The sequence below is a fragment of the Tympanuchus pallidicinctus genome, unplaced genomic scaffold (assembly GCF_026119805.1).
Source record: "Tympanuchus pallidicinctus isolate F22 unplaced genomic scaffold, pur_lepc_1.0 scaffold13, whole genome shotgun sequence".
NCBI lineage: Eukaryota > Metazoa > Chordata > Aves > Galliformes > Phasianidae > Tympanuchus > Tympanuchus pallidicinctus.
Window position 1 is genome coordinate 15,151,677 of NW_026294648.1, and position 129,354 is coordinate 15,281,030.

General features: G+C 46.9%; 1 protein-coding gene across 1 annotated transcript; it reads left to right on the plus strand.

The window, feature by feature from the left end:
• The first annotated feature begins 4,167 nt into the window (after nucleotides 1–4,167).
• Nucleotides 4,168–118,174, plus strand: GPC3 (glypican 3). The gene is made up of 8 exons (XM_052673373.1): nucleotides 4,168–4,398; nucleotides 10,857–11,018; nucleotides 50,465–51,159; nucleotides 67,936–68,069; nucleotides 69,711–69,836; nucleotides 77,132–77,252; nucleotides 94,139–94,295; nucleotides 117,015–118,174. Exons 1-8 carry the CDS (start codon nucleotides 4,233–4,235, stop codon nucleotides 117,182–117,184), a joined length of 1,731 nt encoding a protein of 576 aa, XP_052529333.1. The 5' UTR covers nucleotides 4,168–4,232; the 3' UTR covers nucleotides 117,185–118,174.
• The last annotated feature ends 11,180 nt before the right edge of the window (nucleotides 118,175–129,354 follow it).

Sequence of the window (129,354 nt, forward strand, 5' to 3'; positions counted from 1 at the left end):
GTGATTTGGGGTATTTCAGCTTAAGCAGCGGGAGTGGGAATTGGCCTTGTCCCATTGCCAAAGCCTTTTTGTGAGGGATGAACCAGAGCATCTCCAGAATTGTGGGAAGTCAGCAAGCGATGCAGCATCTCTGCAGTGTTAAACGACCATGGATCCCCTGCAAGATGCAAGGGTGTCTCTTGCATGTTCCATTTGGGCTGTCAGCCGCGTGGGTGTGAGGGTGACCCCAGCTCTGCAATTGCCATTGCTCTTCAGTGCACTCGACAGATGGATCTCCCTACAAAGCAGAGACAAACCATGACCCTCACTTTGCTAATGGAGGTGTGTGGGAGCACGGGGAGGAAGGAGATCCACCAAACTCAGCAGGATGTGCACTGCTGCCTTGGGAGAAAGTGCTATGAGAGAAGGGGGACACAGGGAGGGAAATCCGTTTGGCTCTGACTTCGTATTACTTAAATTATTCACTTTCCCCTGAAACAGCCCATTGAATAATACGTTTATTTCTAAATGCTTGCACTTAGTCTGAGGTTAAAATGAAGCCCTGAAGTGCTGTGTATGCTGGGTTTCCTCTGGAGATGCACGCTGGGCCACTCCAGGTGCCAGTGAGGCTGGTTTAACATCCCCAAAGCACCACAACAACCACGCAGGGCTCACTTTTTGGTTTCTCCAAGCCCCCCAGAGTTGTTTGCCAACAGCTTCATTCCTTCTTCATTAAAGTGGCGTTTTGACTCATTGCTTTAATCCCTGAGTTTACATGAAAGTTTGATGTGCCCTACGCCAGAGCTGCGCAACAGAAGAGCAGTGATGATCTCTTCATTTCCCATTGAAGGGGAAATTTTCCCCACACACGGGGAGATTTTTGCACTTGAGAGCTTCTCTCAGAGACACCCATGGCCCAGGTGTGAGTCTGAGCCTTCTGGGAAGGGCTGGGGGGGTGTTGGGGGTTGGGAGAAACTCAGCAGAAGCTTTGGCAGAGCCTCATTACCACGCAGCTGGGGACAGCCTCTGCATGAGCCTGGCAGAGCTGTGCCTCTAATATATCTCTTCACAGACTTTTTGCATGTAATATAGAGCATTAAAATAATTTAATAAAGCATAAATCAGGTTTTACTGCGGTGCCTCAGCGTAGGAAAAAAAAAAAAAAGAAAAAAAAAAAGCATTCCTGGAAAGGCACCTGCATACATCCTCCTTTGGAGTGGGAGCCTCCTTTGGAGTGGGAGCAATTTATAGATCCAATATCACTTCTGTTGCTTCTGCTGTAAATCCCACTTGGAAGCATGTATGCTCTCCATGTTGTGCAATGGGACTTGTTGTATGGTGTCATGCAGTGGTACAACAGGACTGCTTGCTGCTCTGCCTATTGCCTCAGCCAGTGAACCCATGCTAAGGAAGCGTAGCTTGAAAGCTCTGGGCTGGGAATTATCAGCAGTGCCTTATTTCCATAGGGGAACATTCTGGGCTGAGCCCTTCCGTGCCATTCCCAATAGCCCAATCTCCAGCTGACCAATCTTTGGGAGCTGATAAGTGAAGATACTTGGCCCCTTGCACAGCCTGTGTCGTATCCACATAAAGAGGTGTTTTGGGGAAGGTCTGGCTATGGACAGGATTTTGTCCCCTGAAATACTCTGTGATTTCACAGTGTTTTTGTCCAACAGTGGGAGAAAATTTTTAACTCTTTGTATATAGGAAACACCTCCAGGTCTGAGTGCAGTGACACTTCTGAGTGCCTATGAATGGAACTGGTATACACCACAAAAGAGTTCCAGCTCCGAAGAATCTCATTTTTGGGCAGGCAAAGTGATCAGTCGCTGTGATGTACAGCTCTACTGGCATCCGTGTTGCCTTTAAGTGGTGCATCTTTCTGAAGGCTGCTTCTGTGTAGTTGGCTCCCAGTGAGCCCACAGAGCTGCTGCTTTTTGGGGTGAGGAAAAGGCTGATGCTTTATGGATCTATCAGCATAGACCTGTATGATGTGAGGGATACAATACCCTGCTGAGGAGGGAGGGATGTTTGCTGCCTGGCAGTCCATCATCTCTCCTAGTGCCCCATGACAAATGCAGTTTTCTTTATCCCATCAGCCAACATGTGAGCGTTGATACCTCAAAGAGCTTCTTTGACGTACCAACCCTTCTCCTCCCCCATGAATGGCTGTGGAGCCCTGACCTCGCAGCTCTGCAGGGCACAGAATGAGATGCCAAGAACCACCTGGGCAGGCTGAGCCACCCATGCCTGCAGCCCTCATTTCCAGAAGGGCAGGTGGCACCTCTAGCACTGCAGCCGGGCCAGGGAGAGTGCAGGAAGCACGTCGATACCCAGTGAGTGTCTGCTGGGGAGTGCAGATCCTCTCCTACGTCTCTCCTTGGCGTTTTAATTGATTCAGTGTTTTCCCAGCGGAGCGCTTCGTACGGGCGTTTGATAAAATCAGCTGCAGATGATGCTGCTGCTCATTACTTCCAGGCTCAAGGCAGGTGGATGATTAAGTGACATTTTTACTGTGTGAGCAGTTGTAACAAGGGAAATTATCCTCCTGGATGCGAGACAACGACTTGGCTCCTGCTGCACCTGCTGGCAGCGAACCCACCCGGTGACTTTGCTCTGCTCTTGGAGCAAAGCGCATTGCTCAGCTCCAGGGCAAACCCTTGGGGTTGGAAGGACGGATCTCACGGGTGTGCAGGGAGCTCTGGGCTCTCTCTGGTCTCTTGCAGTGCTTTGGACTCAGGAGTGCAAAACACGATGGCATTTTGGGGTTATGGATGGGGCGAGCTTCACTCCCCATCTTCATGCAGCCGCATGCTTGGGTGAACTGCTCCAAGGACTGCCACTAATGGCAGAGGGAGAACTGGGGGCAATGAGTGAAAATCTCTTACTCCGCATTAGTTCAAATTTGAAATTTGCTGCCTTTGGTTTTGGGTATGAGCCAACCGGTGGCTGCCAGAAGAGGCTGCCACAGCTTTCTGCTGTGCTTCCATGGCTTCAGCTCCCTTCTGCCATAACTCCTTGTTGATAAGAAAACATTATTTTTGCAGGGAAATGTTGTCAAGATAATGATGTGCCCCTCTGTGAAGCCAGATCCAGGAAAGAACAGTAATGCTGCTCTCTAATTTGGCTCAAAATCTTCAAGTGCTCCACAGTCTGAACAGATCCCTGAATGCTGCCTGCTTGGCACTGCACATAATTCTCTGTGCTAATGGCATGCCTGACGATATCTGTGTGCTACCTGGAGCAGCAAAAGCAGCCGTGCTGCAATGAAATATACACAGCAGCTTTGGAGATGAATGCAAGATACGCTCAAGTGCTTTTTAGACAACTGTTAGTTGGACCATAAACATAATATAGATTGCAACAGTGTGGAGATAGGAGGCCTTCAAATGCTGGCCTCTGTGTTTTGCATTTCAGTCTCATTGATTCCTCAAGCAACACAGTACCAGAAACCCCAACTGTTGCAGAAACATTGCAAATCCATCAGGAAGCTGCAAACTGGTGCAGCAACTCACAGAGCCACACAGCTCGCGTGGCTGTGTGTCATTTAAGGAACACAGAACGATGTGTGCAGCAGCAGGATGGGTCACAGCGTGCTCCGCTCTGCTGGGGTGGGGCAGCGGGGAGCACAGCGGCATTTTTGGGTTCCTCCAAGTTCCTGTAGATCGAGACGTTTTGCTGATGGGAACACTGCCAGCCGTGCTGCTGAGGCACATCCAACCCGCACCAAACAGCACAGCGTGCTGTCAGACAGCCCTTAAAGCACCGACGCACGCCGCGCATCGCAGCTCCTTCGCCCCATCGCCATACGGCACTCGAACGAGGCGCTCCTTCCAACAAGCGCACAGCAAATCTCGGCGTTTTTCATCCCTCTGCAAAAACTCCGAGAGAAACAGAGCCCCCAGCGAGTTATCGCTGCTCGTCTGAGCCGTTTTTTACACCGGGAACCGTACAGAGGTTTGTTTTTTCGTCCCCTCCTGGTCGCTCCGCACCGCAGCAGCACCGGCTGCACACCGGGCCGTGCCGCGCAGGTGGGAGCTCCGTGCGAAGAGCCAATGGGCTCCGGGGCGGTGCCGCGCGCGGGGGAAGTTTTGCCGGTACCGGGGCGGGAGCCAATCAGCGCGGGGCGCGGTTCGGAGGGGACCAATGGGAGCGCGGCGGGGCCGCTCCCGGTACTCGGGGCCGGGCTCCGGTCCGCGCTGCCCCGCTGCCGGGCGGCGGCGCGTAGGGCAGCGCCTGGGCGCCCCGGGAGGATGTCGGGGAGCGGCGGAGCGTCGCTGCTGTTGGCGCTGTCTCTGTTGCTCCTGGCGGCCCCGGGGTTCGCCCAACCGGCGGGGGAGGCCGCCTGCCGCCCGGTCAGAACCGCTTTCCAGGTGCTGCAACCCGGAGCCAAGTGGGTGCCCGAGAACCCCGTGCCAGGTGAGGCCGCCTGGTGTTTTTGCGACTGCCGCGCGGTGGGCGGGTGGGAGACCGGGTAACGCCGTCGGGTTTCGGCTCCCGACGTGCGCTGTGGCACCGCACTCGTGGTTCGGCCGCTCTGCAGCGAGAAGTTCGGGGGCGGCCGAGGGAGCGTTGCAGTCCCGTCGAAGGGAGCGGCTCTGCTCCTGTATAAAGGCATAGGAGGGAGAACGGACCTCCCTGCCTTCAACGGGTTTTTTTCAGCTTTTTGGGGACTGAGAAGCGCCGCTTCCCCAGGTGTGCGGAGATGGGAGGGCTGGGGGAGCTCCGCGCGCAGCTGCCCGGTGCCGTGGTGTTGCGGTGCTGCCCTGCCCGGCTTGGAGCGAAGCGAAAGTGGGGGGAGAAGAGAGCAGAGGCAGACAGACGGGCGCGGAGCTGCGGGAAGGAGCTGCTCCCAGAGCCCCGAGAGATGCTCCGTGAGCGGTGCCGCACCGCCGGCACACGGAGAGGTTCCGCTGCAGCGCACGAGGACGAGAGAAATAGGGGGACGGGGTGGCATTGAGCCCGCTGTGTTTGCGAGCGCCCATCCGTAATGCTTGTGGCTGCAAAGATGCTGCCAGAGCTGAGAAATGAGAGCTTTCCTTCGCCCATTCCTGTCCTTACAGCCCCTTCTTACGGCTCCGGTCTCTTTCCCCGGTGCTCCGAAATCGGCATCCCTCGATCCCTGGTAGCAGGGAGAGAGGAGCGCTGGGAACAGCTCGGGGCGAGGTGTTTGCATGGAGAGCTGCGGGGAGGGGAGGGAGCTGCCCTTATCACCATTAAAACGCTGCGTTCTGCTGTCTGTAATCAAATATTTTCCCCTGCTGCTGTGGAATGTTTGCTTTGATCCCCGGGTAATCTCAGAGCTCGTTTTTATGGGCAGTGTGCGGGGTGGGGTCCGGCTTCTGGAATGCTGTGGTTCTCTCTGGGAGCCCTCGCTGCCGGTCAGGGTTTTGGGGAGCAAGGAGTCCCTCTCCATCTTCACATCCCATGGGTCGTGCCTGCTTCCAGAGTGCTGCCAGCTTGTTGCAGTGATAAACTTTCCCTATATCAAAGTGAAAGCAGGTTTTACGTTTGCTGAAGTACATAAACTTGATCATAATTAAAGCAATGACTACTCACTGATACCTTGGGTCTGGCCCATCTTGCACGAGTCTGTGCAGTAATTACACTTCAGAGCACTCGCTTCTCCTGCAAGCAGCTGCATCAATCTCAGTAATGGGGGAACATCACTCAAGCACTATTTCCAGGCTTCTGTTTATTGCTTTATTCCTTTCATACATCTGTCAATTAAAAAAGAAGTTTTGGAGTTGCCAGTCACAAATCAGCGTGGAATCAGTTCTGAGATCCTTTGCCCACAGATCACTGAGGGCTTATGCAGCGTATTTAAAATGTGGGTTTGGTTTAGTTTTCTGACACAGAAGGAAAATCATGACTTCGAGAAGCCCTGATTTGCATCGTGAGCAGCTGAGGTGGGAGCAGAGGAAATGTTGCAGAGTTGCAGTGCACGCAGGAGAAATGCCACTGGGATGTGTTATAGGATCAGCGTGTGGGTGGGGGGGGGACACTGGCACAGCACTCTCATAGGGCAGCCCGGTCTTGCTAGCTCAATGCTTCTAATTAAAATAATAAAATATAATTTAAACAACAACAACCAACAAAAAAACCTGAGCACCTCTGATAAATGCAAAGGAAGCGTCGTGCTGTTTTGTGACTGGTGCCAATGCAGTGGGAATAATTCCAGCTGAAGGCAGCAAGCTCTGCTCTGGCTCTGCAGCTGCTGGCCTGTGTTCTGCAGCTCAGGGCTGTGCTCTCCTCTTGGCCATTTGCATTGCTCTGTATTCTGGGTGATGCTCTGGCTGTGGAGCTGTTGCCCGTGGGCTCCCTCAGCCCGTGGCTGGGTAACTTTCCATGCATGCTGTGTGTCCCTGCTCCAAAGCTGATGTTTTTTGGTGTGCCTCCCCACGCTCTCCTAGCTTTGGGGTCTGGGCTGGTGATTGCTCTGCATGGGATAACTGGGGCTGCCACCAGGAACATGTCTTAGCAGAAATGCCTGTGGGTGTTTCCTCCTCCCAGTTCAGTTCCCTGCTTTTTGGCCAGTTTCTTTGAAGGAAGCAAGTATAGATCTCCCCTGTGAAAATAGAGGTGATAAGCCTTTTGCTTCTGTACTGGGATTTGATGCTGTACCACAGGCTGACCCAAAGAGTTGGGCTCTCTTCTCTTTTTCCTCTTACTAATTCTGGAAGCTGCTGTGTGCCAGGGCCCAGCTTAAGGAGCGCTGATCCCAATGTTTCCCTTTAGGTGCAGGGCTCCCGTTGTGCCCCCACATTTCATTCCACTCCTCCTGATTGGGCTGATGGTCCCCTCCCCATGCAGCCTTCCAGTTCAGCTTTAACATCTTAGCTTACCAGATAATTGAGTTTTCTGTTCTTAATTATTTCAGGCCTGCAAGTTGCTCTCTTGATAGTTAAGAGCAGAGGCAGAACCCTAAAAATTTAGTAACCTCCTCAGGCAGTGCTTTTATAGTGAGATCATTATTATTTTATTTTTTTTTCCAAGGGTTAATTTTAACAACATCCTGAATAGAATGTCTTTGGGATGACTGTAGGGCTTGTGCATATGACTGTAACAAATGTGTATGCTACCCGTGAATTAATTCCATATTGCTGATGGTGATGTGCTTGATGCATTTTCCTTCCAGGGGGAGGAAGCTCTCACATGGCATCACCTCTTTATTCTCTCCACAACCTCTCATTTTAAAAGAAGTGATGCTGTGGAGTGCTTACGTTGGTGTGGAGCTCATCTGGCCATCCACAAGGCTTCAGGAAGAACCCATTTCACAGGGCTTCTGAAAGATGGAGCAGAACAATTAAGCAGAAATAAATATCTCCCTGCTGTACCCACACTGTTCCAACTGCGATCACCTATCGAATGGGGTTGGCTTATAATTTGTCTCTCTTTAATTGGGTTCTGAGCAGTCACATCTCTTTTTCTCCCCAATGCTGGGCATTAAAAACAGGTGACAGGTGCTTGATTGGTCATGTCAATTAAAAGCAGAAGGCAGCAATGTTCCTATGGGCGTGTATTGGAGCAGCCCTGATGCTCCCAGCACAGAGCGTGGCGTTCACCAGGGGCTGGCTCTTATTTTGGCAGTACTGGGAGGAATGTTAACTTCATGCAAGCTGTTGGATCTGGCAGGGAAGCACACGGCTTGGCTCTACCTGGTGGCAGGGCTGGAGCTGACTGAGGGCACTGAAAATCCACTTGGACTCCTTCAGCATCCTTAAGACACAGCTGCCTGCAGATCATCACTGGGCTTTTTTTTTTCTTCTTCTTCTTCTTTTTTTTTTTTTTTTTTGACATTTAATCTGCTGAAATGATTTCCACTGCTGCTGTGCTAACCACCTATCTGCGGGAATAATTGTACATCAAAGTCAAATGTAATGCTTTAAATTCACCCCGGTACAAATCTCCTGTGTTGGAAGGAGGAGGAAGAGTCAGGGTACTCCTGAAATTGATTCTGTCAGCCAAGAGTGCTTCTGGAATCAACAGAGCATTTACACTGCTGCTCCCCAAGATGGCATAAATGGCCCAGGTCTGGCATGGGGCACAGGGGATAAAACCTGTTGGAGTAATGTGTGGGGTCTTTTCTTTCCAAAAATGAAATTGTAATGATCTATAGCAAATGGAAGAGGTCATTTGCAAGGGCTGACAGTGGTAATAGGAGGTGTAATGGCTTGAAACTTTAAGAAAAAGGGGTGTGTGTAGGTTGGGAGATAAAAGCAATCTTATCGGCAAGGGCCATTAAGCGGAGGAATGGGCTCCGCTGTGGTGCAGCACAGCCATCATGGAGGTGTTTGGGTTGGATGCAGCACTGGAGGGGTGGGCTGCAAGGCAGGGACAGGATTTGGTGGCTTGGGGGCCCGTGGGCACTGTGCCATAGGGTTTGTGCAGACTGCATTCCAGCAGGCTGTCCCTCATGGCTGATAGGAACCCGTCCTGCCTGCCCTGACCTGCTGTGCTCACTGAGATGCTTCTGCTCACTGGTGTCAGTTGCCCGTCTCTGTAAAGAACGTTTTAAGCTGTCAAAGTTAATTCCCAGGGTCTCTCCTCCTCCTCCACAATTGCCCTGCTGCTGCGTGTCTGTCTTTTTACTTACTTCACGAAAATAAAAATCCATTTAAGGGGTGAAATTGGCTTAATTGCTAACAAGAAGGATGGGAGGTGAGCAGTGACCTTGGTGCTTCCCATCCCCGGCTCTCGCTTGCACAGATCTCTTAATTGCCAACTCTCTGATTTCCTATATTGGTATTTCCATTAATCATAGGAAGCTTTTTCTTTTAATTTGAAGCGTGTCCTAATATAATAAATGTAGGAGGAAATAAGCCTTGTATTAACTAGAAATTCATGGCTGTATTGTAGTGTTAAAGGGACCACGCGAAGTCTTTTTGCGGTGTAAATGGACTCAAATACCTCTTTAACTCACTGTTCTATAACCACTTCTTCATTAAGGCAGTAACTTGCTGCAAAGAGATTTGATGACTTCTTATTTGTCCAACGTGGGAAATGCCTATCACCCCCCAACTACTGAGCTTCACTCTTTGGCTGCCAGCGGGGCTGGCTCTTTCCTAAAGCTCTACCATGAAATCTGTGCTGTGTGCCCCGTTCTGCAGAAGAGGAAACAGGCTGTGGTCAGGATGGTGTTGTGCCTCCCAGTGTGGGTCCAGAGCCTCTCTGTCCCTTTACCACACATTGCTTTGCTGCAGTATTGGTGTAAGCTCCTCTCTGTGTTGCAGACAAAAGGTGTTGCAGCTTTTTCTCCTCCTCCCCAAAAGGCTGTCCTATGGGGAAGGATGGGGTTCTGCTGCCAGCCCTGACAGCTGCTGCTTCTCTTGACACCGTGCATGACTCTTCTTCAGCAGGTACACGATTGAACTGACATTAATATTAATCCTCTTCTTCTGAAGTACACCGGAAAAGTGACTTTTGACACTTTCTACTAATTAGTCACAGAATGTGGTAAAAGACTTAAGGAAGGAGAAAGACGCCTGGAAGGATGCATAATCCTCCTGGAGCAAAGATGAAAATTACCCAACTTGCTCAGTTCCTTTTATTAAAGCAAAACAATCTTCAGGAAGGGGAGGACAGTGAGAGCTGAGGGGCTCTGAGGGCACACAACCCTACCTGGGCTGTCTGTCACATAGGACAGATGCCTAATGCTGTTTCTGGGGGGCTCTGTCATGCCTGGAGTGCTGTGATTGGGATGGCAGTGGCTGAGATGTGAAAGCATCCTGCTGCCTTCTGGCCCCAGGTAGCTGTGTCTTGGTGGTGTTTGCATGGAGATGTTGCTTACTATCGGAGTTTCTAATAGTTGCATTGAATTGGTTTTGCATGCTGAGGGCTTTTATTTTTCTCTGATATGAGCTTGTTATCCTATTTGTGTCTGCTACTGAAAATTGATTGAGAATGGAGCTTCTTATTACTGCTGCTTCCAGCTCATTGACTTGGCTCCTTCTGTTGTCTGAACAACAAGTGATTCTCTTTCCTCTGGATTGTATTGATGATGTTTTCTAAAATATAAACAGACATTGCCTCCCACCTCCAGGCTTTTGAGAATGCCAAACCATGCAAGGTGCATCGCTGCCCAGTGCTTTGAGTGCAGCCCGGAGTGCTGGACCAAGCCATGTTCCCTCTGCTGCTGTGTCCTGGTTTTGTTCAGTGCTGGTGTTCCCATGATTGCACACTGGCCTTTGGCAGCATTCAGTGTGCTGTAGGGGCTGTCCCTGTGCAGTGGGATAGGTGTGAGTGAAGCAGTGAGCCATGGCTTTGCCTTTTTGTATGGAGAAAGGATTGGATGGGGAAATGGCTGAGGGGGCTCAGGAGGTGTGTATGGCTTAGAAGTTTGCATTTAAAAAACCCAACGAAACAAGTGATGCTTTTGGTTCCCTATTGTTACTGCTGTTGCTGTGAATGCAAAAGGATGGAGGTTACAGACAAGTAACAGTTATCTTAAGCTAGTTGTAAGTCTAGGCAAATGATGAGCACAGCCCATGTGTTGCTCTATTCATTGTAAAGCCACAGCTTCAAGCCCTGGCTCCTTCATCCACGTACCCCTCCATTTCTGCCCCTCCTTGACGCTCTCTCAGCACTCAGGAGGCAGCAGGGCACTGCTCTGTGTCACTCAGCCCCATGCTCCCAGGGATGCAGTGCACGGAGCTGCAGCAATCACTGTGTTGGCATGTGAGGACAGCAAGCTCTCAGAGCTATTGCTCAGCAGTCCTTATCACTCTTCTCCTTTGACTAAGCTGCTTGCTCAGGACAAATTCCAGAAACACCATCAAACAATAACTGCAGCAATTAAAATGCATACAGTTGGTTTCCTCTCTGCTTGCAGCAATCCCACCTCCTAATATGAGTTCCCTGCCCTTGTCTGCCTGCAGGGTTGGACTTGCAGGTATGCATCCCCAAGGGCTCCACGTGCTGCTCGAGGAGGATGGAAGAGAAGTATCAGGTGGCGGCCCGGCAGAACATGGAGCAGCTCCTGCAGTCTGCCAGCATGGAGCTGAAGTTCCTCGTCATCCAGAACGCTGCTGTCTTCCAAGGTGAGCACTGGGATGGTCTGGGTGATGTATTGTATTGTCTTTGAAGCAGAACTGACCTCTGATAGATATGTTCTATTCTAGGCACTTTCTAGTTTGCAATACTGAGATCTGCAGTAATTATTTAAGGGCCTTTGTGCAAGCAAAACTTATTCTATTTGTGATTAATGTGCAGTGAAATGTTTGCTTGCTTGTTGAGTGCTCTCCTATGTGGGTTCCATCCTTCTACATTAACAGCATTTTTGCTTGTGTTTAAACAAAAAAAAACGTAATGAGCAACGAAGCATTTCCTTCTTCACAATACTTTTGTATAGTAATCAGACTTTTTTGTTCATGTATCACAAACAGCACGATCCAAAGCCTTCTGAAGTCCATGGGGTCATGGCAAAGCAAGGAGGAGTGGCACTCTCTGTTATACAGGTCACAGTGCTGCTTCTTGAGAGGGCTGACTCTTTTGCTGAGTTTTATTATTATTTTTACAGTGATTTCCATCCTGGCCATGGTAGCCCCTTCCCTGTGCAGGAACTGTTCTGAAAAGCCTCAGTTGGCTGCATTGCTATTCTTCTCGGTGGAGGTGGGAAAGAGCAGAATTCCTGCTAAAAGAAGGGTTGAGACTAATGACGATATATTTTACAATCCCATTGTAGAAGAGGAATTTCTAAGTGGAAGAATTTCTAAGTGGAACCCGTGTACTTGCTTCAATTACATCATATCAAGTGTGTTGTACTTGGAAGGGGCAATTCATTGGACTTAAAATTGTGCGCTTCTCTTAGCTTCAAATTTAAATGCTTGAAGTTTGCTGAATGCTTTTTTCTGTTTTTTTTTGGGAAAAGTGGGTGTTTTGCTGCTTGTTTGTGTTCTGACAGCTGTGCCAGAGCTTCAGGAATGGTGTGACCTCAAGAGGTGGCAGTTGGATGCTGAGCTTCTTGGTGTTGCTCATGGTATGGGGCAGGTCTCTGCTGTGGGCTGCAGGATCTGAGGCTGTGAGAACAGTGGGGCTCAGAGCAGTGCCAGCCCTCAGCAGGGAGAGTTCTCTCAGCTTCCCTGCGGGGATCCTCCTTCTCTGGGGATGAGTAATTGCACCGCTGTCTGGAGCGGGGTGATGTGTTGGTATGGAAACGTATCCCAACCGCTCCTATTAAACACAAACATAAAACCTGTCAGAGTTCATTTAAATATTTTTAGCCCGGCATCCAAGGGGACCGCTGGTCTGACAAGCAAAATCTCACCCAGATGTTATTATTTTGCACTAAATTTAATTTCTTCTTGCTGAAGCCAGAGCTACATCTCCGCTGATAAAGATCAAGGGAAATTGCCTGGCATTTACTGAAGACCTCATCCAGGCCTATCTGTTACAGTGTTCACTTAGCAAAGATTATTAGATTATTAGTTTTAGACCCTTGGGCTTTCTCGTTATTGCAGTTAGAAGGAAAGATCCCAACAAAGAACCCTTTCCTTCACAAAATGTAAATGGTACGATTAGTGCCTGGCTTCATCTTAGAGGCACTTCTTTGAATTATGAAGATGATTTAAGTAATGATTTAATCCTTCGGAAACTTGCTGAGTTTGACGGTGTTACAATTGATTGTAGCTGCCTCCACTGCAGTTAAATCTCACTCCAGATGTCTCTGCAGGCAGTTTCTCTTCGCTACTGTGCAGTGTAGCCATGCTGTTAGCTGCCCATGGCTCAGGTTCTCAGCCCGTGGCAACTCCAGCTGAGCTCCTCCAGTCCCAAACTTGCTCTCATGTCTTCCTGACAGCAATGTTTAATGTTGCTCTGGGCTTCTCATCCCAACTAAGTAGAGAATCAAGGCAACTCACTTGCAAGTAGCAAGAGCCATTCCCATTGTGTCATTACTCCCAATTCATTTTCTTGACTTTAGATCCTGGCTTTTTCTTGGGTCCACTTCCACCTCTGCTTTTTTTTTTATTAAAATGACAAAAAAGCCTTCAACAAGCACCACTAATTTTCTAACTATTCAATCTGTATCTGTGACTATTATGGCTTTGAGTAAGGAATACACCATGAGCTTTGTTCTTGCTCTCTTCCTCCCCACGCATACTCAGCAGCTCTGCCCACAAATGGGGAGCAGTGGGCTGTGTGCATCTGTTGTCAGGTTCAGGAGTAAGAACCTGGGAAGGTTCACTTGTTGTCAGTATGCAGGATGAGAAATTGTTATGCTGTGGGTAGCAAAGTGAAAGCTATAGCAGCTGTTCAGTGTAACTTTTATGATGCGTTCCTTCTGGTTCTTCCTCCATGGAGAAAAGTACTCCTTTAAAGAAGGTAAAGAGTGTGGCACTGTTGAGCACAGAAGGACCTCCCAGGGAAAAGGACGTCTGCACCTACAGCAGTGTGTAGGACTGATGGTGATGTCCCCATCCAGCAAGTGTGACAGCTCCCTTAGGAACCCAGTGGGAACTTGCAGGAGATACAGATATTGCAGGGGCTTTTGGGATGCTTGTCTTTGAGCAGTTCCTAGGAAGGCTGCGCAAGTCAATGTGGCCAAACCTGCTGGCATCTCTATGGTTGTCTCTTATTCATGGATTCTCAGTTGTCCTGACAGAGCAGTGGTGCGAGGAGGACTTCAGCTCCTCTCCCTTCTCGTTCTGCAGGAGGAGAAAGGCAGAGCTGTAATTCTTGGTCCTACCAGACAGCTCTGCAGGCTGTAAATCCTCCGTTAGGCATAAATGCAGCCATTCTGGTTATTTATAGTTATTTACGCTATCCATTCATATCTGTCAGGAGCGAAGGCGGTTTTGACGTTGCAAGCTTCTATCAGGTTATCTTTAATCAGTTTAGAGGCACCTAAGCCACAAATATATCAAATAGCCAATCCTAATGTCGGAGTCCTCGAACGCATGACTGAATTATTTATTTTGTTATGATGAAAATGTCTGGGCTTTATTGAGTTTTCTTTGAAGAACTTGATTCTGCTTGAAGTCTGGAAGATAAAAGATCAGCGATTGTCTCTCCAAGTTTCTTATTCTGAATCCTTCAAGGCTTTTCATTTTTCACGAGCTGCTGTTACTACTTTACAGTCAAGGTGAGGGAACTGAGGTTTCTTTTCTTCTCTTAAAGAGGTATAAGTATATAAGAAAACCTCTTTATCTTTACTAATTATGCCTTGTGTGTGTAAATCCAGAATGTGTGCAGCATCGATTAGGCGAGAAGAGACTGGCTGTGTGGTGGAAGGTATTGCATGGTGATTGTGAAGAAGGGTCCTCTGCTAGCAGTGCTGCTGAGCAGGGCTCTTGTATCACATAGAATAGAACAATAGAATTGTTAAGATTGGAAAAGACTGCTAAGATCACCAGCCCCAACCCATCCCCATGTCCCTCAGTGCCACGTCCCCACAGCTCTGGAGCACCTCTATGGATGGTGACTCCTGGGCAGCTGTGCCAGTGCAGCAGCACTCTTTCTGAGAAGAATTTTTTCCTAATATCCAACCTGAACCTACCCTGAATAGTTTAATGTGTATTTTAAACCTGTTAAATCTAACAGTCTTTGAGGTGTTGGCTGTAGGAGGAGCATTGAATGGGCTTTTAGCATCATGCTAAATAGGGAGGGACGGCTAAGGGAACAAGCCTCTATCCTGAAACATTACCAACTTCTGATGTATAAGCAGCAGGGGGGTGTTGGGAGCTGGGAAGTCCTGGAGCTGAACCAGCCATGCACAGGGAGGGTCTGCAATGGGGACAGAACGGTGCAAGCATGCTGCAGTCATGGTGTGTGCATGGGATCTGACGTCCTACTGAGAAGAAGCATGTAGATGTGATGCTTGGGGACATGGATTAGTGGGCAATATTGGTGGTAGGTGAATGGTTGATTCTGTGATTTTGTGAAGTAGGTTTGTGCCATTGGCTGGGCCTTGTGTGCTGCTTCTCTAGTGCAGAAGAAAAGAGATTATGGTAAATGGAATCAATGTAAAAAGATTGTCAGTAGTAGCCCCATGTGACATGTGTGGTGGGTCAGCTCAGTGGCTTGAGGTGTGCTGTGTAATGCTGACTCTTGCTTGTGGGCCTGTAAAATGCTCCTCTGATGTTCCAGAGGGGAATGGATTCATTTTTGGGAAAGCATATTAAAATTATAATTGGACTTTACAAGTGAATAAGCATCACAAACAGATCTCTGTACCATCTAATAATTCCTATTTAGTTCTTTGTTCACTGAGACCCCAGTGCATCCCTCTTTGCATCTCTGCAGTAACGTTTCTTCTCTTTGGAAACTTCATGCTTTATTGTGCTTTTTTTTTTTTTTTAAAAAAAGATAATTATGTTCATTACTGTGTATTTAAAATAGCAATTGTCTGGCTGAGTCGTCTCAGGCCAGTTTTCTGCTGTTGGCAATAGTTCCTATGATTCCTGCCAGATGCTTTGGAAGCCCAAAGTTTGTAGTGGCAAATGATGATGATATGTTTCCCAGGCTGATACCAGAGTTATAAACTAATAATTACAGGTAGGTAGGAAGAGCTGCATAATGGGAAATCTCCAGTTGTCAGTATTGGTCTATGGAGGTAATGTTTCCTTTCAGATAACCAGAACTTACTGTTCATAAATCACAGTTAATCTGTTTACTATGGTAGTGCATGAGGCTGGGAGTCTGAAGTGTGCCATAATGCTTAGCTTTAGGAGCACAGTGGTAATAGGAACAGCCATTTCAAACGATTTGAAATTGGGGGATCAGCAAAATGCAGAAGTTGTGGAGGCTCTGGGCATTAGAAATGACTGCTGAGGATTGATGAGTTTCTTTAACAAATTGTAAAATCCATCATGCAGGAGTTAGGGCATGAAACTGCCCTCCTGAGCCACATAAACCATGGATTTGGAAGTACTGTGTGATAGTGCACGCTGCTGGGAAGGGAGGTTTGAAAAGCTGATTGGTGTTGCTTTTGTTTCTCCCTCCAGCTGCCTGGATTTCAGATGCCAGCATGGCACCAGTGCGTGGCTTGCAAAGGTCTGGGTGTGATGGGTGAGGGTTGCTCCCACAAGCAGCCGATGGTGCTGAGAGGGAGCAGCCCAGGGGGGACCTGGGTGGTGATGTGTGGTGTGGCACTTCCCATGTCCTGTCTCTCTTTAGTTCCCCTGCAATTTAATACTGCTGATGCCCTCACCCTCGGTGGTGAAATGAAGCCTGGAGCTTAATGGGGGGTTTTTCACAGTTGCCTAAATGCTGCTTTAGCAGATTTTAAACACGATATTGGGTGTATGGGCTGGGGGGGGGGTGTCACCAATTTGGGGGATGTGGGGGCATTCCTGCTATATGTGAGCCTTTCTTCTGCTATGGGACACCGTCCCCTGCTAGCTCTATGCCTGCTTTCCTGTGGTGCCCTGCCTGCAGAAGAGATGTGGCCCTCTTGCAAAGCATGAAACGCACAGAGTTTGGGGTGTCTGCTTCTGCAGGTCTGTTAATTACACTCAGAGCTGGGAGTCTCCATCTCCAGATAGTTCAAGTGTTAGCATTCTCTGAGAGCCTCCTAATGATACGGAGTAGTCAAATTACAACTTCCCTTTGTCACTCCACACAGAAATGGGCACACCAGTATCTTCCATCTCTTGGTCTGTAAGGATAAATAGAGGCATTCTCATTGCACTAAGTACTCAGAATGCAAACGAACCAGTTTGCAAGCTCTGGGGAGGGAAGGGAGGAAGAAGCCTGCACCCAACAGTGAAGACAGGGACCTGTCTGTAAAGAAAGCCTTTTGCTAGATTGTCATCTGCTTTGCTTCCAAAGGAGCAGTAATAGACAATGATAAGGCAGCCAATGGTGCATTTCATCTGGTGGCAATGAGCTCATGCCGAGCCAATTAAACCATCGATATGCCGTGGCTTCACATTCCCTCCAGTGACGTTGGCCACCTCAGGTGTGTTACTCATGTTGACTTCACCACTGATGTGAAATCAATGTTAGTGATCTTTCATTTTACAGCAGAAGTTTGTTAATCTGTGTTTTGGGTTTTGTTTTTTTTTAAAGACAATACATTGCTCACATAGTGAGGGCAGATGAGAGCTTTCTATGTGAGTGGCCCGTAGAAGTCTGTAAGTTCTGAACTTGCTTGAGGCGCTGAGAATCCAGTTTTGAAGGTTTGGGCTTTATCTTTCAGAAGGTCTTAAATGACAGGAATGTGTTAGTCAGGTCTTTCACTGCTCAGTAGCTTAGCATTGACTTTATTCCTTTGGTACAGAAGAGGCACACGTCTCTGTACTCTTCCCAGTATCAAAGGGCAGCAAAGGGATGTGTATGTCACTCAAAGGATGCTTTGCTCCTTACAAACAAAGCAGATACCTCTCATTCGAGGAGCAGGGAGACACCTGAGGGCTTGCACCGAGTTCAGACCAGTGTGTCTGTGTCTGATGCTAGCTGGAGAACCCGTAACCCTGGGTTATCAGCTGTAGCTGATGCTGGTCTGAAGGGTCTTGGGAACTTACAGGCTCATACAGCATGGGTAAGTGTTTATGTAGAGCTTGAGATACAAGCCTGAGCATTGTGATTGCCTGATGTGTGGCCAACCAAGCTGTGTTCAAAACATCTCTTCCTCTTAGAATTAAATCTCAGCTGCAGCTCTGCGGGTACTGGAAGATGTGTGCTGAGTTGTGTGGGGTCATCTCTGTGTGCAGCAGGGCAGAGGCTGTGTCCTGTTTCCCTCTGTGCTGAGTTTTGATGCTGATGGAAGAAATCTGCAGCCCCATTTTCACAGAATCGCCACATGCTCAGAATGTTTTTAGCTCTATTTCATGCTGTAGACCAGATGGATGGCTAGCATGGAGAAATGAGTTTTTCCTCCTTTCCCTTTCTTGTTTTTACTCTTCTCTCAATGTAGCACCTGGAAGTTGTGCTGGTGCTGCACACGGGGACAGCTGACAACTGGCCCATGGAAGTAAGTGCATCCCCACGAAGTGATGCATTGAAATAGCAGTGCATCTTCTCTGCTGGATGAAATGTCGGGAGTGCTGCATATTTAATTTAATACTTAGAAAAACAATCTGAATTGGGCAACAAATGATGTGAATTTGCACTTGGAAAAACAAGTCACGTAAGTCTGCTGGTTAGAAAGTGAGGTTTAAGAAACCCAGCCTCTGAGACAAGGCAAAACAAACAGCAGTGCAGATCAATGGTAAAAGAATTCTGCTGCTGATCAGTTCTTCCCAAATTTGTCATCTTCACGTCAGAAAATCTGTGACGGAGTGTCATAAAGAAGCAATTTTAAAAGCTGGAGAGATCAGTAAGGCTGCATCTAGGATTACAGTTCATGGCTTTGGAATTCACTTTTTGAAGAAAATTGATGAGTAACAGATTGTAGTGGTGCAGCATATTTGTATTGGTCGAATTCCTGTTATGATTGCAGTGAAAAACGATGTTCATTTCGTAGGGAAAGGAAATTAAATAGGCCTAGTAATCCATGTGAGGAGATGAGCTTTCACATTCTTTCCTCTTCCTTTAGTGTAAGCCTATCAGATCGACACGTTCTCTTGAATCTACCTCATAAAAAAATGAAATCAAATTGCTACTGAATTTCCAAGGAATTATATCAAAATGACACGTGTATTTTACTGCTTTTTAATTATGAAATTATTTCAGTCTGCTTCAGCCTCCCATGCAAGTGGAGACAGTCTAGCAAGTGTTCTTAAATATTGGCTCATAAATTCCAAATACTTCTTTAAATGGAAGAAAATAGCATCCCACGGCAGGGTAATAATTACCACTTGTGCCATTAAAATCTTTACTAGCTAATTTTGATGCTCAGCTTCTGTCTGGATGAGAGTTTTAGGAGTGTTATTTATGCCACTGCTTGTCAGGGGAGTGCTTGGTCCCTGATGTCAGACTGCACAGCTGGGCTCGACCTCCTTGTGGAACCTTTGGGAGTTGCTGGGTACTTAGCAAGAACTAGATGGAGGTCTTTGAGATGGGCTGAGATCTTCTGCTCATGGTGTGAAGCATTGCATCTGCATTGTAGAAGAGGGCTGGGATATACAGCTTGCCTTGTCATTAGGCTGTTAGTTTAGATAATGGCCTGGAAATGATATCAATAGCCCTGTATGTTGTGTTCTGCTGCCAGCAAGGAGCAGGCGGTGCATTTGACATTTCACAAAGATTCATTTTTTATGGGATGTGGTTCAGAATCTACTTATTGAACTAATAGACAGTATAAGATTATTTTGACTAGGTTGCATGGGCTTTCACCTCGAAGGTGTAAAGCATGCTGAATTACTAGTACTAAATGCAAGCAAACACTTCACATCAAATGAGAAGGCAGTCTTTGAACTGGCAAGAGGTTGAAAACCACCTATTTCTCTGCCTTGTGATGTTTAGCTGTGACATAAGCGTGAAAAATAATTAGACTCACTGGTAAGTAAATATTCGAAAATGAACCACGTCTTGTTACAGAGCCAATGGAAGGTCACCTCTTCGGATCCCATTGATCCTCTTGGCTTTGGCTCAGTCAACAGCAAGATCACAGAACTGCTCTCAAGGAGACATTTCTAAATGTTATTGAGGTTGAAAAGCCCATGAAGGCTGTGAGCAACCCAGGCAATTTGTGCCACATCCATTTGATTTCTTCTGTCCTGAGCATTAGAATACAGCCTTTAATTATAAGGCTGTATGTGTTTTCTCACAAGCTTTCTTCCTTGTGTAAGGGCATGGAACAAATGCTGCCCCTTAATGAGCCACTTCCTTTCTCCTCATTGCTTCAGGTCTTTTTCTTAAAGTATTTTGAGTTTTTCCCTTTAATTTTGTGGTGTTTCATGATGTACAGCACTAAGTGTATGTTTGTTCCACAGATGGAAAACTTGAAATTCTCAAAAAAAAACACCAAAAAACAAACAAACACATTTTTGACCTTTTTTGACTGCACTCACCACAGTGTAGCATTACGTATTCAAGATGTAGTCATGACTTGGGGTGCAGCTTCCTTCTCTACTGCTGGCTCTGTGCAGTTCACACCTTACAGCTCCCGGAGCTGTCAAGGCTTTGGAGAAGATTTGTCCAACTTCCAAGCACTTGAGCTATGCTTCTTTGTAAGTTAGCAAAAAGGAGCAGCAATGCACCAAAATCCAGGCACTCTTTTAAAATGCAGATTTCAAGGCTGGAAGCAACAACAACATATTTCAACTCTGACTGCTCCCCACTCCCCTCCAAACACAAGTGAGTTGGGTCTGGCTTCATCTCCACAGATACAGCAAAAACCCAACCCAGTCGCATCCCCAAAACTGTGACAGAAGAGTTCATGTTTGTGGGCTCTCACATAATGCTGTCAGAACTCAAGTTCCGTTTCTAAGCTTGGGAAATACTTCAGCTAATTAAAGAAAAGGTCAGCAGGATTTTGTACTGCCTTGTTCTCAGAAGCAGCTGAACCATTTAGGCTGAAATGAAAATTTGCCCTAAGGCAGACCAGAAGCATGCAAAGTTGCAATCCAGATGGTCGGAGCTTGGAAAAAAGAAATAGGTAAGCAGGAATAGGATTTAAAGATCAGAAGCTTTAGGCAACTGTAATATGCAGGGCTATCAGCTCTGCCTGCAGTCAGTGCTAATGCTTTCTGCAAGAGACATATAGATGAAGCTGTTGTAGAGTGATACTGCATTCAGAGGTTTGGAGGAGACTCAAAAGCTGCATCTCCAAGTGACTTTACAGAATGTTGGGTGGCTTTTTATCCTCTGCACATATAGCCTTAGGAACGTTGCTTCCTGACAGCTAGATCTGTGGGAGCAGAACTGCTCTGTCCATTCAGACCTTTTCAGGTGCCTGTGTAGCTGTAAGACACAAACAGATTATAGGATGAATAATAGATGACCATAACAAATCTTGCTAATCAACAACTCTTTAATAAGTCTTAATTTAGAATTATTTGTTGCTGCATCCACAATGCCAATTTCTGTTCTGGTCCTGTAACTTGCTGTGCCTTTCTGTTTATGTTAGCAACAGTGCCAGTGAGTGTGAGCATATTAAAATGTGCAGATTTTCTTGCATGGAAGGCATTTTGATACCAGTGTTTGAAGTCTATGGAGACTAATCCAGCAAGCTAACTTAGTTGAGAGATGTCATTCATGCAAGGACTTGAATCTAAGCTCTATGAGTGTACCAAAAATATTCCATGTTACTTAGTGTGCTCGAGAGAAATGGAATAAGAAAAGAAGGAAAATGGATGCTTTCTTTTTATTTATTTATTTAACAAGAGCTGAGCCCATGTCAGGTCTCAGGGGCAGCAGAGGATGCTGCAGTAGCCCAGGTCAAGCCCAGCATCACCGTCTTGTCAATGAAGTGTTGCTCAAATCTGCAGTAACACAGCTGCTCGTGGTTCAGTGGGTGATAGTGGAAGATCTGCTGGAGGGATGGATCAAAGATTCATAGAAGTTGTACCAAACTGTGCTTTTGAGATACCCATGGTTGGAATGGGGAGAATGAGGTTGCTGCATTAGTGCCAGGTCTCAGCATACAACCGGCTGTTAACTACACCAAGTGATGAAAGCGGGCAGTGACCTGAGCCCCTTGATCTGAAGTGCTGTAAAACTGCATTGGAAGTGGCAGCAATGCTTCCTGAGGCCAATGGCTGTTGTTCCTGAGCCTTTCTCCAAGGGCTGTCCTGGCAAGGCAGAGATATATCTCCTTTTCCCTGCACATAAGTGTTTTTGTAGAGGTCTGAAAGTGCACATAACTCACTGTGATGTATTGGAAGGCTCCAAGTGCAGGGTTTGTGCCTGTGCTGGAGCTGAGGCTGCAGTAAAGCAGCAGCAGCTAAAGTGAAGGATAAAGGGACAGCAGCAGGACCCTATGTGTTATCCCTGAAGGTGCCTTGTGCCTTGTTATGGGCAATGTGCAGAAAGGAAGGTCCCAAAGGGTCCCTCAGTTGGACAGGTAGTAGTGAAGGACAGCACCGGACTAAAACTTTGGGCTGCCCCACTGCATGCATCAGTATGTAAAGAAAGGATTTGAGACTGGGGACTGAGGGTCTAATCTTGCTTCCCTGCTGACCTCCAAGCTGCATGCCCTTTTTTTCCCCATAGAGCTGTTCAGCCAGCTCCCAAGGCAGGAGGACTGGGTTCCCTGCTCTCTGTGCTTTTAAATATTCCCTTTATGACCCACTGGTGCCAGCCCCACGGCTGCCTCCTGCTCTCTGTGCAGCACCCGGCTTCCCCCTCCCAGGGCGAGATGGCTGAAGAGGTCATGCAGCATTAATAGGGAAGCAGATCTCTGATTTTGTTCCTGCTTATGTACTCTGACATCTCTGACGTTTTGTGAAGTGTGAAACGTTCTGGAGAAAACAACTTGGCTTTTACTGAAAAATTAATTACCTTGGCACTTTCCCCCTTAGCAGTGGGCTTTTGTCAGAGGACAAAGGCACTAATGATGGGGGAACAGATGAGATAGTAAAAGGACAACAGGAACATTAAAGAGAGAAAATCTGCATTAAGATAAAAAGAGCTAATTAAGCGTTGATTATCAGGGAGCAATGTAAATTCTTCAGAAAGCATTACCTTCTGTGCACTTACTCTATAGAGCCAATTTATATACCTGAGTTTATCTGCTTCATAAATTAGTCTTTCCTGTAATTACAGCTAACGGACTATGACTTGCTATCCTCTTCAGTAGTATTCTCCTCTTCTTAATGCTCAGATGAACCCGGTACAGCAGCGCACGCAGGAGTTATAAGGAGAAGGAAAGCGGATGGGCTTTGTGCTTTTCTTAAAAGCTTTTGGAGCTCTCATTTAGCAAAAAGGAGAAGGGGAGGTAAAATACCACAGAGCTGTATTCCTGGCTCTTTCTGACCTTGTAAACGGTGGTTTTCTTTCTGCCCTCTCAGAGGAAGAGCTCATCAAGGAGCTTTGGTTCAATGATAAGGAGATGCTGTTGTAGGTTCTTTGTGAAGTTAGGGGCAGTTGTCCACCTGGATGATGGCGGTGTAGCATTGTGTTACAAATACACACAGCCAGAGCATCATGATGAGCTCATGAGAGCTGTGGTTTCGGTGTTCCGGCACAAAAAAAGATAGGAAGGAAGAACTGGAAATAAGAAATAAGTAGCTTTTCCCGTGTTTCTGGTGGCCCTTCAGACATAATAAAGCATGAGAGACATAGCAGATAGTGGAGCATAAGCACAGATAGTAGTGCGTATGTAGTCAGCCACTGTATTCAGATTTCTGCCTTTTCTTCAGTCTTCAAGAAGAAATGGAACAATAACATGGGCTGTCATTGTGGAGAAAGAGAGTGCTTATTGTAACTTGAAGCTTGCTTGGCCGTTAGTATTGTATTAATGTTCCCCTGCTTTTAATGATACGAAGAATACAGGATGCACTTAAAAGAATGCATGTCATTAAAATGGTATCTGACAACAGTTCTTTCACTGCCTGTGATGCGTTTGATTGTTAATATAGATATAATGTAAATGATCAGAAGATTAAAAACTCCCTTTCTGTCTTTCTCATGTCTTCATCTGCCTGTTAAACAGATTATATGGGAAAGCGAGTGATCCGTTTCTTAGTACGGTGCTGTGTCACCCACATACTTTGAGAAGCTTAATAGCGTAAAATGAAGTGTTCATGGTTTGTTTATTTTCCTACTAACAATGACATTTTAGGCTGAACCGTAGTTGCTCCTTTGCAATGCAGTTGCGTTCTCCTTACTGCTTAAATGTGTTTCCTATACATTACTGTTTTGTAGAGCAGCGTGTCAGGATTTTAATAAAGGTTTTGAACCTCTGTGGCAGAGGGATGATTGCTCTATGGGGCTGAATTTTCCTTTACATGAAATAGTGGTTGACTTTGCAAAACAATGTAGTTGCAGTACTTGAAGGGAGCTGACAAGAAGGAGGGGGACCAACCTTTTTACACGTTCTGATAGTGATAGGACAAGAGGGAATGGCTTTAAGCTCAAAGAGGAGACACTTAGGTTAGATGTTAAGAAGAAATTTTTTACTTGGAGGGCGGTGAGGCCCTGCACTGCTGCCCAGAGAGCTGTGTGTGCCCCTTCATCCCTGGAAGTCTTAAAGGCTGGGTTGGATGGGGCCCTGGGCAGCCTGAGCTGGTGCTCCGTTCTGCTGTGTCTTCCTGTGTGCCATCTAACTTCACAAATTCATATGTAATTAGCAGGCCTCTATTAATAACGTTATTTAAAACCCAAGGTTAATGAATGATTACGATAAGGGTTATGTGATATGATTGCAAGAGCTAAATAATGAAGATTTTAGAAAGCAGTTAGCATGTGTTTGACATGCTGCCTGGGGAGGAGGCAAGGATCTTGTTTTAATCACTTAATAGCACTTTAATAAGCAAGGCAGCGCGGTAGATGGGGGGGGGGGGGATGTTAGGAAGTGCAAGATGAGCGGTGAGTAGCACGGTGTGGTGAATAGCAAGCAGTAGTTAGGAGGCTTCCTAGCACATAAAATGTCAGCATTTTCAAGTTTGAAAAATCTGACTTGAAAGGCAGCCCCCTGTTTCTCCCAGTCCTGGATTTGCCCTTCTTGTTACAGTATTTTTGCATGCAGTTCCCTGAAGCGTAGCCCTTTTCTTTCAGGAAAGAAATGCCATCTATTCTTGCAACGCAGAGTCTTGGGCAGATATAATTGGTCGCTGTAAGGCCGGATGCCAACACTTCCTTTTGCTTTCATTTCGGTTGCCTCTTTGAGGAAAAACTGCAGAGATGTCCCTGGGTGCATGGGGCAGCTTTTGGGTTTTCTGTTTCCATTTTAATTAGGATCACATCCAAACGGAGCAAAGCGTTTGCCGTTCACTCTCTGCAGGCATTAACAATTCCCATTCTCAGGCAGGAATCTTCCTCTGAGAGCTGACACTGTGTGCTGGCCCAGATAAATGGTCATGGAGAGAGCTCTCTCTCCTTTAACACTCATCAAGTATAGGGTCTATGGGACCCAGCACAGTGTTGCCCAAGTCGGTGCGGATGGTGAGAGGTAAAGGCTGATTGTCAGCTATAGGGCTGCACTGATGGCTTTCTGCAGTGGTAGAAAGTCTTGGTGTCTTTGCAAGTCCTATTTTAAATGTTTTACTTTTCCTCCCCTTGCAAAATGAGTTGAGCAGTTGTTTCTGTATTGGCAGCTGGCTTGTAAGTCAGCCACTCGGTTGCCAGACCAGGAGGACATGGAAATGCCTTATAAGCACTTTAATGTTTTGTGATCGTTTTAATTCACCAATATTTAGAGCCTCTTTGCATTGGTGCAAAGCAAAATAAAACACGGTCTCTGACAGGTGCCAAGACAGGCTCAGGAGGAATTGCTTCAGTCAGGGTCTTGAGTTGAGAGAAAGGTCTTGAGTTTCTTCCTTTTTTTCTTTTCTTTTCAAAAAACGCTTCTGGGTGTTAATTTCACTGTTTAAGGTCAGATGATATTGACTGAAATCATGCAACTAATTCTATCAACAAGAAAAGTTATTTACATAACAGATGGAATTTAATTTGGGCACTGCTTCTCCTGCATCTCTCCCTGGTTTGGTATTTGGCTTGCACTTGAAAAAATACACTGATGTCCATGTTAAGGCTGAGTTTATTATGCTTACCTTGCTGGTGAGGTGCTAAGCCAGGGATGTCCCTTATGGCAACTTACTTTTTATTGGTGTTTTTATGGGCCCTGCTGTAGCTGCCATTCATTTTGCTTGGCTTTGGGACTGGTCTTCCAGTTGCAGCGTTTCTTTGGTTAGTGAAAGGAGGCAGCCCCTTTTCCCCATGTGTGAGGGATGAAACTGCTTTCTGTATACCTCCCTCTCTGCCAGAATCCTACCCTGACTCAGTTTTGATGTCTTTGTAAATATTTTCAGTGTGTAACATGGCAGCAGTGGCACTGTGTAAAGAAGCCGGGGAAAAAAATCAATTCCTGGGAGTTCTGTAGAGCTAGACAGAAAAATGCCTTGTAGCTAAAAACAGATGTTTCAGCAAAAACCAAAATGTCACAGCCTCTATTTTTCATTTAAAAAAAAAAACACAGGCTGTCGTCTTCCATCCTTCCGATGGTGTCTGCAGAGCTGCCCTTGGCTGGGCTGGATATACTTGTATGGCTGGGGCATCCAGCAGGGCAGTTGCATGGGGGCTGAGCTCTGTGTACACTGCCTTGCTCTGTTGGATGAATGTAGTGGGAGTGATTTGGGATCTGCTCAGTCTGGGGAACGAGTGGCACAGAAACATGTTCCCTTTTGTTGTTGCTTCCTTTGAGGGCCAAAGCACGTGGCACTTGGGTGTTACCCTGAATGAGCGGAAGAGGGGCAAAAAGGCAGTGGGGATTTACAATGAGAAATCTGTCTTGCTGTCTATGATTATTATTTCAATTTTCTACAATGGAAAATGAGATTGTTGCTTTTATGCTGGACAAATTTCTGGACTCTTGGGAAAGCTTGGAAAGTCTGGCTGGCACCCCTGCATTATTGCTCCAACATGAGCATCCCTCTGTTCTTTAACACCGCTGTCTCTGCTGGAAAAATCTGTGTCCCTTTTACAACCAGTTAAGTTTTAAGTGAAGAATCTAATGAGTTCTGATATTTTTCAAAAAGCTCTGTGTTGTGGTAGGACAAGGATTAGAGAATCACTGCTCTGTTTTTTGCAGGCTGGTGTAATGGCATTTCCTCACCTGTTTGGATTTCCAGGTAGATAAGATGGCAAATGGAATGAAACCAACTTTCTGCTCCTGAGAGCTGGGCTGGGATTTCTATCTCACTGGAGACTGTTGTCTGTGGTGTTGCCTTTCTGCTGGAGCCCCCTAAGTATTTAATAGGTGCGTTGACTTCTGAGATTGCAAGTGCTTTGCCGGAAACCCATTTTGTATGCTGATATCCCCTGAGGGAAAGCAATGCTCGGGTTTTAAAAAGACTGGATTCTGTTTCACCCACCTTATATTATTATTACAAATCGTATTATCTTAATTAAACAGGGATCCACGTAATAAAGAATCCGTTGTGTTGGCAAAAATCAAAGATGTGCAGGAATTGTGATCGTGTTACCATAATTGCCTCAGTGGTAGCATTAATGCTTTTTCACTTCAGTCGCTCCTTGTTGATTGAACAACCTTTTCCGTAGGCTATAAATCTCTCTGGCTCTGCTAATAAAGAACTAAATAGCCTAATAATGTTTCCAAATGTAGCACTGCTTCACTGTTTTAGGAGAAGGCAATTTCTCATCCAAACCAAAGTCCTAACTATGAAGTGTGATCGTATTGTGTCTACACTGCTCGACTACTTCTGCAGGAGATAGGGTCAGAAATCTAAAACACAATATAGCAATGGAAAAATGGTGTTGGTTCATCTAAAGCAGGAGGCCAGGAGTCCCAGTTAACTGTGTTTGGAGATGCTGCTCTTTCTGCTGAGCCCCCACTGCAAACAAGGAGGTGCTTCAGCATGCATGTGGCAGCTCTTATATGGAATGAGGGTTTCAAACAAGTGAAGCACAGCTTTGCATCCTCTGCTTGCACATGTGCTGCAGGCAGAGTGCCTGGTGGGGATGCTGGCCAACTAAGGAAGGTGGGTTTGTAATGTCAGGTGTTCCAATTGGTGGATAGAAACATTTTATGTATTATTTATTTTGTAGCTAGAATCAAAGATCCTGTGATTGTTTTGTTTTTCTTGCAATTGTGGCCCAAGTAAAACCCCCCAAGGTGCTCGACGCTTCAGGAAGGGGCTGAGAAGTGTTTAGTGACGTGTAATTATTTGTCAGGTAATTAAATGACAGCTTCTTGGAATCAGAGAAATGAGGCACTGACACACACAGCTACTGGTACCATCTACTTTTGGATCCCACTGACACAGCCCAGCAATACTGAATGCAACTGTCAGCTCCTTCTCTTTTAAATGGTGTTGTCTACTGGGGCACGTTTGTCCCATGGCATCGCTTCTTCTGCAGAGTCAGCGAGCCATCTCTGGTGATGAAGTCACTTTGCGGTCGGAGAGTCTAGATGACCATAAATTACTGTGAGTTGCTGAATTGAGAATGCAGTGACCCTACAGCATAACCCTCCTGTAGGAAACACCCTGATCTCGTAGCTCCGTGAAAAATGCCTCTTCCTAAACTTCTTCATTCTGCAGCCTTCTTTGCAGGAAGGGGGACTGTGCAAGCCTACAAGGATCAGTGTCATGATGGGGCAGAGATCCTGGGAACACAAAAACTCCTATAATGCAGGGACTTCAGTAAGCAGAGTTCTTCTCATACTGTTTTTCATATAACGTTAGAGGAAAGTGGCGGGGGGGGGGGGGGGGGGGGGGAAGCCAGGAGTTTGGGAGGGAGGGAAGGTTTGGGGACATAAAAAGGAGAGCTGAAGCAGCAACGCGTTGTGATTTGTGCTGCTCGACAGCACGGTGTGGTTCCCCCACAGCAAGCAGTGCTGCAGCCTGTTAGCACTGCTCTTCTCTCCTTAGAGATCGGCCCCAGCTGCACTCCATGAACTCGGGTTAATCTGCTGGGCTCCCAGCTTGTTAATGGACTGTGAAGCCCGGCTCCTGAAATCCTTCAGAAGTCTGCGTGTGACCTTTGGTGGCTTTTTCTTTCTGCCTCTGGGATGTAGCAGCTTTCTGCCGGCTGGAGGAGGGCTGATGGTTTTGCAGGGAGCCTTTCTGAGGGTTTGCAGGCTGCGCAATGCTGTGCTACTGAGATTCTGAATGAGGCCAGCAGGTTCAGAGGGCTTAGAGGGATTTTAAGTGCTTTGTGTTGCAAAGGCAAAGTGCTGGGAATGGGCTTCGCCCCCCAGCACAGAGCACTGGGAAAGTGGGAGTGCTGCCCACCATGCCAGCCTTCCTTTGGAGGGTCTGGGGAAGTTACTAGGATGCAACAGACAATAAACAAATGGGGCTTAACCTAGGAGACAGTGATAAGCTTCCACAAGCTTGTATGTACTTGAAGATCCTTATTTTGCCTGCAATCCACTTACATTTTAGCCTTGCTGTCAATGTATATACTTTCTGATAAATGCCTTCTTTCGATGTGAAGCAGCTTGGCAACGTGTGCCTTTTTGATTAGCTAAAGTAAAGATTTGCTTTGACACGTCATTTCTTTTGTTCCGAAGCGTCCTGACAATTCATATCTGTGGCAGCCAAACAAGCAGATTTATGTACCAAGCTATTGTTCATTCCTCAAGTGTCACTGCCAAATGAGCTCGAATCCAAGCGTTTGATTCCTCCCCACTCTGCATGATGGGAGGTCCACTTTGCAATAATGAAAACAGTTTTCTTGCAAAATTCAATTAAACAAAATATCAACCATAAATCAGAATGGAGCTCTCATGGAGTTCCCATATGTGCCTATTGCTGCAGTGATAACAGTGGGGAAAAAACGTTAATTTAGTTAATTCCTCAAACTATTGTCTTTGTCCCTTGAATTTTTTTTTTGTCCTGTCCGTATCCTTCTAGGCTCATTTTGTTTTTGAGATGTAATTCAGAGGGGCATCAGTGCCTCTTGTCTGTGTCCAATCCATTTGGGCAATGCAGCCATGCGTTAGCAGGTGCTCTCCCTCAAGTCCTGAAAACCTTCTCTGCTAGAAACAACAGTTTTAAAACAAAAACATCATTAAATTTTTCTTCAGAAATTTAAAAGGCTGCCAGTGAAGCTTTTAGCATGGAAATACTTTTTCCTATGTTAGGATAAGATGATATGAATGGCTAACGAGGAAAGGTAGGTTAAAATAATCCAGATACGTCTTGGAAAATCTATTTCAATTATGTTCAGTGTGCTTTTAGTGGAGACTATAAATTCTAAAGAATTAAGGGAGCCATAAAGATAAGTGTTACAGGAGAGTATGCCTCACATTTCACCTTCAGAAATTAAAATATTCGCTGTGAATTCAGATGTTATAAGGGTCACTGCATTGCTTGTGGTCATTAATAGCAGGAGGTGACTGTTGGGAGAACTACGGGAAACCATTTCCCATAACATGGAAATTAAATGTGCAATTTACTGAAGATTCCCTTCCTATGAAATGGTGTGTTGACACCAGATTGTGTGCTGAAGGGAACTTTGCTTTATATTTCAAGTTTGCACGCGGATGGGCCATCTACACTTCATCTGCCTTGCGTGAAGCAGTGATTACACCAGCATAGTGAGGTCATTTCATATTATTTTAGTTTTTTGTCCAGTGTAGCTGGGCAGAGAGGAAGACAAATAAATAACCAAGGTGTTAACGTGGGGATGTGAGAGTACGTGGTCGGTCACTGGGGAGCACTGTGCCATGCTGTGTGTGTGTGTGTGCATTTCTAGGGCTGTATGCGTCCCTGTTAGATGCTGTCTGCTGCTGTTTAGGTAAAATTGGTGTGACAAGCAGCAGTTCATTCAGACAACTAGTTGCACTGCGTTCCAAGCCACTCCCAGACTTTCATATAACAACACTTCCCACCAGAAAGACAGTAAAACCAATGAGGCACAGCACGCCCTGCCTCCTCCTTATGTTCGTGAGGAGATGTTGCTGTAATGTAATACACTGCATAATATTTCTGATGGTGAGAGCTAGGGCTGCAGCTGGTTTGGCTGAGCTTTGGGATGCTCCCTTTAGCGCTCCTGCTATTTGCTTGTTGACAGATATCTGTGGGCTGCCCTCCCACTGAACTTAAGTATGGGTGCCTGGCTTTAGGGGTGCTATTTGGAGCTGCTAGCTTATGGATTCTCTGCTCCTTGCACCAAAAGGCCCCTCACACAGCATTTGGTTCAAGGAGTGAGACTGGGGAAGTGGTAATTCAATTTCAACTCTTTGAAAGGGTTGATAACTGCAGGATGAGGGGAAATTGTTTTTAAGTTGAGGGAGGGGAGATTTAGGTTGGATGTCAGGGGGGAAGTTCTTTACAGAGAGAATGGTGAGGTGCTGGAACAGCTGCCCAGAGAGGCAGTGGATGCTCCATCCCTGGAGGTGTTTAAGGCCAGGTTGGATGGGGCCCTGGGCAGTCTGGTCTACCATTAAATGGGAAGGCTGGTGGCCCTGCATGTGGCAGGCGGGTCAGAGATTTGTGATCCTTGAGATCCCTTCCAACCCTGGCCGTTCTGTGATGTCACTTATTTTTTTTTCTCTCCAAATGGCTGTTGGAAACCAAGCTGTTAAGGGTGAGTTGCTCAGAGAAAGAAAAAAATGCATGCTGCTGATGTGGGGCAAAGAGCCATCTGTTTGGTTTGGTCTAGAGCCACGTTTTGATGGAAAATGTCAGGAGACTGGACTTCAGTGGAACTGGAGCCCTGTGTGAACCTTCCTTAACACCTCCGTGTCCAAAGTTGCAGGGTTTATGCTGAGAGATGTGTTGTTGTTGCTTTAATGGATGCCATCTACATGCATGGAACTTTCTCCTATTTATTAAATTAATGTGTGTTGGTAAGCTTACAGGGGATACTGCTCAAACTGACAGAAAACCAGTTTGGAATGATTACCAGATGCCACGTGCAAAATATGTCTGTTAACAAAAATGATTTAGGGTGTAGGGCTCACAGGGTGTTCTAACATCCAACAGCACATAACTGTGAAATATTAGCTTCATCCTGACATCATTAAACGTGATGAATCTCTGTCTCTGACACCATCCTCCATCAAGCAATGCCGTAAAATGCACAACTAATGCTGAGATGCTTGATTTTGGGGGTAATGTGAGAACTTCAGACGTATCTGCTCCCTGCTGTGCTCTCCTACCCAGGATCTGCCCAGAGTTCCCTCCTGGTGTTGCCCTGAGCACTGGGATGTTTGTGTGCTCGGCTTCTCCTTTGTGAATTATGTACACAAGTGTCAGCAAAGCCTTCCTCTCTGTGTTTGTTATTTCTTTGTCATTGACACAGAGGCATGTGTGATAAAGGCTCATCAAAGTTATCATTACGGTACATGTAGCTGCACTGAACTGACTGGTTTGTCTGTAAAGCTCTTTTTGATCTGACTCTGTTTCTGGCTATGTGACTCATTACTTACTTTCCCATAGCACTCCCTGCTGAAGATCACACTTGTCTTCTCCACTTGTATTTAATTCATGATCAAAATAGATTAGTGTTTGTATTTGTCTTGCTTTTCAGTGCAGTGTGCATAACAGTAGCTTAAAAATAAAAAATCCCAACAACAAACCAACCTTTCTCCAATACTGCTCAATATCAGAAATAACCTCAGCACGCCTCAGACTCCCGTGCCTGGCAGCTCCCTTCCACACAGAACCTCTGGGTCTGTGGCTGTTGGTTGTCCCTGAGCAGCTCTCCCACCGGTGGGTTTGAGGAGGGGACTGTCCATAAATATCACTTAAACCTCCTGATGTGAAGCAATTGCTTGGAACTGGATGGTGGCTGCTAAAAGGCTCTGAGCTTCCCAAAAATCTAGCATCTTCACTGCTGCTCAGTGCACCTCCTTGCCCTGCTATTGTGACTGCAGGCAGCACTTTTGGGTTTTTGTGCATGTTGCGTTCTGGGGGAAGGGGCAGCTGTAGGGAGCTGTGGGGGGGCACAAGGAGGTCACAGGATGAGGATGGGTGTCACCATGCAGAGACCTGGGTGTTGTGTTTTCATTGCTAGTTGGTATTCCAGAGTGAGTTGGCCGTGCAGGATTGTGTGTTTTTGTTATGACTTTCTGCACTGAAAAGAAAGTTGTGAGATTTAGATGAGGAGGCAATGCAACTTAGTGTGTAACGCCTGGTTTTGGTGGTCAAAGGGCTTGGGGTTCTCTTCCTTTGATTCTGCAGGTAGATAGAAGAGTGGTGGTTCTTAACCATTTTCAAGGATTAAAACATAAATGTCCATACGTACATGTGTCAGTGTGTAGATGTATTCTCTAACTTCAGCAGGCTGTAAATAAACATAGCGACTAGTTGAGTGCTGCTGAATGCTGTGGTAACTACTGAGTGTTAAATGACATTGAGATGAAATCCTGTATGAACGTACAACTGCTGCCAAGGTTGGGTTTAACAAAGCTTGTCATTCCCGTGGTTTAAAATGCAGATTGCATGCAAGCTCCCCACTGGCTCCCTCGCAGTGCTGAAGCTTTTTCCAGCACTGAAGTTGGAGCATTTCTCCTGGAATTAGCAAACTGTTCATCATCTGTTCATATGCTTTTGTGAATTTGGCCATTAAAAAGATCCTTCAATTCCATTAAGATGCTTTAAAGCTTAATGGTTAAGAGCATTGGTAACTTTCTGGCAACACGAGGTGGATGTTGCTTTTAAGGCAAGTCCTTGCTCCTACTTTCATGCAGTTAATACAGTTTGTTTCCTCCCTCCTCATATGAGAGCCTTATCTGTGTATCTGCAGAGAAAATTCAACCCGACCTTGCTCTACAGCCTAAGATGTCAGGAGACAAATAAAATGAGCCTGCTTTGTTTATTAATGGCCTTGATTTTTAGCCTGATGACTTATTTACTAAACACAGCTGATGCAGGGAGTGCAGGCTTCAGTACCCATAAATCCTCCCGTGCAGAACAGTGTGCCTGCCTGTCCTGAACCCTGCTCTCCTTGGTCGTGGCCACCCTTCCCTTCCAGGCCCCCATCTCACCATGGCCAGGTGAGGTTCCAGCGTGCTGTGCTCATTCCAGTCTGCTTTGGGATCAGCCATGTCTTTACTGCTGGTGGGAGGTTTGGGATGTGGGAACCCCAGTGCTAAGAGGTAGAAAGGATAAAGTGGAACAAGTTATTTTATAGTGGAATAGTTCCTGGGAAACTGCATCAATCTTTGCCTGGATTCATATGCAAACATGACTTGTGCTGGCATTCACGTGGCTGGTGTAGGGGAGCAGTATGTAGCAGTATGTGATTTGGGCTGCAGACAGCAGCTGTGTGCTGAACCACTGGCCAGATGTCAGCTCCATCAATATAATAGAATCAATGGAGTTGGAAGGGACACTTAAAGATCATCTAGTCCAACTCCCCTGCACTGAACAGAGATACCCACAGCTTGATGATGTTCCTCATATCCTCCTCTTCCTCCTGTTATTGTTTTTTTTAGACATCACATAATTGTCTGTACTGGATGTGTTTGAATAATGGCTATTAGAAGGGAGAGCCTGCCCAATTAATGATGGGTGTAAAATAGAATATTTGTCTAAATGTTGTTGCTTGCTCCTTATGCTTAACAGCTTCTGCATTGTGTGCTGCTCAGTGATTATGGGGTTTGCTGGCCCAAAATCACAGATTCGCTGTTAAAAATACGTTGTTTCACTCCTAAGAGCAAGAATACTTTCCAAATCCAAGCACGTGTTGTCTGCCTTCAAAGCGTTCGCAAAAATTGGTGCATGAGGGGAAATAATAAAATGATCCTTTTCCTTTTTTGAGTGAAATTAAAATATGGTCTTGCTGCAGATGGCTGACTGCAGTGCAATGCCCCATATGCGTGTGTGCAATTACACATTTCATCTTGATGAGTTTGATGCGTTTAAGGGGCTGGCTGTTTGTTTGTCAGTCATCAGATTCAACCTCCCCCCCCCCCCGAAAAAAGCAGGGCTGTTTGTTCTTCGTAACATTTTAGATCTAATTCCTGCTCAGCTGAATGACAGATATTAGCATATTCCTTAGGAAATGTGGCTTGGGTGTATGTGTACAGCAAAGAGCAGTTGATAGGGCACTGGCAATCGCAGCTCGTCTGTTAGTCATTAAGCTCAGCAAGAACAAATGTGTCTGCATCAGATAACGAATGCAGAGGCAGTGCTGGCAGTGGAACCTCTGCTTTAGTCTGAAATCCTTTGTTTCCTAATAAGGCCTCAAGTATGAAGTGTAGAAATACCTTGGAGAGGATGTGCCATTGGGAACTCGTTGGTTCCAATGTAACACAGTGCATGAGGATTATTGGACTGAATGAGGTGTGCTCGCTTCCTCAATGCCTTTCTTTAAAATAGAGAAGACATTTATTTTCTTCTTGAATAACTCTGGGACAGTCATCCCGTCTCACATCTCCTACCTGTTGTTGTTGGAGATGGATTCTGAGGGTCTGCTGAAAGAAGCCTTGTGGAGGGTGAGGTGGACCCACCACCCCATGGACACATCCACTCGGGACGTGGAGAAACTTGATGATGGGTCCATTCCGACTCAGAATGTTCTATGATTCTTTAGGGAAAAGTAGCAGAATGCATGATAGCATCTGAGTACACACTGGAAACAGTTCTAGTCCATCAGCTGCAAAAATGATCTTCTTAAGTAAATACCACTTTTCTGCACACAGCATCTATTTTAGTCTTCATGCGTGTGCCTGCATTGAGGGTTGTGCTATTAAAATAACTGTAAGCAGTGCATGAAAGCACCGTGGGTGAAGGCAGTTGGTGCCTCATGGTGTGCAGGAGGCAGCTCTGCTCGGCGTGGCTGGGTGCTCCCTGCAGGGCTGCTCTTGATGCTTTGCAGACTTTGAGGCGTTGCTGTCAGGTGGGGTTACAGGCAGAAATGAATAACCCTCATGTAAAAGCTCCCACTTGCAGCAGAGAAAAGACAGAGAAAAAAACAAGCGAAGTCTGTCCTTGCTTTGGTCCTTTGCTGCCCTGTGGGTGTCCCAAAGCTGGGGACCACTGTGGGACAGACGTGCACCAGAGCACGTGTTTCTCTGTGACCTTCAGGCAGGGAGAACAGCAGGAGGTTTAATTCAGGATTGTTAATTCAGCTTGTTCAGCATTTCCTTGGGTGTCTTCCAAGCAATTGGGCTCAGAAATTATTTAAAAAAATATATACATTTTTAAATATATTGCCCCAGTGAGAACAATAACTGAGTAACGATTGCTGGCTTGCTGCTCTTACCCCACTGTGCTCAGCCTCTGGGGTGCTCTCAAGCAGTCCTGGCCTTGCTTTGGTGGCACTGTGCCTTCCTCTGCTGTCCTCCTGCCCACTGCAGGACCTGATGCAATTGCAGGATGGGGCTTTGGGGCAGCTCCTGCTGAGGTGGGTGCTGTATCCATGCAGCAGCTCTGTGCTGTACAGGAAGCTGTTAGCTTATCTGCTGCAAGGTCCCTTTTGCAGCTGGAAGGGTATCTCTCTGCATGATACTGGAACCCACTTTGATCCATTAGGTTTTTTGTTTGTTTGTTTTTTGTGGAGAGAGGAGGAAGAGATTTCTGCCAGGGCAAGTCTCCAGTCGTTCTCTTGGCAGCTTATTACCTCTGAGCATTCTTGAGCATGTTGGTGATACAATCACCCTGACACCCCTCTGCAAGGCAAAATGCTTGTTTCTAAATGCAGATCTACAGTTGCTGCCCTGCAGTGTTCCCCATCCCAGTCAGAAGGTCCTGGTGATAGTACAGCCAAGCAAACAGTGTGGGCAATGTCTCTTTGGCAACACAGAAGAAAGACAGGAGGAAAGAGGGAAGGAAAGAAGCAGTGCAAGGCCTGGAGCAGATCTCTGCACAGCAGTGATGATTTCTGTCTGTCTCCCATGCTTGGATCACTGCACCTCGCGATCAATGCGTAACTGCAGAGGTCAGGAATTGGAATCTGAGTGTAATGGGCCAATATCCTCTGCTGGGAAAACAAGCAGTGATGGATCTGAGCCCCTGTTCTGCACCGTGTGGATGTTCCAACTTGCACTTTGTGGCATCGTTATGAAACCCTCCATACTTGATTTGGTAAAATTATTTTGAATCGTGATTAGGCAGCTAGGAGTTCTGCAGAATGCTAGGTAGTTACTTTTAATGCTGTTTTATTCATTAGTAAACCCTTTTAGCTGCAACTTTTATCTTTAATACTTGAGCATCGGAAAGTGCCTGAGGAGGAAAGGAAGAATCCAGAAATCCAATAAAAACTTTTGATATATGCTTGCTGTCCTGCACGCAGTGGAGGTGTTCTTATCTCCTGTTCTCTGAATGCACTGCACTGGGGCAGCAGAGCCCAAAGCTGGGACGGGGCTGGATGTGCTGACACCAGGGGAATGAGATTGAAATAGCTGCAATGCAGAGCGTGCATCTCCATCACTGTGCCATTTGCCAGGGACAGCTCTCATTAGAAGTTGACTTTTTATTTTCTCACGAGTGGGGGAGAAATGAATGACCACCCTCATTTCTGCTGCTGCCCTGCGGATCTGGAATAACCAGCAACTCCTTCATGTTAGTGTGGCTTTCAAAAACAGTATTTCGAAATGTCAAGTTAATGTGCTCTGGGAACAATGAGATTCAAGGACCCAGTGTGAGCATCAAATTGCATCTGCTGCCACAAGGACTTCTGGGATTCTCAGAGGCAAAAGCACTGGGGAGGTTTTTGGTGTTTTTTTTTTCTTTTCAGTCTTTCTTCTGAAAGCAAAGTTTCCTTTTTCTCATGCCTGTCCTCGCCACAAAACGCGGACCAAACCTGTCTGAGATGGCAGATTAAAAACGAAACCCTCATGAATGAGCAATGCAGCCTGCATTTTTTATGACAGAGGAAAAGCAAACCCATTTCAAAATGTGCATATTTTCTTTTTAGATAGGGGAAAAAAGAGCGCCGAAATAGGAGCGCTATGGGTGTCGATAAATATTTATTCCAAAGAAACAGTCTCTGAACGGCATGCCTGATGCTTTTAGGCAATTAGAAATCAGCGTTTGTTTTTCAGAGTGGAAGCAGCATTTTCCAGGAGCTTTTGGAACATGGCCAGTGCCAAGTGAAAAGCTCTGCATGGCGTTTTTTGCCGAGTAATGGCACCAAAAGGACGCTCTGATTTATAGGAGGGGTTGTAATGATCCTGAAATGAAGGGGAGGAGAAAATGGAGCATTAGCTCAAAGGCTGAGTGTATTATAGAGAAAACGTAGAATCACAGAACGGCCTGGGTTGAAAAGGACCACAATGATCATCTAATTTCAACCCTCTACTGAAAGGCCACAGCCATGAACAGAGCAGGGCAGTGAGTTGTACATAAGCAACCAACAAGTCGCTTCCTTTCCTTCCCACTTCTCTTTCCTGATGTTTTCTTGTCTGCTGTTCATGGGCGCACACACCTTGGTTAAACCTGCTCTGACACCAGTTGTTCTAAATGCATTTGAAAGAGCTATGAGGAATGAATGCGTACTCACCAAGGTCGTATAAATTAATAATTATCAAAGTACTCTTGCCCTTTTCTGCCTCCAGGAAAGAAGCAAGGAAAACTTTAATCTGCTTTTTCCTCTTTTGAAGTCTCCCATACAGGATTTTGCAGATAATTTCAGGGACCGTTGTTTTGATGGCAGTCAGGAGCTCAGTTGTCTCCCTCATCTCTACGTGTGAATGTTCACTTCCAAGTTTGTTTGGGCTTATAATTAAGACAGTGCAAATAGTGTAATCATAAGCTGCTTGGAACCTGTAATTATCAAAACTTGGTGCATGGAAGATGCATAAATCATGACAGCACTGCTTTCCGGCTGCCAATCGAGAATGGGAATTCAAGCTGCATAAATGCAGAGCATTTAGGCCAGAAGGTTCTGCTACCATCATCACAGAGGTGCTAATGAAGAAAGTGCTCACCTGTAACTTCTTGTTAAGTAACAACTGAACTAATGAAATGTTGGCACCACTGGAATAATTAGGGGTTTTTTGTTATTGATGAGCTGGACTTTATAAGAGAGCTCTCTCTAAGAGCCCAGATCATACAGTAGAATCAAAGAGTCCCTATGGTTGGAAAATACCTCTAAGATCAAGCCCAACTCCAACACACTCCTACCATGGCTATGACATGTCCTTCAGTGTCACATCTCTACAGTTCTTGACCATCTCCAGGGATGGTGACCCCACCACCTCCCTGGGCAGCCTGTGCCAGTGCCTCACCACTCTTTCGGGGAAGAAATATTCCCTAATATCCAACCTGAACCGCCCCTGGTACAGCATGAAGTGATCAGCTCTCATCCTGTCACTGCTACCTGTGAGAGGAGGCCAACCCCTCCCTCCATGCCACCTCCTTTCAGGCTGTTGTAGAGACCCCCGAGGCTGTGCTCTGTGCTGTGTGCCATGGTGGCTGGAAAGAGGAAAACCCAACCTGTCCATCATGGTGCCTGAGGCCATGAAGACGTCAGGCATCCTTGTAAGTCCATTGTAATTTTAAACCATTTTGATAATGCTCCCCTCAGCTTTAATGTTACACATCCCTGTGTATGTACCTCAGTAATTGAAAGGGATATCGGGCAAATTTGATCTGTCTGGCTTTGACTTATGCTGTCCTTATCTTGGCCTTTGTGTCATTAAGAAAAAAATTGGTATTGATCTCAGACTATACCACTACATTGTGCTGCAATTTTTCTTCCTTACTAGTAGAATATAAATCGATAGAAGGCAGCTGCTTGAGACGTGGGCCAGAGATGGTGCTGTCATTTAGATATTGTAAATTCAATGATAGCTGATCAAATCAGTGCGTCTACTGTTCCAAACCTGACATGATTGAATTGTCAATAAAAAAGATTTTACAGTAAAGGAAGGAGAGCTGGTGGTGTAAATGCTTGGAAGCCTCACAAAGTTTGATATGAAATGAACCAACAACGTAGGCAATGACAGTATAATTCCAACCACTGAAATATTTGGATACTTGTGTTCTCACTTGGAAATGGAGCTCTCTATGGAGGAAGCTTTTCATTACAGCTTGTTTGAAAAGTAATTACTTGGCGACTGTGAAAAACGAATGGCTTCTTCTGAAATGAAGATAGCTTTTGTATAGGGAAGAGCTAACAGAAGCAGGGTAGGGCTTGTCTGAACAAAACATTTGTAGTTCCACTGTGTTGGGTGGAAGGTTATTAACGAGTCTACTCAGAAATAAATGGTGCGGCAAGGAGTGTGACTGATAGATCGCTGGAGTGAAGCTCTTCTGTATTGCCTCTGTGAATGTGAAATCAGAATATGGTCCAATTATTTCCTGGACTACCAAAAGAACAGTGTGTGGCAAACCTCCTCAATCTTTTCTTGGGAACTGAGCTGAAAAGTGGCTTTTCTTTTTCCAATTTATTTTTCTTGGTGTGTGACACTGCTGCCAGGTAGAGTTGGGCACTCCAAGTCTTCTCTCCATGCACATCATCCCTCCATCTGAGCTGTGTTCTGCTCCTCTTTTTTCCTCCTCAGCTGTTATTTGGACCTTGCTGGTGGCTGGCAGCTTCCTGAGGATGCACTAACTCAATGACTCGTGATTGACCACACGCTTAATCTCTTTATTGTGTTGACCAATTTAACTAAATCCTAAATCCATTAGGTTCTCTCAGATTGCTTTACAAGTGTCCAGAGGAGGTGTTTGCAATAAATCCAGTCTAATTCTCCCTGCAGACAGGGTTTTAAGGTTTCAGTTCTAGGCTATTAGAGGAGCAGTGTGCTGCAGGACTGGGTTTGCACAGGAATGTGAAGGGTGACAAGCAGTTCAGCCTTTTTGTTTGCTTTCTGCTGCCGAGTTCACTTTCTAGATGGAGAGAGCAAGCTGGAGAGTGGAAAGATGGGCTGAGAAACCCGCTCTGCTTTGGAATGGAAGTGATGTTCTGGTTGTTGAAATGATTTAAAAAGCACCAAAAATCTAACAAACTTAACATTTTACTCCCTCCACTCTCTTTTACCTTCTCGAAGTACAAACAAATAAAGCGTGTCAGTGAAATAAGCCTTTCTCTGTCTGACTCCTGCATGGGTGCAGCAGTGGGAGCACCCAGAGCTGGGCTGAGAGGCCTTGGCATGAGCAAATTGCACCCACTTCAAGTACAGTTATCATAAGGCTGGTAATTTAAGCCAGACCTTTTAAAAATAAAAAATAAATTGTATTTGCAATGGAGGAAGACTGTGTGCAGTCAAATCCACCTCAAAGTACCTTCTGAAATGCTCACCTTCTGCAGTGTCACTGACACCTCTATTTATTCGATCTATGATTTTGATTTTGATTTTGCCCCGCTTGGAGCTGCAGATACAACTCTCTGCTCGGGGTGTTTGCATGGGGACAAAGTGGAGCAGAATCCTGTTGCTGTTGGAATAGTGGTGCACACTATTTTTCAGCTTTTAGTGGCAGTTGTTCACGTTAGCTGAAGCTTGTAAGTCCCAGTGAGATGCTGGTAATGTTCTGCTTTAGCGGGGGTTAAAGATGAGGAGTGAAACGTGAGTGTTCTTCATGAGCGTAGGAAAGATGAATTTGCAGAATGTTTTGCTGTCTCATTTCAGCACAAGCATGTGGTTTTTGGTTCCCATAACCTCAGGGCATTATGAAATCGTGATTAAAGTCCTGAGAACAATGTGATCAGCATTAAAATTGGCAATTTTGAAAAACGATACGTTGTGAGGTTTCACTTAATTTGCCTTTCTTGTCTCCCAGCACTGTGGGTCACATTTTCAAGCTTTTTCCCACAGCAGAGAGAACCCAGTTTGTTTTGGTTTTAAATTCTCAACAGAAATCCTATGTTATCCCCTCTGCAAATCTGTTTCAACAGATTCTGCAGGCAGCGAGAGCAGTTCCAGCACCTGGCAGTAGGCTCAGCTTCTATCGAAGGCGAAGTTTTCCTGCAGGTCTCATTTGCTGGAGTGAGGAATGCTCTGGTTTTAATCCTGCCCATAGTTCCGTACTCAGAAGAGTATGGAAATGTGTGCCATGAAAAGAGCAGACTTGCTTGGTAAAGGCCTGTTTAATGTGTATCTCCATTTGAGCTTTTTAGGGAGAAAATAGCAGGGGGGTTGAAACTGGGTGATTATTTTGGTCCTTTTCAACCCAGGCCATTCTATGATTCGCTGTATATACAGGCTGGGCAGTAAGGAGATGATGCTTTTTGATGGGAAATCAGAAACATAGCAGCTAACTCTGGGCAGCAGATGTTGGTGGCAATCAGTAGCTTTGAATGTTGCTACCTGTGTTATTTCATTACTTTTGTACTCTCTTTACCTGGGTAGTTATTTTTTCATATACAACTAAAGAATAAATCACTGCGCAGACTTCATGGAGGCTGCACGCAAAACAGAGTGGCTCAGCAGGGCAGGAGAGATGCATCTGGGTGCCTGGAATACAGAGGTTCTTTGGTTTGGTTTGTGTCTAAGTGCTCTTTGTTTAACTGATAGCTGCTCACTTTGTTTAACCGATAACACATGTTGTGCTGTTACTGGTCTTGACCTTTTCCAGTTAAACTGGCTTAAAGTGGAAGTGTTTATGGGGAGGCTCTGCAGCCCTGGCGTCCGTGGGCTCTTTGTCTGACCCAAGGGGGGACTCAGTGTCTGCCAGGAGTTTGCACAGAGCTGCATGTTTGCAAACTTCAATGGCTTTTGCTACAGAAGACTTCTAACATCCCCCCCCACTGCCGCCCCGAGCAGGGGCTGCTTTTTCCATTGCTAGTTTTATTTTTGTCACTGGGGTTTTATTGCAGTTTCAGATATCTTGTGTATATAAAATGCCATCCAATTGGCAGAAGGAGAAAGGGAGAGAGGCTTTTCAGCAGCAACTTTGGCTTAGCGAGCACAGAAGGATGCTATGTCCTTCTATCAGCATACACTTTTCTGTTTTAAGGATGGGATGCAGTTTGCACAGAGAATGTTTGCCCCTCTTCATGGCAGGAGCCAGACTGGTTCCTAATGCTGGTCCCAAGCATGCAGGTCTTTCAGTTGAGAGCTTTCACCTCGAGGTAATGAAGCTGTATGGATGTGGGCACAGCTCAAGGCTGCCAGGCTTGAATTTCTCCTTCCTTCCACCAACCTCTTCCATATTGCTGCTGTAGGAGGCCCTGCAGCAGTGGATGCTGATGGGAAGATGCGAGCTTCCCTCTCTCAGTGCCAGCGGAGGAGCAGCAGCAAACAATCAGCTCTGATAGCAGAAAATGGGCCGGCTGTGCTCCTTCTTCAGGGGCTGTAACAACTCCCATTACTCTGTTATCAAGAAGGATCTGTCTCTGACATGCCTGAGCCAGTCGGTTAAGTGCAGACCTCACAGGAAATGAATCTTTTTGATTCTTGACAAGAAGACACGAAGAAGAACTTTTTGAGGGAAAATATTTTTCCTGGCAAGCACAGGTGGGCTTGGGGCAGTGATTGGGTCAGGAATCTCTGAATTTGACCCTGAGCTTCATTCCCTTGAATGTTCTCCTCTCCATGAATATAAAATATAAATACAGTCAGGTCCTGAATTGTACATCTGCTGTTGTTACCTCCTAGAGATGGCAATGCTTCCATCTGGAAGTGAGGAGAAGCTTTGAAAAAGAAATCTGCTCTTTTATTGGTGGCGAATGTAGAGGGAAGTATGCAAGCACTAACCACTAACATCTTAAGCACCCTAACCCTATTCCTATTTGGCCAGGTCGTGGAGCTGTGTGTCTTCAAAATGACCCTCATGGGCTCATGCCCTCCCTGTCCAGCAATAAACTCATTCCCAGGACTAATGGTAAAATTCTGCAAGGTGTGAAATTCCTGGCTTGAATAGATTTACAGTAAGTTAATAGGTTTTGCAGCATATCTCTTGCAACCTATTTGTGGTAGCATCGTTTTAACATGCAGAGTAATTGAAAACATTGTCAGGTGATGGGATTTATTATCCTCTCCAGCCTCTTTTTCACGCCTAGGAAAGGCTCCATAATAAACACAGTGCTGGCAGTAAGGAAATATCTTGTGTGGAGGTGTTCAGAGGGGAAGTGACTCTGGTAATTTTTCTTCAGAAGAACAGATTCCATAGTTAGAAGTGCATGCTTAGCAAACACTACCAAGGGTCATTTCCTAAGGTAGGAAACTTCTTTTCCCACCTCCCTGCTGCCCACAGTCACAACTCATGCTGGTAGATGCCACTGTGCTCTTAGCACATCGCTGGTGTCCATCTGTGCAGGATGTGTGCCTTCAGGAGGCACTGAGCTGCAGAACGCACGTGTCTGAACATAGCAGCTCTGGGGATGAATATTTAATGGTGCCAGACAATGTGTTCTGTGTTGTTTCCACGTGCAGCCCTTGAAATATGCAGTCTTTACTCTGAGAGGTTTATGCTGGAAGCATCCTTTGGAGAAAGTGTTTACTTTTTACAAGCGTTATTTGTCCTTGCTACTTTTGTTATCATTATTTATAAATCAAAACTTATATTGATCTGGGGATTATGCGCTAAACCACGTCTGAGAGTGGTTGCTCTATTACTGAGCAAACCAGCTGCCATCTAACTTTTGGTAAATTTATCGATCCATGCTCTTTGTGTTTCTCTTTAGAAAAAGAACAAGCTGAATTTTAATTTACTAGGAAGGCAGCTGAGCACGTGGCCCCTTCTTCAGCAAGGGATTTATGCCCGTGGGGAACTTTGGAGAGATGAATAGTGCTGTTACCTTGCAGGGATTATTCATGTTCTTGGAGGAAAGTGTGTCCGGAGCAGGGGGTGCGGCCTTGGATCGATTTCTGGCATCAGTGTTTGAGTTGCCTTCCTGAAAGCCAAATTCTAATCCTTCACTCCAGTTACTATGAAAGGGAGTAAGGAGACGATAAAACATTTCCTTTTGGGAAAGGAGCGTTAATCAAATCAGGTCTCAATCGTGGGTCCTGCCCATGCATCACTTAAAAATGAGCGAATAAAAAATTTAGTGTGGGAGATCGATTCAAGTTAATTCAGAGGTAAAGTCCAGTTTTTGGAAAGGGCCACGTCTGGGAGCTGGAGCCTTGAGCTGGGGATGGTGCCTGGGGTTGGTGTGTCTGGGATATGTTGGGAGCGATAGCATTTGGGCTCTTGAAATGATCCACACTCTCATCTCCATGCGGGAAATCCCCATCCTCCTGAGATGTCTTTAGACAAAATCAGCCTGACATCACTAAATTGCTTTTGAGAGCCTTGTCATTGCTCTGTCTTGGGAAGAGCTGCTCTTTAGGGGAAGAAAATTACACCGATATTCATTGCGTTTGACTCTGTTGCTGAGCAAATGTCTTTCCTGAGTTCTGAGAGCACAGGTAAGAAGCAAAACCAGAAATAAAAGGCTTGAGGCTGAAGTGCTTTAAAAACAGCCAACAGGTACCCTTAAAGACCTGCAAGCCCTTCATGTTACTATAGGGATCAAGAACTGATTTTCTACCATTTGCTTTTCATCAGACAGTTGAGATAACTTTAAAAGAGAATTTGACCAGGAGAGATTAGAAAGGAAGGAATTTGCTTCTTAAATAAATAGTCTGTTCTCCATTGTTGGAGACTTAACGGGCCGATAAAAGCCTTCTGAAATGAAAGGGAGCTTGGAAAACCCGACTCAGATCTGCCTTGCTCTGAAGTGAAGGAGACCAATGCACTTCCACAAGTCTTTTTTCCAGATTTTTCCAAGTCAGCTTAACCCAGTTGCTTGACTTACCTTCATCTATTTTGATGAATAAAGGAATTTGCTAGTTGGGCAATGTTGGAAATAGCTTATACATCTTAGTTTAAGGTAAATGGAGGGAGCGCACGTAGTGGTGTCCTGTGTTTTAGGAAGAGCTGGCTGCCAGATACTCACCTTGTAAATTTGAGACGGAATTTATAGAATCACTTGTCTTCTTTCAAGCACAATTTGTCCATTTAAGAGGCAAGCTTTATATTTGCTGTCATTATAACACCATTATTTTGGATGTTGGGGCCTCCAATTAGTAGAAGTGTGGGGGTTGACCAAGAGCTGGTTTCTGGGGCACTTTACCTTTATTTTTTCCCACTGGTGGGTAGAGATTGTTATTTTTGCAACAAAATGGAGAGAGAACAGTGATGTGAATTGGAGTGTAAATATTTGCAGTAACAACGGTGAAGGTGAGAGTTCCCCAGAGATGTGACATTAGTTCTGAGCACATTATTGATATAATTACAACCTAACAAAAGCTTGGTGCTTTCAGTGATTTGTTTTGTCCTCTTGGATTGGTTTAATTAACTTTTTACCTTTAGAGGGAAAGAGGAAGATATGAAATATTGGGAGTGTGCATATTTCTGTGAAAGAGAAATGCTCCTCCCTGGCCCTGAGCCCAGCTCTGTGCTCCCACTTCCCTCTGCACAAGTGGATGGTGCAGATTAACATCTTCTCAAAACAAGAGCCTCCAAATAGAATCATAGAGTCATTAAGGTTGGAAAAGTCATCTAAGATCATCCAGTCCAATCTCAACTCACCAGACCTATCCTGCCATCCGTCCACTGCCCCTAAAAAAAGAGCCACTTTCTTGCAGCAGAAGCCCCATACATCCCTCTCTGCCTTTCTTTCTTGTGCTTCCTCAGCTTCAGCTGAGCCTGCCCTTATTCCCCCCGCTCCCCTTGGCTTTGATAAAGAATCATGTTCATCCTCCCCTCGTGCCAGCCTTGACTGTTTGCATTTTTAACTTTGTCTTTATTAAATTTTCACGACTCTCTTAAGCATTCACACATCTGTCAAGGCACAAAGCAGAATATTCCTTGATGCTCCGGAAAACAAATTATACACTAGATGTGCAACCCATATTTAATCAACAGCGCTGCGGACGCGTGTCAAGCACAAAGCTCCTGGAAAGACTTCTCCTTTGAGGAGCTCTTTGTCAGGTGGTCTGTCTTGGGAGTTCTTCTTGGGAAGCCCACGTGGAGAGTGGCACCTCGGAGCCCTGACATTAAGGGGTTTGTGTGCAGGATATGAATAATAACCGGGTGAGCCGCAGCGTGACTAATTGCTCGCAGTCGGATGGCTACCTGCAGTGCAATGGGAGCGTGTTCTCGAGGCATTTGGTGAGGGTCTAATGAGGAGTTAGCATTCAGTATTTTTATGAAAAACTTCAGGGAGTGTGTTTCCAAATGCCAGGGCACTAAATAAGCTGAACAATTAAAATGAATGGGTTTTGAGCCTGGCATTTTGATGGGCGCAGATAATTAGGAGAAGATGCTCTCTGATGAGCAGAATGGTATGGCTTTGGCTGGTGAGCAGGTCTGCCTTTGGAAACCTCTACCTTGGATCCTGTGGGAGGGCATGGGGGAGAGGAGCCCCCTCTGATGTGGAGAATGGGCACGGACCTCTCCTCTTTGCTCTAATGGCGATGGAGCAAAGGGAGAAAATGTGAGCCCTGATGGCTTGAAAGCGGGAAGACAGAATAATTAAACTGTTTTAATTTCTATTACAAATGCTTTGAAGCTAATCTCATAATCCTTGGGAGCTCGAGTCCATAAATTTTATCATGACACTATTGCAAAAGTAATCCAAATGGCTGTCTCATAGTCGAGGGGTGAAAAACCCATTTCCTAAGCTCCAAATGTGTTCAGAGAAACAAACCTTGTAAGAGCAGCAGTGGCACCATCTGATGGGCTTTGCAGTGCTGCAGACAAAAGTAATTATGTTGCCTAGAAGAGCTTTTGTCTCCAGATAATGTTGTTAAAAACTTGCACAGTAGTGTAAATCATAAAAGAACAAATCTGGAGTCTGCTCTTATTGCTGCCAGGGGAAAAACTCTTGGGTTTTGTTTCCTTTCTGCTCAATATACTGCAAACCTTTTCCAAGTTTGTAAATAAATATTACCTGCTGTTTGAAAAATGGCTCACAGTTCGTCTCACCAGCAGTGCCTGTGGCAGCCAGGCCATTATTGCAAACAGTTGTTTCTCTCTTGGTGAGCTCCTTTGTGTGTCTTTCAGGAATACAGGCTGCTGCCATGAGGTATTAAAGAAATATTTCCCTCTCCAGACCTCACTCACACATGGATGCCTATGGCTGCTTTCTCAGTTTCCCAGCAGTACCACAGCAATTGCCACGTCAGAAAATGTCTTGGCGAGCTTGCAAAAAAGCAAAAACTTGGGGGATTTTCTTGATGAATATTGGAATTTCCCCCTGTGAATGCTAAAGCGTGTGGTATGGCTTCTTGTGGCTGAGCATTTATTTTAAACATATGGGACTCTAGACCATTTGAAACCCTGGACGTGAAGGTAGGAACTTCACCCGATTGAGTTAGGAACATATGAATTCATGTGCCACAAGATCCTATTGGAGATGGCACCTGCCCATATGTGTCAATGTGATGGTGACACAGCATTGTCCTTCCTTCTTGACCATTGCAATTCACCCCCAGGGACTTGAGGAGAGCCCACACTTTTCAGTTCTTGCCTGATAAATGTGCTCTGGAGTAAAGGTTTCACTGTTTCATGCATCCTTTATATCCCTAATAAACCATCCTTGCCAGAGCTCATCACTAGATCTACAGCACAGCTATGGAGCTTTGCAGCTGGGGGTGCTGTGCCTCATGTCCTGCACCACTTCCCTTGGTTTCACCTGGCAATGAGAAGTTAGAATAGTTAGGTTAGAAAGGACCTCCAAGGTCATCTGATCCAACCATTCCTCTACTGCCAACACTGCCTGCTGACCACGTCCCTCAGTGCCACTGTTCTGGAAAACCTCCAGGGACAGTGACTCCTTGGGCAGACAGTGCTCCACTGCTCTTTCAGAGAAGAAATTGTTCTCACTATCCAACCTGCACCTCTCCTGGTGCAGCTTGAGGCCGTTCCCTCCCACCCTGGGGCAGAGCAGAGTGGTTGAGCCCTGTGATGCACGCACAGTTACAGTGATGGAGACAGTAACACGTGAACTCTGTGCTGCCAAGCTTGCTGGAAGGTGGGTGCAAGTCTGCCAGTGTGCCCCATCACTGCTGTCAGGATATTTGCTCTGCTTCGGCAAGAGCTGAGGACCAGCATCTTTAAATGGCAGGGTTTGACAATATCCTTAAAATGAAAAAGAAAGAAAAAGAAATAAAAGCCTGAATTGTCCCCCAGCAGTCAGAACTGCAGGAATGCCATGATATGAGTTTTTGCCAGTAGCAAAGCCCTGAGCACGGGGGCTGACCCACACACTTCCTGCGCTTTGAAGCACTCACAGCACGGCTCTGGGTTGTGCCTGGGTTTTAGTGCTCTTGTAGCAACCGCCAGGGGATTTGGGTGTGAGATATTTTGGATCTGGGAGGCTTTTTGTTTGGGTTTTTTTTTTTTTTGGACCAAGTTTTATTATTTCTCACATCTATTAGCGGGGCAGCAGGAGGCTCCGTGTGCCTTTGTTGTGCCTGTTGCGCTCTCTAATGGCTATATGCAAAGGCTCCGAGGCACACGAAATAGGCTCTCTCAGGCAGCTTGATGGGAAAAACGATGTGCGTGTCACGACCCTTGAAGCAGTGGGACTGTGTGTGCGTGCTGCTCTGATGCACGCTGCTCTCAGTTCCTTTCTGCAGCATCTCTCGCTGTAGGAGCCTTGCATTGGAGCCTGGAATATTTTTCTAATCAGCGAAGGGTCCCTCGGCTCTGATGGTAACTTGCAAAGCACAGAGGAGCGAGGAGAGGGAAGACGGGGTGACTTTTTATAAGGGAACTCACAGAGAGGAGGTTAAAGTCGAGCCGTGAGCACAGCATGAGAATCCTGGCACTGTTAAAAACGCTGCCCCAAAAAGTGCTTTGTGTTCTTTGTTCAGGCAAAAGCTATTCTGGTGCTCTTGAGGATAAAGGAGAAAAAAAGTTTCATAATCCCTGTGTCCTATTTAAAGAATTTTTATTTTTTTTCCTTTAAAACTTGCTATAGCGGAGCAGCCAGAATCTGCTTTCCTACTGCTGCTTTGGTAGGGTTGCTGGCACCAGGCAGGTGAAAATGTGGTCTGAATGGTTGCGTTTGGTCATTTCTGTTCCAATCAGTGCTCACAGTATAGTTTTCTGCATGCTGGAATGGGAGACAGCAGGGAGCATCAGGTCCCTGTGTGCATGGTTTGTGCTTGGGGGGAAGCAGTGTGGAGTCCTGGGGGTGGTCTGGGAGCTGTTGGGGACCCGGCACCGCCTGTGGCTGTGCTGATCCTGGATCCCTGTGTGGAGGAGTCAGACCACGCACAGATGCATCTCTGATGAGAAAAAAAAAATGGAACTTATGGCTTTAAAAATTAAACACACCCTTTAATTATTGAACATGGATAATTTCCATGCAAATCGAGCCTGGGTGCACAGTGACACGGCTGAGAGCAGCAGCGTCATGGGGTGTCAGAGACCCATAGGCTTGGAGGCTCAGCATTGCTATTGGGCCATGGGCCTGCCATGTCCAGGGAGGATAAAATGTGGATTCAGGAGAGCTAAGGAGCTGCAGAGGCCTTTCAGGTGGCGTGAGGACACGTGGTGCTACCAGCTAGGTCTGAATCTCCTCTGTGATTAAACTCCTACATCTTTTACTTTTCATAATGTAATGTCGGCATTTACTGTTCCCTGATTTTGAACACTGTAGATTGTCAAACATTTATCTCTGTCTTAAACTGTCTGAAGATAGAATTCCTGTTAATTTCAAATCAATATGGAAAGAGGGAGAGAGCAAAATTGCAGTCTAGCCCTTTTCTTGGATCGATATTTTCTTTAAAAACTGAAATGTTAACTAGATCCTTGTTTTTGCAATTTTGAAATGCAGCTCATGCTTAAAGGATGTGGGCGTTCACCTGGAAATTGTTTTTGGGGCTGGAAAAGACCTCCAAGATCCCCAAGTCCAACCCCAACCCCCATCACCACATTCCTCAATGCCACATCCCCATGGTTCTGGAGCACCTCCAGGGCAGCACTCCCTGGGCAGCTGTGCCAGTGCAGCACCACTCTTCCTGAGAATAAATGTTTCCTAATATCCTAATGGCTGAAGATGTTCAGTATTGCAGCAGGCATGGCTGACCCACACTGGTCAGGATGAGAGCAGCCTCTGCAGCTGTGATAGGACCTGAAGTTATCCCCTTGTTTCTGAGCTCATCTCCTAATCACCCGTTTTGTTTTGTTTTCTTCTGCAGAAGCCTTTGAGATCGTAGTGAGGCACGCAAGGAACTTCACCAACAGCATGTTTAGGAACCACTACAAGAGCATGGGGCCCAGAGCTCTGAAGTTTGTTGGAGAACTTTTCACGGATGTCTCGCTGTACATACTGGGCTCTGACATCAGCGTTAATGACATGATCAATGAATTTTTTGATAGTTTATTTCCTTTGGTCTACTCCCACTTGATCAATCCTGGCTTCCCGGATCCCTCGGTGGAAATGACTGAGTGCCTGCGCGCAGCCAGGAGAGACCTCAAGGCCTTTGGTAACTACCCGAAGATGATGATGACGCAGGTGTCCAAGTCACTGCAGGCCACGCGGGTCTTTCTGCAGGCACTCAACCTGGGAATCGAGGTGATAAACACCACCGACCACCTGAAGCTCAGCAAAGAGTGCGGGCGGGCGCTGCTCAAGATGTGGTACTGCTCACACTGCCAGGGGCTGCTCCTGGCCAAGCCCTGCGCTGGGTACTGCGGTGTGGTGACATATGGGTGCCTGGCAGGGGTTGGTGAGATCGACCGTCACTGGAGAGATTACATCAGCTCCTTGGAGGGGTTGACCAAGGGCATGCGTGGTGTCTATGACATGGAGCACGTCCTCCTGAACCTCTTCTCCCTGGTGCGGGACGCAGTCATCTACGTGCAGAAGAATGGAGGAAAACTCTCGGCGACTGTGAGTTGTTTTTTTTGTGCTCCTGGCTGCAGCAGGGCTTGGTTGTGTCCTGGAAGCAAGCTACCCCTTTCCTACAGCCAACAGTCACCACGGGCTCAGATTTCCAGCTCCTTTCTCCTTTCACCTCAGTTCTCTATTTTAAAACTTTTGAGAGCACTTGAAACTGGTGTCTGGGGGGACTAAGCATCAGAATCACAGAAATAGTAAGATTGGAAAGGTCAGCTGTGGGGAAGCTATTAGGTCAGGGCTTGAAGTGGTGACTGAGCACCTGGTGAAGAGGAGTGATTGGCCCAGAGAGCACAGGCAGAGTGTTTGCACCTGTGCTCCTTACCTGGGCAGAAGGGGTGGAGCAGGGTTTAGAGCCCTGGACTCAGATAAGGGCTGGTTACTGAAGGGAGCATGTCTTTTGGACCTGGGCTGCTTGCTGGGGGAGGAGTGCTGCATGATGAGAAAGCCCCTTCACCAGTTTGGGTGAGTCCAACTCTTCTTTCTGTATGTGATGTTGCTCAGAACTGAAATTCTGGATTTGCCCCAGCATCAGCCATGTAGGTGGGATGGGAGATCAGGGACTGAGATGTTTTGGTGTCTTTTTACTTACTGGGTGCTTTGCCTACTTCGGGTCCTTCTTAGAGGGTGTGCTTTTCAGCTGTCCCTTAGCTCTCTGGTGCTCCAGGGACTGTGCTGAAAACTAACAGAGGGAAAAAAACCACCCTCACTCATTCAAGTGAATACCTGTGTTTTTTTTCTTGAGCATATAATGCAGTGGGATTCAGAGTTGCATTGCCTGGTGGCAGCTTTGTCTCAGCATGTTGAGCATCCTTGGGAGATAGATGGAGTTCAAGTTTTGTGGGCTGGGGTAGGGAAGAAAACTGTTTCTTCCTCTTCTATCGTTACTAAAATGTAACTCTAAGTAGATGCTAAGTATAGACATACACTTAAAATCAGAATGATTGAGGTTGGAGAACTCTCAGCTCATCTAATCCAACCATCAATTCATCATTGCTGTGCCCACCAAACATGTTTCTCATCTGTGCTTTCTCATGTACTCAAGGAGGTCTAGTTTTCCTCATTTGGGTAACTCGTTCTAGTTGGGCTGTGTTTAATCCCGGGGTTGAGGCTACTTACTACTTATTAGGAGAGACCTGATGTTCTAAAAACACGCTGTGTGAATTTCTGAACCTCCTGAGAAACTGAGGCTTTCTTGTTCAGAAAAGCTGCTGTTCTGATTGAACACCAAGGGCAAATGGAACGTGGTAACGTAATATTTGTTTTGCAGAGGAGGCTTTCTTGAGACACAGTTGGTTGATCTGTGCAGGTAGTGTGGAGCTGGGGGTTGGGGCAAAGGTGTTATGCTTTGCTTAAAGCGAGTGATGATTAAAATCTATCATGTTTTCCTGTTAGCTGCTTGTTCCTGTCGTTCTTGGCTGCTGTTTACAAAAGATCTGTGTTTATGTAGGTCATCGTAGTACTTGCACTGTAACTCTTATCTTTTTGGGGCTTTGGAAATGTATCGGATGATAGATTTTGAGCTCTGTGGCATTCAGCCAGAGGCTCTCTTCTCAGCTGTTTTCTGAGCCACTCTTGCTTGGTGGTTGCCTGAGATGTGTCACCACGTTATTTCACAGCCCGTAGATGCATAGTGGCACCTGAGTGGTTTCACAAGGACCAAATGTCTGGGAAGTTGGGTTGCACTCATGTAAGTGTGCACCAGTAGTTTGTGTCGCTGTGTGATCCTAGAGTGATTCCAGTGTTTCCTCTATTGTACTTCTGTTGGCACAATGTTAAGCATGCATTTTTTGGCAGGGCTGTCACTTTCGTTGCCAAACCTTGCTGAGACCTTGATCTGTCTGCTGAGAATGTGTTTGTGGAAGGACAAGTACACAGTGCACTGCTAAAGTCACTGCAAGCCATGGCAGTAGAGCCATTAGGTACCCATCCTTTGCCAGACCAGTATATAAACTGACTGACTTTAAGACTAAAAAAAAACCAACAAACCCAAACCACAAAATCACTGAGCATTGGCAAACTGTTCATTACTTTCATATTTGATACAGCAGTTGGAATGTATCAGTGCCACCTATAGTTAGGTACTTAAACATAGCTCCTCCTTGATTATTTAATACTGGTGTGATTCTTTTCTTTGCTCTAGAGATGTTTCTGAGTTATAGCAGGGCAGAGGAAAATTTTCAAGGCAAGCAAGCCAAGTGTTTAGCAATTGTCACTTAAAGAGAACGGTCACTGGGGTTTTTAAATCCTGAAGTACTGCTGTTGCTCAGCTAAAACTCTTGTGTCAACCAGAGCCCAGAGTGACTTCTTACAATTGAGCTATGAGCTGCTCAGAGAGGAACGGGGCAGTGATGGAGGAGCTGGCAGTTATAACACAGCTCAGTTGGGATCTGGGGCATACATCCTTGCCTTTAAGTGATAGAATGCAATTTCTTGTAGCTGTGCTGGAATGAAAGTTTCTCTGTTAAACTTATTGGCACATATTGAGTTTCAAAGAACATACCTGGAAGCAAACACTTGTATTTACTGTTATTCTGTAAATACGATTGGCTTCAGACACCATTGTCATATCGAAGCCTAAAATGCCACAGGAGTTTTCTCTGAAAACATGTGGCTTTGCTCTTGTGCTGGCTTTTTGTCTCAGCACCTTTATTTCTGACCTTGGCATGAAAATTTCTTTCAAAATTCAACTTGCTGTATGTTATAAAGCATAAGGGAAGGTTATTCGTCATGAAAATCCTCTGGAATTATGGAAAACTTATCTTCCATCCCTTTATTGGGATGATAGCCTGAACATAAACACTGCCACCCTTGTCTGTCTTTTGGACTTTTGGTATGGTTCTTATGGCACTACTTCTTCCCAGTGTTTTGGGTCCATATTGAAAACGTGCCTGGTGCTTCCCTCTCTTCTTGTTATTTTAACCACGAACGTAGTTATCACTATCAGCCTGTGCTTCCTACCACAAACAAGGACAGTCTAACACAGCATGAATAAACTTCATGAGATATCCAACCCCCGTGCCTCTTGGAGTTGGGACTTTCTCTCTTGTAGAAGCTACATCAGAGACAGTAGGTCTGGGTGTCACACAGCTGACGTCCTCTGGGATCCCCTCCCAGAAGCCAGCACTGCAATTTTATTTTGTAAGGTTGCAGAGTTGAGGTGAAGATTATTGACTCAGCACAGACACACAGTTGGTCTATGTCAATATTTTTCCCCAATGCTTTTTTTCCTTCCTGTAACTCATTGGGGTTTTCAACCCATCATAGCAGACTGAGCAAGAAGCAGTTTGTAGCCTGGTGAGACCCATGTGGAAATAGATGGGTGGCTGGGGGTGAGGCTCCAGCCATCTCCTCCACCCAGAGTGGGGGATGCTCTGCAGGTGTAAGTCATCAGAGAAAAGGATTTGGATTTCAGCTTTGCTATCTGTATTGCACTGTACATCTGGGAGCTTTACCTGCTGGTGTAATTGAGGTTGGATATGAACATAATGTGGAGCTGATGTTTGTAGCACAGTCAAATCTAGGAATGGGAGCAGGCTTCAAAGGAACATGAGATCTTTCTGGTTAGTTCTACAAGCTCATAGCAAATAATGTAAAACACTGACAAACTTACCACTCAAAAACATATCAGACCTGCACCTCTGGGTACAAGAGTACTCAGTACAGCTGATACTGCTGAGTTTCTTCTGCTCCCCTCACAGCCAGCAGCTCTGTCAGCAGCACCTGCCCATGCGCAGGAGTGAAGTTCAAGGGTGTGTAAGTAAAGGAGCTTTTGGTGGGGATAGAGATGCCCTGTCTCCATACCCAGTTATTCAGTTCCTATTGGGGGGGTGCAGTGCGTGCTGCTGTTAAGGCAGCTGACTGGGGGCTGCACTGCCCGGATGGCAGCAGGGAGCCTTGCCATGTTTTCCTATCTGCTAATGGATTTCTTTCTGTGCTGGGGCTGGGGAGAGGCTTCAGAGGGAGGCTTTGAAATGGCAGCGTGGTTTGCAGAATCATTCTCTTTGAGATGCTCAGATGGGTTTCTTTGTACTTTTAATGCAGTACAGCTATGGGATAGGCAGCTGGGTGCACTGCCTCTGCGTTTTCAGTTTCATTATCGGAGAAGTTTAATCCTCTGGCTGCTCTCCTAATGCTGGTGGCCAGCTCTCTTTTTTGCTCAAAGCTAAATACAGTGAGGCTTGGATTTCAGTAAGCTCAGAGCTGCTTAGCTATTCCAAGGTGCGTTCATTGCTTACTTTTGTTACCCATCTTGTGATACGCAGTGTGATAAGGGGCAAGCAGGTGTCTGTTCTGCTGCAGGGCGGAAATGAATCCGACCACCAAGGATGGTATCAGCAAGGAGATCCTCTGAAAATTCCTTGGGTGTGTTATGCTGAGGAGATTCAGATAGTGGAGATTTTCTGATAGCTGGGGGAGCATACAGCAAAGTATTGAACTGATTTGGATCTGTACATCCCCATGTTGCTGGTGGCTTGGCTGGTGCTAAATGAGTAATGATTTAATTGAGTTATGAGTCTGTATCTTGCTCATGGGAGTGACTTTGGCATGGGTGCTCTTGGCCACCGCTTGCCCCTTGGCAGCAGTGAAGCTCAGAGGTTATTCTCAGCCCACTGGAAGCTGCATGCCTTGCCTGCCCTAGGGAAGAAGCTCATTATTAGTATGCTGTTAATTAACTTGCTGCTAACAAAGCTTTGCCTCTAGAGGATGCAGTGTGCTTCATGCATTGGTCAGCCTTGCCTATGTTCTCATGGGCACAGCAGTGTGCTGCTGTACCTGCTGCCCATGCTGAGGGCAAAGTGAGGCTCTGGGGGGAATTTATCACTGAATTGGGTCTGGCCCTGGTGGATGGAGTGCAGGGCTTTGCAGAGCCGCTAGGTGGATGCAGCAGACATGGCCAGAGTGAAGCAGGGGGAGATGCCATTAGATGTCAACATGGCTTTAATTTAAAGTAGCATTTGATTTTGTTTCTATTTGTAAGCTTTTCTGTTTTTTCCTTGTTTTTTTTTATTGCTTTTCCTCTGTTCTTTTAACTGGATGCGTTCTAGCCTCTGGCACATTGTGGCATTTCGGTGGAATTTGCAGTGATGCATTTTTTTAATTAAAAGTAGAAGGCTGCTGCTGGCAGTGCCCCCCTCTCCCTGCAGCACGGGGAGCATCCTTTGATAACATGTTTGATGCCAAACCCAACTTCACAGCGAAGCTCACACGAATCTTTTCACTGACTTTGGTCAGAGGCAGATCACACAGTTGGTGGCAACTTTATGGTCTGTGCCGTAAAAAGAGCTTTCTAAGGCTGCTACATTTTATGGGAGGGGATAGCATAGGGAGCCTACTGAGCCTGGCTTGACTTCATTTCAGATGCTGTGTAGGGCACGGTGTGAGCATGATGCACGTGGTGGGATGCCCTGCATCTTTTCTCTTCTGAAGTCAGAAGGAGTGCACAGATTTGTGCAGGTTAATTAACAACTCTGTGTACCTGCTTGTGCATACTGAGACTTGGCCTGCTTTTTGTTTGAGTGGAGGGGATGCTTTGTTGCTGTGCAACTGGTTTTTCTCCAGATGTTTAGATTTCTACTTGGTCTTGACATCAGTGCTAGGAGCTGGCAGAGGAAAACTGTCCAAGCTGTTGGAAGTGCTGGTATACAGCTGTGCAGTGTTACACTGCTTTCTTCGCTGCACAGAGCCAACTTTCTCTCCTTTCCTGGATAGGGGATGCTTGGGATGTCGAAAAGGAGAGACTGGTGCTCATGTCACCCAAGCCGAAGTGTACTGGGGGGGGGTGTATGAGTATCTCTGCTGCTTGAGTTCTGGGCTTTAGGCTTTGAAGTTTCAAGCTCTCATTTTACAATAAATGGTAATGGTCAAGGATGTAATGCAAGGACTTGAAATAATTGGATTTGAGGTGGGGAAAAAAATGAGTTTCAGGCTGAATTGAAGATCACAGTGTCAGAAAAACCCCTCCGGGTGTCTTAAGGCTTCTGCCACCTGTGAGAAGCACTGGTTGTGGGAACTGCTCCTCCCAATGGTCCCGGGCACTGGAGATGTGTTCTTAACTTGAGCACTACACTGAACCTCCTCAGTGCCCCTTCTCAGTCAAGCCAGCTTTGTGCTTGGGATTCTTTCTGAGATCCAGATCTGGTTTGTCAGAAGGATGTTTGTGTTGGAGCAAGGCAAAATGGACTGGCCCTGAGGAATTTACTTCTACAGCATGAGTTCCATTGCTTTGTATCTGTCTGAAACGTCCCTATGGACAGGACAGTGCCCTCCATGCTAAATGGGGAATCAGGGAGCTGTCTGAGTCCATGTTGAAGCTGGTTGGATGTCTTTTTTTCAACAGAGAGAGAATACCCAAGATTCACACCTGTGGACACGACCCCCTTGCTTCTCATCCAGAACTTCTGCAAAATGTGTTCTGCTCTGTCCTTTACAGATACCGTATCCTTACTCAGCCCTGCAGTGCCACTCTTGTGCTCACACATACCTGTCTAGTTATGCTTTTTGTGCTAAACTCTCTTCTGGCCTCATTATCCACAACTGCAGCTTTTACCAGGAACTCCATCCGAGGTCATTCCTGGGGCATCCTTCATGCTAACTACTCTGAGTTTACTTTCAGTGACAATAACCCCCGTGAGTGCTGCTGCCTTAGGACTGTAACCAACTCCCCCATTAGCAATGCTGATGAATGCACCAAGAACAAAACAGAAGCTTAAAGGTGGTCCTCTGCAGAGCAGAAATAGCGCCCAGAGCCACCCATGCAGAGCATCAGCATTTTGTTTTGCAATGCAGAAAATGATGTTCTGGGTTGCAATGAGTACTGTGCTTCATTTTGAATTCTCTGCCAGCATGCAGTACGCGCTCAGAGCAATGCGTTGTATCATTTTTACATCTTATTATGAAGTAGCTTTGAGGTACTAGGCATGAAAGATGCCATCTACCAATATATTTAACTGGAAGGAAATTGCGGAGAGATGAGGCTAGTATTTCAACTGCCCACTGCTGGCCAAGCTGTCCTGTTGGCCTCTTTGCATTGCAGCAGAGCAAGCCAGAGCCCTTCTCTATCTCTACCTGTTGGGTTTCCCCACTAATAAGTCCCTGAGGGTGCAGGTCCTGCTCTCAGATGTATGCATGAGGGTGAAGTTTGCTGCTAACTTCATTATTCTGTGAAAGGCTCATTTGAGTGAGAGGCTGCAGAAAGCTGCCTTGATAGCCTGCAGTCACTGTGGCAGAGTTATTTCTGTTTGAAGAGGTGAAAAAAAAAAAAAATCCAACCAGCAGCTGGTGAATGTAGAGATTCTTTATGCAGGTGTATCTTTCTAACCTAATCAATTTTCACACCTAATTCTCTTTTGCTGTGGTGGAGATGTTGCTCTTAGGCACTGACCTGCAGAGGGATGAAGTGAGTGAGCTTAGTGGTTTCTGATGATAACTTAAAGACAACTGAGTTACTTCTCTCTAAAGTTTATTAAGATGTGGAAAGCACATATTGATCCATGTCATGGTACAAATCTACCTCGTGCACCTGCCCTCGAGAGCATCAGAAAGCAGCTATTTCTTCTGCTATTTTAGTGGTCTGTGCTGGTGTTTCCATCATCCTTCCTCTTTGTGAACATGCCCATAGCCACATCCCTCAGTGCCACATCTCCATGGTTCTGGAGCACCTTTGGGGATTGTGTTCCCACTGTTCCCTGGATAGCTGTGGTAGTGCAGCACCACTCTTTCTCATAAGAAAGTTTTCCTTCTCTCCAACGTGAGCCCATTGCTCATTGTATGTCACTGCTTTGGAACCAGAAAGCCCTTCAGGAGCGCTTTCTACCAGGAGTTTGTTGTGGAATCTGTATCTCTGAGTTGTGAAAGCTTGCAAAGTGAGTAAAAAGTGAAGATGACATACAGAAATGGAGTGAAATTATTTCATCTGTTCCAATCCAGTGCTTTTGCCCCTTGTTTTGGAATCACTGGATATGAATTGATAGGAATTTTGCTTCTGATGATCAAATTCCAGCCATTGGTTTGTCAACATCAGTAAAGGTGTTGCGATGAAAACCAGATTCATTCCACCTGCCTGTAAGCAGCCTATTGTGGAATGAGCCACTCTAATATATTAATCAGACATATAAGGCAGCATTGTAACAAGGTTAAAAGTGCACACCGATTTCCATTATAAAGATATTCTCAATCAAGCAGAACCTAATCTACTGCTGTAAGTCACTCTGTAATTCAATTGTACTAACCACAGCGCGTATAAGAGCAAGATGTGTTACAAAGTCTAAGAAAAAGCCCTGAAGATATTTTCTATAAAGATGTTTATAATGATTTACATTTTCAATAAGCCTGATTTGTCTTTAGGAAAATTGTAATTCCTTTATCACGGGCAAAAATCTAATAGGAGTCTTTTTACCTTGTCTGCTGTGTTTTGAGTAAATTATTTTGTTCTGACCTTTAATTAGATTAGACAATTTGCTGTCAGGAAAGGGGAAAAAAAAAAAATTAATATGGATCCGGTAGCTTCGAAACTAAGAAATCAAAAGATGAATAACAAGATCTTTGTGAGGGATGAAAAAACACAGGGCCTTCTTGAGCACTTCGTTGGCCTTGGATGGATGAATATTACCGCAACGGATCCCTGCAGTGCTGAGTGATTTTTACCACTTTCTGCCATTAACAATTACTGCATTTCCGTTGCAGGCTTTGCCCCAGGAGGCTGCGGTGTGGCTGTGGGCACAGCCTTGTGCACCCCTGAGCTGGGAGGTGCTCCTGGGGAGCACCCGTGCCCCCATAGCGCATCCTGGTGGTGCTCTGGGCTTAGCTGGAAATCCAGTGCTTGTTATCACTTTGCAGGAGATGTTGAGCAACTTAAAAACAAACAAACAAACCACTGATGATCTGGTGAGCTTCTGTGCCTCCAGCCTGGTTGCTTTAGCAGAAGGTGGTATTGAGAATGGGAGAGGTGGCTGCTGGGGCCCTTCCTATGGGAGAGCTACAGGCAGTGGGGTTCTGGCCCTGTGTTGATGGCTGGGAGGCACTGGGGTGCTTTGGAGTTGGAAGGTTTTCTGCACAGCTCAACTGCCCCTTCACAGAATGGTGTTTCATAGCAAAAAGTGCTCCCAAAACCTTTTGGGATTTGGTGCAAGAGTTCATTGAAGTACACATCTAAAAAGCTGCGTATACCTGTGAGCACAGACCCTCATGGGTTACAGGATGGCTGTTCTTTGTTACCTGCTTTGATATCACCAGTTAAAGCAGAGTTAGCAGTAAGCCTGGCGTGCTCTGTTTTATATAAATGTTATACTTACTATTGGATTCCTGATAGAAAGAGAACTAATTAAGGAGATGGGATATCATCAGTAGATTTTTCTTTCCTGAGATTTTATGAGCAGTAATTTGAAAAGAGCCATATTAAAGTCATTGAGAAACAAGTTAATGCTGCGTTTCCGAGAATATTACCCTTCTACCCAAAGATTATATTCAAGAACAAACAGTGTACAGTAGCTAATTGCTAGCTGACACATTATAATGGCTTTATACTTCCCAAATTGAATCAGTCTGGTTAAAGACAAAATGTCATGCAGTAACTTTTTAATTATTCAACAATGTATTTCTCAAAGAATAATTGAATCGCTGCTCGAGGCTGTAGGGAGAAAGTTGGACCAGTGGATATTGACCCCATTTGCTGCCCAGCTGACACTACTGCTTTTAAATAACCTCTGCCAGGCTGTCTCCAGGTTGCTGCCTTATGTCCCAGACTGATGGCAGATATCTGTTTTTTCCTTTTTTTTCCTCTCTAAATTAAGCTGTTAGGAATTCATTTCTCTGATTGTTCCTTTTTGTAGTGCTTCAGGCAAAAAAAAAAAAGTGCAATATTAAAATCCACAGCAATCTGCAAAGGAAACCTATTAACGGAGTGAAGGAAAATAGCAAATGCACCTTGCATGCCTTGAGCCCTCATCGTTCAGGAAATGTGGAGATGTGGCACTGAGGAGCGTGGTTATGGGCATGGTGGGATGGGTTGGGTTGGACTTGGTGATCTTAGAGGCCTTTTCCACCCTTAATGATTCTGTCTGTGCCCTGTGCTTTTTCTCACCAGTGTTGGTGGCCACGCAACAGGCAGAGGTGCAGAAAGGAACTTGGGATGATCTTGGTGGAAACTGGCCATCCTTAAATCCGCTTCCTTGCTTTGCTTCTCAGCCTGTTGAGCTGGAGAAGGTAACCCTCTCTGCAGCAGGACGGCCTTGCTGGGACATGCAACAGAGGTGATACGAGCATAATAGTGTGTGCAATGAGTTTTGCTTCTCAGCAAGACTTTGGTTGGCCTGGCTCACTCCTCCATGTTTTTCTTTTCTGTTGCGTTGTCCCTTTGCTGTGTGTTCATCATTCAGGCAATTCTGTTCCTCTTTCCAGGAATAAAACCGAGGTTTGGTTGTCTAAGAAACATCAGACTGCACGGATCTAACTTAAAAACATAACGGGTGTGTTAGTGTGCTATAGGGCCCTGTTCCAGGAAATGTTTCCATTTGGGAAAACTGCATCAGCGTGTGCTGAAAATGAAGCCAGTGTGTTTTTTTCTTTGCTTGACTGGTCCCTACTGTTAGCTGTGCTGGGACACCAATGCGTGCCCTGTGGTCTGCTGCCCAGGTCTGCCCATAAGAAACAAATACTCTGTTTTGTGTTAAACATGGAATGAACAAAACACTGGAGGGAAAGGCTGACTTCAAAAGTTGTGCTTTAATTGCATGTCATAGATTATAAATGCAAAGGAACAACTGTGATCATTTAGTCCAACTTCCTCTCTACCTATAAATAACAATAAACAGCCTTTTGCTTAAACACGAAGCAGCTTTCTCTGGTGGATTAAATGCTGCATACTGGCGGTGCTAGAAAGGAGGAACATCTTGTTTGCGTTATTTTATGCACGTTTGAAAGGCTCTGCTCCAACGGAGGTCATGGCTCCTTTGAGCAAAAGGGCATCAGCACAGCGGAGGATTGGGTCAGCGAGGGTGGGAGCTGGGCAGGGTGTGCTGGTTTATGTACATATGGAATGTTGGGTGCTGCTGGGAGTGGGGTGCCACGCTGCAATGGGAATGCCTTGGCAGCCCTCTGCTTGAGCCTTGGGTGCAGAGGGGTCCTCCATGCTCCTGCTGCCACACTGAGCCTCTGCGAAGCATCTCCTGGCACTCTGTTCTGACTGGAGGATGTGGTGGAAAAATTGCATGGTTATGTTTCCTTCTCACCAATCCATCCTCAGCTGGGATGTCCACTGGGCTTTGGAGGTGACAGCCCCCTGGTAATGCACTGCAGGGGTCCCCCAGCACTGCCTGCCCTGGTGTGACAGGCGCTGTTATTCTAAGCATTAGTGTTTGTGTGCATCTTACACATTATAGTGCTGCATTATTTAAAGGGGATGCATTATGGAACAGTGCTCTGCTCAGCGTGGAGGGCAGGTCTCTCCCTGCCATCCCTGCTGTTCTGGCTGCTTGGTCAGGAGGCTGTCTTATGTAATCCCTGCAAGGTGATGTCTGAATCATGGGTCGTAATGCAACAGGGTTGATTAACAGCAGCAGCACTCTGTTAATGGGGAATGTTAGAGAAATGTGTGCAGAAGACATCTATGTTGTCACATTGCATTCCTGCTCAAGCGTGTGAAACCGCAGTGATCATTACTTGCTGAATAATGACGTGCTTCCAAAAAATAAAGGGCTGTAGATTCATTGTTATGTCCATAATCATATCTTCTGCTGTGAGAAGGGTGAGGGAGTGGGGAGTTCTTTCACATCCTCCTGACAAAATGTATATAATGATTACAAGCATAGAATAAGAACATTTGTCCTAGCTAAATGTTTATTCACTTCTGTTAATCGGAATGGGTTTGAGAGTGGGCCACAGTCCGTGGAAGCAATGCAATCACTCCAGCACTGTGGCAGATTTAAATCAGTAATAAAAGCCCTGGGGAAATTAACAAGACAAAACATTAACCACAGACTAAACATTAACATATATTAGCATTTTTATTACACCTGTAGAAATGGCAAACAGGCTTGGTTACTACTATTAAAAAGTTTATGCTCTATCCCCCATCATTGCAATGTATATTTTGTTTTAAGCCCTTTAGAATTTAATTAAGCTGATTTCTGTCGCAGCGTTTGAGTAACAGACTTCAGGTTCACTTTTATGGTGACTTTGAAGATAAAGAACGCCTTCATCCTCTGTTTATAATGCTAATGATACGTGTGACATTTAGCAGAGCGGGCTGTGAAAAAGCCACAAGGAGAGGGGAGGCAGCGCCAGGGCAAGGAGCTGCTCTGCTGTTCTCAGGATGAGTGGCCAAAGGAGGATCCTGCATGAGATGATGCTCAGGGCTTTGTGGGTTCTCCAAAGGCAGCGTGTTTTTTTTTTCCAGGGCTTTGATGGTCTGTTCTGAGCGAAGCTGGCGCTGTGGCAAATCGCCCTTTCCGAGGCTGTGTTCAAATCACTTACAGTAGTTAATCGCTTCTCAGTTTAATGCGCGGCTTCTCCCGAAGGGAACTCAGAAATAGGTATAAAATGACATATGTGAACTGCAGAGAGTGGAGAAGATTGCAGGAGGAAATCTTTAAAAATGAGGCCATCCCCTGGAGGGGGGGAAAAAGGAGGGGGGAAAAAAAAAAAGTACTGTCTCTTCCTGGAGGATGAATCTATAAGCAGAAGAGTTCACAGAGAAGACAAATGGAAGCTTTCCTTAAAGTTTAAGCAAAGGTCAAATACAGAAAGCTGTCCTTTGGAGTAGGGTTTGTGGTCTGGATGGGAAGCTGCTGCAGCAGGTTCCCAGCTTGTCTGATGCACTCTCATCTTCTAAGGGAAAGCTGATAAGCTTTTTTTTTTCCTTTCCAGAAACCTTCTAGGAAATTACCTTCAGAATGCTCACACCTCTTAGAGGTGGTGCTCAGATTGGTGTGGGGCATCACTTGTGTGCTGCTTCCCAGCTGTGGGTGCCCCATCCTTAGAGGTGCCCAAAGCTGGGTTGCAATGGGGCCCTGGACAGCCTGAGCTGGTGGGGTGCACACAGCCCACAGAAGGGGTTGTAATGAGAGGGACTTTAAGTTCCCTTCCAACTCAAGCTGTTCTGTAATTCCCATGTGTCTATTGCAAATTAAGTCCTTTGGCATCTCTAAATGAATGGAGGAGCGCTGAGATGGTGCTCCATTAGGGTTTTCCCTGTGCTCCTCTCAGATCAATGCTCCCTTCCAGGCAGAGCCATTATCCAGCCCCTGGGGTGTGGGAGACAGATGCCCACTGCCTGTGGGGACGTACGTAGGCTGGGCTGCCCTGAGGCTGTGGGGCAGAGGTGGGGGTGTGTGGTGGTCAGTGGGAGGCAGTGTCATGCTGCATCGTGCTTGCTTGGAGAATGCTAATGAAATCAAGGAATTAGCAAGTTTATTAATGAGATGGAGCAGGAAAACCGAGCTTTGGCTGTTGAAGTAGTCGGTGGTGTTGGGCACTTGTGAAAGTTTGGGGATTTGAGGGAGGTGTTGTGTTGTGTGCCCTAACCAAAAAGCCCAACCCATTTTGCTTAAAAATCATTCTGCCATTTTATTATTCATTTTCTGTAGCGTAATGCTTCAAGCTGCAGCCTGTTCTGGGACATGAAATAAGACTGCAACGTTCTTGCACTGAATATACTTCTAATAAGGATTTGTGTGTGTTTATGATGCCTCTGACAGCACTCAAAGCCACAGATCCATTGGCTTCGTTCTGTGGGTGTGCTTTGCTTTCCACGTTTGTCCCTTTGTTGCATCTCAGATTGTCATTTTTTGGACTCTAAAATTTGGAGCTTGCTTTAGAACAGTAATGATGATCGGGAAGAGCTTGGAGAACAGAGTCTGTGTGTTTTAGTTGCAGCAGGGAGGCAAAGAAGAGGAAGGATGGAAACAGACTTGCTGAGATGTTGTCCCAGGACCACTGGTGGCCCAGCAGGCTGCAGCAGATGGCTTGTGAACGCCTTTCCCCCTCCAATGCACAACGATCCTGCCCCTGCAAATGAGCAGGCAATCTGTTACTTCTACATTCTCTCACTTTGCTTAATGTTCAAATCCCAGCTGGATTTTTGACTGAAAAGTGACAATCATTTGGCTGCGACTTCACAAGATGAGCTGCGCATTGGTGTGTTTTTTTCCTGAGAAGGTCAATTGGTCCTTGAATAAATAACTAAGAAAGAACTTGCAGCACATGCTGCCCAAACTTCCCAACTTCGTGCTTGCCAAGACTACATCTGCTGCCCTGTTTTGGGGCTGTGTTTGTGAGAGGGCTGCAATTTGGGGCTCTATCTATTGCACTCTCCTGTAAAGCCCCAGTGCTGCCCGGTCCCATGTCTGGGGCTCAGCCCAAACTGCAGTGGAGTTGCGTGGCCCCATCCACCGGGTGCTTTGCTTTTTGAAGTGGTGCCTCAGATGGTGCCATTGTTCCCGCTGTCACTTGGGCCCTCCTCTCCCATTCAGCACGCTTCAGCATCCTTGGAAAAAAAAAAAAGCCTTGATCCTGGCCTTGCTCTTCTCTTGGAGTTCAATAGGCTTTGCCAGCTGAAAGGCTGCTTTCAAAGGGGGAAGGGAGGCTTTTCAGAGTTTGGGGGAAATCAAAGGGAATCATCACAAATGGCTGCTTAAAATAACCGACCTTTTCCCGCGTCCCTCCTCTGCTTTGCATTCCTGTGCAGAATGTGGGTGCAATGGTGGAGCTTTTGTTGCTGCTCATTTTGTGCCCTCTGTCTCTCAGTGTCTGCATGCCCTGTCTTTGCCCTTTAGGGTTTGGAGCAGAACCCATCTTTGACCCCCCCCACTGTCTCAGACGGTACCTTTTGGGATGAGATGTGCAGCACCTCATACATCCTCATAGAATTGTTTGAGTTGGGAGGGGCCCTTAAAGGCTATCTGGTCCAACTCTCCTGCACTGAGCAGGGACACCCACAGCTCCATTGGTGCGCTCAGAGCCTCATCCAGGCTGACCTTGGGTGTCTGCAGGGGTACCTGCCACATCTTTGGGCAACCTGTGCTAATGCCTCACTACTCTTATTGGAAATAACTTCTTCCTTTTTCAGTCTAAGTCTCTCATCTTTTAGTTTGAAACCACTTCTCCGTGTCCTATCGCAACAAACAGAAACTGCAGTGCCTGGCTTCCTGTTTGGCTTCACTTCTACTTTGTACTGTATGGCATCCTGAGCAAAAAAAACTGCCACTCTTGATAACGAAACAGGTGATATTTGTAATTTATTTGCCCAACCAAATGCAGGATGTAATAGAACGCAGTTAATCTCTTCTTGCACATCAGATGCTCTTAGCTTTGGGCAGTGGGTGTGCTTTTAATCAGTGTGCTGCTCAGGGCCATTCAGCAGCTGCAGTGCTGTGATGTGGAGCTCGATGAGGTGCTGCTGGGATTGTATTGTAGGTACGTGGTTGGTCCCAAGCCTGGATGTGGGTGGTGGGATGAGGCTTGAGGAAAGTGAAATCAGTGTTGGCTGTGGTGCTTTTGTGGTCCCTGAGCATTCTGCAAGTGTGCCCAAGTCCTGCAGAAACACTGATAGGTTTGGTGGGTTGATAGCTGTACTGGATAATCGTGGTAGTCTTTTCCAACCTCAGTGATGATTTAGTGAGTACTATTGGTAACAGGTGGATGGTTGGGCTGGATGATCTTGAAGGTCTTTTCCAACCTTGGTGATTCTGTGATTCTATGATTCTAAGTGGTCTAGAAGGGCATTTCCTAGCATTGAGTTGGACTGGTGGTGCCATGGTGGGGTAGCTGTCTAGCTGTCCACTGTCAGTGTCCTGCAGAAGGAGATGGGCACAGGTCCACCTGCAGTGGGATTGCAGCAGCAGTGCTGTGAAGCTGGCATGGAGTCACGGGGCAGCGGCCATGTGGGAGAACTTTAATGAGGTCTTTTGGATTCTTGCCACTGCAGCCACTTAACGAATCATCATCTGTATGCTAATGACCTAATTTGTGTCATTAACAGAAACCTGTTAATCAAGACCTCCCATGACATGACTCAGCTGGAGCTGCAATGCTTGCTGTATTTTAGGCTGTGATTTTCTTTCAATTAGCAATGATACGTATGATGCTCATCCCTGGGTACCAGCAGCATGAGCTCTGCAGATGCTGAGCTGCTTCGAGCTGCAGAATGGAGGGCTCAGGATCTGCCTTTTGAAGGGAGGTGTTTCCTAACAGTCTGGCTGGAAAGGTGGAGCGTGGTACCGTGAGGTGCTGCGAACTTGGGGAAGGAAGGAAAGATGCATGAGCATCTTTCTGCCAGTGTGAGTTTGACTCAACAGAAGGGTGCTCGTTCAGGAGTTGGGCTGCATCCTTAAGGCAAACAACAGTTTGGTTTTGGGCAGTGGGATGTGCATGGGAGGGAGTCCATCAGGCATCACCTTGGTCTGCAGACTGGGTATGTGCATCCTTGTAGGGATGGTGTCTTCACCTTCCAGGGCAAGATGTGTGGCAACTTTAAAAATCCTCAAAATCAGACTCAAGTGGCTCTATGCTCGCAGGGAGATCAAGTGCATCAGTGTGTTCTCTGCTAATTATTTCACTTCTTTTTTTTTTTCCCTTGGAGCGGGGCACTGTAAGTGAAGTGAGAAGTAACGTAGAGTCCTAAACCTATTCTGAGAGTGATTTGGGAACTCCGGGGTTGCTGGAGGTAGGCAGTGGCGTACAAAGTTCCTAACCCAGCAGCGTGCATCTTTGTTGTCTTCCTTCAGTACTTATGGCCCCGATATTCCCTCATGCTGTGGTGTTTGCATGTCCCAGGTCAGCCGGCTCTGCGGTCACGCTCAGCAGAGGCAGTATCGATCCACTAATTACCCTGAAGACCTCTTCATTGACAAAAAAGTCCTGAAGGTGACTCGCGTAGAGCAGGAAGAAACGCTGTCGAGCAGGAGGAGGTAAGTGCACAAAATGCCATTTCTGGATTTGCTGAGCGTTGCTGTTGTGCCAGATATACCCCCGGGTAGAAATGGTGGCTGTCAGCTAAAACTTTGCACGAAGCAACGTGCAGCCAGTGGGCTTATTTCACTTTGATTCTGTGCAGTCTTTCACAGTAGTTCAGAGATATATACAGCCTTCCACTGTGTATTACCAAGTGAAGCAGGTGCTCTGCCTTTACTGCTGTTGTAAATACTATAAAAATCTGTACAGGAAAGGGCAAATTCAGCCCTTCTTATACCTGGGGATGGACTAGCTTGGAGCAACAGAGCCACATTCCAGTTACAGTTCCCATGAGATAACAGCAGGACTCACATTCCTCCCTTGTCTCGACATGTTGGAGATGCTGTTTTAGGACTACGCAGCCTAATGAGATCTGCTGCAACAAATCACACAAGCTTATACTTGCAGGTATGGAGGAGTTTCTGCTGTCTTCTTCCTGCCCTGCTTGGAACTCTGGGCAGCAGAAAGGCTTTCTTCTTTTTATTCTCCCTGATGCTGCTTGGATGCACAGGATGTGAGGAGCTGGACATGACGTGAATTGGCTCAGGGTTGGTAGGACAGCAGACCTTGTCTTATTCATTGAGAAATAAGGCAATGAATGAGACCATGTCCTGTTTCGTTGTGCTTAGTGTAAGGGGCTGGCCCTCTCTCCTCAGTGCAGTATGTGACTGCAGGAGGTGGTTGCCCAAAGAAAAGATATGTGCAGGAAAGTGAGCTCCCAGCCTGTGTAAGGGCTTTGGGTTCCCCAGTCAAACTCTTGTTTATGGGTGTGGATAGGGGAAGGCTGCTGTAGGCTGGCAGGCTGTGCTGTGCTGGGCCGGGGAGGGGTTTGAGTTCCCACTGCTTCTGCTTCCATCTGCGCCTGCAAAACCCAGCGCTGGGCTTTTCCTTGCTTCGTCTGCCCCCAGCTGGCAGCCGGGAGCTTGGGCTGGAGAGGAGACCCCGAGCTCACAGGAACCTCAGCAAATCCCTGCTCTGGGAGAGGGGTGCGGGGAGCACGGCATGCCCCGAGAAATAACCCATTGCCAGAGACATGAATGTACTGAACTGCAGCCAGGAGGTTTTGAGGCCAAGTCTGATCTCCTCCAGTTCCCTACTGTTCATATTCCTCCACTCTGTGTAGTGTTTACCTAATCAGATCTGCTGTCGTGTCCTAGTGACAGCTGTTGAGTGCCCCAGGTCACTTCTTCCATTGCAAGCTGCACACCTAAGCTGCAAGGAGTGCTGCATCCCGTGCCCCATTTCTGTCTGCTGCTGGGGCCCTGGGGTTGACCCATGCCCTGGTCACTATGTACCACTGCTGGGAGGGACCTGCCTGGGCCAGGTGACCCTGGAGCTGCAGTGGGCTGAGGCCCTGCTGCATCCCCTTCATCGGGACGGTTCTGCCCTGAAAAGCACAGACCTTGACCGAATATCATCAGAGAATGATGCTCGATGCTGCTTGAGGTCACGAACAAGACTGATGCTTTGTGGCCTGTATGTTCCCTGCTGTCCTCTTGTTGTGTTTGGCCATGTTGACTGCCTTCACTGGTTAAGTGCCATCAACCTTATATTTTCTTTTCGTGACTGAGAATCAATTTTTTTCCCCTTTCTTCCAGGGAACTGATTATGAAGCTGAAGTCTCACAGTGATTTTTACAGCAGCTTGCCAGAGTACATCTGCAACCACAGCTCTGCTGTTCACAACGACACCATTTGCTGGAATGGGCAAGAAGTCGTGGGAAGGTGAATCATTTCTTCCTTCCCTTTCCTCAGCACTGCTCATCATTTCTTATCCAGACCAGGATACTGCTTATTGCCTTAAGAAACCTTTGGCAGAGCTGGCATCTACTGGTGTTGCAGCTCAGGTTGATGTGCAAAGGGTGGAGGGGAGAAGTAGTCGTGTGCCACCCTCCACTGAGCTTTCTCTGCTCTGCTGTGAAATCCCTGCAGCCACAAGCAGGTTTTGTTTCAGTGAGCTGGAGAGAGGGGAGAGGCAGCAGCTCAGCACAGCCATGCACAGAGGTTATGGGGTGGGTACGTGGAGGGGCACAAGCAGGCTGCACTTGCTGTGATGGTGATAACAGAGAAGACAAGAGTGGGATTAATAACATAAAGTGGAGGAGGGGAATATTAATAAAATTGGAGCATTTTCTTGCAAAAATTGTTTCTTAGGAATGTAAATGTGGAAACAGAACTTGGAAGTTTTTTTTTTTAATAATTATATTTAACTTTTCTTTAATAACTCTACTTTGCAAAGCATCTTTTGCTATTAAGTCATTTGCATAAGGGAAGAAATAGAAATAAAATCAGTTGTTGAGATTATTAATTAGAACTTCTTGATTCGGTAGCCTCCAGTGGTGATTAGCCTGCACTTCTAATACTGGCCTGAAACACTGAAGAGACCAAAATAGCATCAAAATGTATTTTTAAAAGAATTATTTGAACATCTAAGATTGCAACCTTAGCCAATAGTGTTGCATCATGTGGAGCTGAGACTGCCAAAACAGTGCTCTGGGTGCTTGGGCTTCCTGGCCGGGGATCCCTTTCAGGGAATCTGAGAGCATTCCTGAAAATCAGGTGCATTCCAGGTAACCCCAACCACCAGTGTGTTTATTCAGCCTTTTCCCCCAGAGGGAGCCAAGCAGCTGTTCACCTCATAGAAGTGATTTTGCAGGCTGCACTGGGAATGCTGTGGTGTGCCTGAATTTCTGGTGCAGCTGCAGCCGTCCTCCTGCTGGACTGACGTGCAACTGCTGGGCCTCATTCATAGCCCAGTTTGCTGCTTTTCATGAGAAATGTGGTGCTTTTTGAATCCCTGGTTTCAATTTCAGGCTGTTGAGATGGTAGTTTGTTCTGTGTTTGTTACTGCTGTGAGAGAGGGGTCTGAGTTTCTGGGGTTTGTGTGTGACACAAGAGCCCTCCGGGTGCCTGGAACAGCACAGGGATGTGTGTGCTGTTATTGTATCTGGTGCTGTGCAGATGGTGGACGAAGCTGGTTAGGCACTGCTGTGTCATTGAGCTCAGTGAGGTCTGCATGGACCCATCTGAGCTTTGCTGGTGTTCTCGTAGGGCTTGTGGCCATTTACCTCTCATATCCTTGATGTAGTTCCTAAGTGTTAATGAAATTAGAGAGAAACCCTGGGCCAGAGATGCTCAGTGCCTTCCTGCTGTGTCCCATTTCCCAAGCTAAGCCCTGAACCACCCTGTTTCCTCCTCCAAAGGCATGTGCCTTTAGGTACTCCAGGCGCAGTGGGCTCCACTGATGGCTCAGCACCACTCACCTTGCTTTCTGTATTTTAGCTTTTCTTTAAGAGATGTTTCCCACATTTTCTTTTATGTTGTTTTATTTTGTAGTCCTTTGTCCATCCCATTTACTTCTCCTTAAATAACTTAAGCCAACTTAATAGCAAGAATTTGTCCTTCCTGATTGATCTGTGGGTTACTAGCTTGCTAACTTTCTCTTTTGGGGTTTTAAGATGTGATGCCGTGGCCTAGCAGAAGGAATGCTTTGCTAGCTGTACGAAGACAGCAGATTTCACTGCTCATGCCCTGAGCAGTGCCTGTGATTTTGCTGTGCTGAACACAAGCCAAAGTGGGAAGAAAAAGAGAAAAGGCAACGAGCTACAGTTTTTCAAACTTTTCAGTGTGCAAAAAACATCCCGTGCTGTGATTCCCACAGCTGATGCCCTGGCTGCATAATTAGCTCATGTAAAGCCTTCAACTTAAGCCAAGTGGGTGCTGAGATATTGAACTCGTCTCAGTTTCTATGGGAGTTAGAATCTCGGAGATGATTTGAGCTTTATATATAGCACCAAGTTTTTACAGCGTTTAATACTAAAAGCCTGTTAAAATCTAGATTCTCAGAGTTTAATAATCTGCTTACGCTGTATATTCCTCCCAAGCTGTTCTGAATAGAATGACAGCAACATGTGCCTGCTGCAGAGCTTGTAAGTGCTTTAAGTATTTCTGTTAGATATTACCATTTCCAAATTGTTTCAGACAAACTCGTGTGTTAATCTAAGTCACCCGCATAACTCTTGTTCTCCTTATACCAATTCCAAATTAATATATTTTTAGCACCTTGCCAGATCCTCTTCTTCAAGCTAGGAGTCTCAGATTTCCCTTTTTTTGCCAGCGTGCTGTGGTTTGTTTTAATCATACAAATCATAAACAATGGAAGCACAATTGGAAGCAAGGGAGAAAAATGAGATTCTGTAATTGGAACAAAGGAAATTCCATGCCAGCAATAACCCTTTAGCTCATGAAGGGTTTGGTTATTTCTGGCAGCGCTGCAAAATATCTGATACAATGGAGTCCCCAAAGAGGGAGGCTGTATAACTTTTCAAGCACATAAAACACAGCTTTGTAGCAAATGTAGGCTATAATGAAAGGATAGTAGGCAAATTCAGTGGGTTATTGAGTGGCCATAATTGTTTCCAGAGTATTCCAGAAATGAAGACCATGAATCTTCCTATATTAAGCCTGCTGCTTGGTCTTAAGTTTAACCAATCCTTCCAGAATCTATTTGTCTTGGACTTTACTGAACTGATGTAAGAATGGAGGGAGGATTCAGGCTGTCCTTTTACGCTTCAAACTCCCGTTGTTTGGCAGTGAATAATGCAGCGTTTGCTGTTCATACCTGAGACTTCAACTTTTAATAAAAGCTAATATTTGCAGCATGCTCACCGCCTGCAGTGCAGCGTATGGAGTAGGTTGGAAGAGGCAGCGTTGCTCTTTGGCAGGGAAATATTGCAGCAAAACCTCAGAGGGTTCACATGGCAGTGAGACCGGGCTGGAAGGAAGGTGGAATTTGGAAATCCACCAGAAGATGTCTCTCTGATTTAGGTCTGAGTGCTCCCTGCTGAGAGCGCTGTATCCTTCTGGTCGCTTTTGAAGAAACTTGCTCAGAGCTACTGGTGGTGTAAACTGGCTGTGACTTCTGGTATTTGCCCTCTTAAGGACTCCTGCCCTCCAAAGAGGCAAGACTTGGCCACTGAGCTGTTTTGTAGCAGTCTGTGTCGCACTGATCTAGTAGAGGAGGAGCCTGCAAAAGATACTTGCTTGTAAATTGTTCAGTTGCATCTGAGTCAGTACTGTGCGAGTGGAAGGCAAGCATAAAGTGCTACTTGGATTAAAAAAAAAAACACCACCACCACCACCAACAAAAAGCTTTTTCTAAAAGGTGTAATTCTTTGGCTTAGAAGATTACTTTCTCTAAATCATGTGTCAGGCTTTGCAGTAACTCATCTCTAATCCTAGCATGGCCAGGAAGGATGAACGCACATATTACTTTTATTGCCATAAATTTAAATTGCATTTGTCATCTTGTCTTCCTTGCTCTGAAATGAAAGCCAAGATAGAACTGCGTTTAGGCTGGAATGACCCAACATTCACAGGAGACATTTGTGGATGGTGGTGAGGAAAAGAGGAAATCCCTTAATGTGACTTCAGCCTTTGGCACTTTTGTCTTGTGGATGAAAAGGAGAACAAAGGGTCTTTAGCTGTGTTATCCCTACAGAAGACTTGAGCTCATCAATGTTTTCATCAGGTGGTTGTCTTTTAAGTTGTTTTTAGCAAGAGCAACATGACATTTGTCTTTGGAGAGTACTGTGACCCCAGCAAGAGCCCATCCCCAGGGAGCCTGGACAAGGAGCTGCTGCTGACCAACATGGAGGCACATCAAAGAACAGAGTACTTTGAGCTTTGCTTATGAAGTGGAAACTAAACCATGCTCGTATTGCAACACTGATATCCCTTCAGCTCCCATAACCATTGGGTGGACTTTACCTACTGTGTGTTTGCTCTCCGGTGCTGTTGTCCCCATGGTAGAGGCGTACAATGGGGTTGATGGAGATTCATAAGCAGAAGGGGCTGTGCTTTTGGCACATGTTTGAAGTGGCTCAGGATAGCTCAAATCTCTTTTTTTCCTTAACTGTGGCTGGGGAACCATGGAGGAAATGATCCCACTCGGCACACAGAGGAGCTATGTGCTAGGAGCCCCTCATCCTCCAGCTCTGTGGGGTCTCCAAAGGCATCTCCTTGTCCCATTAAGGTCCTTGGGGGCCTGACTGCTTGGACCAGGCTGCAGAGAGAGATGCTAGCTGCCCTTTGTGGCATTTCAGGAATGCTTGTCTCTCATTGAAACTGCATCTCAGAGTCCTTAACCCTTGGTCTGGCAGCATCCTGCAAGCATGAATGCATAGCAGCCTGCACTCCTCCTGCAAGCTTGGTACCTTGCTGTAGCTGCCTTCTTCCCTTATATATATGACCTCATGTGGGTAGAGAAATCCTTTCTGGCAGTGCTGCCTGAATTTCAGAAGGGCTTTCACCCACTCAAAACCAAGCTATTGAGTTTCTTTGTGTAAAGCTTCTTAGGAGAGAGATTGTAATAATTCAGGTATGCACCAAACGGCGGCTCAGTTCTGCTCTTACTAAAACCTGTGGGAGATTTATCCAGCTAGTTAAATCGCTTAAACCACAGGAGATTTTTCCACTTTAAAGTGTTTCTAAATTCAGTTCACAGCGATGTGAAAAACGGTAATTCCTTTGGCACTGTGACAGCCCTGTGCAGCACGGACGATTGTGTTCAGCTGCCAGACGCGTTCCTCAGGTTGGCACAGTGGCACGAAGCGACTCTGAGACAAATAAGGAGCAGGTTGAGTGGTTCGCTGCTTCCAGTGTTTTGTTCCCCTGCAGGGGGTTAAATGCACTTCTGCAGGGCTGCTCTGCGCTTGCTGCAGCGCTGGCTTCCCACGAGATGGAGCTCAGAGCACGCGGTCCCAGCTGGCTTTTGGCCGGGGGCTGTGAGCTCTCAGCCCGGAAGAAACCTCTGACTGAGTGGGGAAATGCCTTCCTGAGCTGGCAGCTATTATGTCTTGGGTGTATGTGTACTTGGTGCTTGCTCCGGTGTGAGGGGGGCGCTTGGTGCAGCGGGATGCTGATGGGGATGCTGGGTGCTCGTGTATGGGTAACTCCTGCTTGGAAAAAGCTTTGGTTGGTGTGGAAATCAACTTCAGCACTGCGTTTTTAAATGATGTGAATATTTCAGCCTGGATAAGAGAGTTTGTTGGGGAGACCCAGTAGCAGTTGTCAGTATTTAAAGGTCAGTAAGAAGGGAGGGGACAGGCTCTTTAGCAGGGTCTGTTGTGATAGGACAAGAGGAAACGATTTCAAACTGAAAGAGAGGAGATTTAGATTAGATATTAGAAGTTTTTTTCCAATAAAGGCAGCAAGGCACTGGCACAGGTTGCCCAGGGTGGTGCTTCATCCCTGGAGACACCCAAGGTCTGGGGATGGGGCTCTGAATACCTGATGGAGCTGTGGGTGTCTCTGTTCATTGCAAGGGAGTTGGACTAGGTGGCCTTTAAGGGTTCCTTCCGACTCAAACAACTCAGTGACTCTATTATTCTTTTACGTGCTGGGGACTCATTTTTCCTCCACCAGTGTAAATCCAGAGTTGACTTCATGTCCCTGGATGTCTAAGTCTTACTCTCGTACTGCTAATTTGGAGTTTAAGTGTAGACGACCTCTTGTGCATCTCCAAAACCCTCTGTGTACCCCAACAGCTGTTACAGATGATAATCCATGTCCCTTCTGCTTTCTCCCCCAAGCAGAGCACCCTCCCAGAGCTGGTGCCATCCATCCCTTCCATCTCCATCCCCTCATTCAAATCACTGCACATTATTTCCCTGGCAGTGCGGGGTGAAGTACCAATGCGTGCACATGGCATAGGAGCTGGCAGATACCACCACAGTGGTTGGAAGCTGGGTAGGGATGCAACACACAGGAGATGAGGCATAGAAACACTCCTCAGGTTTACCCACAGCACCAGGAAAACAGACATACTGTGCTTGGTGTTATCTTGGCAATCTTGCTTTCGTAGGCTGCGCTGGGTTCTGGCAGCATGTGCTTGGGCTGTCAGCTCTAGGAGATGAGGGCTTGTTTTGTGTTTGTACAGTGCTGGGGCCTGTAACTGGGGCTGCAGGGAATGCAAACAACCCACAGCTTAGTAAAGCAACAGTGTGCTGCAGTGAGTGGTCCCGGACTCTTACTGAGCTCCAGGAGCCCAGGCTGAGGTCAGTGCAGGTATGCTTGCCTCATGTTCCAAGTGTCACAAGCTGTTACTCTAGCACCTGGAGTGCTTTTCTCCAAAGAAAGGCATGCTCTGATTCCTGTGATTTCAATTTATTTGCTAATTGCTGATGAAAAAGCTGAGAGCTGGCTTGGCCATGCTGCTCTGCAGAGCATCCCTGCAACCTGCCAGGGGAGGCTGCACCTGTGGGTCTCACAGCTGCTCTCAATCTGCTTCATGTGTGCTTTACTGGCATGCATTATGCTCATGTAAATCCAGGATATTGTGTGGTGCGGAGCCCAGCGCTGCACCAAGTCAGGTTACGTTCTGCCTAAGCAGTTACTTTGATCCCCAAGGCTGGATCTCATCAAAGACTGAAATCAGTTTTGTTTGACAACACCTATTTTCCATTAGCGATGTTGACAGCATTAATTATATTCTGATGTTTTAATTCTTTATTATTGAAATCACACATCAGCGATAGTCATTATTTTGCAAGGGGTTGATGTTATGCTAATCAGCTTGCAGCTAACTGGGTCATCCCACTCATTTTTTTTGGCTGTGGGCACACTACCACTCTTTTACTGGAGTCTCTATGGTCTGCCAAGACTTATTTTAAACAAACATGAGCAAGCCAGAATTTCTCAGCCAGCTCTCTTAGGACTCTTGGGTGCAAGTTATGTGATAATATTTATCCCCGTTGTATATTGTTTAATGTCTTCCTTGGTTACTAATGGACTGGAAAGGAGTTCATTGTCCTCAAAAGATGTAAGTACATCATCTTGTTTCTTTGCAAAGGCAGAGCAGGTATTTATGGGAAACTTCTGCCTTTTCTGTGTCATTATTAACTGTTTTATTCTCTCCATTTTTGAAGGGACTGGTACTTAGTTTTGTTTGTATTGATCTCTGAGGATCTTTTCTGTGTTAGCCCATTGGATCACAGTCTTCTTTGTTCTCACTCCTGCAGGTACAGTTCCCAAATCCCAAGGAACGGAGCAAAAGCTCAGCCTGGAAACCACGAGGGGAAGATGAAAGGTCCTGAGCCAGTGATCAGCCAGATCATTGACAAGCTGAAACACATCAACCAGGTTTGTTGCAGTCTTGCCAGCAGGGATGGCTGTGGGCGGTTTCCAAATCAGTATGACTTCCCCTACACTGTCTTTGGGCTCAGCCAAACAACCGTGGGCAGCTTTGGGTGCAGAGCTGGTGCCACCTCGGTCCCACTTGTTGCCAGCATGTGTGGCAGATGCTCCTTCAAGCCCTTGGGCTAAATAGGAGCATTTGGGTTCAGTCTGTGCCTAGGTGCTGGTTGCGTCCCTGTGCTGCACCTCTGCTGGGTGTTCATCCCTGACACAGTGTGAGATGGTGCTGCTGTGGTGTCCCTGAGCATATGGTAGGTCATGTGGCTCATGCCCAAAGTCAACGCTGTTTGAAGTTCCCTTTTGCTTTGCAGATAGAGAGGATCACTTGCTTCTTTGCTGTATGTCCTTGGAAGTCCTTTCCTCGTCACTGCAGGGACAAGTGGCCATTAAATGGGGATGTGGCAGAGCTGAGTGAGATCCTTTCTGCCGTGCTGGGAGCTTCCTTCCCACGGTCTCAGACCTAGTGTCGTTGCAGAGAGACAAGCAGTATCTTGTCTCTACCCATTGTGCCAGCCTAGGTGAAGTCTGTGAACAAGCTCCACTGCTGCCAAAGGGTTAGGGGGCAGCTCTGCTCTGTGTTCAGGTGGTGAAGGGTGAGAGCTCTGCAGAGGAAATTGCCTTCTCCATAGTGCTGTGAGGAGAGAGTTTAGCTTCCCAAAGCTCTCCTATAGCATTGCCTGGAGCCAGCCCTGCCTTCACCATGCTCGCTAGACAGGGGTCTGGCTCTGCAGCCTGTGTCACTGTATCACTCTCAGAGGGGACCCTACAGGCTGACAGCTTGGACCTCTATGCTCTCTGGGAACAGCTAGGCAAACACTCGGGTAGGAGTGCTGTCTTCCAACACAGCTGAGCTTCCCACTCTCCCCCAGGAGAGTTTTCCTGGTGAGGACATTGCCCACGATGGCCCTGGCATGATGCTTTTGGCAGCGGCAGCTTCCTGGGGTTCAGCCCAGCAGCACCGGGGGCCGGTGGGCTGGGAGGGCTGAGCTGCCTGAAGTTGCTGGCATAGCGACTTTTCTGCTAACCTCTGCTTTCCTGCTCCCACAGCCATCAGGGACTGTTGTGACAGCAGCTCATGCTCAGAGCCCTGCGATGGCAGCACGCCTCGTTAGCCACTGTCTGGGAATGGGGTGCTTGGGGTCCCGGCACACGGTGGTGGCAATGCAGCCATGCTGCCTTCGTGTGTGGAGCTGTGCCATCTGCCAACAGCACGTAATTATTAAGGGAAGGGGGGGAGGTGAAAATAGCATAATCAGCTCCCTATTAAATGGGGTAGAGGGCAGGCTTCAACCTGCAGGTGATAATGATATTTTGCCGTTCGCAGTGAGAAAGTCGCACCGAACAAAACATGGTTATTAGTGTACTTGAAACTGCTGACATAAAGTAGTTGTGAAATGCTGGCTGCCAGATTAGGTCAAGTTAGGTCTTTGCTGAGCAGTTCAGGCTGCCAAGGAGCTGAGATTTGTGGAACGAGAGACCCTGGGTAAACACAGCTTGGCTGGGTACAGCTGTGTGCAGCCCTGTCCTAAGAAAAATAGGGGTAAGTGGGTGAACATGGGCAGCTCCTGGGCTCTTATGGAACTTTCTCTTGTTTGCTTGTAGTATCAGGCTGAAAAGTTGTGGTGATGTGAGGAGTGGATGAATTGTTTTGCTTTGAGCAGCAGGAATTGTAAGAGTTGGAAGAAATCAATCCCTTTGGAAATTTGTGTTTGAGAGCGAGAATGAAATAGGGAGAAAATGGAGAGTGATTTGTGAAAATTGTTTATGATCGTAGCTATTGGTACTGAGGATTGATGGTAAGTGACTTATAAGCTGGTAAGGTATCATAGAATCATGGAATCATAGAATTTGAGTTGGAAGGGAACCATAAGGATCATGCTGTGGATGTTACTTAGGTTTGGGATTTTGGGTGTCAGAGCTCACCACCACACTTATTTTCTTGGCCTACAGAAGTTTTGTGATCTCCTTCACATCTGGAACACATCTTGAAAACCAAAGAAGTAGGAAATGTGGAAGGAGCAGTTCTGGATGAATTACAGTTGTTTTTCAGGTGTTGGCTCCGGATCTGGGAAGCAGTGTGGGCTCCCAGGGTGGGGAGGGCTGAGAAACGATGCATTGACCCAACACGATGGGCCGTGGTTTCTGAGGTTTTTCAAATATCCAGAGCCCTTAAGAGAAAAGAGCGTTTGTAGTGCTCAGAGCTCTAACCTGGATTCCCGTGTGACTGCAGGTATATTATGGAATCCTCCTCATCTGTTGTGCTGGAGGTTCAGGTCCTGAGTCCATACAGGTGGACACAGCAGCCATGCCAGTTGTTGTAGCTCTTGTTAACTTCAGGCTGCTCACATCGTTGAAATAACGCGTGTTTTTTCAGCGGGGCACCAACTGAAGTTGGGTGAACTTGTTTGGTGAACGTGTTGCTTGAGGAAATCGTTAGCTCACATCTCCTCAAACTGAATCTGGTTAAGTGCAGGCAGACAGCAGCAATTCTCTTCAGACTTCTCCAGTTTGAAATGAGTGTTGTTCGTGCACCAGAACCAAATGCACAGAGACTGGAAAGAGCGCAGAAAAGCGAGCCTGGAGAGAAAAGGAAGTCAACAAGCTTGCCAGCTTGCATTAGTGTGGTCTGAGCACCTTTTATCATGCTAACGTGAATGAGCGAATGAGCGAATGAAGGCTGGCCATCTGAGCAGTGTGTAGCCTCAGGTCGGTTCCTTCTGGATGAGTCACACTAGATGCCCACTCATCACATTGTAACTCCAGACCATTTCTGTTCGGTTTGAATGTGAGGTTGTGGGTGGTGCTATTTTTTTTCACACGTTGGTGGGCGAGATGGTTTATTATGGCTGTGTTGGATGTGAGGATTTCTCTTCAGTTCTGTTAGAGGTCTACCAAGTTGTGATTTGAGTTATTTTTGCTCTGTGCCCAGAGGCACGAATGGCCCATCCATAAATATTAGCATTGTTATCTCAGCTGGGAGGCCAAGGGTCACCTTCAGGAAAATGAGTTGGAAGCAGTTCCTAACTTTTATTTCCCAGAGTGAATGGGGTCTGTTTCTGTCTAGAAGGGTTTTTCGCTCATCCCACACGTGAGGATATATTGAAGTGGAAAGGTTATTCATTGTCAGCACGAGGTCTTGCTCTATTTTTTGTGACTTAGTAGCATTCCTAGGTGAAAAGCAGTGTGCAAATGAGTTATTTCCTCTGTTTGCTCAATTTTCTCCCCACCATGGGGACGGGCTGATAGATGGGAGCAAGACTTCAGCTTTCAGTTACCTGCAAAACAGCATGATGAGCTGGGGCAGTGGCTGTTCCTGTTGTGCGGGTGGGCAGATGGAGCAGTAACATCCCATACGAAGTCTGGGGCAGAGCAGCATCTCCCACATTTTAAGCTTCTGCGTATTTCTGATCTCTTCTATGCTTAGATGAATCCTATTGTTTATCATAGGACCATCTCTAGGAGGAAAAGCACAGTTTTAGAAGAGAAGGGGAAAAAGAAATTCACTAAAAATGAAGAATAAAATCCATAAAAGGAAAATTAAGTGAGAGAGATGTGCCTTTTCAAGACTGAAGGGCTTGGAAACATATTGTACATTTCCAGACACTGGAGTTAAGGGCTCATTTAGAATATTTCAAATATACTAGAGTCTGACAGTTCTTTGGTTTCCACATCAAACAATCTGTAATTTATTGCCCCATATAGGGACTGTGTTTTTATCATATTGCAAATTCTCTAGCCAGAAATCTAACTACCACATAAGCCCTTGGAAAAAAAAAAAACCAAAACCCTTTGGGGATCGGAATCCAGGCAGCGTGTTTTCACAGCCCCTGAGAAACCAGCTTTGATTTATTTCCTTGGAAATAAGGGGAGCACAGGGTTTCAGGGAGCGTTACGGCTGGGCAGGATCTTGCTGCCTCTTCACATCCATGGCTCAGTCCTGCAGTGGGAGCCGTGTGAACAGACCCTGCGCTGCTCTTCGTGGGCTTTAAGGGAGGATGAGAGCAACATTTCCAAGTTTTATGAGGCTGTAAAGCACGGAGCTCTAGATGGAGGGGAAGGTAAAAAGAAAAGTAAGCCAAGAGGGGTGAATGGCTGAAGACAAAATATACTTAGTTTGCAAAAGCATGTGCCAGAGGTTAAATAGCTGTGTTTGAAGCTGGTTTGATCAACCAATATATCTGATATTTGTTTGTGGGTTTAATGGCCTGTTTCTCGGAGGCCTGGCTGCTGGGAGAGGGCACGGCAGAGGTCATCTAGAAGTTAATTTGGAAGGAGGCCAAAAGGCCACAACTTGATTGAATCAAATGTAAACAAAATAAGCCTGGGAACAGCGTGGTACGTCCGAGGGATGGGGATGGGGGGGTGGCAGAGGGTCAGATCTGGCCCCCGCGTGGGGAGACCCACACATGGGCTGTGTATGGGGCATGGCGATGGCTGTCCTCCAGGGAGGTGTTGGGGGCTTGGGAATGGCCTTGTGGGCGCTGACCCTGTGGCTCCAACTGGGGAAGTCCATCGGGTGCGTGGTGGTAGAGCAATGAGCATTCAAGGCTCTATTTCTCCTTCACATTCAGCAGAACCATGGCTTACTGTGTCCTGCCAGGCTTGGTGAGCTTCATTGCTCCCACCCTCTTTCAATTCCCTGGCTAGATGAAACAGTGTAATGATTAGAAGAACGCACGGACTCCCAGATTGCTGGATGAAGAGATGCACAGTGCTCATCTACTGAAAATACACTATTTAACCTGCACCAAAACTAGTCACTTTTGGCTAACTTTCCACTTTTAAACAAAATAAGGTAACGCTGCAATATCTGAAGTGCTGTATGTGTGTAATATAATTTATCAAGTTCTCAAAAGAAAAGTTAATAAACACAATAATTGCTTGGACACGCCTTTTGTTCAACATTATTAAACAGTTTGTAACAATTAAAATATTAAAACCACATGTTGTTGAAAGCAACCAGACGTTGCAATTATTTTTTACTAAGGCCATTAAACAAGACGACAGAAGATTTTTATTTTAATGATAAATGCATTTCGGAGTGGATCAGCTAATTCCTCCTTTACTGCACAAAATACTGCATAGCTCCACCAAGTCTAGGCCTGGTATTTAAGGAGCAACAATGCTGTCCTCTTGAGCTGTGCCTCCATTCTTGTTAACACACCACTGTAAATGCTCTCTATGGAAGCAGCAAGTAGAGGATTTTGTAAATCAGGGGAAGAGTGACCCTCTGGAAGCAGAACATAACTATATTGGATCGTATCTCACTGTTTGGTGGCGTTTTAAATCCAAAACCATTCTTCCCCTCCTTGCTTTCAGCATGCCAGCTATCATGTGTTAGGGTGTATCTGCAAACATCCCCGCGTTATCGGCACAGCTGTGGGAACGCTGTACCCGCAGGTCACCCTCAGTGGCTTTTCCTGAACAGCCTGAGATTAATTGAGCTTGGTGTGTTTGTGCGGGTGGTTTTAAACAGATGGGGACTGGCTAACGTGTAATCTGGGCTGCGTCTGCTGAACTTCCTTGCTGGTTTTGCATGTGGTCTTGCATGACATGGAGAAGTGTAACTCTGTTGAGCCCCACGCTTTCGCTTCTTGCAGCAGTTAAATATGCTGAGGAATGTGAGGTATTTCCCATTTCAAGTAAGGAAAGGGAGGTAAATAGCCGTGTTTCTGGCAGTGTTTGGTGACACTGGGACTTGGTGGTGCTGAGTATCTCCTGGCTGCTGTCTGTCACTGACCCATTGCTTTTATTAGAGGTGATGGCAGAAATCCTGTCACTATGCAGAAGGCCGATTTTTGGAGGAAATGTCTGAAAAAGGAAAGCCTCAGCTGCATCTTCTTTCTGCTAGTGCCACTTCTCTATCTAGTGGTCATCAGCAGTATTCCACCTCCTACCAGTGTCAGACGACTGTGCAGCTTGGCAGTGACCTGGAGCAGCCAACACTTCCCATGCGGTGACTCTGCTCTTAGCTTTTCTCAGCAGGACCAGGAAGCTGAGGTGGCTGAGCTTGGGTCAGGGTTTTGGGTTTCTTCCACACCACTTTGTTGTTCAGAGTGTTTACGTAACATAAATAGCATTTTATTGCTCTCCTTCCCCGAAATTCCCTGGTTGCTGCAGTCTTATGCAAGAAGAGGGATTCAACTTTGCCCTTGTGGCTTCAGCCCCGCGGGGACCGTGCAAAGAGGCAGGTGCCTGGTGTGTGTCCTCCAAACAATGTGGTGGAAATCAGTTGGGAAAAAATACCTTTGAGAAAGGATTCATTTTCTTTTGTGTCCAAAACAAGCAGCTGATGCACAGCAGTGCTGTAAGACAAACACCAGATATCCTGTACCAGCGCTGGGGTTTATCCTGTTGTGGAGGAAACAAACCTGGAGGAATTGTTGTGCAGCAAGATGCAGTGGATCTGTTGATAAGAAATTAATTCTCAGTTAATGTTATTGTGTGCTTTGTTAATTGTATTGAGTATCACCATGTGATGTGGTTCAGGCTGGGAAATAGGATCAGTAGGTGGGTCCAAGGTGGGTGTCTCCCCTGTGCCCCATGCATAGGACAGCAGCATTCCTGATTCTGCTAAAGAGCTTCTCTGGTATGGTTCTCATTTGGGGCATTTCTCCCCAAAATTTGGCTTAACAGCAGGATTTAAAATGTGGTCCAGACTGAGGTCATGGGAGCTAATCTTCCTCTTCCTGAGCAGGCATGGAAGGTCACCCCTGGTCTCCTTGGCTACAGAGCAAATCTGATTGCTTTTGTTCTTTAGCAAAAGATTTGCAACAAGAATGGTGCTTTTCATTTCAACTTGATGGAGCACAACTTTGTAGCAACAGGAAGGGAGGAAAGAGCAGCAATGTTGGATCTGGGGTCCTCCTGCCCCAGGCTTCAGGAGGCTTTGCTGGGAGCTGCCCTTGACTGTACATGAGGTGTTTGTGGTGCAGCACACCTTGCACTCCCCATGCTGTGCCCCCCTGTGCAACTGGCCGCTGCACAGCCCTGAGAGCCAATCATGCTGCTGTCAGAAAGTGAATGATGTTTTATATGCTTTAAGTGATGAATAATTTGTCATCTTGCTCCTTTTGTTGCACCTGCTGATGAAGCAGCTGCTGGTAATTAGGCAGGCCTGGTGCTGGCACTGCATCCCCTTCCTCAATGGGGCTGCTGTAACCTGTGTGTATCAGTACACCTGTAAGTAACCCTCATTCTCAGGAGGGCTCTGTCAGTTAAAGCTGATGCTCGTTAAACTTCTTAGCTTGCTTTTGACATGTAACTAACTGCAAAGGCCAGGTGATATTTTAGTGCTCTTGCTGTAGTACCGTGCATTACAAAGGATGGCCTTTGCAGCACATAAAACTTAAGAGCAAACACAGGAGGTTGGATTGCAGCAATATTTATTGCTTATGGCCTTGGCTGGCTGTATTGTGAGGAAACTATATTTAAAGGAAGAAAATTTGCCTGGCTGTTCTTCCTGGGGACACGTGTAAGGAGATGCTGCCTGGTGGAGCACTGTCAGTGGGAGGAACTGGGGACAGCTGGCTGCAGGTGGCTGTCTTGTACCCAAGGTCTGTCACGATGGGCAGGAAATGACTTTGTATTCTTGGCAGGACCCAAAGAGTGCCTCCTGCCTGTGAGCGTGGAAGGAGCGAGTTGACCTTTTTGGGCAGCGCATCGCTCCTAAATGTGGAGGGTGAGATTTGGGGAGGTGAGTATCAAGGCTTCCTCTGCCAGTGTTGGGTCTCTCCGGGGGAGGATATAAAGTGACCAGAGTTGGACCTAATTTAACTGGTGAGCTGTGACAGCTGGTGGCCGTGTGTCTGTGAGGGGGAGAACCACCCAAGGCAACTCCCTAGATGCTCAGCCTTGCGGGCTGTGTTTTTGCTAGATAATAATGGTGATGATTTGCACCCTGGTGTTTCAGCAGTGTTCAGGTTAGACCTCATCTTATTTGTAGGCTGATCCTAGGAGGCAGTCTTGACACTTGATAAGCTGTGTCCTCAAAATTAGGTTTTCTCCTCTTTGGCTTCTAGCAAGCAGCAGTCGTGCTCTGGGTGCAGAGAAGAGGAATGACCTTGCCCAGAAGCCAGCCCAGCCATCAGCCATTAATTAGGGTCCACGGAGGCTGGAAAGACCCCATTCCCGGGATTACTTTTGGTCTGGTTTGTCTCAGTTGAATGCCTGTTTAATGTGAAGTGCATAAATACTTGTGGCAGCAGTGCCTCATGGGGCGGTTGTACAACTCTGTGAGAGTCACAGGGGACTATCTGAAGTTACTTTCTGGGCTTGGGACAAAACAAATGTGAAAGTGAGGCTAAAAAGAGCAATGCCTTGTGGGCAGTGGCACCCTCAGGGTGGCTCTGTGGGGTTAGGGGTGAATGTTCTGGCAGCAGGTCAGCACTGTGTACAGAAATATGAAATCTAGGGAGTCCTTCTCTGCTGGGAGCTCGTAGGGAGGAAGGGATGCTGCTGGGGACAGAGATTTGTTTGCAGAGTGGCAGAAGGAAAATAGGGGAGATAAATCCTTCCGGCACAGCTCCAGGCTTGCCGCTTCCTACCTGGTGCCAAGGATGAGCTGTTTGCTCAGAGGCAGCCCTGACAGACATTGCTGACAGCTGGTGAGTGGCCACGTGTGCTGGAGACCGAGCCAAAAGGAAATCTCCCAGCCCTGTCACTGTGGGTTGGGCTGGTGGGTGAGAGAGGGCAGTGGAGACCCCTACAAAAACATTTCTAACAGGGCTACAGGTGTGCCAGTGGCACAGCACCTGCCTGTCCTTCCAGGTGCTGTGGTGTGGGATCATGTTGCCGTGATGTGTGCATGGCTGAGAGGCAAAAGCACCATGCTCCTAAGCTAGGCATGTGCATCTGCCTTGTGCTTTTAGTACCCATCCCCTAAGCAGAGTATAGCATTCTGACCCAAACATCCACTGGCTGAGGACACCCTCTGTCCATCTCTGCCAGAATGAGAGGATGGGGATAAGGTGGTTGGTAGCTCCATCTCTGCTTGTTCTCTTGTTCCTTGTGCTCCTGCCTTTAGAATCATCTGTCTCTATGCTACCATACTGCTGGTATCATAGAATATCCTGAGTTGGAAAGGACCCATAAGGATTGTCAAGTGCAACTCCTTGTTGCTTCTTGTCTGATGTTTTATCTTCTGGTGATGTGTGCTTTATGCTTTCCTGAATGCCTTTTGAATGGCACAGCAGGGCTGTGCTCAAACACAACCAAACAAAATATGGAAAATATGGATAATAGCGATAGGTCCTGGCCCATGTAAGTTCCCACACCTCTCCTTTGCTCAGCTGCCAACTCCCTGAGGGGTGGCTGCTTGGCATGGAGAGAAATGGGTCCATGTCTTCCTGTCTAGGGATGCCGAGCAGAGGGGAAAGAGATGAAAGACAAATGGCTCCTGGGTTGAGCACCAAAAGCCCTCACCAAATCCACAATGGGGCACGAGGTGCTTTGGCTTAAGTGACACCAAATCTCGAGCAGCTATGTGCCCTGGGGCAGAGACTGAGGAAATGATGCAGGTCAGCTAGAAGAAGTTAAGAAGAGCTGCAATGGAGTTTTTGCACAAAAAATTGTTTCTACTTTAGTTTTAGAGTCTTGGTAGCTTGTAGGAGCCCAGTCCTCACAGGAAAAGATCCAGACAGACTCCTGGAAGGTGCTGAAACATTACCTCCCTGATGCAACAGCGTGTTGGAGTTAATGATTGATTTTGGAGTCTGAAGGAGACCTGTGCTTACTGGAGGTGGACAGAGGTGCGTATGAAAGGATGGTGAAGTACCAGTGGTGATTTGCAAAGAAGTGCAAAGGAGATGGAAGTGCTTCTTCTCATCTCCAAAGAGATGAGCAGCATTTCTGCAGCAGCGGCACTGATGTGGCCGCAGGACTGGGCAGTGTTGGACCCTGCTCAGCACCTCACTGTTCTGCTCCTTCCTATTGCTGCACAAAAACAAGCCATAAATAGCTGTGGGGTGGAAGGGGAAGGAACTGCCAGCAAGGTGAATGATCGTAAAGCCCAAGTAATCTTTTTCCTGTGTGCCCTGTGATGAATGAACATTTGTTTGGGTCAGGGAAGTGACACTTTCTGTGCTAGGGAAAGCAGACAGGAGCCGGTCCCTCTGCCCATCCTGGTGCCAGTAGGGTTTAACCTCCATGTCCATGGGTGCATCTTGCCCCCAGACATCAGCCAGCAGTCACCAAACTGCAGTGATTCATAGTGGCTTCACAGCCCTTTCTGTTGCCAACAGAGATTTACTGTCCAGTGTGGACTCATTTAAATTACTGCCAACATTTAGGGGTCTTTATCTGTCTTACTTTACCCATAGGGATGTTGTCAGATTTGATAGCTAATCTGGAGTTAAGCTGATGATCCATAACATAGGGCCGCCCTTTGGCCAGTAACTCACTGCTGTCACTGCCTTTTTCAGGCTATCAAGAGTGACCAGAAAAACTGCTTTATGGCAGCTGAAAGCATCTCATCTCCTTGGGGTGTGTGCAGGCAGTACAGGGGACTCTGCTATGCCAGTGGCACAAGGTGGACACAGTAGGGGTTTCTCTTATTCCAAGAAACAGCATTTTGAGGGAAATAGAATAAAACACTTCTGGTTTTTTGGCCAAAGAGCACAATATAGAACAAGCCTTCCTTGGCCTGTTGTGCTGCCTGGGGCTTGGTCTGCTGAGATGGCTTCAGCAGTGTGCAAATACAAAATGGTTTGAAGCAGGCAACGTGGGGACGTGCAGAATTTGCTTTTTGAGCAGCTGATAAAACAGCTGACGTGCCTAACTCATTGTTTTTCTAAGCACTGAAAATGACTTTTCCAGGTCCAAAGCCTACTTCCCCTTTATTAACGTTCGATTAGCAATTGCTCCTTGCTGTGCTGAGCTTGAAACAGGAGTACAATTAGGAACAGGTTTCTCCTCTGCCACGTCTGCATGGCCAATATCTATCCAACTGGAAGGGTCTCCATGTGGCCACAGTGGGGCTGGGCCCTTCTGTCTGGGTTGATGCAGTCAGCAGGGCAGTGATATCCATGCATGCATGCACACACCCTCACTCTTACAAGACAGATCCTGCTGTTCACACGTATTCTTAAGATTTTAAATTCCCTTATTTGTAATGGCAATTGGTACTCAGTGCCAGGGAACATTGGGTATCTCTGTAATGCACATTGCATTTTGTTGCTGCCCAAAACAGAAAAAGCTCTCAAGAGCTCAGAAAGAAGCAAGTAAAATTGATGCTGTTGATGTTGCATTGAGTTCTGGCTTGTGCTTGCTTCTGTGTCGCCAGGGCCTTCTGCCCACAGAGAAGATGAAAAGGAACGGAGCTGGGAGATGGGAAGGTGGCGAGGAGGACATCACTGAATCCCATGATGAGGGCTGGTTAAATAATGAAGTATTTGCTAATAAAAGATGATTTTTTCCATGCTATTTCTAGGGCTAATAAGCAAAGGAAGTGGAGAGAATTGATTCTCCTCATAGCATGCTTGTGTATGATCAGGCCACCAAATTCAAAACACATGAGTTTTCAAATAGTCCACAACTTCAGGCTTTTAAAATGGGTTCCTTGCCTTGGTTCTTGCTGGTGATCAGATAATGACCTTCGTAAGCAAAACAACTCCAGCTGTATTTCATAATGGGAATATACTTCTGTACATTGTAATGAGCTGTTAACAGGGAACAGTATCGTGTGAAAATCTGCACGTTTCCCATGATGCTGCCCTGATTTAAAAGCCACCCATAAATTAGTCAGTGTTGCGAATTTAAAGGTCAGGATTGGCTACAAGGTCTATTTTTCTCCCCTTAGACAATGTTTTCAGCAGGCTGGAATTTAAAATAGGAAAACCTGACCTGCTGGGACTTGTAAGAGTTGGGTGGAATGTGTGGTGGCCTTTGTGTTGGGTGTCTGAAAAGGAGGAGAAAGAACAGCTTTGCTCCTCTGAGCTCCTTACCAAACCTCTAGAAGGATGGCATCCAATGTTCTGTGTGCAGCCCTTGAGCAGAGTGGCTGGAAGGCTCCTGGCAGAGCCAGAGGTTGGTTGGCCATGCTGGGTTTGGTTCATGGTGTGCAGTGCTCTGTGGCTGAGCACCAGAGAGTTCCTGCAGTAGAGCTCTTTGGATGTGAACGCTTGATTACTAAATGTATATTGCAATTCTGAATATTATTTTAGCTACGAGCTCAGTCTCCATCCTCTCCAGCTTTTTAGGTTTGATCGTATTCCAGAGGCTTACTAAAAACATGCAAAGAATTTCAGCAAAACTCAGTGGAACACTTTTATTAAATTCTTTCAGTCATGCAAGCTAAATTAAATGACAGCTCTGTCCACCAAAAGATTACAAATATCAATCAGACTTCTCCCCTAAACTCATGAAGGAATTAAATGTTTTTCTAAAAGTCTTCTATTCTCCTTAATAATCTGTTTGGCTGTTCTCTTTGCTTTGCATATTTTTGAAGTCTGTTGAAAGGGATGATTTCTGCCCTAGAGGAGCACAGTGCTTGTATCACACAGCCGATATTTCATCTGAATTTGTGGACACAATTTTGGTGTTGCTCAAATTGATATTTGCAATACAGCGAGCATAGTTTCCAAAATGAGAAAACGACTGTTGAACTGCAGTCCAAGGAACACAATGCTGATTTCTTCTCGGAGACGGGAGATTAATGATAAAAAGTATGTTGTAGCCTTCCTTGTTTAGGTTAAAATTGGAAAAACAAGGCCAGGTGGCTCAGGGGGCTGGTGGGATGGGGAGCTCTGAGTGAAGTGGTTGTTAAGAACAAGGAGTTATAAAGATTTCAACACACGGTCGCCCGTCCAACTCCAGCTGAGTCATTACCCCACATTGCTGCATCTGTTTGTGTCTGGTCACTGCGTGGTTATGAATAATGGTATAAATCACACTGGGATGCCCTGGGGAGATTTCCTTGCAGAAATGCTCTGCACACTCTTCCGATCTTGCTTGTGTTTTTTTTGTTATTGCTGTTTCTTTTTTTTTTTGGGGGGGGGGGGGAGAGCACAGGGCAAACTGAGGAACAAATATTTGTGTGGAAACCAGCTGGGGCATTGCACCATCCCTCGTGCCAATGCCCGTGTGTCTGGAGTGAGGGTAGGATGTGAAAGCAATGAGAATGGACACAAATCCGATGCATGTTTGAGCTGGTGGATCTTGTAGTTGGGAGTGTAGGATGTGGCCCATGTGCTTCTTCCCATGGTTACGGTGCAGATGGGAGATGGGTGCCCCACAGACACCTCTGAGACATGTGCATGCGCACGGGCTCCCACAATTAGCACTCTGGTTTACACTGGGTATATTACAGAGTATTTTTGCCATTATGGTTTAGCAGAGAAGAGCAGATATGATTGTAAACTCTTGCAGCTGAGTGAATTGTGATTAAGATGAAGCTATCTTGCTTCACATGCTACTTTAGTGATCACCAGACTATGTATTTTCTGTCTCTTAGCGTAGTCTGTACACCACAGGACATGAATTAACTGTAATGTCAGGGTAACAGTCAGCTCTGTTTGCTATTTAAGGATGGAGAAGCTATGTTCAGTGCTCTGAATATAACTTCATAAAGCACACAGACCGTGCTGGTGGCTGTGCAATGGTTCAGTGAGGCCACAGTGTTGTGCCAGCTGAAGCCATGGTGCCTAGCAGTGCTCTCTATCTGAATGCCCAATATTGTACTTTGGGATTCCCACCCATCACTAGGTTTCCTGTCTGTGCTAGCAGTGAAGGATGTGGTAGGAGGCATTGCTGGCCCTGCTCTTCTTGTAGGACTTTCTTGTGCTTCATACTATGTCAGTGACCTTTGAATCACAGAATCACCAAGGTTGGAAATGACCTCCAAGATCATCCAGTCCAACTGTCCACCCATCATCAACATTTCCTGGTAAATCATGTCCCTCAGTACAACATGATGCTGTATGAGTGAGCTGATGCCCAGGCAGGTTTGCAAGGCTGAGGCTGTCCTGGTGCCCACAAGCATCACTGTGCCAATCAGACGCTATGGTCAGCAAGTGCTTGGCTATGCTGAGGCCCATGTGTTGTTTCTTGGGAAGTTCCCATTTCATTGTGGCTATAAAGGTTGAGAAATTAAGCTGCTAATTTATAGCATGCCAAGAAAAAAAATAGTAATATGAGAGTGATTTTAATGTATGAAAACAACTGAAAAATTCTGCTATTTTCCCGCCCCTGCTGAGCTTATTAAATCTGAAAATATTCCAAAACTTAATTCTCTCTGCCAGAAAGCTCCTTATGCCTCTTTCTGGGTAATGGAATTTATGCTGCTGAGGTGCATGGTGAGGTTCCTGCTGGTGTGCTTCATGCTTCAGCTGCAATGGGAGCATCCTGCAATGGTGGTGCACTGGGGCAGTGAGTTCTAAATTATGTGGGGCATGTTCACTGTATTTTTCAGCTGACATGCTCCGATCTGAGCTATGCTATTAGCTGTGTCGTTGACAAAGTCTATATTTATGGTGTTCTTATTTGTTGCTGAAGTCTCTATTTACAGCATTGCAAGACTCCACGGATGTTGTCTGTTCCTGGCATGTGTCTGAATGAGCCATGGTGCTCCTTGGTCCCACAACGTGAGAACCATCAGGTCTGCGTGCAGCAAGAACAAGTGTATGCTGTGCCTCTGAGCACGACTTCTACAAACATTTCCTAAGCACTGTGGGCTGACTTTGGAGGGGAGAAATGCAAGGAGCGATAAGGGCTGAGCCGCCGTGTTTGGTTTGTGTGAGGTCTGCCCCATGCTACGCCCAGCTCTGTACTGGTGTATATATGCATATCATTTTTTTCTTTTTGTGGTCACACAGTGTTCTGGGAAAGGCCTGCAAACATCTAAATAAAAGAAGACTCTGGATTTGGGAGCTTGGGCGGTCTGAGCCAAAGCATGCTGATGGCCACGAAAACACATCTCTGTGTTTTGAGGAGCTGAGCTGCACTTCACCTGCTAGCACTGCCGTGGTGCCATGCTCTCTGATTCAGGCGTACAAGGCTAACATTTGGGAACACATATATAAGGGAAAGCCCTCATCCTTGCCATGTCCCTTTGTCACCCTTGGGTGATGCTCAGCATGGACCTGTGAAGCAGAGCTGTGCCATGGTGCTGCTCCCCACAGGGTGCAGCAGGGAGCTGGAGTGGTCTCACTTGGAGCCATTTGTTTTTCATTACACTGTGCTGCTCTAATATAAACAATAAGGTATGTGGACACTGCTGTGGACAGAGAGCCAGATGCTGAAAGCATTCCTCCAAGGCTGTATAAACTTCAGCAGCTAAATATTTTAGGAACTGTTTTCTAAGACTTGCTTAATAGTTTAAAAATATAACCTAGATTCCAGATATTAAAAAATGCCTTGAAAGACAGGCATATTGCTGCAATAGCTGGAACCAGCTAAAGCCCTGAAGTAAGCAGAAGGCTCCCGTTTTGCAATATCTTCTCTGTTACTTATCCTTTATTATTATTATTTTTTTTAAAGCAGAGATTAAATTTGAGAGGCTTTTAATGGTGTAGTGGTAGTGACAGAAATTTTTAGCCTATATTAATGGGCTGACTCACACTTTTTCAAAGGGAAGCTGGGTTGGTGATGAAATAACTGGGTTCTTTCAGCAAGAGCAAAATAAGGAAAGCCAGTGGGAAGAGGAAGGCAATGTCTTAAATATGTGTTTCATCCTGCCTCTCTGCACGGATGGTGCTGAGAGCTCCCACCTGTGGCTGAGAGCAACCCTGACCATCAGTGCGGGTATCCAACCCCTGCTCAGTGATGTGCAACCTTTCAGAAGCAATTAGGTCTTTAAAGCTCTGGAGCTGTTTTTTGTTGATTTTGTTTTTGCTTGGAAATGTTGGAGTTGCTTGGTGTGGATTATGGGTTCTTTCACTGCATTGCTTTCCCTGGGGAAGTCAAATCCTGCCTTAATCCAGCACTTTAGAAGCTCATCTCTGTGAGCATCTTCTGGGTGTTCCCATCACTGCCTGCCCCAAGCAGGATGATGCTGGGATGAGGGTACTCTGCTGTGGGATTTGCAGCATACTGAGCTGTCCTGGTTTCCCAAAGCAGTGCCAGAGGGATCTGTCATTTCTTGTTCCACATGTTACTCCTCAGATGGACCATAATCCCTGAGAGCAGCTCCATGGTGCTTTCCAACAGATCACTTTGTGTTGAACTGGCAGCACAAAGACTTGCAGTGGTGCAGCAGCAACCAAGCCTGGGGCTGAGCTCAGCTTGCCCTTGACCACTGGACAGGGCTCAGCTGTGCCACTGCTTCTGTGTCTGACTTCCCGGGGGGCTTTGCCCCCACGCAGGGCTCATCTGGCTCAGCTCTGGAAGTGCATTCTGCTGCTGACCTGTGGGCTTTGATGGCTGGTAGATGTCCTTCACTCAGGGAGAAGCCAAGGCATGGAGTTTCTCAGTGTGGTTTTATTCCCTTCTCCTATGTGTTCCGTTTTGTGTGCATGTTTGCCCATGAATGAACCAGAGCCCTTCTGTGCTTTGGCATGAGGCATGCGCCAGGGTCACATGGAATCATTCAGGTTGGAAAAGACCTCTAGGATCACCAAGTCCAACTCACACCACCACCACCATGCCCACTAACTATGTCCCTCAGTGCTACATCTGCACATTTCTTGAACACCTCCAAGGACAGTGACTCTACCACCTCCCTGGGCAGCCTGTGCCAATGCATCACCACTCTTTTGTGAAGAAATATTCCAGATATCCAACCTAGCCTACTGATGTGGTTCCATGGAGCCCTGTCACTCACTCCTGCAAGCAGGAGATGAAGAAGTAGGGAGGGTGGTGGGAGCTGTTCAGTGATTGCAATGCATCCTGTCTTCCAGCTGCTCAAAGGGACGGCTTTGCCCCACCGAAAAGCTACAGGCAAAACCCCAGAGGAGGAGGAAGAGGGGAGTGGAGACTGTGATGATGAAGATGACTGTGGCAGAGGCTCTGGAGATGGAGAGCTGCGAGTGAGGAACCAGCTCCGGTTCTTAGCAGGTAATGGGGACAGTGGTTCTGGGGGTGGCTGTTCCTCTGGAGTCAGTAGGTCTGGATGACAACTCTTGGGTCTGCTCAGCTTCCTGCTCCAGGTGGGCTTACAGGGGTGCGTTCAGCTTTGCTGAGCTGTAGGTACAGCTCATCCCCTGCTGCCTACTCTTAGGAATTTAAAGGTGAGCTTTTCTGCTTTCTGCAGAAATTCATAAAGTCAATAAAGATGGTCTGAGTACAGCAAACCCTCTTGGTTGTTTCTGACATGGAGTTTAGGGAGATGGGGTTAATTTAAAAACAAAACAAACTCAAGAAAAAAAACCACCTAAGTTTCATTTTTGAGAAGTGATTTGAGCACTCAAGACCCTTAGGGTCAACAACGTTGACCATCAGTATGATCTATGTCTTTGGATCTCCTCGAGATGTCAGTAAGGTGTCCTGATGCTTCGTGGCTATGTAATTAAAAAGGTCACCACCTTCCATTGGAGGTGGAAGTGAAGATCCAGCTGCGACTTGGGCAGTTACAGAAAGGTGGGTGGGTGGGTGGGTGCCTTCCCCTGACCCCCTAACTGCTGCCATCCTCCCTCCTGCTCATAGCAGTGAGACCACCATGTCCATGGTGGGTGTGTGGCATCTGCTGGCTGGGGGGCAGTGGCTGGAAGCTCGACCCAATTAATGCAGGTCCCAGCTCTGTGCTCTTGGAGAGACCAGACAACTGAACCTGGATAAAATCAGCTTTACAGCTTTGAAGTTTAAGAGGGAAATTTGGGCTCTTAAACGAAGCACAGATGTTTATAAACTTCCTTCCATTGGCCTGGGATAATTAAAATATCCTTAATGAAGTGAGAGCTGAAATATCAAATGCCCGTTTCATATCAAAGATTATTGACGCATTATGTAAAATATATAAAATACATATATTCAAATATTGGTTTGGAGAAGGAAAAGGCTCCTTAAGTTCTCCAACCCAGGTCCGAAAGAGAAACGCATCATTCAGAGAAGGATAAAATGCCCTTTCTTTCATGCAAGAACTCAATATCAAAGTGTATGTTAAGGAAACACAGGTGATCCACGTTGTCCTGAGCTGAGTGCAGAGATACGTGTTTCATTTTCCACCATCTTTGCATCACACTTCCATGCTATTTTAATGTGTTTCTAATTTCCTCTTCCAGCCTTCCCCATAATATCATCAGCTGTGTATAATCCTCTCTGCCGCCTCCTATCTCTGTAGGCTGGTTTAATCACAGTATTGATCCCCAGATAACCTGCCTGTCTGGCAGTTTAGACCTCTCTTGTCATGTGGTATGTGAACATGTTACATGAAAAGAGGGCTTATCCTCCCTCTGCTACTCTGCTGGAGGGTGTTTGCTGCTGTCTTTGCTAAGACTGGGTAAATATTAACACAGTGGAAAAGCAGCCATGGCTTGGGGCATTGTGTCCCAGCAAGTTAAGTCTATCAGGCTGCTGGGAGAGCTGTGTTTGGGTGGCACAGCTTCTGGAGTACAGCCCTGTGCCGTGGTGCTGGCCAGAGACTTTCTGGTTCTTCCTCAGCTGTGTGTGCAATGATGCTCATTTTTGTGTGTTCTTCCTTGGAGTAGAAAGGTGAAGTTGATCTGACATTGGCAGAATCATGTTTGGTTGGTACTGGATAGGCAGCAGTGACACTGTTCAAGTTTTATGTTGGAAACAAGCCTGGGAAAAGTTGCTGATGGTGTGGAAATACTTTCAACATTCTGAGAATGTTTCTTTTTTACTTTGAAAGGGATATTTTTCAATTATTTTTTTTTTCCATCATATCATATGTATGTAACACAAAATAAAAGGGACCAGAAACCATTCCACATCTCCCCCTAGTTTCACAAATTCTAAATTTTAGGTTAGCATGCCGATTTGAAATGATGCCAGGCTTTGAAATCTGGAAATACTTTTTGCAATGAACTTCTGCTTTTGGCGTGGCTTTGTCTCCCTCCTCCCCAAGGTGGTTGCCCTGTAATAGAGATGCAGAGACTGGGAGTGGCTGGGGTTGAGTTCCTGAGGTTCCCTGCGGCAGCATGAAGGCAGCGAGGCTGGATGGCCAGCAGTGCAGGTGTCCTAGCAGAGTGATCAAGCATGCAAATCCTCTTCAAATGCATTTCCCTGCTCACCCTCAGGTTTGCAGTGAGGGAATGCATTTGGATGCTTGGTTTTCTTTTTTCTGAGCAGTCTGGTTCAGCTCAAGAGGAAATATCCCTGGCCCCGTGATAGCAGCAGAGAACTCCTCCCTTGCTGAGTGTTGGCTCTGCCTTACACATAGACTTGGCAGGCAGCTCTGCTGCATGTGTCCTCCTGTTATCCAAGGGCAGCACAGCAAAAAGCATGTGGTCCTGCACAGCGAGGCTGTGGGCCACGTCTGGACAGCGTGCCACAAGTTCTTGGCCCTGCCTTAAAATCTCATTTGCAGTGGGATCACTGTGTAAGATAAAGGCTTTAACGAGATGCATTAATGTTGTGTTGCCACTGAGTATTTGCAGTGTGTTTGCTGTGTGCAAATGGGTGCTGGGTTTGGATGGAGGCCGGGTGAAAACGTTAGCAGCATTGGCCATGCCCAAGGTCTTTGCATGAGAATGTACACCACCCAAAAAGCCAGTCATTGGGGATGCTGTGTCTGTGCTGGTAGTTGAGGTGACCCATGGAGGTGGTGGAGTCACCATCTCTACAGGTGCTCCAGAACTGTGGAGATGTGACACTGAGGGATGTGATTATGGACTTGGTAGGGTGGGCTGGGGTTGGACTTAGGGATCTCAGAGGTCTTTTCCAGCCTTTATGATTCTATCATTCTGTGGTTCTCCTGCCCTGCAGTTTGGGTCTCCAAAGGTTTGGGAAATGTGGAGATCTAAAAAAAAGAACAAAAAATCCCCAAACAAAGTCACTCTTGAATACAGCCTAGTTTTGATTTATCGCCTGTTGTATGAAATGCTACCTTTGTTTCCTATTTATAATGACCCAGTAATAACTGGACACTCAACTTAAGCTAATGATTTAAACATACTTGTAAACTGTCAAGTCAAAAGTTTGTGAGTGACTATAAACATATGTTGGTGAGTGCTGTATGCTAATAAATTCATTATTATGGTGCCCCAGTGGGAAACACGGAGATGGCAAGCTTTTTTTCTTTTTTCTTTTTTTTTTTATGATAGGTCTTTTATTGTTTGTCACATCTGCAACACATTAAGGATTTTGAAGGCAGATAATGTTTACAGTAAGAGGAGGATTGAAAGCCTTCCAGCTCAGTGAAGAGCGCTTCCTGTTTGTCAATGGAGTAACTGTGGACCCGGCACCCTGTGCATGGAGCTCCAAAAATAGAGATGTGTGCAGACCTGTGCGTGTATTTACGCCACACCAATGGCAAAGCATGCCAGTGAATAAATTGTAGTATTTCCCCCCAAATCATTAGTCGGTGTGAATGTACTCCAGAAATCAATGCTTACAAACGTCCTCACGCTGCTGAGATCAGTCATCCTACACTGTGTACCCAAAGCAAAGCCTGGGGAAGCTGCTGCTCCAGACAGCCACCCACTAATTAGCTCACCTCTGGCATTCTCACTTATGATGCCACTTATAACTTCCGAACTGGCTGCCAGTAAGCCTGAAAATGAAACATAGTTGCTGGAGATGCTCCTGTGCTGAGCAGCTGGAGTAGGAACTGGTGTTGCCCTGAGCTGCCTGTAGGCGATCATGAAGATTTTTGGGTGGAAATGTGCCTTTTAGTGGCTGGAAGAACACCCGGGAATATCTGAAGTGATCCAGCAAGCAGGGTCAGGGGACAGGAGGAAGATTTACCCTTCCGAAGTATCTGTGTTAGGCAGTAACAAAAGTTGTCTTGGGAACAGATGGATTTGGCAGCAATGAGTAGAAATAGTTTATCCTGAGAAGGGAAGTTGGCCTCATCCCATGAGAGGTATAAGGATGGATGTTTGCAATAAAGATATGTAAGGATGGCTCTGTGGTTTGTGTGTGTAAAACAGCTCTCCTGCCTGACTGCTCCGGCTGCGCAGCACTGGGTGTTGCCTTTCTCATTTCCATTTGTTGCTTATAAGGGCAAAGGGAGTTTGCAGCTGGAGCCCCATTTGCTGGCTTGATGCTCGGGTGCATCTTTTCTCCCCTTCAATTGTTTTCTGCTCTGTCTCCTCTGTGGGGTTTGTGTGCAGCCCACACTGAAACCCAGACATAGCATGGCCCTCTCTTTTCCAAGATCCGTAACTTTTTAATGGCTTCTGACTTGACCACTGGTGCATCTGCTTTGCAGAATTGTTTCAGAAAGCCTTGTCCAATTCCTTTGGTCGCGTTCCTCTCATTAGCCTGCTTTCTCCTGCTTTGTGTCTGCTGGTGCTTGCTCACTGCTTGGAGGCAGACCAGCAAAATGTAAAATATTTACAAGATCACCTCTTCAGATTCTTTATTGCAGTGCTTGTTTCTCTGTAAATGCCTTCAGGGTGCCCATATCCGAGCCACAGGTATCTGCTGATGCTGCTCTGCCTGATGCTTGGGCAGCCAGTTCCTTTGGTTGTTTATCTATCTGCTGAAAAAGTCATTTCAAAATACCAAATTTACTTCAGAATACCCCTTCAGCAGAGATGCTGCGTTACAAGGCATCCGTCCTGTCTCAAGGCCAAATGTCAGCTGGATTATCCCGATGGAAGTGCTGGAATGCTACCAACTGAAACAGTGCAATAGCTTGATTACTGCTTTGCTGTTTCAAGTGTTTGTGTTTGTTGAAATGTCTCCTTTTAGCGAATATTTGGTTAGGAGTCAAGTGTTCTTTGTCATTGTCCAAATACAGGCGAGAAGAGACGGGGGTAGCAGTTGGCTGAAGCTGTAATTGAGTGTCAAGTTCATTAACTCGCTATGGAAATCAGCAACAATGATTTTTTTATTGGTAGGCTGGGAAAATTATTGGTGGCTTTCAGAGCAGGGATGTTTCTAGCACTCTTCAGTTGGCTGTTGGTGGTGATGTGACTCTGCTGGGCCTCGCTGTACACATAATGTGTACATTTTAATGCTTTCTTGCAACTTCTATACTGAGAGTTCCTCCAAAGGTATGGGAGGTCTGAAGAAGGTTCATCCCCTAAAATAAGAATGCACCTTGAGGTAAGCTACGTGTATGCAGAGAACGTTTATGAAATCGGGAAGTAAATCCACTGGATGTATTTTTCTGGTTTTTAATTGTATTTTATTTTGATTTATTCTTTCAAACATTTTCAGTGTTGTGGTTGCAGGTACGAATCAGACCAAGCAGTTTTTATCTTGGATTTGTAGGAGCCAGCTTCCACTTTGACCCAAAGCAAAGAGTAGCATAGCAGATTCTTTAAAGCAGGATCAGTGGAGGGCATTTAAATCCCTGACAGTCGCATGACCATGAACGCATGTGTCGCACTCACAGTGTGGGCAGAAGTTGTTCTCAGTAGTTCTGGAATCTCACATCAGGGCAGATGAGGCTGGTTCTTGGCCTCGGTGTGTGGAGACTTTGGGAAATGGAGTTGTGTGAGGTGTACTGAAGGTTGGATGAAATGACTTGCTGCTCTTGCACTGTACAAATGCACAAGTCTTGGTAACTCTGGGATTGCTTTCTCATGTGCCATGCTTCTGACAAGAGGTTTTCCTTCTTCTATTTGGGCTTGAACGCGGCTGAGTTCTGAGTAACAGTTTATGACTGAGTGTCTGAGGAGCCACTTTTCAACAGTGTAATTTGGGAGCTGATGTATCTTTAAAGCGTTACTGAGTGCAGCATTTTACATGACTGAACGCATCTGAACAATTTCAAGTATGCAAAGATCTGCCCAGTTGCAATGGTGATAGTCATATTTATCTGTAAGGAATGATGAATCTGTGTTTCTGCGGCTTGAAAATGCATGAATTCTTCTGAAGCTGGGAAACACACTTCCTGACTCAATACTAACTTCTTTTTTCTTCCAGGAGAGATGAAATAGTTTAAATGGATTTCTTTTTAAGGAATGTCAGTAAGGGGATATTTCAGACAGAAGCAGAGCAGGTGGTTCTTGCTAATGGACTGACAAGATAACCTTACACCGATAGCCAGGGCATTGTATCTGTGCTGGTTGCTGTACAAAGAGAGGTTTGTCTGTGAGCTCGATAACAATACAACATGTTGATTGACTTTGCACGTAGGAGAGAGTGCCCCATTCATGAGTGGCTTAGCTTTTACTAATGCCTTACTGCAGGTAAGCTGATAAGAGTGATTACAGGGATGTAATAAATGAGGCTGTGGTGCACGGCCCTTCTTGGTGTGGCATGAGATCCCAAACAGGGATCCACTGGAGCATCCCACTACAGCACTGGGGACTGCTGCAGGCAACAGCAAGGTTTGAATGGGAGCCACACCTTGAGTACTGTGTTCTGTTTTGGACTTTCAGTCTTATGAGGTGTGGATGAGGGAACTGGGGTTGTTTAATATGGAGAAGAGGAGGCTTAGGAGAGACCTCATCACTCTTCACAACGGCCTGAAAAGAGGTTGTGGCAAGGTGGGAGTTGGCCTCTTCTCCCAGGTGGCAGCAATAGGATGAGAGGTGATGGCCTCAAGTTGCACCAGGGGAGATTCGGGTTGGATGTTAGGAAAAAGTTCTTCTCAGATAGAGGGGTGAGTCTGTTCCTCTTGGAACAGGAAGGTGATGGAGTCACCATCCATGGAGGCTTTCGTAGATGTGGCACTGAGGGACATGGTTTAGTGATATAGTGGGGATGGACCGGGGGTTGGACTAGGTGATCTTAGAGTCAACCTGAATGATTCTATGATATCGTGTAGCAGGGACGCCTGGAGCTTGTATGGAGTCAAGAACACAAGAGGAAAACTCATGGTACTAAGATCCATCAACGGGCTATTAATCACAGCTTTACTCAGGATGTCCTTGACATGCATCTGCCCATAAAGCACAGTGGAGGAGTTGTGTGAAAAACTACAAACACAATTGATGTTGGGTCAGTGGCCCTGTTTCACCACAAGGGTTTAGGATGGGATCTCGGCTGTGGTTGTTGCCTTGCTGTCATTCAGCTTGACTTTAAGGGAGATGTCTGAGAAGACAGATGTTGCTTCAGGTGAACCGTGGAAGTCACCTCCCCTTGGAAAACCTTTGGTTACAGCCTTCAGAGCACTCTTGAGCCCTAAAGGGAAAAAGAAATGCTGAAATTCTCCAGACTGTCTTAAATAAAATCCTGACGTCTCGGTTTCAATCGTTGAACAAACATGTTTGTTTTACACAGGATATCTTGGCAATGACATAGCAGCCCAACCTGCAGCATTGCACTGTGGCAGCATCCAAAGGCTCTGGTGCTTACTTAGGTGTGATCTCACCTGAGATCCAGCAAGTCTTTACTTGCTGCAAATGGAGCATTATGCTCTTAAAAATTGTTTTTCAGGTTTTTCTGTAAACATGTGCTCACCTACATGGACCTGATCCTGGGGTCTGGTGCTGGTGGTTGATGCTCTCCTATCTGTGTGGGGGTTTTTTAGCCCTTGTTGAAAAGATAATGAAAAGAGAGACTGGGAGGTTTCCGCCAGAGAAACCTCTCGGGACTCTGTGTTTTTAATTCTCTTAATTCTCACTTCTTTCTCTCTTCTCCCCATCCCTTGCTTTGCTGTAGTTGTGAGTAAAAACAGCTTCCATTTGGGTCTGGCCTGCAAATCACTCGTCAGTTCGTGTATTACCAGGGCACGATCGGTCACTGAGTCAACACCGCTCTGTTGGCTTTCAGTGCATGTCAGAAACAGGGGAATTCATCATTCGTCAGGAAGAAGTTCTCTTCAACTGCTGTGAAAGCTGCAACCTGTGTGCACCCATCTACCAGCCTTGCTGTGGCCAACACCAGCAGTTACAAGAACTGAGCCAGGTGCATCTGAGCGCTGGCTCCATCCATTTCCCCACAGACCCCCGCCAGCTCCACGACCCCTTGTGCAGGAGATAAATGAGCTGTGAGCCATAGGGGAGATGTCCTCCTTCCCATGTGCTGGGTGTTGGTGGCCTGTGTTCAGCAGTCACCATCCAGCCCCAGCTCTTGTGGTCTGCAGGGCTTTTGTGGCTTGAAGCAGAGTGCAGATGGGTTTATTCTGTAGCAAAAGATTTCATGCAACCAAGCGCTTTTGGATTTGCAAAAGCCACATTCATCAGCCTTGCCAGCTTGGAAGTATACGGCATATCTTATCTGGGGCTAAAGCAGTCCCCAACATTTGACCTGCCACCATGATGCTCTTAGAGCAGGTTGGAAGCTTTCTGATGGGAAGCTGTGATTTGAAAATGCCTCTGTGCTGGAACTGAGCTGCAGTGAAGTATGCTGGGGTTTTGGACAGGTTTTTTGCTTTGGAAATAAATTGAAGCATCTCTCTCTGCTCCTGCAAGCAGGGAAATGCAGAAACAGCCTGTTTGCCCATATCAGGATGTCACATTGTCAGCTTGTGCTTCAGAGAGGCTTTTTTTGTCTAGAAGTATGCTTCAGATTATGCATTTAATTATACCACAGGAAAGATGAAATCCAAATGAGTTGATGACTTTTGTTGGAGTTGTATGTTTTGGTCTCTCTATGTCATCTTGCCTTTTCTTCTTTTTTTATTTATGTACATATTTTGCCTTTGTTCTGCTTTGGAACAGTAGCACATTCCACATTTTCTGCAGGAATGGAAATCTGGCATTTTGACTGGCTTCTGTTGTTTCAGAAAATGACTTCAGTGGTATTTAAGCCCCTTGACAATATCTTACTGTCCTGGATGCTCCCTGCGTGGGTCCCCCTATGTGGGGCAGCTGCAGCAGGAGCCTGGGTCTGTGCCCAGCACACGTCATGCTTACAAGCCCAGCTGAGGACATCGCTTGCCAGCAGTGCCTTTATTTTCCCTTTATCCAGAGGCTCTGTCTGGTTGTCTTTCCCTGGTTGCTGAAAGCCTGTGCTTGCCCAGAGTGTTGCTGCACCCCTTGACCAGCTGTTCCCTTGCGTGATGATGTGCCATTGTTTGCTGCTGGCCAGATGTGCTGGGATGGATGCATGGTGGTGGCAGGTACTGCTGGTTGCTGTGGGACATCACTTGCTTGGAGCTCCAGCTGCTTTGGCAGCTGGACAGACTGCCAGCACGTATGTCACCACCTTAGGTCCAGCACAGGAGGCCCAGTAGGGATTCCTAAAATATAAATCACAACTGCGTTGTGATGCTCATCCTTTTTCATTTGTTTGGTTTTTTTTGTTTTTTTTTTTTCCCTTCCTTCTTGTTTTAATTCAAACATCCTCAGTATGTTGAGTCTCTGTAAAATCACTGGACTCGGAGCTCTTTTGGAGTTCTTATGTGCCATGGATATGGAGGCTGAAGATGCTTCCTGCATGGGGAGTCAGACATCTGCTGCAGCGTGCTGTTGGACTTTCGTGTGATGCAGACTGCAGCTGGCAGGTGGAAGCCGGTGGTTTCCATCAGAGGCTGAGTAACATCCTCTGCCTCCCTGATAGCCCTCCTCTGAGTGCTCTGTAGTTTTGGTACATTTGTTTGTCCTCTCCTGGTTTCCACGTAAAATAGTTCTGGTAAAAAGTAAAGAAAAAAGTTTTGTTGGATGCTCCCCGAAGTCAGAGCAGAACACAGACTGCAATGTTTCTTCCTCTTCCCCTGTCCCCATAAATCATCCGTTAAGGCAAGCGCAGAGGATGTGAAAGAACTCATTTGTAGCAGAAATACTGTCCCTTCCCCTCTGCTTTCAGGGCAAATCTTTCACTCCTGGTTCAGTGTCTGTTGTCAGGGAACAGCTGATGTCACATTCAGCTGCCACTCCTGGCCCTTGTAGCTTTATTTCTGCTGTTGCAAAGACACAGAGAGGCTCGAGGTGCAGCCGTGCCACACAGCAAACAAACGTGGGGCTGTGTGTGGGGCTCTGCCCTCTCCACAGCTGGGAGTGCTGTGGGTGCTCTCACCAACACAGTTTGGGTGTGCATAGAATCATCATAGAATCATAGAATGGCCTGGGTTGAAAAGGGCTACAATGCTCATCCAGTTCCAACCCCCTGCTGTGTGCAGGGTCACCAGCCAGCAGACCAGGCTGCCCAGAGCCACGTCCAGCCTGGCCTGGAATGCCTCCAGGGATGGGGCATCCACAGCCTCCTTGGGCAACCTGTAGAGCTGGAGCACGTTGCCGCACTGGGCTTCGTGCTATCAGCAGATGCTAAGTAGGCCTCTCTTATTTAGCAGCCTTAATTTATTGAATCAGCCAGCAGTGCTCTATGGGAAGTAGTGCCGGAAAAGGGAGCGGAGCGAGCTGTAAGTTTCCAATTTCTGCTGGATCAGGCCCCTGGAGATCCGTGTGATCTGGTGCATTGGAGGCAGTGCTATTGCAGTGACTCATAAACAGATGTGCCCAATTTACATTGCAGCTTAATACCTTTGTTTAAAAAAATGTTTTTTCAAGACAAATGTGTTAAAGCAGATGTTTCCAGTAAAACAAATACTTGCGTGATTTACAAACAGCTCCATCCCTGCCAGAATTCATTAGAAAATGTGGAAAGAAGAAAAATGGTTCTGTGTACTGACAAACAGATAAAATCAGAAAAGAAGAAGATAGCAAGGAGGTATTTCTCTGTGTGGAATGGAAACTGCTGTTCTTGGGGTGGGAAGCAGGAGGTGGGAGGGTGGTTTCAGTTGCTAGTGGCAGTAAGATTAGCCCTGGCATACATTAAAGTGCAGAAACTTATCTGTAAAAATACTTATCTGTGTTCTGTGGTGTAGGATATGGGGTATTGGGATCGCAGTGTGGGATTGCCTGTGGATTCCTCAGTCACTTCCATCCATTGGAACTTCCCTGGCCACCTGTAGTGCTGTTCTTCTCCACTTCAAGGACTGGGAGCAGTTTTCTGACATGGGACCATGTCCTCTCCAATGTTACTATTGGTGGGGTTACTGGAGCAGAGGAGGATGAGCTGGGGGACAAGGATGTCAGATGCCATGCTGGGTGGCATCTTAGCACCTAACAGCAGTGCTTCCCTCCTTCTTGCCTTTGGAGCTCAGTGCTTTGGTGCAGGGTGGGAGCACAGCTATGCTGGTACGTTCCTCTCTGTGCAACTCAGTGCTTGCTCTGCAGTACCTTGCAGTGGGAGATATAGGGCAGAGGAGCTTTCTCATATTGAACCACCCCATCATTTTGTGGCATTTCAAGCATCCTCTGCATCCTGCTGACTTCCCCTGCAGCTCAGTTCTTTCGGGGCAAGCCTGCAATGTAGGGGGTTGTGCTGGTTCACCTGCTCCTCCGTATTTCAGGAGGTGAAGGCTCTGCCTTCTCAGGCATGTGCTGAGAAACTTGGTCACCTCCGGTCCCTTTGGTCCCTTTTCCGCCCTGCTCCATTGTGGGGCTGCCGTCATGCGGTGCCTGTGAGCCCAGCACTCATGTTACATACAATCTGACACCCCATGTGGTCTTAATGGGTTTCCCAGGCTACAGCTGCAGCACAGCTAGCACTTCTTGTGAGCTGCAGGGGCTGCCAATCCCCTTTTGCCATCCGGCTCCCCAGTGCACAGATATCATATTTTTTTACGCAGTTGTCACCTACTTCATCTGGGCATTTATTGCTAAAGAAACAGCGATTTCCTGGAGGAGCTGAGGAGATGCTTGTGTCCATTGGTCTGCAGGCTGCTCGTCTTGGTGCTGGGGGACTGAGATGTGGCTGTGGGACTTTGTTTCTAGCACACTGGTTTTCCATGTCTTGCCATAGGAAGCATTGCAGAGCACAGCCTCGAACAGTCCCTATGCAGGGGGTATGCTGGGACCCGTCTGGAGGAATTAAAAGCATCCTGGAGAGGAGGGGGATGCTGCTGCAAAGCAATTAGGGCACTCGGATGCTGTTCCCTGCTCTCCCATTGATGCTCACGGATCCACATCGCAATCTACACTCAGCTTGAGTCATCAGCGAATGGAAGCTTTGCTCGGCTCTCAGGGACTGTGGGGCTGCAGTGCTTAATTAATCTCTGCAAAGCAGAGAGTGTAATTAGTGCCTGCAGTGAGCTGTGAGGCCTTGGGTTGGGAGGCAGATGCAGTCCCTGTGCTTTGTCCATTGCCCAATGCCATGCACCATGCAGAGGTGTCCTGGAAGGGCCACTTGTCACTTTGGGGTCTCTGGGCAAAATTACTTCTTGTAGTTAAGTGCTGATTTTATGTTAACCCATTAAAAAAGAAAAAAAGAAAGAAAAGAAAAAAAAACAGTGTATTTTGATAGCTGAAAGACAGCCAGGCAGATCTCTTTCCTGACATCCGTAAAGCTTTTTTTTCTCCCTCTCATTGTCAGCTTTGTTTTTGTGGGTGTAAAACATAAAGGAGAGGAGAACAGCTTGCAGGTACAGCGCGTTCCAGCACTGCCGACTGTCATTATTTAAAGATGATGCTTTTAAGCAAGACTTGAGAATCACCTCCTGGGCTGTGAGCTGTCAGATGGAGGTGTGTGCTGGGCAACATCGCTGTGCCACACGTCGGCACGCACACGCTGGGTGATCCACAGCCATTCAGCACAGTGCTGCTGAGTGCTACCAGGAATAAAGCAGCTCTTCAAACGTGCAAAAGTTTCGTTTCATATCAGTCGGGCAGGATACTTTGGAGGCAACAAAATGTAAATAGAATGAAATTCTTAAGCAAGATTATTGATATGACAGGACTAAAGAGCTTGGGGTTCTGTGAAAAGTGCCTCTTTTCATCCCTCTAATAAGTCCATTACTTGCACTCGGGAATATTTTAAGGCCCTTTTCATGCTGAATCTAGAGTTGAGCATGCTTTGCATTTCAAGCTTTGTCTATGAATCAGTAGAAGCCAAAGTTATTTCTGCTTTAAAATAACAGGAGCAGGGAACAGCTAATCTCCTTTCATTCTGAGTCCTTACATTATTTTACTGGACAGAGTTTGTGTTGGCTACAAAACAGGGCATTCACAAAATCTATGAGAAGGAATTTGGTCTAAGAATGAAGCCTAGATTGCAGTATGCATAAAGGCTCCTTCTCCTAAGGCCATTAAGAAATTCCAAATCTGAGCTATTTTGCACAGCCACATTAAATGAGCCTTGCTGATTCCAGTAATTCAGACCAATAGCCCGAGTTTACAGATCTACTCGATGAGGCCTTCCCATAATTACAATCTCAATGTGCTTTTCAGCTAAGGTGAGTTGGCACTAAAAAGATAAATAAATAAAAGGGGATAAAATATTTTTTCTGCTCTGGCTTTTGAGATGAACATCTCTAGAATTAAATGGCTGCACTGCACCAATAAGGCATTCCCTGTCCTGGGCTGGAAAGTTTATTTTCCCTCTAATGTGTGAGTGTAAGAGCAGAAAGGAGGCTGAATTTTTCACCACTTTGTTTTTTTTCTGTTGTCTGCATTCAAAGGAGCATCGACACTGCTGGTGCTCGGTTCAGTTCTTAACTGTTTATTTACAGACAGTGATTTCTGCTGGGGAAAGAAAAGGTCTGGCTGCTTTGGCCTCTCTCACGGGGAACAAAACAAACCACGCCACAAAACAAGAAGAAATAAGGAAAACCTTTGGTGGAAAAATGCAAGTGAAGCAGGTGAAGCAGCAATACAAGCACCAAGCCCACTTCTTCCTCTGCAGAAAGTGATTTTCTGACCCTCGCACAGCTCGCCATTCAACAAGTGATGGAAAGGTTCAGAGGATATGTTTTCAAAGCCGTAAGGCATACAAACATGAAGCAAATAAAAATTGAACGTGTTATTTAAAAGGGTGTTAATTTTATTAGCACTGAGCAGAGCAAATATAAAGGCGAATGGAAGTATTCACATCAGCACTCAACTCTGGCTGCAGTGTTCGTAAAATGTCCTTTTGATCAAGCTGTGTTTTGATCCTTATTCTGTGATCATCATTCAGAGTGACTGGGCTGCAGCTCCCGACAGGCATCTGCAGCTGCACCAATCCTTGAGCAATACCAGGTTGGGAACTTGAGTGCGTGCTCTGCTGTTAATATTGCCATCTTTCTGGTTGTTCCAAACAAGAATGGCAGTACAGAAATTCTCACAAAGTGGAAATTCCCAACAGGAAATTGATCTGCTACCACCGTCTGTGTGTCAAGATATTAATTTATCAGAGTAATAACCAGCACATGCGTGTCTGGGCTTTCTCCAGCTGATAACGTCGTCACCATTGGCACAGCCAAGGGGAACATCTGGGTTGTGAGAAGAGTGCCTTGATTCAGGGGGATGATTTCCAGCTGGTTGCCTGCAGGGATGAAAGTCCCTTTGTGGCTGTTGTTGGACTCCTGCAGCTTGCAGAGCCCAGAGAAGTTGTGGGTGCCCCAACCTTGAAGGTGCCCAAGGCCAGGTTGGATGGGGCCCTGGGCAGCATGATCTGGTTTGGGACACCCAGCTCATGGCAGGGATTGGGGCTGAGTGAGCGTTGAGGTTCCCTCCAGCCTATGATTGCACTGTTCCCCAGAGCCTGCTGGGACCTGCCTGGAAAGATATGAAGAAAAAAGCATGCAGGAGGCTTGTGGGCATCTCCCCCTCTCCCTGATGCAGGGAGATTTCCACCTGCATTCCCATTTCCACCAATGCACATTGGGTGAATGCAGCAGATAATGTCCCAAAGCAGCATCAAGAGCAAAATCAAGAAGGAACACCCACCTGCAGACAAGGGGCACGTTGCTGCTGGGAAGGAGTGTGGTTGAGCACCATATGTGGGAGGAGTACCATGAGCCTCTGTTCCCTTTCTTGGGAGGGTGAGGAGAGGAGGGAGGCTGAAACATGCTTCTCGATTTCCAAGAAACTTCTATCTTTAATCTCTGTAATCCGTTTTATAGAGGATTTTGTATTTTTCAAGGGATTTACAAACTGGATTACGTAGCCTTTTTATTTTGATTTTCGACTGTGATTGTGACATTCCTGAGGCTGAGCTGGGAGTGCTGAAGATAGAGTGGAGGGGGAGGAGGAGCTCCTGGACCTGGAGCTTGGAGACCGTTGTGTTGTCCACTCCCTACCTCAACGCTGAGCTGATAGCTGCAGGATTTCTGAGTGATTTGGGTGCTCCTGTGTGACCGTGCATGGGGAGCCCCTTGGCTCCAATGGAAGAGCAAGTGGGATGGGTCCAGCTCTGCACTGTAGACATGGTGTCCTGTTGTTCGGTTGGGTGACACTGGATTTCCCATGGGCACCACCTCTGGGACCAGGGTTTGTGCTTTGCCCACGAACCGGAACGAGCCCTGGGTTTGTGTCAGATGTTACGTGCACCCAGTAAGCATTTGGGTTTAATTTGGGGCTCTCTCGCTGCAGAAGTGCAAAGCCAGATCCTGGTTTCAGACTTCAGCAGCTGTTCCCGTGGCTCCTTCCAGCACACGGCACAGTGAATACGACCTGGAGCCATTAAAAAGTTCCAGTCTGTGAACCCAGCCCTTCTTTTTCTATATAAAGTGGGAAAGCTGCTCACGATGATGTTTCCCAGGGCCTCCTGCATTACTCCACTTTTATGGGTTGGAGTTACTTTAGCGCAGTTTTAATTCCAAGCCAGGTTTGTATGCATTTATTTATTTAGTTTAGCAGCTTAATGCAATTAAAAACGCTGGGCAGTGCTGGAGCCTCTCAGCTCCCTTTCCTTGGCAGTGCTCTCACCTCAACCCATGCTCTGTGTGCACTGCCTTTCACTCCACATTGGCTGTTCCAGGAGGATGAGGAGCACAAAACTTTGGGTTGCTGCTTCAGGAGTAGGAAAGATGTGTGACCATACCTGCCCACTACTGGGGGGCTGAGCCCATAGGGCAGTTCTCAGCCCAAATTTTTGGATTGTCACCTGAAGCCTCATCCCAGTTGTTTAACTTGGCATCATGAGTGGTGGCCTGGAGGAATCTGGTTTTTGAGTGAATGAGCACATTGTGCAAAGCCCCAGTCCCTTCTGATTGAAGAAGCACTTCTCTGGTTGCCTCCTTCATAGAATCAGTAAGGTTGGAAAAGACCACTAAGATCATCACATCCAACCACCACGCCATCCCCACCATACCAACTGAACCATGTCCTCAGTGCCACATCTCCAGGGATGATGGCACTTCCTCTTGATGCCAAGAACCCCAATTTCTGTGGCCTGGCCGTGGTTCAAGGCTGATTCTCACATGCAGTGAGTCATAAAAGAACATGTCAGATGTCTCTGTGTGTCCTAACACCACTGTGAGTTTTCTGATTTAGCATTGAGTAACATCCTCCTTCCCTGAGGGCTGCTTTTAGCTGGAACCAGGGCCATTGGCATTCCCCTTAGGACTGTATCTTGGCAGGTCTTTGTAGCACACAGAGGTCAGCGAATGTCCCTAGCTTGGAGAATCAAACATCAGCAGAAGCTGCCTGTCCTGGTTGTGTTGTAGCAAAGAGTTTTGGCTACACGTGCCAACAGCAGTTTGAAGATCAATGTGTTGATCTTTTCACTGCATTGTAATGCACATGGAAAAGTCTCAGAGTGCCTGCCCCAAGCCCAGGTCAGTCCCATTGTGGAAGAGGTCCTGGCTACACCATTAATTTCAATGCCAGCAGGGTCTGCAGGAGCAAAGGTGGAGAAAAGTTTGGTGCCATTAATTGCTTTTTCATCATTAGAAGAAATTTGGAGCATTTCAATTTGCTCTGCTATTCCCAAGAATGTTACCTCCCAAAATCAAGGCTGTCCTAGATGTCTCAGGTGACAGCAGAGTGATCAGAAGGGAACACTTTGTGGGTTTAGGCCTTGGGGGTCTCCAGAAATCAGTGTTGGGAACAGACTGGGGGATGTGGAGGGACATTGACTCAGTTCTCCTGCCTCACTTTGCATCTGTTCATAATCTATTGTTTCCAGCTTTTCCTTTCTTTCTCCTTGAGTCTTGCCCTTGTGGATGCTTTGGGCTACTCCTGGATAGCTCCTTGTTCCTAATTCTTTTCTCCTAGCTCCTTTAGGTAGCAGGTCATTTCCCAGGCAGTACATCTAGATATCAGACAGGGGAATGGGACCCAAGAACTCTGATGCTTTCAATTAATAATGCTAATGAGATTTGTTAATTTTTAATAGATTACATGAATGTGTTTTGCTAAGCACGCTTTTGTGGCTCTGTTCTGTGAGTACAGTTCAGAAACCCTTTCACTTGCTGCCAAAGGAAAAATGATTAATGCAATTGCAAATGCCAGATTCTCTTCAGGGTAAATCTAGAGTGTACACCAAGGAGCAAAGAGGAATTTAATGAGAGTATTTTTGAGGTAAACACAGCCCCACGTCAGAAATGGTAGTTCTTCCTCTCCTCCAGCCTCTGGTCTAAGTGGGGTGGAAGGGCAGAATTGGGGTCACGGAGCAGCCCCTCTGCCCCATTCCATGTGGCATGTTGGGCTTTTTATCCCAAAGAGAGCCTGAAGGCATCCTTGGATGAGACTTCTGTGACAGCACTGGGAGCTGGAGGGCTGGGATGAGCATAATGGCTGTCCTGCAGTGTTTGTGGCTTGTTGTCCATGCACCTTTTGTCGCACCCTGAGCTGGAGCTCCTCACCCTTCCATGCTGAACCCTGCACCCTTCCGAATCGATCTCCAGAGCCTGTCTCTTCCACATGTTCGCGTCCCCATAGTCTCTGATTCCTGTCTCCATGGCTGCTTCCTCCACTGGTGCTGCTTTGCTCTCTGGGTCTCTGTGAAGGCATGCACTGCAGCCATGGAGGGCTGGGCAGGCAAGCAGGGCAAAGCCGTGGTTTGCAAATCAGCAGTCCCAAACCCCATTCCCTTGGATTACTGCCTGGGAAGCTGGTTTTACCACACCATCTGAGCAGCACCATCTCCCATAGCCACATTGCCGGTGGCAGCAGGATGATGCTGAGCTGGATTTTTTTTTTCTTCCATCTAAATTCACATTGCCAAGAGCCGCACCTCCTAAATTGCTGCGGAGGAGGCGGCAAAACAGAGGCGCAAGACCATGCACATGCTGCGCATCCATCGCGGTGATCTCGCTGCCATGCCAACACAAGCATCGCCGCTCCACTCAGTGCCGCAGTTACGCACCGCGCGGCCGCACCTACAGCCAGGCTGCTCCTTGCGCAACGGATGATGGCAAACCTGTTGGTGCTCCAGGACTTTTGATAATAAACCAGAGGGCAAAAGCTCCCTGGGGAGATGAAGCCAGGCTTGGCTGGGCCTTATGAGGAATTGAAGGCATTTTGGAGAAGCGGAGGGTTGGAGATCCTGACTTTTTGTGTAGTTTTGGCCACGTGTGCTTTGCAACTCCATGGACTTGTCTGGATGTTGTGGAAGTAGAGGTGTGCTTGTAGTATGAACTGATTGCATGGAGAAGTCAGGTAGCTGCAGGCTGGTGTGAGCGGAGCTTTTGTGTTCTAGCAGGACCAGGAGTGATGCAATTGGACTGACTTCCTGGATTCCAGGTGCAAACACTGTCATGTTGGATTGGTTGGTGCTATAGAAAGGGAGAGAGCTGGGACCAAGGCTAGGTGGTCTGAGCTGAGGTACTGCAGGCTCTTACACTTACAGAGCCCAGAAATCTCTCTTTTGGAAACCCAGTCTTGCTTTGGAGACATCCAGTCTCCTGCATTCATGGGCCGTTTGTTTCCCAGACTGGTGAGCCTTGCTGCTTAAAAAACTGAAGAAAGCAGCAGCGCATTCCAGAGATTGCAACTGTCATAGAATCACAGAAAGGTTGGAAAGACCACTGAGATCATCATCCTGATGGTATCATATGCTTTCTTAGACCAGTCCTGAAGGACACATGCAGGCAGATGTTCACAACTGACCGCAAGAGTGACAGGAGCCTGACACACTGCCCTGCTGTCAGATGTTCCTACTGGATGTGTTCTGTGCTGATTGAAAGTACACACTCATGATCCATTCCTCGCTCCCTTCACACTGCAGTTTTCATCGTGTGCAAACAAGGGCCATCACCACGTCCCCCCAGGTCCCTTGGATGGCTCAGCAGCCCCGTTTTGTGATCATGCTGCATGATGCTTCCACGTCCCCTTTGCAACCCCAGCAGCAGCAGGGCTATCAAGTGGCTGTGCAAAGCGGTTTCTGTGCACGGCCATCCATGATGAATCTGTTACTATATTAGGTCCATTGCTGAGCCATCTGCCTTGGCAGGCGAGATGACATTCCCTGGCTGCAGGCTCTGGGCTCTCCTTTCCTGGCTTGGCCACAGAGCTGCCCGCTGGAGCCAGGCACTGCCTGCTTTGATGTCATTTGTCAGAGCAGGGTTTGCTATCAGTTATTTGCTTGAGGCTGCCTTGCCCTTTTAGGGGCAGAAGGGGCTGTTTCAGGAGACATCGGTGTTTTTTGTGCAGGAATGTGCCTGCCTGCTGTAACACTCCTGGCATGCCAGTGCTTATCCTCCTGGCTTTTTTTGGTGCCAGCTGTGGTGGAATTTCTTATGCCAACTGAAAAACAATCCCTGCCTGGTTTAGCTGCTTTTTGTAACTATGCAGATCAGGAAATAAAGGGCTTCTTAGTGAATTTTGCCCAATAAGCTCGTGCAGAAGCGGTGTACCTAGTCCTAGTCCATGGAATAACATCTCAGCTGCGTTCTGAGGATGTGAAAATTGTGCATGTCAGTGTTGGCAGCAGCTGGGGCAGGGAGCAGAGCTGCAGCTTTCGCTGTCTCAGGAGCAGCAACATGTCAGAGGGGCTTTGGTTTGAAAGGGAGGAGTGCTCTGTGTTGGGCTGGGGGTCTTGTATGGGCTGCAGAAGGATGCCAGGAAACAGCACAGCGCTCTTCTTGCAGGCAAAAAAGACGCCGGGCTAATGATTGACTATTATTTTAAGGGGATTATCTAATCCACAGCCCAGAGGACAAGAGGGGCCAGAATGAGTGAAGATTGAATACATGATTAACACAGATTGTTGGTCATACCCTCTGGACTCCAACTGATTATAAACAGAAACACATTTTTTGAGTTCTCTGCTCTCTTTTACTCCTCTCTCCTCCCCAAAAGCCTTTGCAGTCAAAGGGCCACTCTGTGGCAGAAACTGTTGCAAATTAGACAGGGTGTAGCTGGGCTGGGACTTGGTCATCAGCTGGCCTCTGATCAGTCAGAGGAGAGTATCTTTCATTTCTTCCTTCCATGTATCAAAGACCAGAGGGAATGGCCTTACATTGCTCCAGGGGAGGTTCAGGTTGGATATTAGGAAAATCTTCACTGAAAGAGCAGTGATGCAGTGGCACAGCTGCACAGGGAGTGGTGGGATCACTGTCCCTGGAGGAGCTCAGTATCCATGGGGATGTGGCACTGAAGGACGTGGTTATGGGCACGTTGGGGTGGGGTTGGACTGGTTGATCTTAGTATTCTTTTCCAGCCTTAATGATTCTGTGATACTGAAGGTCATTGGAAGTTAAATGGAATGTATTTCCACCAGTTACAGGCCCCGTTATTAATACAAAATAAAAGACATATGGCTAAATCCATTAGCTTAAAGATACAGCTGAACATAAGCCCAGAGAAAGAAGCGATGCAAGGAACATTTGAAACCAATGCCACACCCCAGCACAAAGCTTTGAAGTGGTTTAACAAAGCTAGGAAAGCATCTCTCAAATCTCTAATGACAAGAGGGTTTCTGTTCCCTTTTCTTCTTCCTTGGGCAAAGAATGAATGAGAAAATCAGCATCCTTGCTGGGGTGAAATCTCATGATTTGAAAAGTGGTCTTTGCTCACAGTCAGGTGAAATCTCAGAATTCAAAAACTTCCCTGTAAAAAAACAAAACAAAACAAACAAACAAACAAAAAAAAAAAAAAACCAAGCCAACAACCACACACACACACACAAAATCAGAAACAACCAAACCAAACCAAAAACCAACACTCTAATGATTAAAGTTTGAAATCATCATTTTGATGTTCTTGGGTTGGACCTTTCCTGGAGGGTTCAACAGCTGCACCCTGTGCCTGCCCTGCCCCATGGGGGAGGTGTGTGCTGTGCCAGGGGACAGCAGCTTGAGGATAAAAGCAGGAGAGCTGCAGAGAGGAGGAACTGCATTGTCTGGGAATCTGCTGGAGGCATTATAGGTCATTTACCAGGCAGGTTTTGCTTGCACCTGGCTTTCTGTTCTCCCTTCCAGCCATTTCTGACCCTTCTTGATGGTCTGAGCCACTTCACTTGTCATACTGCTGTTGTTATGCTTTTGTTTTGCAGTGTTTGTTTGGGGATTTTGATTAAGAAATATTGCTGCAGTGTTTGCCTTGGCAGTGGTCCTCATTGGGCTGATGTGGCGTTTTTTAGCTGGAGTGTTTGTTCAGCCTCTTGGATTCTTTCTCAGGGGTGGGGTGGGGTGATCCAAGCCCATGAGTATGCTGGTGATCCACGAGGGCTTGTGAATGGCTTTAGCCAGATTGTCTTCTGATTGAAGCCACCAGCTTCTTCTGCATCCAATGGCCCAGCTCTAGGGATAAGGCCAGCAGGCTTAACTGAGAGCATCCAGGTGATAAACTGGCATGGCCGAACAGGGCAGAACCAGCTTTAGCAGTGGGTTAAACTAGATGATCTCCAGAGGTCCCTTCCAACCCTTTCCAATCCTTTCTGTAAGCTCTGCCAGGACTGTCAGAACTTTTTACACTATCAGAACTTTTACACAGTTTTCTTGGGTGGGAGCTTCCATGTGCTTCTTCTCAAAATCCCTGTGTTGCAACAGCAGCAGGCTGGTGGCGTGACATCCTTTCCCATTCCTCACTCTCTGGTGCTTTGATGAGGCGGACAATTGATGGGATGGGTGTGCTGAAAGTGCTGTAAGCAAACATATTTTGTGCATGCTTATGAAAGACTCCAAAAGGTCCTCACAGCAGGAGGTACATGGTTTGGGAGGATATTTGTGCTGGCCAGGATTTCTTCACTCGTGCACCCATCCCTGCAGTGCGTGCGGAGCAGACACTCTTTGCTTTGCTGAACACCCACTCTTGGCTGATTTTTGGGAGTATCACTTCAACAAGCCAAATCCTCTTATCTGGAGCTGTTGGAGTTTGTCCAGAGGAGGCCACAAAGATGCTCAGAAGGGCTGAGCACCTCTCCTTGAGGAAAGATTGAGGTTGCTGGGGGAGTCCAGCCTGAACGGCTCCGGGGACACCTTTCAGTACTTAAAGGGAGCTTACAAGCAGGAGAGAAACTAACTTTTTATATGATCTGATTGTGACGGGACAAGGGCAAATGGTTTTAAACTAAAAGAGGGGAGATTTAGGTTACACGTTAGGAGGAAATCCTTTATTCAGAGGGAGGCAAGGCACAGGCTGCCCAGGAAGCTGTGGATACCCCATTGCTGGAGGTGCCCAAGGTCAGGCTGGATGGGGCCCTGAGCAACCCAACCTGTTGGAAGGCACCCAGCCTATTGCAAGGGATTGGAACTGAATCATAGAATTGCTCAGGTTGGAAAAGACCTTAAAGATCATCAAGTCCAACCGCAACCTAACCGTACTACCCTAACTCTAACAACCCCCTGCTAAATCATGTCCCTGAGCACCACATCCAAATGGTTTTTAAACACATTCAGGGATGGTGACTCAACCACCTCCCTTTCCAACCCAACCATTCTATGATGCAGTGATCTCTTCTTTCTGGAGCGCCTTAGAGTTGTGAATTTTTAGTCTTTCAGACTTCAGGTTTACTGTGGGATACCAGGGATTGGCTGGAGGACCCAGGGGGTGTTACTGAGCTCTTCTGCCCTGTTCACCCATGCCAGGCTGCCCCAGTGCAGATAGGGCTGGCTGCTCCCCACACCACACGTGCCACTAACCAGCTCTCTCCTTCTGCTTTCAGAGCTGTCATACGACGTGGACATGGATGACACCTTGGCCAACAAGCAGCTGCGGAACCAGCACAACAAAGATGGGGTTGCCGTGCCCAACACTGACCCCGGCAGCATGGCCCCACGCCTTGGCCCTACTGCTGCCATCACCTTAGCCCTGCTGCTGGGCTGCTGGCCCTGAGCAGTGCTGCGGCACTCAGTGCCTTCCCATCCCTTTTTTTAAATGAGGAAAATGTTCAGAACCTCCCTGGAATATATGCACATTGCCAAAGACAGGGCAAAGGACTTGAGTGGATTTTATAAAATAATACGGTATCTTCACCAAAAAAAAAGAAAAGAAAAGAAAAAAAAGGGTTTGTTCATGGTAAACTAGTAAATACATCACAGTGTTTTTAAAGATAATCCTATTTAATATAAGAAGGTTGATATTAAATTGTCCCTAGCAGTTTTGGAAGACTGATCTCTGCCTTGCCTTTAATGGAAGAGCGCGTTTCATCTTGAGTTGTTTGAATGTGCATGGGGTAAAGAACACCTAGATTTATGAAGTACTCTCAGCAAATATCAGCCCTCTGTTCCCAGTTGACTTAATACAGACTTTTTCTGTGGTTGATGCAATTTTTGTACTCTCTCCAAATCGGGGAGTCACCCTGAGGCACCCAGCCAGGAACAGAACCCGGCAGGACTGGGAAGATCGAATATAAGGTCAAGGAAGAAAGGTGCTGTTGATACATGTGCTGGGACTGCCAGGTATTTGCTAGCCTTGGCGTGGCTCTGGTGTCACCAGCCCCAGTGCTGTCAGGCAAGCAGCAGTGAGAGAACCTCTCAGCAGCTGGGAGTGAGATGGAGAATGGGAGCACTGCCTTTCTCTTGTCTCCAGCTGTGGGTCCCCACCAAGGATGCCCATGTGTGCAACACCCTGTTGGAGTTCTTTGGAGCAAAGCACCACCTTTTCCATGGGAAATCTGCAAACGCAGCTCCAGACAAAGGACAGACAGCATGGCTGTGCGCACCTCCATGCTTTATGGGGATGAATAATGCATCCAACACACTGTGCTACAAAGGAGGAAAAGGATTTGCAGGATCCCAGAGGCAGATGAGACTCTTGCTCAAGTGTTTCTTTGCATGCTACTTTGCTTAAGCTGTCTCTAAAATAAAGGTCGTTTGCTCTAGACACGGTGCACAGCAAGTAAGCTCCTGGCATGCGAGGCGATGCTCAGCGTTGTGATGCTCGGCGCTGGTCCTGGATGGGCAGCCTGGAATGCCCAACTTAGGGGCACCACTAAGGGCTGCGGTTAGGCTGATTAAATGGGCAGGGGCCAGGGAATGTTTGGTTTGGTTCCCAGCCAGAATGGTTACATATTTCAGATTAAGATGCTGCTTTTACTGGAGTGATCCTATCTGCAGTATCTTAAGCTGTAGTGTGCCTGTGTGCACACATGCACGCACACAACCACACTTACGTGCATGCTTTAAATATTTGTGTGCCTCTGACCTTACAAAACAGAAAAAAAGAAAAAAAAAAGGAACTGTATCTTTGAGCGAAAGCATGGAAATCCAAACCACACAATCAAATGGTTTGAAGAAGGGAAACTTCACCTCTAGTTGCTTTGAAGTGGTGGAGCTGATCTGCACTGATTCAAAGCCTTGTGACTGCTTTCCATGCCGTGATGCTCACAACGTAGTGGAGAGGGGAACTGGCAGCTCACTTCCAGCTCTACATGAGGATGGGGACCCAAAAGGTGGGGGCAGAGGGATTTCTTCTGCACTTCAAGCCTCCCACTGCCCTGCTCTCAGCACAGTGCCTGGCTGTGCCCATGAGCCTCTGCTCCCATAGGAAGCAGAGGAAAGGGAATATGTGATGAGAGCCACTCGTCGCTTCTGATCATTTTCTTTCATCCCTCTGGAGCGCTGGGGGTGGGAACAGGAGGGCCATGGGTCTGCTCAGAGGGATGCAGTGCTGCTGCCCCAGCATGCGTCTCTGTGATCAGCATGGAGGATGTTCTTGCCTCTAATCCCGTGCTGAAGGTATTGTGTGTGCTGCTTCCTCCTTGGATAAACAGCAGACAGTGCAGGCTGTGTCTCGCTGGGTATTTTACAAAAGCTGCCTGGTTTCCCTACTCTGCGCTGCTGCGGTGTGATGTTGATGCTTGTCAACAGAAAGCCTCTCTGTAGCATGCTGAGCCCATTTTCTCGGTGCATGGACATGCTGTTTAGCAAAGCTGTGTTGTTTGAGACTTTGTTATGAAAAGAGATCACAAAAAACAGCTTTGCAGCCTTATATCTGCCAAGTCTCTAAAATAACGCGTGATAACTTGGAGAAAGCTGTTGATTTACACCCTGCAGTGGGTTTGTGTTTTAACAAAGATTTTGCAATGGTTTGTAATCTTCATCCAATTATTTTTTTTTAGCCATAACTGAGAGTGAACTTAGAATCGTAGCATCATTACGATTGAAAAATGACCACTAAGATCCCCAAGTCCAACCCCAGCCCACCCCACTGTGCCCATCACCACGTCACTAAGTGCCACATCCCCACAGTTCTGGAACATCTTCAGGGATGGTGACCCCCTCTCCCCCCCCCCCCCCACTCCTTGGGCAGCTGTGCCAGTGCAGCACTGCTCTTTTGGAGGAGAAGTTTTCCCTGATATTCCACCTGAACCTGCCCTAGAGCAATCTGAGGCCAATCCTCTCAATTCAACCCCACAGATCTCCCCACAGAGCCCCATTTGATGGTGGGCTCCCAGCACTGACCTCTGTGTGAGCTCTGTCACCATACCGTGCTCAGCCCATGGCAGTACAAGCCTGCTGAGGATGGAGCAGCAGTGGCACAACACCAGGTGAGTTTGCCAGCAGCCTGCAAAGGGTGGAGAAGCACCTTGTGCCAGTGTCTGAGGGTAGGATGAGATTCCAGCACGTGCTTTACATGTGTAATGTACTTCTGTACTAACCGTGCCTCAAACTATAATGTAAAACCAAAATATTTTTGTTGGATGAGAACGCCTTGTTCATTAATCAATTGACTAATAGTGTAGAGCATGGGATGCTATAATCTAACACGCTTAACAGCTGCTTGAAACAGCTGCTGCTCATGGCTCTCGCTGGTTTGAGAACTGAGATCTGGAGTGCTTCAGTTCTGTCTTTCAGGGGAGATTTTCAGGATTGTTCCTTCATCTGTGCCAGCTTGGGAGCGGGGATGTAGGTGCTCCTGCTGCATTACAAACCCTGCCTGTGCCTAATTTGTTGCCTTAGCAAGGACCCAGGTCTGGAGGTGTTGAAATCTGCAGCTGGAGGGGGAGCATGTGGGATAATCCTGCTGGAGGAGGATGGTCCTCAGAGTGGGACTTTGGTTTTTCTGCCTTTCGTTGGGGTCGTGGTGAAGAATTGTGATGGAAGAGATGCTGCAAAAATGATGAAAAGGTCTGTGGGAAGAGGTTTTGACCATGTGAATCAGGTAGTGGGTGCCAGTCTGCTGCTGGGGAGGGCTAAGAAGTAAAACTGGGGAGGGATGGGGGGGGGGAGAAAGGAAAACCCCACACAAAAAAGCAGCCGCCAACCCCCTAAAGAAGCTTGTCAGAGCCTTACTAAAGGACATTCCCCAGAGATGAGGTAACTGAAGTTTTGATATAGACAGATGAAGCAGCCCTGGCATGTTTATACAGTCAGAGGGTTTACTGCATTAAAAAAAAAAAAAAAAAAAGACACCAAAAAACAAAACAAAAAAACAACAGAAAAGCAGTCGGCATTAATCAAATATCGTTTATTTTGTCAAACATTGTATCCTTTTGAAAACAAACATCTTGGTGCTGTTTTGCCCAAAGCAAGCTTGGAGCTGAAGCTCACATCCAGCCCCAGGCAGCAAGGGGCCGTATCTCCTCCTGCAAAAGCCACTTGGGACAGCAAAGGCACCATTAGGGTTATGCAGCATTATTCCTGATGCTCCTGGGCAGCCAGAGGCACACAGAGGCTTTTCCTGACTGCCCTGCCACGTTCCCAACAAGCAGAACCAGTCTGGGTCTGCAGCAGCCTGTATCCCATCAGTGTCATATTCTATTACCATCCACCGCGCCAGCAAATGGGAAAATAAAGACGGGGCAGATAGCAAAGCAAGAGGCTGTTTATTACCAATGTGAAGGAGAGTCACGTTTGTGTACATTCTGCTGGGGAGTGCACTGAAGTGGCAGCCTTCCCCATGGTGTGAAATGGGGCCGCTGTGGGGTGCAGGCGTCTCGTGGCACTTCAGGATGCGCCAGGCGATGCGCTGTCCCCCTTGGTTATGGTTAACGCTGGAGCACGGCTCTTGAAGCTGGATGTCAGCAGCTGACAGTGTTTTCTGAGAACTTGTCATCTGGACTTCTTCTAGCAAGATTCCTGGTATTGGGTGGGATCGTTCCCGTTTGATGGAAAAACAATGTTTTCTGGAAAAAAAAATAGAGAAGTAGTAAAGGGAAGATGGTGACAAAATGACTCATGACATCCATCTGAGACCAGCAGCACCACCCAGGACATGTCCTGAGGTTCCCCATCACAGCAGAGGATGCTGTTCCCAGTGCAGCAAGGTGCAGTGCTGGCTGCACGTTGCGGGCGGCCCTGGTGTGGCCCATCCCTCAGTGTGTGCTGCCAGCACACATAGGGAACACTGGGCAATACTGGGATGCTGCTGGGCCAAGCAGCAAGGGTGGTGATTGGCATGGATAATTGCAGGGGGGTCAGGGCATGTGGGAGGATGATGATCTGTGCTTGTGCCCGGTAGCACCTGCCTTAATTGCTGCCTCTTAGCATAGGACCATCACAGGTGCTGCTGCTGGATGCTGCCCTGTGCTCTCCCCCAGCCCAACCCGAGCTGCAGGGGCAGGAAAACGCAATCTTTGTGCTGCATCCTGCCCTTCTGGGGGTGGCTTCTGTGTTTTGTGTCATGCTGGCATGACCATTCCACCCTCAGAACAGCCCTAGGAGTCATTCTTGGGCACACAGTTTCCTATATCCACCATCCCTCATGTACCACACTTAGTCCATTCTGGTCTGGTTTCAGGAAGCAGGGATCTGGGCTTGCAGGTGCATAGAAAAATAAATCTCTCTTCTTTTTCCTTTAGCAAACATGGATTAGGACCATTCCTACAAGCACCAGTGGCACTGTCAGGACTCATTGCTGTGGACTATTGTTCTGGTCCCAAGGGAGCCATTGGAAAGAGGATAAAGCATATTTGCCATTGCAATAGAAACAAGATGAGAATTAGTCCACTAATCACCAACTAAAGTCAAACATATGGAAGAAAGAGTGGAGTTATTTACGTCTTTCTCACCCTGTGTGCACACGGATGGTCACAAAGCACCAAGCTATGGGGATGGCATTGGGTCACCGCTCCATCCCAGCACTGGGGAAAAACTTTGCACCACTGGGATTTTCTTCAGAGCAGAATGTCCAGACGGGGAAATGAGCCATAACTGTGTGCAACAGCTTGGATGCAAATGTTGAGCAGTCGTCTATCTGCTGGGGAAGGAATAAATAGAGATGTGGGTCTTGCACCTTTTAAACACTGCATGTCTGCGGACTGCGAATGTGGCTATGGGATTTGCATGCTGCTTTATTTAGTATTACATACTCTGCCTTGTGTTTACAGAAACCACCCTGCACACACCAAATGTGCAACCACAATGAAAAAAAAAAAAAAAGTTTTTTAAAAAAGGGCACAGAAATAGAGGCAAGATCTTGTCGCCAGTTCCCCCACTCCACGTCTGCGGTGGTGTTCAGGGGAAGCCAGCATCCGACCTCCTGCTTCCCTCCGTGCTGTTGCTGCATTGTGAAGCTGAAGGTTTTCTCCCCCACTGATTATTTGTCTTTCCAGGGGACCAAAGGGAGAAGGCTGCAAAAGTGGGAGATGGCCCCGTTCTGCCATGGAGCACTCGGAGGGTGCCATGTGTGTGCGGGGGGGTGGCAGCTGCCATGGGGTGTCCTGTGCCAGGTGTCACCTCCGGAAGAACTGTCACAGTCACCTCTAGGGAGGAGGAGTGCTGCTTGTATATGCTGGCATGACAGTGCTAACTGTAATGATAATGACCGTAATTACGATAACTGCACTGCAGCTCAGCCTGCACGCATCCTCGGACCTCCATGCTGCTTGCCTGAAGCATTTCACAGCGTTTAGTGACTGATCGCTTGGGGCTGGATACACATTGCTATTTGTGTTTGAAGAGACCAAGCGGTCCCTGATGGGTGCCAGACTCGGCAGCTCCACGGTGGGGCACCGCAATAATCCCATCTCCCAGTCCAAGCTCCTCCCGTCCCTCCGTCCGCGGTGTGAGATAAGTGGATTCCCCAACGCTGCTCAGACAGCTCTTACCACCTCTTTTACAACACATCACGTGGCGCCTGGCTGCAAGCTCTTCTGTTTGCTCTTGATCTTATTGCTGTCAGTGTAAGATGGGTGTGCGGATGTTTGCCAGGGCTGCTGTCAGGCCAGGACCTGGGCTGTGCTGGTGGAGGGGTTGCTGCTCCCCTTTAGCCATTCCTATTGCTGCCAAACCCAAGTGGGACCTGGCTGTGCAGGCAATGAAATCAGTGCAGGAGGAACTGAGTGCATCATTCTGGCACATTTCAGGGTGTATCCCCAGGTGTTGCCATCTGGATCAGTGCCACAATTGCTGCTTGTCCATCTGGCCAAGGGATTTGTGTGGCCAGTTAACCAAAGTGTTAAACAAAAATTAATGGTCTCAGTGTACCCTGGTGTGATTAGCACTGAGAGCTCATCCAAGTGTGCACGTCGCTGATGCTCCACTCTCCATCACATCTCAGCACTAGGAGGCTGAGCCCTGGGCACTGTGCAGCACCGAATTGTTGGCCGTGTAAGACATTTCTCCACTAGAGAATACCACTGGGAGCAAGGCCAGGTGCTCTTGCTTTTGAAGCCCCAGCACTGCTGCTGCAGGTTGCAGCATCTTTCACCAGACAGCAGTCCATTGCTTTAGCAACATGAAGGAGAACGGGAAAGATGGTGAAGCACTCTGGGTGTGCTGCAGCCTTTCCAGCTCTGCACCTCCTGCTTTCCCGTTCAGCAAGCCCATTTTGGGGTGGATGGGACTCTTTGCTCATCCAGCTGCACGATGCTGTGCTTCAGATGTGGCTGCAGCAACTCAGGAGCACTGTGTGCCTCTGAGATGAGTGTGGCTTAGGGGCTGTGCAGGAAAACACCCCCAGGAGCCACTGTCATTGGAAATGTCATGGTATCATCATTCCAGCAGCGTGCAACTGGAGAAGGAGGCCCCAAGGCAGCCTGGCCCGCTTTAGGGACCAAATTAAATTTAAAAGAATTTTCAAATTAAAAAATAATTGATTTGGAGTTCCATCCCTGCCATCTGGTTTTGCATGTTTTGGGTGTGAGTATTCCTGCTGCAGCCTTGGGACTTGGAAAAAAAAAGACTAATAAGAAAATTCCTCTTTAAAGAGGTAAGACACCAATCCAAGCACTGGGCACTTGCATTCAGCGTTGTGCAACCTGGATGGCAGGAGCTCAGCACAGCACTTGCTGTCAGACCTGTTGCAGCTCCATCAAGCTTTGTTTCCTCAACTTCAGTTAAGATGCTCTGCGTAAAAATGCATTTTTCCATGGATAACTTTGGTTTGGCCATCAGCACTGAGAATTGCTGAATGTTTTTCCACTCATTTAGGAGCCTGGGCTAAGTATTCATCCCAGGGTCTCTATAGGAGCAGGCAGTGGGGAGAACAGTGTGCTGCCAGGGGGAGAGCAAGCTGCTTTGCACCAAGAGCCATTCCTGGATCTGCCATTTTAGACCAGATCAGGGCCAAAGGGGTGCAAAGCAATGATGCAGCAGTAGGTAGGATGCCAGCCTCATCCCTACGCTTCCACAGTGGGGACAACCAGACAGCACATCAAAGGAGCAGCACTGCTCCCACTGTCCCCATCCCATATGGAGCATGCTGCTGGTCCTGTGGCCACCCACACCGCCACACACATCCATCACTCATCCCTGCTGAACCTCACCACCGGCCACCGCCCTGACCCCACCATCTCCCTCTCTTTCCCTGTGGATTCAAGTGCAAATGCCTCAGGGCTGCGTGCTGGACAGCCCCTGGCACCGCTGCTGACGTCCCACGTCCCTCCAACTGTGTGACCGCACTCCTGGGTGATTTACGACAGGAAACGTCGGCTGCGGGGTAACAAATGGCCGAGCGGTTTCCCTTTTTTTTTTTTTCTTTCTTTCTTTCCCCCCTTTTCTTCCTCCTACTGCAATAAAATGACTCTCAGTTTTTCCCCTTTCTCCCCGATCTATGCCCAAACCGCAATATTGGTTAAAAATATCATCTGCAAAAAGAAAAGACAAATAAACGAGCACATCAAAGCCGGCTGCCTGGGGCCGTTCTGCTGGGAGCAGCACCAGAGCCGGGCGCTGGGCCCATTATCTTGCTGATATCTAATGCCACCACTTCGGAGTGTGAGAATGGAGCTTTTCTTTTTTTTTTTGTACCCGCTGAGCGCACCGGGAGCACAAAGGACGCCATCCACTGCAGCTCCCAAGACATGTTGACATGTTGCTCTCAGATTTCATTCCTGAAAATCTGGAACTTTACGCTGAACAAATAACACGATCTTTTCCCTTCATCTGGAAAGGATAAAAACAATTGCTGGCACTCAGAGCAGATCTCGCTGCTTTTTCTCCCTCTGCTCTCCTCACAAGCTCCAGTTTGCTGCCCGCAAGTTCCAACTTGCACATTTCCATCTGAAAACTTTAAACTATGGGGGCTGGGGAGGGGGGTGAGAGTGGAGGGGAATGAAAATTTCTTTTTTAAATAGCACTCTGGGAGAAATAAAGTCCCTGGATGAAGTGCTGGGTGCCGCAATGAGGAGCTGCAGAGCTCACCCTGACAGCGTCACTCGTATCTGCAGGCCACAAGGAGCCAACTTTCACCTCTGTGCTCCAGCTCCAGCTCCAGCCCTGGATGGGTGCTGCTTGTCCCACTGGAAGGCCTGTGGAAGTGCCCAGTGCCAGCAGGACTGGGATGACCTTGCTGAGCACAGCAGAACACTGCTTATTCTGGCTGTACTGCATGGGTTTAATAGCTGGCATGGACAAGCTCAGGTAATGTGGGGATATTACACAATTTTAGGCAGTGCCAATTCTGATTTACATTAGGAAATGCTTTTGTACTGTAAGATACTGAGCCAGGAGCTGGGACAGGCTGCACTGAGGAGGGATTTGGGGAGCAGAAGGGGACAGCACAGCTCGAGCTCAGTCCTGCCAGGCATTAGGTCTTCCAGTCCTAATCTCCCCGACTCCAGGGTTCTGTGAGCCCACCAGAGGGGTGCTGTGTTATCCGGGTGCTGGGAGGCTGCACGGGTAGTGGGCAAAGCCCTGAGGGTGCTGTGCTACTGGCTGAGTGCGTATGTGGATTTACCTGTATCCCAGTGAGTCCTGCTTCCCATCTTTAGTCCTTTTCCCCTTGCTGACTGTTTTCTTGGCCAGCTACCATAGCTCTGTAGCTCTCTCAACCAACCAGGCTGCAGGGAACCCTCCTGTGCCACATGGAGCAGGACACCCCTGTGCTGGCAACAGGGGGGACACAGCCTGGGGACCCTAGGAGCAGAAGTGGCTGTGGCCAGCCCTGGAGCGACGCTGAGTGACGTGAGCTTGCTGGGAATCTGCTGAGGAATATTTTTATCCGCTGGGTGTGAGCGCTGCGCGTCAGAGCCATCTGCTGCACAGTCGTTTTGGGGAGAGCTGGGAAGCACAGGCATGGAAATCTGTGCAAATGAGTGCATTCCTGTGCCCTTCAAAGCTCTGTATCCCCAAGTCTCCTCCACGGGTGTCTGGGGACAGGACAGAGATGAATCCTTGTGCAGCTGGGGGAGAGACAAGCGCTCGCATTCCCCAAAATGGACATGGTCTTGAGCTCTGTACAGCGAGCCGCATGTCTTGAAAATGGTTTTGGGAATGGGATGCTGAGTGAAGCATGGGAACAGCCCCACTGCACCACCCAGCCTGCTCCCCATCACTCTCCTTGTATCTTTCCAGCTTGCTTTGGTTTGCACTCTCTTAGGAAGCATGCACCTGATGCGCAGCATCCCTGCTGCAGAAGGCACTGAGAGGCAAACCCAGAACCCTGCACTGAGCAGCCACAGCAGGATGTTTCTGTGTGCTGGATGGGGGGAAGGAGTCCCAGGATAAAAATAAGCAATAAAAAGAAATGGAGACATCAGCCCATGCTCCAACACCGGATCTGCTCGTCCTAAAATATCAGGCTGTTGACATTCAAAACCCATATTCAGAGCCTCTTTTTGCAACAAGCAGAATCCCCACATCCTCGTGACAGACGCCAGGTGACGGCTTTGTGCTGATTTCCTGCACCCCTGTGAAGGGTTTGCACCAATTCCTCCAGAGAGGATTTAAAGTTGTCTGTGCCATGACACGCTTGGTGTCCACCATCAGGATGCCTGTGCTGCAGGAGGGAGTCCCCAGGAGCTGCAGCTCTGCGTCCACAGCCTCCATCACAGGGGGCCATGAGGTTTTGTGGGGCTGGGAAAGAAACACTGAGGCTGGTGGTGGAGACACAGCTGGAGGAGACCTTGAGGGAGGTAGGAAAGAGATGCAAGTGAGACTTTTTGCCCCGAAGAAAACCCACTCAACATCTTCTTAAAACTAAAATGGAAGTTTTCCCCTTCACTTTTCTCCTGCGAAACAGAGAGAAATGGGAAAGGGGAATGATTCAAGAAGTTTAGGGGTGAAGAGGTCGGGGAGGTTTATTCTGCCAGAAGCGAAGAAACACTGCAGAATTAGAAAAAATCCAGTGAAAAATGTCCTTTTTTTTTGAGAGAGGCCACTTTTCCATTCTTTTTAAACAAAGTTTTTCATGAAAAATTTCAGGCACTCCCATTGTTTTGCTGCAGCCTTTGATTTAACTACTTGATGGAGCAGTCGACAAAACCCTCCGTGTTTTTCAGGAGGTTTCTTAAATCCTGCCGAGGTATGGGATTATGGGGAACAACAAATGGCAAAGCTGTCTCTAACCCCACAGACTTTCTCACTCTCGTTTTCTCTCTCTCTTTGGAATAAAAAATGCAGTGCTCCCCGCTGAGTTCTCTTTAAAATTCACATTGTCTCTTCAAATAAAGGCTGGGAGGGTGAGGTAGCACTTTGAAAAACAGAACTCGGTCATACATTGCAGGGCCACATCCCAGAGGATTATTCTCTCTCGGGACACTTTATAACTTCATGAGAACTTCAGGCCTGCCTCGTCCCACCGGCCCCGTGCATGGCAGGGTGACTGTCCCCAAGCTTCTCCACCTGTGTCAGCCTCCCCATCGTGGTGCCCTCTCACTTTTCCTCACTTTTTGGGGTGATTTCCAGTTGCACCCTGGAGCTGCTGGCCTCACTGCTGAAAGGTTTGTAAAGGACGGTTTGTGTTCCTGTAAGCAGTGGGAACCCTGTGTGTTCCACCTCTAGTCACCATGTGCTGGGGGGTGTCTGAAGGCCACAGGTTGCCGTGTTGCCCCATGGCACATGTGGGGCTGCAGTTGGTTTGACTTGAGCGCTGGGGGTCCTGGTGGTGGCGTGGGAGAGCTGAGTCCTCCCCCATCCCTTATCCTCTGCCAGAGAACCATTGAATCATTAAGGCTGAAAAACAGCTCTAAGATCCTCCAGTCCAACAGTCACCACCGTGTCCCTCAACACAGCACGCGGCTAATGAGACACAGCTTAACGAGCTGCTTTTAGTAGTGGACCATCCTCACCTGGCCTTTAGCAAACCCTTAAGCAACACTGCAGCCTGCTGAAATTAGGATGGTGCCTTTCACTCTTGTGGAACCACTTCTGTGATTCCCAGTGAACAGCAGCAGACAGCGGGGCTGGGCTGAAGCACGAGGTGTGCACACATGGGCTGCCCCCAGCATTCACCCAGCTGCCCTGCTCGTGTGTTTGCAGGGTTGTGAGCACATGGCTGAGCATCCAGCACATGTAGGTGCTGCTGCTGAGGCCTTCCTCCAGCAAACTCTTGGAAACAGGAAAACGGTGTGGGGGGGAGGGGGGGGGGGGAAATAAAAAATAACGAAAAGAAAACCAACCAACGAATGTCAGTTTTGACGAGTGCTTCATGCTCACCGTTCAAACCTGTCACAGCGATGTCAAAACTCATCGGCTTAGTGAATGTATTAAACCTGGAGCAGAGCCGCAGCATTTCCAGCTCCAGTTCAAAACGAACGGTCGCCTCCAGCCCGCACCGAGGGATTTCCTCCCCTCGGAGCCAGGTAGGGTCCCCGCAGCCCCGCTGGAAGGAGGCGGGTCCGACCCGGGTCCGGGCGGCGGGGAAGATCTCCCGCTCAGGGCGAGCGGGCAGCCGCGGGT

Excerpts from the sequence above, each read along its gene's own strand:
- GPC3 (XM_052673373.1), top strand. The coding sequence starts at position 4,233 with ATGTCGGGGAGCGGCGGAGCGTCGCTGCTGTTGGCGCTGTCTCTGTTG. Across the intron at positions 11,019-50,464 it reads GAACGCTGCTGTCTTCCAAG|AAGCCTTTGAGATCGTAGTG; the intron begins GTGAGCACTGGG and ends TTTCTTCTGCAG. Across the intron at positions 69,837-77,131 it reads GGGCAAGAAGTCGTGGGAAG|GTACAGTTCCCAAATCCCAA; the intron begins GTGAATCATTTC and ends TCACTCCTGCAG.